A 144,179-nucleotide genomic window follows, 5' to 3' on the forward strand; every position below is an offset into this window, starting at 1 on the left:
TCACCCAACATGTTACTGCAGACCAACATGTTACTGCAGAATATCACAGTACACTATGATCCACACAATCCAGCACGCCCTAAAATTTCAAGTAGATATTAATGTAAGGTTAAGTCAGAACCAGTGTGCACATTACCTAAAACCTGATAATAATTATTCTATATCAATACAGTTGTGTGTGCCAGTTACTTTTTTTTTCAGAGCTGAGGACCGAACCCAAGGCCTTGCTCCTGCTAGGCAAGTGCTCTATCACTGAGCTAAATCCCCAACCCCTCTACATTAATACAGAAAACCCTGCAAGTCATTTAATATGCCTAAATTAAGTAATGCTATTAAAAATTATACAGTCCTTTATTTCGTTATTCTTCATTAATGAAGTGTGAGCATGAGAAGTAGATCTATGATTTTCTAGATTCTATTCTCAATTACATATGAAGTTGTACATATTATTTTTCACTAAATATTATATTACAGATGCTGTTGGATGCTAGCTTATAGCAATCCCTTTGGAACGAGCAGCTCTTCAGTTGTTCCTGGGAATCCACTGCAGTTTATCACAGGAATATTCCTTTGGATCCATTTGCCTGCATTTGTTGACTGGATTTCCCAATGTCACCATTCACTACATCCTCTATAGCTTATTGCAAGCAATGGCAAGGACAGTGCCATCCACTTATTTAAATCTCCTTAGTGTGCACTTGAGACACACTTTCTGTAAGGCAAATTATCCTTACCTTTTCAGTTTTTTCTTACCTTGAGTATATTGGATCTTTGCTCACTGATCTTAACACAGAGCTATTTTTCCTCATGGGTATATGTGTGCATGCATTCTTATTTTCAGGAATTTAAGTAAATGACATGGCATGCCTGTGTGTGGATGAAAGTATAAGCACAAGTGTTGGGTCAAGCCCTCCACCAAATTTATAATAAAATCCCTTGTTGTTCCCATGAGCTCCTGGGATTATTTTTGTCTCTGCCTTACATGTAGCTTTATTAAGAGATATGTGCTTATCGATCGAAATATCTGCATCTCATTTTATTTGGATTCTGGGGATTTGAACTCAAAATCATAGAGTTGCAAGACATGTTTTTTACACAATGAGTCATTTTTCCAGCCCAAGGATATATTTGTTTTTAAAACTATAATTTCTGTTAATTCTTTGTAAATTTAATACAAAGCACATTCAGCTCTCACTCCTCTCTCTCCCAGATCCTCCCAGCCCAGTATTATGCAGTGTCTTATTCCTCTAAAGTATGCAGCCTTTTCCCACATTAGTGGTGGCTTCACAGAACTTTTCAGAACAAAATTTGCATGAATATTGCAGCAACCATGAATTTATGTTCCCTGTATATATCCTCCTGATGAAGCATTGTCTCTAAATGAGATTCTAAGTATGTCCACGATTTGTACATACTTTCCCAAATTAGATGTTCAAATTGAAGTCTATGAATGATCTGTATTTTAAATGCAGCACCATAAAGAAGTGAACACTTTTTATGACATACTTTGTTCTGAGGGTCTGTTCTGAGGGCCTGCATGAGCTGTACTTATAAGGAACTTGGCATCAATGTTCTCTTGACATTTCATACACAGGTGTGGTGAAAATGTATATGCAAAGAAAAAGTGCAGAAATAAACTTGAAACAATCCCACTAAAACCAGGGACTAGACAAGGCTGTCCACTCTCTCCCTACCTATTCAATATAGTACTGGAAGTCCTAGACAGAACAATTAGACAACAAAAAGAGGCCAAATTGATACAAATTAGAAAGGAAGAAGTCAAAATATCACAATTTGCAGATGATATGATAGTATATTTAAGTGACCCCAAATGTTCTACCAGAGAACTCCTAAACTTGATAAACAACTTCAGCAAAGTGGCTGAATATAAAATTAACTCAAATAAATTAGTAGCCTTCCTCTCTCAAAGGATAAACAAGAAAACAAGGATACCAAAAACTATTCTCAACAATAAAAGAACTTCTGGGAGAGTCACCATCCCTGACTTCAAGCGGTATTACTGAGCAATTGTGATTAAAAAAAAAAAAAAAACTGTACGGCATTGGTACAGTGACAGGCAGATAGATCAATGGAATAGAATTGAAGACCCAGAAATGAACCCACACATCTATGATCTCTTGATCTTTGACAAAGGAGCTAAAACCATCCAGTGGGGGATGGGGGAATGGAAACAGCATTTTCAACAAATTACAACTGGAGGTCAGCATGTAGAAGAATGCAAATCGATCCATTCTTTTCTTCTTGTACAAAGCTCAAGTCCACATGGATCAAGGACCTCCACATAAAACCAGATACACTGAAACTAAAAGTAGTGAAAGTGGGGAAGAACCTCAAACACATAGACACAGGGAAAATTTCGTGAACAGAACACCAATGGCTTATGCTCTAAGATCAAGAATCAACAAATGGGACCTCATGAAATTGCAAAGCCTCTGCAAGGCAAAGGATACTCTCAATAAGACAAAATGGCAACCAACAGATTAGGAAAAGATCTTTATCAATCCTACATCTGATAGAAGGCTAATATCTAATATATGCAAAGAACTCAAGAAGGTAGACTCCTGAGAACTAAATAATCCTATTAAAAATAGGGTACAGTGCTAAACAAAGAATTCTCAACTGAGGAATATCAAATGGCTATGAAGCAACTAAAGAAATATTCAACATCCTTAGTCATAAGGGAAATGAAAATCAAAACAACCCTGATATTCCAAAAACCTCCGACCAGTCAGAATGGCTAAAATAAAAAATTCAGGTGACAATAGGTGCTGGCATGGATGTAGAGAAAGAAAAACACTCCTCCATATTTGGTGGGATTGCAAGCTGCTACAATCACTCTGGAAATCAGTCTAGCTGTTCCTCAGAAAAATGGACATAGTACTATCTGAAGACCCAGTTACACCACTCCTGGCATATACCCAAGAGATGCCCCAATACATAACAAGGACACATGCTCCACTATGTTTATGACAGCCTTATTTATAATAGCCAGAAGCTGGAAAGAACCCAGATATCCTTTAACAAAGGAATGGATACAGAAAATGTGGTATATTTACACAATGGAGTACTGCTCATCTATTAAAAGCAATGACTTCATGAAATTCTGAGGCAAATGAATGAAACTAGAAAATATCATCCTAAGTGAGGTAACCCAGTCACAAAAGAAAACACATGTTATACACTCACTGCTAAGTGAATATTAACCTAAAATCTCAGACTACTAAAGATACAATTCATAGACTATATGAAGCTCAAGAAGAAGGAGACCAAAAGTGTGGATATATCAATCCTTCTTAGAAGGGGAACAAAATACTAACTGGAGGAAATACAGGGACCAAGAGTGAACCATGAATTGATGGGAAGACCATCCAGAGACTGCCCTACCTGTGGATCCATTCCATAATGTAGTCACTAAACCCAATCACTATTGTTGACACCAAGAAGTGCTTGCTGACAGGAGACTGATATGGATTTCTCCTGAGAGGGTCTGCCAGAGCCTCATTAATACAGAAGAGGTTGGTTGCAGCTAATCATCAGACTGAGCATGGCACCCCCATGGAGGAGTTAGAGAAAAGACTGAAGGATCTGAAGGCATTTGCAAAACCATAGGAAGAACACCAATATCAACCAACCAGACTCTCCAGAGTTCCCAGGGACTGAACAACCCACCGAAGAGTAAACATGTGGATACCCATGGCTCCAGCCTTATATGTAGCAGAGGATGGCCTTGTCTGGGATCAAAGGGAGGAGAGGCCCTTGGTTATGTGAAGGATTGATAGATACCTCAGTATAAGGTAATGCCAGGTTGTTGAGGTGTGAGCGGGTAGGTGGAGGGGCATAGGAGGAGGGAAACTAGAAAGGGGATAACATTTGAAATGCAAATACATAAACTATCCAATAAAAAAAGAAAAGGTGCAAATACTCATTGTGTGTTGCACAGTAGTTCTAAGTTCTACTAATACTTATGATTCGTTCCTTTTACTCAAGTATGTAAAATGAACGTATAAGGAAAAGTATAATCTTTTAAGGATTAGGGCCATTTTTTTTCTGATTGCTTCTGTGATGTTTTCTTGGCACCTGAAAGAGTGTGGCACAAACTTAGGAAATTTATTTGCCAGAATCTTTCTAAAACATGCAGGAACTATTCTTTGTGACTACTTCTCTCATTCCTCTTTCCTTGGTTACTTAACATGTGGCCTAATTCACCTGAAGAGAGATAGTAAAGGGACTCCATTGTCTGAAGTTACATAGACCATGGCCAGCCTCTCAGTACTAATATTGTTCTTGGTATATTCACATAAAATGAATTACATGAGAAAAAATAGAGCCAAAGAAATTGTATTCATCTTTGAAAATCCATTTCATACACATTCATTATTTCTAATTAGATTTTTATGAGTAGTATACAATCTCAGAAATTGATCTTATATTTATATTTTAGAAATTCAGTCCCTAAAGAGCACCCCATACTATTTGTGGCTTTCTGCTTACTGCTGAGTTATTGTATTACTGTTTTACAGTAATTATTTATCCATTTTCCTGGATATTACTAAATAATATTCATAAGTGATGATTGTCTATAAAATCTTGGAAACAGCATTTTCTATTAACTTTAGGCAATTAAGTTTTTTGCTTAATAATTTTAGGATTAATGTCCTTCTACAAAAATAAAATTAAATTATTTTATTTCTGAGTCATACAATTTCTCTTAGTTATTCATATTTTTTATATTTATAGCCACATTGGAAATTATTAGATGAAGTTTTATTAAACAGAACTAAGACAATTGTATATCTAACTCATATTTGCTACTGATAGACATATTCGACTTAAACAAACAAAACAAACAAACAAACAAAAAAGGAGAATTTATAAAATCCACTAAAATAAATCAGATAATTTACTGAGAGACAGAATCAACTTAGGATATGGTACTCATTTGCCCATGGAGATATTGGAAAATAGCATCTATAACTTGCAGATAAGATAGTATTTTGAACCTAAAAAACTGTGTCTCTTTAAGCAAGAGAATATTAAAGAGATTCTTAATTACACAAGGATACAAACTTCTTTGTAAACCTAACTCTCAATCTACATCTGTTTCATCCTTCCTGGAAAGGATGCATGTCTTTAGTCTAGTTTTCATAGATGGACTGGTAAGACAGCTCAGGTGTTAGGAGCACTTGCTTCTCAGCATGGGGACCTGAACTTCATTCCAAGTATCCACATGATGACCTACAACTACCTATAAATTCCGTTAAAAGAGATCTAGGCTTAAAGTTTTGAGCAGAGACTGAAGGAATGGCCATTCAGAGCCTGTCCGACCTGGGAATCCAGCCCATATATACACAGCCACCAAACCCAGACAATATTGCTGATGCCAAGAAGTACAAACTGACAGGAGCCTAATATGGCTGTCTCCTGAGAGACTCTGCTAGACCATGACAAATATAGAGGTGAATGCTAGCAACCAACCTTTGAACTGAGAACAGGGTCCCCATTGGAGGAGTTAGAGAAAGGATTGAAGGAGTTAAAGGAGTTTGCAAACCCATAACAACAACAATACCAACCAACCAGAGCTCCCAGAGACTAAAACACCATCCAAAGAATACACATGGACAGACCCATTGCTCTAGTTGCATATGTAGCAGAAGATGCTTGTTGGGCACTAATGGAAGGAGAAGCCCTTGTTCCTGCCAAGGCTGGATCCCCCAGTGTAGGGGAATGTCAGGGCAGGGAGGCAGGAAGGGGTGGGTGGATGGGTGGGGGAATACCCTCATAGAAAAAGGAGGAAGGGATGTGATAGGGTGTTTATGGATGAGAAACCAGGAAAAGGGATAACATTTGAAATGTGAATAAAAACATCCAATTTAAAAAAATGTTAAAAAAGAAAGAGAGATCTAGCACTCACCTAAGGTCTCCATGGGAACTCTATTCATGAGGTACACAGGCTAGCACTTCATGCAAACCACACATACATATAGAAACAAGTGAATAAAAATTAAATTACCAAAAAGATTTGAACTACTTGACTCAATGCAGATCATGAGCTAATGTTTGCTTCCATCAAATGCAGGATAGGAGCATGAAGATATTTTGTACTAAGGGAACACTCTAAGCAGATGACAATCGATATTGAATAATGCTTTACAGGTGCATGAAGGTAAAGCTGACTATTTGCAACAGACTCAACTAAAGACCATGTACAGGGAAGCATATATTAATCATGTGCTTTAACTTGAAGACGCTACATTTGATTAATCATATATGCCTAGTTTCCACTGTTAAATAATCAAGTCGTCTAACTCTGAGGAGAAACAAATAGAATTCTAAAACACCAAGCTATGAAGTAAGAAATGTGCAAATGCTTCACTCCTTCTTTACAAGGGGAACAAGAATACCCTTGGCAGGGAATAGGGAGGTAAAGATTAAAACAGAGGCAGAAGGAACACCCATTCAGGACCTGTCCCACATGTGGCCCATACATATACAACCACTCAATTAGACAAGATGGATGAAGCAAAGAAGTGCAGGCCAACAGGAACCGGATGTAGATCTCTCCTGAGAGACACACCAAGAATACAGCAAATACATAGGCGAATGCCAGCAGCAAACCACTGAACTGAGAATAGAACCCCCGTTGAAGGAATCAGAGAAAGAACTGGAAGAGCTTGAAGGGGCTTGAGACCCCTTATGAACAACTATGCCAAGCAACCAGAGCTTCCAGGGACTAAGCCACTACCTAAAGACTATACATGGACTGACCCTGGGCTCCAACCTCATAGGTAGCAATGAATGGCCTAGTAAGAGCACCAGTGGAAGGGGAAGCCCTTGTTCTTGCCAAGACTGAACCCCAAGTGAACGTAATTGTTGGGGGGAGGGTGGTAATTGGGGGAGGGTGGGGAGGGGGACACTCATATAGAGGGGGAGGGGGAGTGGTTAGGGGGATGTTTGTCTGGAAACTGGGAAAGGGAATAACATTCGAAATGTAAATAAGAAATACTCAAGTTAATAAAAAAATATGTCATAAAGTAAACATAGACAAACATCAACAAAAACAAAACAAAACAACAAAACCAAAATTTTGATGAAGGGGTTTGGGTAATAAAAAATTTTTTAGTTAAAACACATATGAATTGATTCTTTTCATTAATATCCCACACAGTATCAGTACATAAGGGATTTTCAAAAATTGGTCCATGATTTCACCATGTTGGGAGTTGAGAGATAGCAACTGTGACAGGTTGGATTTTCATCTGGATACAGTCTAGAACCCCTTGGGAAGGGAATTATGGTGAAGGATTGTGGTCATGTCTTTAGAGGATTGTTGTGGTTATGCTAAGGGTGTGGGAAAACTCAGCCTAAATGTAGTTGTGCCATTCCCTAGGTTTGGGTCCTAGGTTGTATAAAAAAAGGAGAAAGTGAGCTGAGGAAAGGCATCCACATGCGCAATCCTTCCGTCTGCCCTTGACTGCGGTGTGCAGATGTGCAGATGCCTCAAGTTCCGGCCACCCGCACTTCCCTCTAAGATGGACACCCACCTGGAAATGTGACTTAAAATAAAACATTTTACCATTAGCTTTGCCTGGTCACAGCTACACTGCATGCATCTGAGTCACGGTCATCAACCTTTGCCAGTGAGAGACTTTACTCAGCAAACTGATTTTCACAAGTAATCATGTTTCTGCACTCTCACTCCCTTAGTACACCAGGGTAGATTGAACTTATATTCACGCTTTCCTTATGCTTCTTTGGGTGAGAATGGTCCATTTTCTGTAGATCTCCAAAAGTCCCCAACGTTGTTGCCTACTCATGTTTTAAAAACTATAAATTGTACTTCTGAGCTCTGAAGGCCTCCCCTCCATTCTTTGTCTTAATACTTTCGTCTGGTTACTTTCTATGAATTACTTTTATTTTATCAGCTTTCAGAACAAAACAGCTGATTTGTACAGATAAACTATCTCATAAATGCAAAGAAAATACCAGGTACTTTTGCAGTGCATCAGTTTCTCCATTTTTTTAAACTTTGAATAAAGTTTATTGATTAAAAAATATAAATTATTGACAATAATGTATTATATATGAAAGTGATTGTATAATACAAGTACTCTCAGGACTTCATTCCTGGTTTACCCATATTGTCTAGAATATGATTTTCAATGTGCTCTTGTCAACCAAAAAATTTGATTCAATGAAACTTTCCTTGAGCATTTAGAGTTTGTGATTTTTTTGCATGTTATAACAATATATGTCAATATATATAAACATATATATATAGTTTCAATTTGCAAAAGATAACACAACGTTGGAGGAAATGATTCACAGAGTTGAATACATTAAAGCCATTTTTGTTAACTAAAATTAGAAGTAATCTGTGAGGGAAGGGATGAAGTCATTGAAGTTAGAGCTGCAAGAAGTAATCCTTGAAAACCATGTTTCCTAATAAGCGAGAGCAGTCATTGCAAATTTTCATGAATACCACCCACAGGAGTTTAGTGTTACTTCAAATAAATTATATTATATCCCTTAAGAATTTTTAACAATGTTCAATAATACATAATAACCTGTAGGGCAAGTATAAATGGATATGAAGTGCAGATCTCTGTTTTTCCCAGGCTCAATTTCAAGAGTTAAATTGATCTATGCTGATTGCTTTTCCATGTACAATTTGTTTCTGCAGATAGTAGCAAAAGCCCAGCCATACCCCCAACCTAAAGATCTCAATTTACTTCTCTGTTTATACTGTCTATTATTAGACACCAGAAAGGGAAACTCTGTACTCACCCAATACTTCAGCCTATAGCATAATCACACCCTAGAAGCAATCCACTGAGAGCAACTGAGCAAGATGCCTCCATCACAGCCTGATGGCTAATCAAGAAATATTCCTGCAGTTGCATATCTATGTTATAAAAAATGTTTTCAGTTTATGTCTTTAAAGTATCCAGAGATAAAGGAGAAAGAAAAGTAGTAAAAGATGAGGATTGGCTAAAACACAGGATTGAGTTCCATTCCTAGCATCCATCTGAAAAGCCATGTGTGGTGACATGTGCCTGTCATCTGAGCTCTGGAGAGATGGTGGCAGAAAGATTCAGGAAGTTCACTGCCCAGTAATGCTGACATAGTTGACAAACTCCAGGCCCAAGCAAGGGATCCTGTTTTCAAAAACAAGATAGACCGCACTTGAAAAACAACACCTGAAATTAACCTCTAATCTCAACATATACCTATATGTATCATCACATGCATAAGTAATAAAGTAATTAACAAAATTACACTTTAATTAGTGTATAACCTTCTTGAGTTTAGGGCTGGAAGATGTCTTGGCATTTAAAAGAATGCAACACTCTTACTGGAGTTCAATTCTCAACAACCATGTAAGGGGGATCACATCCAACAATAACTTCAAATCCAGGGATCCAACACTGCTGACCTCCTCTAGTCTCTGTACTAACGTGCATGCAACTACACACAAGTCCTCATACATTTAAAATAGTAAAATATTGAAAAAGTTTGACTATTTAAAAGGTCTATATTACTCTTTGACCAACCATCCTCAATAGCTATTATTTTTCACTGTGATAAAAAATCTGGGTCTTAAAAAGCAGCACAATTTTATATAAATGTATGATCATAAGATCAAGAATTGATAAATGGGAACTCATGAAACTGAAAAGCTTCTGTAAGGCAAAGGACAGTCAATAGGACAATTCAGCAACCTATAAATTGAGAAAAAAACTTCATTAATCCAATACCCGATAGAAGGCTAATATCCAAAATATATAAAGAACTCAAAAACCTAACTTCCAAAAAAAATGAGGTATAGAGCTAAACAGAGAATTTGCAACAGAGGAATCTTGAATGTCAGAGAATCACTTAAAGAAATATTCAGAGTCCTTAGTGATCAGGGAAATGCAAATCAAAATGACCCTGAGATTCCACCTTACACCAATCAGAAGGGCTAAGATCAAAAACTCAGGTGACAGCACATGTTGGTAAGGAATTCTCCACTGGAAATCAATCTGTTGGTTCCTTGGAAAAATGGAAACAGATCTGCGTGAAGTCCCAACTATACTACTCTTAGGCATATACACAAAAGATGCCCCACCACAGGAGTACATGCTCCACTATATTCCTAACAGCCTTATCTGTGATAGACAGAAGCTGGAAACAACCAAGATGTCCTACAACAGAAGAATGAATACAGAAAATGTGGTTCATTTACACAATGGAATACTATTCAGTTATTCAGAACAAGGAATCATGTGTTTTGCAGGCAAATGAATGGAACTAGAAAATATCATCCTGAGTGAGGTAAGGATATGCATGGTATGTACTCACTATTAAGTAGATATTGGCAAAAAAGAAAGTACAGAATACCCAGGATACAATTCATAGACTCACAGGTTAATAAGCAAAAGTGCCCAGGTAAGGATGTTTAGGTCCCACTTGGGAGGGGGAAGAAAACAATCACAGGAGGCAGAAGGAGGGAAGGACCTGGATGGAAGAGGGAGGAGAAGGGAGAAGGGAAACATGATCAGGTATTGGGTGGGGAGGAGTCAGGAGAGAAGGCCTGAGGGCCAGCAAAATGAATGGAAATATGCAACTTCAGGGTATTGGGAGATAGGGGGACCTTCTAGAAGGTACCAGATACTGAGGAGGTTACAGACTCTCAGAACTCAAAGTGAGGGACCTTAGATGAAATGCCCAACAGTGGGGTAGGAAACTTCTGAAGTCTACCACAATAGAAAGACAGGGCATCAAATGGAGGAATGGGTTTGCTATCCAACAGTCAAAAATTCTGACCCAGAATTGTTCCCGTCTTAAAGAACTGAAGGGACAACAATGGAGAAGAGACTGAGGGAAAGGAGGTCCAGTGACCAGTGCAACTTGAAATCTGTCTCAAGGCCTGACTCCACTATTGATGCTATGCTATGTGATGCTACTTATAGACAAGATCCTAAAATGGCTGTCCTCTGAGAGACCCAACAAGCAGCTAACTGAGACAGACCCAAACACTGGACTGAAGTTGAGGACCCTTCTGGTTGAATTAGGAAAAGGCTGGAAGAAGTTGAGGAGGAAGGTGACACCATATGAAGACCTGCAGTCTCAACTAACCCCTGGGATCTCTCAGACACTGAGCCACCAACCAGACAGGATAGCAGAGCTGGTCTGAAGCCTGAATATACATATAGCAGAGGACTGCCTGGTCCGGCCTCAGTGGGAGAAGATGTGCCTAACCCTAAAGACTTGAAGCCCCAGGGAGTGGGGAGGCCTTTGGGGAGCTGGGGGATATACTCTTGGAAACAGTGGGTGGGGAGGGGAGGAAACTGTGGTGGCAATGACTGAACTGTAAAAAGATAAAAATAATAAAAATACTACCAATCTTCTGGGCATTGGCTTTTATCTGGAGTCTCCTTGTGTTCTTAGTATAAACCCCACCAACCAAATTCTACCTCTTAAATGGGATGGAGATGTATACTTTCAGATTGCTTCATTATTCAACAACAATTTTTTTATTTAAATGTGATTTTTTGCACCCATGACGTTGTGGTCCCTTACAGTAGGTGATAATCATGGCCATCAGAGCATTGGCATCATATTGTACTGCTTCTTCACTTCTTGGTGACTCACATAAAGAGAGGTTTAAGGCAGAGGCTCTTACTTGAGATTTTTGTCTTAATATGCTGAAATATTATGTCAATACAGCTTTATCCCCAGGACAGATCCCTTGACTGACCAACAGTAGGAGTACTTAATAAATGAAAAAAATTATTTGGGGACTATAACCTGACAACAACAACAAAAAATCTTTATTGATTAGAAATGACAAAATAGAAATAATTGAAGAATGCAAATGGATTAAATGGAAGAAGAGCCCAAGACTGAAGCTAGAATTAGTCGCATCTGGACATAATACACAGTTAATCCTACGAACTAACTAAAGCTATTGTAACCTGCTCAAGATAGGACCTGTCACCCTTTCATCAAGCATACAAGAGGGAGGATCATGATGCCTCACTAATCACTGGCAGACTGTAGACATATTGTCCTGGGGAAGAAAACATCATTTTCTTCAGTGATGCAGTCACTGATAATTCCCCCATGTTTCAGTAAATGCACCCCAGGACTCTTATTTACACAAGCAATGGAGATTAAACTCTATGGCTCAAAACGGGGCAAAGAAAGAATGCTCTTGTTGGAGAAAGAATGGTTACTGAAAAAGGGTGACGTGAAAGAGGATGATCAGAGATGAAATGGCTCCCTACTGAAAAACATATCTGGATAATGTTGTCAAATAATGCCTATGCAAAGAGAGGCAAAAGCCCTATGTGGGTTGATTGTGTTTAAGTCAACTAGACAATATACTCTATCTGATGAATGTTGACATAACTTTTTAAATTTTAAAGTTAAATGTGATCAGTGACATTCTATCAGGAGAATCAGGGGGTCTTCATTAGGAACATAATTGAATGGAAACATAGTATCTACTACATAAATGTACAGGTCTACTAGCACTGGCATATGAAGACCTGTAAGTCACCACTCTTCCTGTCCTTGGATTCTATGTTCCCTCTTGAGTTTTGTGCTCAGAAAAGCAAATAAAACAAAGAAGAGATGTAGACGCTTTTATGTTCTGATGCACGAAGCTCATGAAAACAATGAAATGGAAAGTCTGTGAGCCATTAATGTGCTTTGTGGAAGTACATGAGATCTCAGAGAGGAAAATGAATGCTAATGTCGAAAACAACAGGGAAATTTTTTTGAAAATATTTCTCATAACCAAATTAAACCACCAAAATTAGCTATTACTTATGAGTGAGTTTTGATTCATAATGAGAAAATTACATCATTTGAGGAGAAATAATGCTTTCTGATACCAATATTAAATAATCACATTTTCCACTTATTTGAACTACCAGACCTAGCACATATGTGGTAATTCCTAGTTTAAAATATACTACTTACATCTCACATTCCGGTTTGCTTCACATGATCTATTTCTTTATTGTTTTCATGTAGTGATTATTTCTGCTCATGGTAGACTTCACTTCAGTTATGTTAAAGCAACTTAGTTCTTCAGGTTGGGATGCCACAAAAGTTTTGCCAATTCTGATGATAAAGCTATGCATTTTGTTCATAGGATTATTAAAGAAAGGAAGCTCTTGGAGAAAGAACATCCATCCCGGCATTTCATCTGTGATGACTAACTCTGATGTTCTCTCTGGCTTGCAGTAATCTTCATTTTTATTATGCACTATAACTGATATAGCATCACTGAGACCAGATAAATTTTCCCTTGTCCTTTCCTGGCTCCATCTTTTATGCAGCTTGCCTTGGGAAATTATACTTTCATTTTAATCTTATAGAGTTTGGTCATTTGCACATAGACTATCAGTAACAGCTCCTCTGAAACCCCAACAAAGATGTTCATTCATTCAAACACAAAAGCTACCTCATGCCAGGCACCCAAGGTCTCTAGGGTTCTGATTGGATAACTCTCTGAGCTGACCTGAAACATACATAATTAAACCAAACTTGGCAGCCTCAGGAAGTGCTGACGAAATTGCTCAGCTAGTGCACAGTAATCCTCTGAGAGTCAGTCTCCCATAACTACAGGGTAGTGTTCTGAGAATGCTCCAGTTCTAAGGCAATATCCCTACCCATGCTCAACTGGACATTGCTGCTCAGCAGTTACTATAGCTTCTCCAGAAATACAAGAACCGGCTTAGAAGATGAAAGTCCTATTCCTTTCCAGAACAGGTTATGATTATAAATACATATTACACACACACACATACACACACACACACACACACACACACACACACACACACACACACACACATATATATATATATATATATATATGAAAAGGAAACTATGAATTTGAAAGAGTATAAGAGCCATGTGAGGGAGTTTGGTGGGAAGGGAAAGGGGCACTGATGCAATTCTACTATAATATCTGGAATAAAAATAATTAAAAATCATATTTTAATTTTCAATATACCAAGGTAAGAGCTACACACAGAGTTCTGTTTTCTAAATCATGTCCCACGGTAACTGTTTTTCTAATAAAAATAAAGCACCATAAACTAACATAACAAAGGCAACAATAAGTAAAGCAAAAGGACAGAAGAGATGTATGTGACAAGATTTCTCACTGCACTCCACTTAAATCCTTTCAAAAGGACTCAATCTCACTCTTATCTTTGTTTCTACTTATAATAACATGGCAGAAACCCAAGTCACAGCCATAGCACCACTGCACATAATGCCAAGATGATTATTTCAACAACTATCTGAGTCCCAGATTCTAGTCAAGTCTGCATACCACACTGAGCCTCAAACATTCAAAATGGAATAAGAAGGTTAATTTACTTGCAAATGAAAGCCTGTTTGTTTGCTAGCTTACCTTCAAAATTACAGATTATAGGACATTATAATAAGGAGGAGGGAGAGTATGTGGAAGCTAAGAAGTATTAGGTTAGCCCCACTCAAGCACCGTACACTATCTTCTGCTATTCCCAAATGATTGAACTGCCATCTCCCTCAGTTGGCCTGTGTGCTAAATCTGAAAGATTTCAGAGCCACATCTTACTGGCGTGGCCTATTGTGTCCTGCAATATGTATGATAATATTCCTTGTGGTTCAATTTGAATGTCACTTGTTGGGTGAGGTTAGCTTGTATGGAAATTCACTCTAGACATTCATGGATTCCTTGGAGATTTAATCCATTCATCCTTAGAAGTAAAACTTCTAAACAATATTTATGCATACTATATAGATATCACAATTTTTCCTGTCCACACCTATTCTCTCTTAGAAATAGAATATGGCTTTATGTCATACTCTTTGTAACATAAAGACCATTATGGAGGAAATGTTCATTCTGGAAGGAGTGGGGAGAATTGTTCATTCATTACAAGTTGCCCAATGCCTCCTGTTATGCAACAGAACCTACTCTGTAATTTCCTTTGTCCCTTCATCCCATCTCACTGCCATGACCAATCCCCTCAAGGAATTGATACCTCTGGATTGTCAGTAACTTCTACTCAATGTTCCAGGTTCCGCTTCATTTCCTGACATTATGCTCCATCATGGATAGCACAGTGTATCAATAGTCTTGTCACCTCAGAATCCTTAGTGAGTCTCCAGGGACATTCTTGAGTCCTACAAGTTTGTCTGGAGATATTGTGAGCATAAAAATAAGCAGTAAAGCACTAAACGCATTGGAAGCAGCAACTGCATTATGATTTTTAATTTTTGTTGTGATTTTCATATGAAATATTATTCCTAGTTAGAATATCATGGATTCGAAGATGTTAAAGCAATAACATGTTACCTCAATTTTGCTGCTTCTGCTAAAATACAATCCCCATTTGACCGATTTATTAAAAAGCCTAGACCCTTAATTATAATAAAGTTTCTACTACAATGTTCAACTCTGAATCATTTGTCCAGAACTCAGAATGTCTTTTCCTGTATTTATTAATGTCAGTTTCCTGGAATAGGCTAAAACAATATTCTAAGTGCACTTAATTTAGTGAATTAGGTTCTGTATATTATAAATAGAATGTCTTCTGTATATTCCATAAAAGTCATGATCACCATCTGCAAAATTCTATGGGACACCAAGGATTTTTACCCAACCATAGAAAGTAGCCATTTGAAAAGTTTTATAATTCCAGATTTCATTCACAGACAATTTATCTGAAGTTTTTCTGCAACATGAATATTTGTTAAACAAAAAACTATGTACACAAATGAACATTTATCATTTCTCCTGAGCACCACAGCAAAGGAAAGAGTTGTTTTCTTTCTTTCTTTCTTTCTTTCTTTCTTTCTTTCTTTCTTTCTTTCTTCCTTCCTTCCTTCCTTCCTTCCTTCCTTTCTTTCTTTCCTTCTTTATTTCTTTCTTTCTTTCTTTCTTTCTGTTTTTATCAAGCACTAAGAAGCACAGGGAAAAACAGATAAAATTGTCATATTGGCCATTTATTTTGCTAAAACAAACTCTAAGAGAGAGTCTAACGTTTCTTTGCTATTGTGTCAATAAACTCATCTAGAAATCCTGCAATTAAGAATTGGGTATTTGGATAGGGGAAACACTCTATATTTAAGTGATGCATTCAAATGTGGACTAGCACTGAAGATTCTACCAAAAGAGCTGACCCAGCCTGTCCTTCCAAAAAACTCTCATCTCTTCCTGCTCCCTTTTTAGAAGACTTGAAAAAAATGCAGAATACATAAAAATACAAGCTCACCTGTAGAGAAAATAAGAGGAAGCTCCTGTTGCTAGCGCAAGGGAAGGAAAATGCTTTATTTCTATGTATAAATCTCTGAAAGAAATTTCATTTTAGGGTGTGCTCAGTTAACATCATTAGATAATTTTCTAGGATATTTATGAATAATTTTAATATATAACTTTTAACCCGTACCTCATGTTCCATTATGCATAATTATTCTGCTTGCTTATTAAACCCTTTAAATTACAATGATTAATCATACACACTGCAAAATGAAATTGTGAATAGTAATCAATCATCATTGCATTATTGTTTAATTACACTACATAGTTCATTTTAACTAGAACACAGAAAGTGTTTTAACTCATAGGACAACTACATGTGAATAATTGGCCTCGTTCTTATTGCAGGTAAAGAAAATAAGTGCCAGGTTAAGTGGCAGATCGGAGGTGAAACCAGGAGAGTCCTTGTTCTCAGTCCTAGTCAATGGCTCAGAATGTTCAGCTTCTGGCGGAGTAAAGCAAAACGATGTTTTCATGACTCCTGAAAGTCATGAGTGCTCTTAAATAATTTGGTATATTTTTCTTAAATCCTAAGCTTTATAAAGATTTCAGTAAATATAAACCACCAACTCCATCAGTTAGTGAAACACAGCCTATTAAAATGTATTTCACATGCCTGACCTATAACATCTGGAAGAGTTCAGTGTCCCCACACCATGAGAGGTTCCATGCAGATCTCATGTTCACATAGTATTGTTAGCAACCTGGGATCCTACAGGGACACTTACCACCTTCCCTGTCACTTTGAAGGAAAAAAAAGGACAAATGAAAATAACTTTAAAGCAAATGATGACTTTTTCTGTTCCCTAGCAGCAGGAGAGGTAGTCTTCCCAGAGAAACAACAAACCTCTTTTTGTCCAGTGCCAAAAAGTCAGTCCTGAAAACATAAACAAGTAGCATAATACAAACCAAAAGGTTATATTTAGGAATATACTTGTGTAAACATATGCATACACAAATGCAATAATAATTAGCTTAAAAACAAAATCATGAATTGAAGGAGAACATGGAGGGGTTCATAAGTGGGCCTGAAGAGAAGAAAAGTAAGGAAGAAAAGTGATTAAATTATAACCTAAAAAATAAAAACAAGAGAAAGTCTATTCTTAGTTAACTGCCGTAGACCTTGTTTGATTTATTGATTAACAACTTTGGGTTGTTATAATAAGTCTTCTCTATGAAAAAAATTAAACAACATCAAGCAATATCAAGTTTTCATCTTTTTTTTAAAGATTTATTTATTTATTATACAAGTACACTGCTGCTGTCTTCAGACACACCAGAAGAGGGCATTGGATCCCATTACAGATGGTTGTGAGTCACCATGTGGTTGCTGGGAATTGAACTCAGGACCTTTGGAAGAGCAGTCAGTGCTCTTAACCGCTGAGCCATCTCTCCAGCCCTCTGTTTCCATCTCTTATAAGAAGAAATACTCATAACTCCTAAGAGATAATCAGATTATGCTATCTCTATGAAGCTCAGTTAAATCTGAGGGAAAATACAGTGCTTCATTGAAAGCGTTAAGACAAAGGTATTGGAAGGGGTCCTCTGGGCTTTGCTGGCTACAGGCAGAGGGCCTACATTAACCCTCTCACCAAGCCTCTGTGAAAAGATGGCAAAGCGTTCATAATAGTAGACTGGAAAGCTGTTAAGAAGGGTGAGTAAATGTTAAGTAGCAAAAACTAGACGTATAAAACGGACACTACGGAGATTTTACCAAGACTCGCTTCCAAAATATTTTGACTCTGGAAAAGCTTACTCTTTCATCAAAATATTATGTTCATTATTATGTTCTTCTGTTGGTGTATAGGTGTGTGTGTCTGTGTGTGAGTGTGTATATGTGTGTGGCAAATATGTGTGTGTGAGTGTACATGTGTGTATGTGTGTGCGTGTTTGAGTGGTGCCTGCATGCATGAGGTTGTGGGCCTGTTGTATGTGCTGTGTGTGTGTGTGTGTGTGTGTGTGTGTGTGTGTGTGTGTGTGTGTATTTCTTTTGTGACTAACAAACTAAATTACTTCGTGGCACACTTCATCTGAATACAGCTGATATATCTTTCTTTAAAAATAAGCTGCAAGACTCACTGTCCATGTATAGGACAAACTCACATGTTTGCAACTATTTTTATGGTAAGAAGATTAAATAAGTTATCAAAAATCTTAATTAATTTTTAAAAAAATTTTATTTATATTTAACTTTGTATTAAAAATATAAATCTTTTTATTACATGAGGTCCTCTCACATGCTCTAACAATGTGTCTTCTTTTGAATCCTGGGCTGTAAAGCAGATCCAGGAAATGATCTTCTTTCTGAGTCTCTGAGTCCGTATTTTAGCTGCAAATACCATGGTTACAATGTCTCATGTTAGGAATGAAACTTCAGGTTCTAAAAAGCAGCAGATTTGATACATTGTTGATACATTGCTTCTTAGAATCCTCAGCTGCAGCAACATTAGATCTCATATTTGTTCACGAAGAAATGGTTGTCTGTAAGATAAGGAGATGTAGACCATTAATTATAGATGGAAGGCAGGAGATAAGGAAGAAATGATTATTTATATAGCCCAGTACCTTACCAGGATGCTTTATAGTGCAAGGGCTAATAAAACTGCTCTAATAACTTTGAACCCAAGAGGTAATTTACATTTTATTAGGTGGAAGAGACTTGAAATTGTTTGTTGCAGAAGATTAAAAAGAATAGAAATAAAAAGGGAGAAAGAGATTGAAGCTAGAATCAGAAATGAGATTCATGATTTTCCTTTTGATCCAGAGAATAGCAACTGTCTGCACTGCATTATAACCTCATGTGATTTCCCATCAGCTCGTCTAAAAGGTGACACTGTAAATATTATGATGCTGAAAAACTGTGACAAAAAGCAAAGGTTTCCCTTCTAAGCATTAGTTTCCTGGAGCCTTTAGTAATGAAATGAGATGCACAATAAAACTATAACATTTGTGCATTAGAATATCATAGCCCCTAGAATTCTATTTCCTGACTTCATATAACTTAAATTTCTGAAAACAGTAGAGCCCTAAGCATCCTAGATTTTGAATTTAAATCACCTATAAACAGTTTATCAAATGCAATTTTAAATAAAACACTCAATGTTCTGCTCTTAATTATGTCTGAATTATGGAAGAATAGCCATTTTCCATAATTATACCTTCATTTGCATTTTGTAGTATATAATTTGCTCATTGAGTTAATTTTTATTGAGCACTCACTAGTACAGGGTCTCTTGCTAGAAGTGTTCTATATTGTTTAATTTAATTAAAAAATCATTACATATTCCTAAATATTTGCTCTTCTCATGCACATACTTAATAGAAACACCCGATAACCTGCCAATATAAACTTATTTATACAAATAAGTTGGCTGTTTAATACTTATGGTGTCCCAGGCCTTTCACATTTGAATTGCACAGTGGAATGTACATTTATGGAACTACACAGTATAGCAAAATAAGCAAATTAATATAGTGGTATGCTTCTAGTCTATCTGTGATTGGAATACAGTTGTTGCTACAAATCCATAGTCAATGAAAACACCTTTTGTGGTAATTCTATTTATAATTTTCATTATCCAGGTTCTGCTTGAGAATGAATGTACACATACTGCAGACATACCAGAAAATGCCTACATGGATGGCTTGCTTCCTTAAATCCTGAACTGATCATTTCCTATTGAGTAATATTTATGTTTTGCAGTTCTATACAAGTATTAGATACAAAATAGATCATCTCCAGGTAGAGTCTTAACCCATGATGATGATAATGATGCTAACAAAGCCACCTGAATCCTGAAGTACAGAGAGGAACTCCATAAATCATTATTAATAAACCCCTCAATAGGCGGCTTTTATTATTTGGAGAAAGAGTACATGTGACTAGCTCATGATATCAAGAGCAGTAAAGCTTTTGGGGCAGACAGCATTTATAGTGTTGCAGATGGGAAAAGCTGCCAAGGGTTAAAGCAATTGCTCTATAGTAAACTTAATTGAGAAATAATTTATAGAAGCCATGAAATGTTAACACAACAACAAATCACTTATACTGAGAGTTAAAATATATAAGGATTGATCACTAGAAAGAAAACAAACGAGGGAAAGAACTTAGGAGGACTTGGGTACCTTATAACCTGAAGGCACTGAACAAATAACCGGACGGCCTGAAGACTATCAGATTTATCAGAGTGAGTTGCAACCCAAGGTTGCAAACACGAGGGAATGGCCCGGTGGGTGAGAAGATGTTGATTTTTGTGCTCCATTCTCCAAAGGAATATAAGGACATTTGTTGGCAATGATATTTAAACCTTGCTTTCCCTCTAGACTTTCAAGCTTAAGTTGTTAAGACAGCTGTCCTTTGGATGCTTGAAATACATTGGTCTAGTGGGAAATAGATAATTCCTTAGAGGGTTGATAAAACAGATTTTTTCCAAGACAGAAAAAAGCAAGTTTTGTACTTTTATTAAATTTTTAAAAATCTGAAAAGCAAGTGTAGAGAAAAACAGAATTTTGAATAACAAAAAGATTACTTCAAAAGCAATTTTTAATTGTGTGATTTTCCTAAATGTTCAGAGTCTGATCCTTCTCCCATTTTATTTGTTGATATGTTTGACATCAATTTAGTGATGGCTCTTACTCTGAGATGTGATGGCCTTATTCTTTGTGGAAGATTGTTCTGAATCTTTTTATAAATGTATTAGACATTCCAGTGTAAACAGACACTGCAATTTGCTTTTTGGTTTTTGTTTTGCAGGAGTGGTTGTGAATGATTTCAGAAAACATCTTTTATTTCCAATGCTTGTTTCTCCCAAGAAATCAAACTGGCACTGTCATTTTATGGGCTAGTTTACGCTTTGACGATTCTCTATGATTGACTTCTCCCACTTAAGCTAAACCATTTACTGATGTTAACCGAAGTTGTTTCATTCCTCTGAAAGCTAAAGCAAGGAGGTAAACCTGAGATTACAAAGGTGCTGTGTATTCTCCATTTGTCAGAATATGCATACAGTTTTACACCACTGGTTTGGAAAATGGTTAAGAAACATTAAATCAATACATAGTTGTTAAACACCCTAACTCAGTTCACTGTGAATTCCCAAAGTAAAAATATGCACTGGATATCTCAGATAAATAATAACTGACCCATTTTCCCTGACCTAAAACATATATATATACATATATATATATATATATGCATGTGTGTATTCTGTTATATAGTATATAATTAATATTATGTATATTGCACATATATAATATAAAAAGTTTGAACATGCCAAGAAAGATATAAAACATTCAAGGCATATTAAGTACCTATAAATAGTTAATATTAATGATTTAGACTCCAAGATAATCTAGTGTGCTTTCCACTCAGAGTGTTTAGCACCCAAGTACCTGTAAAATGAAAGATATATAGATATAGATAGATGATAGATAGAGATAGATGACAGATAGGTAGATGATAGATTATAAGACACCAATAAATATGTCTTGATCTGTTTACAATCACTGACTCCTTGAGAAGTCAAGTTCTGTGAAACTGGCATGCATATATAGCTCTCTGCAAATCGCAAGTATATTGTCATAAAATCATATTTTAAACCATCATTTATCAGCTATGACAATTGGTTCGCAATCAGCCTCTGTTACTGACCAAAGAAAATTGATATCAGAGTAATTTGTTATGTATCAGTAGTTGATAGGCAACTCCCACCTAATGTTTGCTATTTGCCTTCTACCAAGTACTAAAGGGATCATTGGAGATCAAAACCAGGTGTGGTGGCCAGCGCCTTTCGTCCCAGCCCTTGGGAGACAAAGGCAAGTGGCCCTCTGCGTTCAAGACCAGCCTGGTCCACAGAGCTACTTCAAGGGCACTCAGAGTAACACAGTGAGACCTTGTTTCAAAAACTAAAAATAAATTTAAAAAAATCTGTTCCTGAAATTACAGCATCTGAAACATTTGTCACAGCTGATTTGAAAGTTGTGTTTTCTTTTGCCTTTGCCTGTGATGCTGGCTTGTATTGTCTCTTCAGTATGTATGTGGTGATGGGCATGCAGCTCTACGTGAACCATAAGGACCCCTCGGTGATTAGCTGCTCAGAGCCGTTACGTGAACGGTTTGGTTGGATTTGGCTGGGTGTAGCAGTTATTGAACCTCGAGATCAAAGGACTTCTTACAAACATCTCCCGAACAGCAAGTGCCGTAACCCCAGTCGGATGCATAAGTACATTGTCACAGAGCAAAGTGAACTGAAATCGGCTGCTATGTTTTATATAATCACCTCTGCAAGAGCCCATTTTTGGATACTCATATTTGACATGGTTAATTCTTATTAATTTGTTAGAATTGTGTATTAATAATACAAATAGGTAATTTTAATTTTCCACAAGTAACATTTCACTATTAATGGTTTGAAATGGGTGATAAGCAAACCAATTTGAAATAAAATATGAACATGTGCCTTTGTATTATAACACAATACACTTTCTTGACAGTTTAAGTAAAATTTAAAAAAATGGGTTTTGTTTTTGTAGCATGTATTGTATATGTTTATAGTATATGTAGTAAATAAAAGTATAGCCAGATGTTTGGCTTGGTGATCTTTTGGAGAAAGTAATCTTGGAATATTTTTCACAAAAGTGAGCTTTTGTGTTTTTAAGGACTAGAAGGTGTATATATCAACTGTCTGTTAATAGTCACGTCATGGTGGGCATGCTATGGGATCGCTGGGATGTATGACACTACTGTGAGGGGACATGACGAGAGTCATATATACGGAATATAAAGGAAGCATGTTGTGAACAGAGAACACTAGACTTGCCTGGAATGGGTCTCTGTGAGTGTAAGAAGATGACCATGTGATAGGGAATTCTGTAAACTTTAGACAGTAGGGTGTTAGAATGCTGGTGTAGATATGCCATTAATTTCTCCTTTTTAACGTAAGTTGCAAACGCTTAGGGGAAGTTAGAGGGGTAAGAACAGCAGCAGAGATGGAACATTTCTGTATGTTCGTGCCGCCATCCCCAGTGTGGGTGTGTGCTCCACACTGACACTTAAGTCTAGTATTGGGAGTATGGTGGACGTTCAAAGTACTGTGGCCTGTACCAATAATCATTCCAGTCCTTCTGAAGCTGTGGGATTCCTTGAACCCAGGAGTTCAAGATCAGCTTGGTAACTTAGCAAGACCCCTCTCTACTAAACACCTAACAGACAAATTTATCTATTATTGCCTATATGATACTCTGCCTTAGACTCAAACCCAACCTCACAGTTGCTGCCATAGATGTAGACTGATATTAATGTAGAGCTGAGTAAAGCTGACACCTCTGGGGGATCCAACTTTTGGCATATGCAAGGTTAACAGCAAGGTGGAAAGTGTATTCCAGCTTTTGACAATAAAATAAACTGTCCAACGTTTGTTTTAAAAAAAGGAGTAACATGCAATATGCTGGGAAGATTAAGAAAGGAAAAATAAAACTGAGAAATGCTTCCCATGATACCCTATGTGACAATAGATACGATTACCAAAGGTTCACTTGTAATTCTTTAATCTGTGATTAAGTAGCATTTGTGAAATGTTTACACAAACAAGACAGGAGAAAAGAAATTTCCCTTGGTAATCTGGGGAATGCATTAGGATTATTCTGTTGAGGCTCACTAATTCATGCTGAAAAACATACCGTTAGAACCAGAGGCAAGTATCCGGTCCTCAGATGAAGCAAAAACTCTGGACACAACTGTGGTTGTACTATTTATAGCACAGAGAGCCATCATGGAGAGAAGTTACAATTAGACAAAATAGAAAAATGAATAACAAGCAAGACAAACCTGAGAGTACACAAGCCAATTTGCATATATAATGCACACATAGATGTCTACACACACACACACACACACACACACACACACACACATACACACATACATCTACAGTGGAGTTAAAATTGTTGTATAACCAGTGCTGAGTTTCAGGAATTCTAAGTTTTATGCTCAGAGAAACCACAGTGATTATTTTTTGAAATGATACATTGTACAGAGAACCTAGTCGGTCCTGAGGCTAGCTCATAAACAGGGCTAAGGACACAGAATTGGAATTCTGATTGCCCTCCATTCTTCCTGAGTGGTACCTTCAGCAGAGACTTACGGTTCTGAAATTTCTATTTTATGTGCATGGCAAAAATCAGTTGGTGTTCCCTTAGTGGGAGATCAAACGATGTCCCAAACAGCAAACAGCGTGGGGAGCAGATATAGGGAACAGTCCTGAGAGTCAGACTACCTTATCTCAGGAATATGCGTAATATAATATTCCTTCAAACAAAATTTTAGATAATCAAAAGAAGAAAGTTCTTGTTATGGGGCAGTAAAGCCCCGAAGTGCAGCTTTTAAAGAGTAACAGCTTCCACACTTAGAGACAAAAACAAGACCTCTAAAAAGTGCTAAAGTGAGGGTCTGAAACTTTGATATTCAGAACTTTTTCACAGGAAGAAACGATATTCATCATATTTTTAACAGTTTGATATGTCTGAAAAATGTAAAAAAAAAATATAGCATGAATTTTATATTGGTCCCCAGACATTTCAACAATGAAACATTTGCTATAGAATAGGGTCAAAATGTACTTTAAGATATTTGTAGTGGTACTCTCAAAGAATAGTTTTGCTATCTCATACATTTAAAAATAATATTCACCCTTGATAGGAGGGGTTGTGCCTAACTTTATAATATCTTGTTATGCCTTGTTCAGTTGATATGCCTGGGAGGTCTGCTCTTTTCTTCTAAGGGAAATATGAAACCATGGAGAGGGGAGAGGGTAGGCTGGGTGGAGGTCAATAAGAGGAGCAGAGGCCGTGGAGACTGAGTAAGGAATAAGTAAGAAGAAAATGCTGTATTCAGTGTATGAATTAGAGGTAGTACTTTGTTATTATACAAGGCACCTTCACAAAAGCTTATTTATAGCCAATTATAATTTACATAAAGTCTACTTTAATTTAGTAAATTTGCTTCTCTTTCTAGATCCCTCAAATCTATAATTTTACATTTTTTTTCCCTCTGGACACTTTAAACTATTGACGGTCTAGTAAATTTATCCTACAGTTATTCAAATTACAGCTACTCATTTGCATTTTCCTTCAGGGGATTGCAAGTTTGTGGTCAACTTTACTTTTGTTTCCTTTTAATTTTCTTTTTCTTCACTAAACTAAGTTCTAAAATGATTCTATTAATTAATTACTTTATTTACATATTTTGTCATTTTTCCAAAGTATTTTTATTAATTATTTGAGAATTTCACATTATGCACCCCAATCCCACTTGCTTCCTAGTCCTCCAGACTCAACACCCCCACCCATGTGTCACCCCAACCCCTCCAAAGAAAGTAAAAAATGGACAACACACATTGGAGCCTGGTCAAACTCACAGTTGTCAGGCTCTTTAAGAAAACTGAGTCCTTCCCCACCAATACCCCTGTCAGAAGCCAGAATTCTGGGGAAATAAACATCAGCATTCTTATCACAATTTTTTAAATTGTTTCATTTATTTACATTCCAAATGTTGCTCCCTTCTAGGTCCCCCCACCCCAAGAGTTCTTCACCCCCTCTCCCCTCCCCTTTGTCTCTGAGAGGGTGCTCCCCACTGACCTCCCCATCCCCCTTCCCTGGGGCATCAGGTCTCTACAGGATTAGGCACATCCCCTCCCACTGAGACAAGGCCTTCCTCTGCCACATGTGCGCCAGGGACCTCTAACCAGTCCCTGTACACTCTTTAGTTGGGACTTAGTCTCTGGGAGCTCCCAGGATCTGGGTTAGTTGATACTGCTGTTCTTTCTATGGAGTGGCCCTCCCCTTCAGTCCTTAAGTCTTTCTTCTAACTTTTCCATAGGGGTCCATGACCTCAGGGCAATGGTTGTCTGTAAGGATCTGATTCTGTCTCAGTCAGCTGCTGGTAGAGTGTCTCAGAAGCCAGCCATGCTAGGCTCCTGGATGCAAACACAACATGGCATCAGTAATAGTGTCCTTTTAAAAAGTCCTCTTATAATTCCCTACCCGCATTCTACCCACACCCCCCAAAATGTCATATTTTGTCTTTTTGAGACAGTCTCATTACGCTTTTGTCAATCAAGGATTCAAATTCCATATGTATTCACATGCATATAGCTTATACAATTAAAGTTTACAATTCTACAATTCACTATTTTATTTTATTAAATAACTATCTATATGACTCTTATGGCAAAACAAAATTGTTTACTGTCTCTTAAAATGTATTCTGCCCAATAAATTCCATGTTCACAATTCTTTGACAGTATTTGGTAACAATAGAGTGTATAACCCTGGCATTCTGAGGTAAAAATGAATGCAAGTCAATGGATGGACCAGAAGCACTGATGTAGGTTGGAAGCCCTCAGAGCTTATACTCTCACTGGGCTTTATTTCAGAGAGGGAGCAGAGATTGCTGGCTGTGAACACTTTTAAGGTGTTCTGTCATAAACAGACCAGTCAGAAAGAAGGTATATTGATTAATCCATACTTCACATTGTTTGTTTTAACCAGGTAAACAAATTTCCTTCCCTAGATTATTTGTTATTATTGTCAACAATGGTATAACTAACCTTGGAAAATGTAACTTTAAAAGGAATATCAGTGGAGTTCAAACTGTCCCAGTGGTTAGAAGGGGAAAATGTCATGCAATTATCTGCAATGGAAAGACTATGATTCTGAGGCATTTCAACTGATCAATAGAACAATTTCTTAAAGGGGACAGTTATAGAGGGTATGTCCAGAGAAATCAGCCCTCTTACCTACAACATTGCTCAGCAGAGACATGCTGCCTCCTTCAATTGTTTCAGGGGTTAACCTCACAAAGACTCAGAAGCTGAGATTTAAACAGGAGAAGATTATGCCATCACTGTGGAGGTTGTACATCTGATTCCAGAGGCCAGATTCCCCTCCATACACTGGAGGAAGGATGTGTTTCCGACTTCCGACTTCCTACCTGCCATCTGGAAGATCCTCAGCCTCAGTAACAGCAATGCAGGCACCTGACTTCACATGGTGGTACCCATGTTTGTCTCTGCCAAAATCTCCCCTTTTATTAAGAAAAAAGAGCAGACATATTGTCTGTGTTCACCAAGATGACTTTGTCCTAAACAACCATTGTTAAAACAACTTTATTTCATATGATGCCGATTTTTGAAGTTTCTAGGATCTAGAACTTCATCTTAGGGACTATAAAGTAATAGAAATCACCTTATAATACCAAGTAAGAAGGACCATATAGGCTGAGATTTTTCAAAACCTACTCTATTTAGGGTTCTGAAATGCTTCAACCTCCTTCTAGCCCAACGACTAGAGGTGGGGCAAAGCCAGGTTAATAGGAAAAAGGTGCTGTGGGCCTGTTTAAAAGTAGTTCCTTGGGACGACCCCACTCTTCACTGTTGGGATACCAACAGTCCAGTTCAATAGCAAACACCGAACCGGAATCAGTAGTGGTGGCTCGATTCCGCAGAAACAGCAAACCTCTGCTGAATCAGCACAAAACCGTGGGCGCTGCCAGAATCAGCCAGAAAACCAGGAGAATTTCTTTGGCAGGACTTTCTCTCTGGCACCGTCCTCTCCATGAAGGCCAGTGAAGACCAATAAAGAGAGTAGACCAGCTAAGCATTACATGGTGTGGCAAGGCAAGAGCTTCCTCTCACAGTCTTTGGGGTTCTATTTAAATTCCTTCTAAACGTCAGGCATCCCCTTAAGTGTCTATTTTCAGCAAAACATCTCACGTTGTCTTACAAGACGGCTTCAAATAAACATCACATGACACACCTGAGTTTTTAAAGAAAACAAGAACTTTTAGTTCAGGACCACTGTCTGATTCGCCAAGTAACTGCTTAAAACTGAAACTTGAACCATTTTCCATGAGCGGGGTGCTAGGGAAGCTGAGGCATGAGGGGTACCTAAGAAATCATTAATTCAAAAGGCTTTGCCATAAATGAAGACAATGTGTTCAGTACCTGTTATGTTCTTGAAAGAGATGAAAACATTTCTTATACTAGCTTTGCCCACCTCAGTTTCTAGCCAACATTGTTTGGAATCATGAGGGAGGTATTTTTAAAATGAATAAGTATAAAAAGCATATGTAAATTCAAAATGAATATAAACTATATATGAAAATTAAATAGAAATATGTAGTTTAAATAGAAACATATAGTATATAAGTCCATATAGTTTATATATAAAGTCACATATATATGTATATACATATATATATATATATAAACTCGTGTGTGTGTGTGAGTGTGTGTGTGTGTGTGTGTGTGTGTGTGTGTGAATGAGAGAGTTTATGAGTTTATTTTGGCTCATGATTCCTTGTGGAGAAGCTATAAATGGCAGGCCACGGATGGCAACAAGCAGCTGAAAGGGGTAGCTGCATGATCTCATCTTCAACCACAAAAAAAGCAGAGAAGTGGAGCAAGGCTATTCTCTCAAGGCCAATGAACTACTTTCCTCGAACAAAGCTCCACCTCCTAAAGATCCCATCACCTCCCTTAAAGAAATCACCAAACAGGGACCAAGTGTACAGATACCTGAGGCTACAGGAGAAGTTTCTTATTCAAATCACCATCAACAATTTGACTCAAGTTTTACTTCCTCGACATTAACTCCCAGAGTTCCTTGCTCTAACCTAGCCCTCTGAATATCTTTATCATTGCTTATATGAAAATCTTCAGTTTTGTCCCTTTCAGAGCCACTGCACACGTTACACATATATCCTATAAGTTAGCACAGGGAAGTGTATTCTGTAAATACATGAAGCAGGTAAACTAAAATCCTTGTAATACTCGTCTTCTCCTCAGGGGTGAAATCCTAGTGAGTCATGTGTTAAGAAAAGGAAACGTTAAACCCTGATCTGAAGTCTGTTTCCATTGGCTGGTTCCCACTTCCTCACCTGACTGAACTAGATGCTCCAGCAGGTGCATTCCAAGACTCGCAAAAAATAAGTGACCGCGCACTAGGAAGTGAGCACACACTGAACGTGCAATTGTCATTCCTTCCACCAAGCAAAGAGGAGCCTCTTGTAAGCAGCAGGTACAGACACGTCTAACTCCACAGAAATGTTCTCACAAATCCAAGACTTGGAACAAAGGAAGCTCATGCAGCCCTTTGTAAGCAATGAGGACTCTGTTCTACAGCTGCATGAGGCTTTGCTGTTGCCCACTCCCTTGTGCTTCCTGTTTGTTTTTTGTCTCATTTTCTTTCTTTTTCTTTTTTTTTTTCTATTGTTTTTCAGTCTTCAGCTTTCTGAAACCATAGCTTTCAGTTATGGTGGGCACAGTTGCTACAGCTTTGGCAATTCTTTGCTTTCTCAAACAGCGTAGACTCAGGGAAGACCAAGCAAGGCCTTGTCTTACCTTCAGAGTAAGCCCTTCGGGAGGATGCAGCCTGATTTCTGGGATAGGCACTGGTGTTCTGCTTCCCCCTACTGGGCATAGACCAAACTTTACATCGAAATGCCCTCACTTCCCAGGAGAATCAGAGACTACTGTCATTGTTCTTTGCTGTCAATTATCACTAAAGGATGAGACCTTATAACTGAAAAATACCACACAGTTTTGATATGCTAGAATGGACAGGGAATCCCCCACCCCCGCCCCTCTAACTAGCATTCATGGTGTCAGAAGTTTCCATAGAGACGGTGCAGGGAAAGCACAGCTATGAAACCCAGATGTAAAGTCAGAAGGTCACTGTCCCTTGGTGCCATGGGGGTGTGGGTGATTGGGTGATAAGCAATTTCTTTCTTCTTAGATTTGAGGACGGCTACATGAGGGAATACTTCTGTAATGTAAATCTGGTAAGAAAAACTCACTAGGGCCCAAAGGACCTAAGGGGAAGTCTACAATAGATGTTTTGCTGAACAGATTTGTACTCAAACTGCCTTCTGAGAATTTATGTTTGTGCCCGCAGACTAGCTTTGCTCTCGCTCGGCCTTGGGAACAGAAGCTTTCACTTATTTATTTATTTGCAGTGAGCAATGATTAATGAAGAATCCTCACTGATAAAAGTCCTGAGAATGAGTCTTACAAACATAATCCTAAACAAGGCATTTCTATTACCCCTTTCAAGCTACTTAAAATATCACAAAAGATGTGGCAGAAATATTGTAAAAGTCATAAGATGTAAAAGAGTTCTATGGCATGCTAAATTCTGCACACTGTGTGGCATTGCAATGATAAACACTTTACATCTGTGGCTGCCTGCACACAACCTCCCCTTAAATGAGCCATAGAAGCAGGACTAGTTAGATGGAAGGATACGTCAGCAAGAATGGGAGAAGGATGAGAAAGAAGGCCAATAGGGAGTTAATAGGCCACTAAAATAAATGTGATATTGTCAAAATTGAAAAGAAATAACCAAAACAAATATGGTAAGATAATCTCATTAAAAAATACTTCTTCAAATTAAAATTATATGTTCATGAAAAAAAGAAATTCAATCAAAGATCTATAAAATTGATCAGTAAAAGGAATGGGCAATGTGTATATTCAGTACTTACTTATACTTAATTATACTCGGTCTTTGCACACAGGCATAACTCTCTGACACTCTCAGATAACTGCTAACGCACACGAGGTAGACTGTTTCAGGACAGAACTGGCAAGATTAAACAGTGATACTCAGAACGGGTTGGAGTAAACTACCCCACACACACATCTTATCAACTGACTAGGAAAGTGTGTCCCTTTATTCTCTAGCGTTAATTGCTGTGCAAGCAGCACTAGGTGCTAACAGAATATGCAAATGTCTGCTATGTCCACACCTGAGTAAAAGCAGGATTCCTTGAGCTTATCAAGCTAAAAAGTCAGCTGCCTTGGGAGAGGTCATGGAAGGCCACAGTGCTTTCCCTCTGGCCAAAAGGCATCACCAAGACAAAGACTGGAAGAAGTTCTACTGCTCAGAAAGAGGAAGCCTGGAATCTCTCCCTTTATGCTAACAGCTTTTTTGTTTGAGAAAAGAATGTGGCTTTGTAAATAAAGAGCTGGTAGCTTGAGCTGGGGTAGAAGGACTGGAAACTTAGCCCTAGCCTGGCAGGGAGGCCAGGCAGAGGTAGATGAGTACCTGAGGGACTGCCCCAGCACAGGAGCTAAAAGCCTCCTATACAGGTTTCTCTCTGTCTTTATTAAAGGTCAAGCTTGATCCCCAAAATTTCCCACAATAAATAAGCAGTTGACACACCCCAGAGTTTTGATAAATTTGCCACATTTACTGACTCTCTCTGACCTAGGTTTGTGTTCACGGGCACCTGAACTTTCAGTAAATTCATTAAGAGCCCAAAGTATCATTTTGTCATTCTCAGAAACAATATTTACATGCAGCTATCTATCACTGTGTACTGTGGTTATAATTTGACTTTCTATTCGAATCCCAGAATGTATATTATGGAGGAAAATCTGCAGTAGACAAAACCTCAAACCCCTTGTGCAAGCATGCTCCAAGCAGGACCTGGACTTTGTGTATCTCATCCTCCAGTCTCCAGGAATCATGTACTCTGTGAGTTTAATAAGAACCACATATTATACATAAAATAAAAATAGCATTTTTATTGAACATAATATGTTTATTTAATAAAATTTAAAGATAACAATGCAACATTGGCCAGTTTGCAAGGGATGATAGAAGGAGCAGGAAAGAAGTTTGTCCTCTATGTAGGAACTTACTTATAAATAGGCAAGAGCTCAGAAACTCATAAAGTTGACTATTGTAAACAGTGATTGAACCCAGTTTTCCAAACCACATAAACTGCAATAGAAGAACATTTCTATAGCTGCTGATGTCACCAATAATTTTATGGTAAAATGGAAAGGGAGATACTCGTGACATTGAGTCTACTTTTATATATAAATCATCACAGAGGATGTCGATAAGCTTCCTACTAAATATATCAAAACTATTGTAATGGCTATGTGATAGGCAAGGACTTTTTCTGGAAGTATTATCATTAGGAATTCTTATCAGTTTTGCATTTGCGTTTATGATATTTCCCAGAGAATTATTTTTCCAGAGATTTGATTTATTTTCCCTACCTCTGAAATTTGAAGGTATATAACAAAAAAGAAAATAAGTATCATTTCAAAATTATCAGGCCTGCAAATTATTCTCTCTTCTTATAAAATGGCATCATGTTCCCCACATCATTCCCAGTCAGTTTTCATTCTCTCATGTTATGTTTTCAAGCTGCTATTACAGAGATCTATGCAAAATTAAATCTGGCCAATTCACTTCCATTAAAAAAATGCTTTTAATTTGTATCCTTCACTTACAAGATAAAGTCAGCTCGCCCTGTGAGAGGCATGCACCTTCTCTTCTTGATCCAGTTTCTGCTTATCTCTTTAGAGCCCCCTTTCACTCTTACCTCACACTTTACAGTTTAGTAGTATAGAACTGATGACATTTACAGATTGTGACATCACATCCATTTGTCTTTGTCAGCTGTTGACACCTCCCTCAATCTGGCTTTCTCTACACATTACTTTCATCAGAGGATTTTTCCGTCCAAGGTCCTGAATCATCTCTGCAGGAGCACAGTCTAAGAAACAGTCCCTAGCCTCCTCAGCCATCCAATCTCTACTGGTCACAGTGATAAATAATGTTACTAACAATGTACCTTAGCACTATGGTAAGCTGGTTGCTTCCACTAACTGCGTTACAGATGAACACAATAAATTTAATATTGTCTTCCTATGATGCATAATAAAATAAAATGCAGAAGAGTTCATTCTTCTTTGCAAAGCAAAGAATTTCTATTCAGTTAGTCTTGTCCCAGGGTCCTTTAGTTACCATCTCTCTGCAGATGATACTTTCAATGTACAATATGCACTCAGATGAGTCTTTCAGATATACTCATCTACCTACCAAACTTGATCAAGGGAAAACCCACTCATTCTGATTTCTATATACAGCACAGTACAGATCCTAGTGTCCAATAAATGTTTGTTGAGCATAAACGTACTCCATTTTCTAAATGACATTATTTTTAAATTAATTGTTCAAGAAGAACCTTTATTAGCTCTTAGAGTAAATATCATACAGCATAAATTACCCTGGAGAGAATTTGACATAAATTAATAAAAATCATATGCATAATTGAGCCATTAAATGTTTAGGTAATAAAACAAAACATGTATCTTGCTCAACTATTTTTTATAAACACTTGAAATAATCTGTGAAAAGGTGTCATGGTTATATCCATTCTGCTATGCTTTTCTGTGCTGCGCTCCCTTGCTCAGAACCAATGATGCAAAACAAGCAAACAAATCAACCTATACTATAACTATTATGCATTAAATTTAAATCTAACCTTGACTTTCTCAGCAGTGGAGGCAAAAACATGTAATATAACATGTGTGGTTTCTTCTAAGAGGGAAAATCTTCTGAAATTTTAACATTTGAGAGGCTATGTTTGTTTCCCAGATGTGGGATGCATGCATAGCATAATTAAGGATCAGACAATGAATCACTGCCACCAAGAAAAAAAATAAGGACAAAACAATGAAATGAAGATGAGAAAAAAAGGAAAGAATAAGAATGTAGGAAGGGGGGGCTGGGGATTTAGCTCAGTGGTAGAGCGCTTACCTAGGAAGCGCAAGGCCCTGGGTTCGGTCCCCAGCTCCGAAAAAAAAAAAAAGAACCAAAAAAAAAAAAAAAAAAAAAAAAAGAATGTAGGAAGGGAAAGAATGTAGGAAAAGAAATATTGGTATTCAGGTTGACTTGTAAAATTATATGTTAATGTGTTAGTAAGTAATCAGGAGAAAGTAAATAAAATTATAATGAATATTTTAGAATATATATTTAGATGTATAAATATTTGTTTTTAACATATTATATGCATAGACTTATTTTATGCACAGGTATGTAATCATTTGTTTTTAACATATTATATGCATAGACTTATTTTATGCACAGGTATGTAATCATAGAAAAGGTATGTGACCTTTTCTCCACATACTGAATTACAAATGTATATTATACATTTATTTATTTTTGTGTTCTCTAGAGATAGTCCAAATAGCCAATCTCCAAATCGTACAAATTCTACATTCTTTATGTTTAATGCTTTAATTTTTCCACATTATTTGGAGACATAATGATGATATCTAACATTTGTATAACTTTTACATATATATAAGTGTTATATATATATAACACTTATACTATTACAAACAACTTTTCCTACTAATAATATATCTAGGCATATTCATTTCCTATATTTGTTCATTGTAGATGTTTATTTCTTGGATGTTACAAATAGAAAGACTATTTTCCTATGGAATGTCAAAACTTTTCATGGATGGATAGATAGACAGACAGACAGACAGACAGATAGATAAATAGATAGATAGAAGGATGAATGGGGAAGAGAGAGATGAATAGACAAATAAATGGATGAATACATACAGAAAGGGGTGGAGAGAAGGATATAGAGGTTTTGAGAATTATGTGGTGACTGAACAGGAGAGTTTTACTTTTATTTCTACCTCGATTGACTTCAAATGAGTCCCTGACAGTGAACTCCTAAACTCCCTTTACTTAGGACATTTGCTTTAGAAATCATTCTGCTAGAATTTTCTTGTCTTTAAATGCTAACCTTTCCTTAACTTATTGAGAATTAAACAATGTTGCAATGTCTTTATCCAGGACCAGAGAGTGAGTCACCATTCAAAATACACTCCCAGTCACATTGGGAGTGACTAACTTTGAATGGCAAATACTGATTAGCCATGCTAGACAGTGGCTTCTGATCCAGCACCAACAACTGCTCTCCATTAAATTACCTCAGCACTTTACCTACCCTTCCCATCACCTCAGAAAAGTTGAGTTTTTTCTCTTATCTATTGCAATCATCAGTACCAAAGTCCTCTGTGCATGTACAACTTTTCTTTGATAGACACAGCATCATACAATAAAGATTAAATTTTTCCCATCATTATATGACAGCACTTAGAGTTACAAATATACTATTTACTTGTTTTGAAGCAATATCTTGTTATTTATCCCCAGCTGACATTAAACTCAAAATTTTTCTGCCACACCTTCCCAAATTACTGACAGGCACTGCCATGCCTAAATAAGAAAACTTATTTGAAAAAGAAACTTTTAAACTCAATTTTAAACCACATTAGTTTGCAGAAGTATTGGTTGTCTCCAAATATTTTGGTGGTGGGATGTTAGACATGTATAACATATATATTCATCAAATTTTCTTAATTATATATTTTATAAAACAACAGATAAGAGTTGTAGATAAATTTTACTTTGCCTCCCATCTATCAAGATTTCTCAACTTGAGGAGCTGAAGAGGTTTTCAACCCCATAGGAAGAACAACAATATCAACCAACCAGACCCCACCAGAGCTCCCAGGGACTAAACCACCAACCAAAGAGTTCACATGGAGAGACCCATGGCTCCAGCCTCATATGTAGCAGAGGATGAACTTGTTGGACATCAATGGGAAGAGAGGCGCTTGGACCGTGAAGGCTCAATGCTCCTGTGTAAGAGAAAGCCAGGGTGGGGAGATGGGAGGGAGTGGATGGGTGGATGAGACAACACTATCATAGAGGAAGAGGGAGGGAGGAAGAGGGAGGGAGGGAGGGATAGGGGAACTTCAGAGGATAAATTGGGAAAGGGGATAACATTTGAAATGTAAGTAAACAAAATATCCAATAAAATATTTTCCAACTTTAATAATGTATATGTTATGCTAATTAGTCTATTTTAATCATCCACTTGTTCTAGTTTTCACAGATTTTTTCCTTCTGTTATCTTATTCTTCTCAATTCTAATATAAAATTCTCAATTTTTTAAAAGATATGATTAGTATAAAATGTGTTCAGTAGAATTTAAAGTGGTCATACAGTCTCCTTAATTTTGCTATGGTACTAAAAAGATGCATGCCACAGCCAGAAAAGTAGTAAATAGAAATAACATAATATATATGTAAAGCTACTACTATCATACAAGGTTATAAGCATGATGTTTTTCTTTTGAAAATGAAAAAATACCCGAGAAATGTAGAAATATAGAAACATAATTATCTGCAGTTTTTGTTTTTTCTATGAGGATCTACTGATTCCCACTACTTTTCTGCTAAAGAATTCATAATAGTTAACATTTAAGATGAACCTTACTATATTTTAAACTAGAACCACATAAAATTGATGATTTGTTATAAAAAGCCTTTGAACTGGTTATAAAAATAATTGATGAACTATTTAGCCACAATGTGACTAGATTGGCATTTAATAGAGGAAAAACTCAAATGTCTAATGAGATGTGATATTGAATCAATACAATGAACTACATGCCTTTTGATTCAAAAATAGAACTAAATGAAATGAGTGTATAGATGAATGTGTTTTTAAATCATCAAAGAAGTCTGGCTCACAGAATAGTGCCAAGTAAATGAAGGAGAATTCTGTGATATGACTTTGATAAGCATGAATATTATTAATATTTTCAGAGTTAAATTTTATCATGGGGAATTTTTGATAATATTTTATTAATTTGGGGGGATTGTCATACAATAAATTTTGACCTTATTCACTCCTAAATCCTCCCCTTAACTCCATCTAGATCTACCACTTCCAATCCCCACACAAACTCTGTGCCCGAATTTAATTTATTTGAAAGGAATGTTTTTTATACACGCCATGAATTTTTTGCCTATTTTTTTCTGACAAACTTAACTAATTCTGCTGTAAAATCCATTAACAGTCTAAATATAATCATTTTCTCTTAAAATTTAATATAGATATCTTTTTAAATAGCGAAGAGGAACAGTTACTGTTTTTTCTGTATCTGGGACTCTTCAAATCAGCTAAATTTATATGTTGATAATAATGTACAAAGCATAATTCTGAATAGAAGAGCTTGAATTTACCTTTAATTAAAATACATCACAGAAGAGAAACTATAGATTAAGATTTGAATTGAATAGGAGTGTAAAATTTGAAGTGTGTGTGTGTGTGTGTGTGTGTGTGTGTGTGTGTAGACATATGTGTATTTGTGTATAAATAATACTGGAAATTCTTAAAGCATAAGTTGTGTGAGCGTAAGATAAGAAATAAGTATATTCAGTTGAGTTCTGTTGTGGTAAGCAACATGACCAAAATCAACTTGGGAAATGAAAGAGTGTCATCCTATAATTCCAAGTACTAGCAGGACCCAATTATGTCAATTAATAATCAATAACATACCTCATAAAGGCATCTCCACCAGCCAATCAGAGGAATCAATCCTTGAGGTTCCTTCTTCTCAGGTGTGTGAATCTGTCAACCAAGGTTAGCCATTTAAATGAACAAGAAAGAGGAAGTCACATAAGAACCTCTGACACTACAGCCATGAGCAGGATCACAAAGAAATCAGGAAGCTAACTAAGAACTTAAAACCATGAATGTACCCAGTCACCAGCTAGTTGAGGTTGCAAGTAGCAACTGAGTCAGTGATAAAGACCTAAATAAGAGGAATCAGAAATAAAATATGAGAATGGACAAAACAGACAGACAGAATAATACTAAAGCCTGTATTCTTCCATAGCTTGCAGTGAAACATTGTCCAACCAGGCTTATGATCAAGAATGCTACAAGTGTTCTCACAACAAAGATTAGTATTGGGTTGGATATCGTGGGAGAAGTGTCTAATTAGATAGGAACCATAAAAAGGCAAAAGAAAACATTTGCAATTCCATCCTATGTAAACGGGAAATTTCCTGAGCTCAGAGCACACTTTCTGGAGGCATAGACTAGATGTTGGTTATTAGAGATTAGCAAATAGGGCTACAGATGACCACACAGAAGAGGCTAAGAAGTAGCACTCCGTGACCCACAAAATAAGAGTGCCCTGTGACACAAGAAGTTAATACAACACTTTAGATTTCAGGGCATACACTACAACATTTCTCAGGGCACCAATCACATTCTTGTGTATGGAGCTGTATATCAGGGGTTGAACATAGGAGTTTCAATGGTGTAGAATAGAGAGAAGACTTTGTCAATTCCTGCAGAATGGCTTGACTTTGGCCTTGAGTATGTAACAGTGGCTGATTCAAAAAACAAAACAAAACAAACAAACAAAAACACAAGCAAATGGGAAGAACAGGTTGAGAATGCTTTTGCCTGTTCTGTGGCTGTTGGCAACTTCAAAATGAAACAAAAACACAAGCAAATGGGAAGAACAGGTTGAGAATGCTTTTGCCTGTTCTGTGGCTGTTGGCAACTTCAAAATGATGGCAATGATTTTGATATAAGAAGCAAGTATCAACATCAAAGGAACTACATCAAACAAGATGCCCACTAATTAGACAGAGAGCTTATTAATAGAAGTGTCTCCACAGGCCAACTTGAAAGTGGGCAGTATGTCACAGAAGTGGTTGATTGGGTTAGAATTGCCAAAATGTAGAGAGAATATCTAACAGGTTTGTCCTGTCTGTACTGGGATGCCTCCAAGCCAGGAACCTGCAACCTGCTGAGTACACTTTGTTGGGGTCATGACCAGAGGATAGTGTAGAGGATAACAGGTGGCCACATAGCGGTCATGGGACATCACAGCCAGCAGGAAACACTCAGTGGCTTCCAGGATAAGGAAGAAGTATATGAGTATGGCACAGTTTAGCACAGAAATGTGTCTGTCTTGAGCAGCAATGTTAAACAGAATTCTAGGAAGAGTGACTGACACATAACAGATTTCCAAAGTAGACATATTTGCCAGGAAAAAAAATACATGGGCTTCTGTACTTCAAGATCAATTCTAGCTATCCCAGTAATGAAGCTATTTCCAAATATGATAATCAAGCATCATAATTATGAGAACATTTGAAACAGAAACCCACAGAGACTGGGAATCTCAGGAAATTCCAGAACGATGACTGTTGTAACAACAGAGGCATTGAGCTTCACCCTGATCTGTGTGCTGCACTTTGTTGTGTAAAAAGTTTTGGAAATATTTAGGTGGTATTTTTGGCTCTGTTTATTTTTCTTGATTCTGTTTATGCTAATAATCTTCTCCTAGTATCAGATTGTCTCAGAATCTTGAAGTTGCCATCAGCCATGTGTTAGGCTAAAGCAGCTCTCTGTTCGTTTTGCTTTTTGGTTATAGTGTTGTATAATACATTCTTTGCCTTTGTATACTTTTGTAATTTCCATAATTATTCCCAAGTAACAAGCATGTCATATGGCAATGAATATTTAACTGTATGGACATATATCACTTTATATTTGGTTATATTCACACTCTAGAACCCTAATTATGTAATATCTGATTTTCCAGTAGTAATGACCTCCAAATAAGATTTAATTTGTATATGTTAAGGCAACGTTCTTTATGCACTTCAAATAAATGGCTATTCCATTAAAAAAAAAGAATGCTACAAGTGGAGAACAGAGAGCACATGCAGAGAGGCAAACAAATGTCACAAGCCTCCCATGATATTGTTGGCATATCATACTTTCCTTTAGTCTGGGATCACCTTGGTTTATTTTTCTTTGAAAATTCTTAGAATTTTGTTAATTGCTTGACGCAAATGACAAAAATATCAATTATCAAATAAGTGATCCATTACTTCGAGATCACACTTAATTCCTGTGATAGATTTTGTAATATGCAAAGTTACTAGACAAACATTGTTAAACCACAAAAGTAACAATTTCACAGGCAGAAAATGGAGTTAAATATCTATGAAATTTAGAATGGACCTAGGATGCAAATGGATCCATTAGTGCGAGAAAAAGCCCATTTAAAAAAAATCAGAATCCATTTTATTCAGAACTTTCAAATAAAATTTCCTAGAAATTCAAATATTAACATCTCTGTAGACACGGTAACTATTATTTACCTGAACACAGAGTAAAATCTCTACCCGTATGCATGAGGACCTTTAAGAGAAATGAAAACCATGAAGGCATGTGGAGATATTCCTCTCCAGTTTTGTATTTTGCCCACACAGCACTAGTTCAAACTTTATCAAGAGGGTCATATCTTTTCTTTTGTCACAAGGAGCACAATGAGAAAAGCGGGACTAAAGCAGTGTATTACCACTTCCCTGAGCTGATAGGGTCAATCAGTGTCAAAAGTGACAGGAGAGGACACCAAGGCAATATAACTTATCAGAGCTCATATTTGGGTACCTCAAATAAAAAGGCTTGTGAAAGCCGTGAAAAGGAGAGTAAAAGGCAGAATAAAGACAAGAGGAGCGAATCACATCCACTCAAGGATGCTTTGAGCAAACAGCATGCCCGTGATACAGTCTAGTGAAGATACAGGGCACATTCTCTTTATTTTCTGATCTTAGCTTCTACTAATCTTAATAACATGACTACCTAATATAATTGTCTTTGCCTCTATGTGAGCAAAAGGCACAGCTGTGCCTTTAGGCAGTAATAAAACAGGGCCAAAGGTTCTTTCTTATTAATATTTATATATCTAAAATAAAATCAATGCTAATAAAGGAGATATTAAAAGAAATACATAACTGTAGGTCTGAGAAACAAATGGAATTTCAAAAGTAGATTGAAAATATTTAATGTTTGAACAAATACAGTATTTTCTACCATTAATGAATAAATAGATAAATAACAACTAAAATAATATTGATGATTATTTGAAAATATTGAACAGAAGAAAATAAAATAATTAATGAGAGACCTCCCAGCATGTAAAAAATGAAAGACAAAGTATTATGTGTATATGTTATACATTTCCCTAAACTGTGAGGTTTACATAACCTGAAATGTAGAGACAGGTATCTAATACATAATAAATGAAAAGAAAACGCCTTTAAAATGAAGGGTTTTAGACAAATCTAAAATGGAAGTGAGATATGAATCAGTAAAGAATTTATGTATAAAAGGTATTACTGGATAAATTAACACAAATGCACATTCATGATTTTGACAAAGGTGTCATAAGCACACACTAAAGTAAGAAAATTCTCATCAGGGAAGAGCCTGGGAATCCTGTCTGTCACCAGACTTTTCCACTAACCAAGAACACCAGTCACTTCAAAATAAATATCAGACGAATTTGAGACCTGAAGTGCTTTAGCTGCTAGAAGAAAGCTCAGAAGAAATGCTTTATGACTTTGAAATGGCAAAGTTTATTTTTGGACACGATACCAAACACAAAAGCGAGAACAGACAAATGGAACTCTATAAAATGTGTGCATAGCAACTGAAACAAATAACAAAGGGAAGAAACAGGCAAGAGATTAGGAGAAATTATTTACCAGCTGTATCTAGCAAGGAGTTGGTATCCACAAGGCACACAGGACAGCAATCTCCAAATCACCGGCAGCATAAGGATAAATAACACAATTAAGAAATGACAATTGACTTAAATTGACATCTATCAAAAGTATTCCCAGAAATGACTAATAGGACTATGAAAAATGCCTATGACCAGTAATCATCAAGAAAATGAAATCAAAACCATAATGGATATCATATTGCATCTTTGAGAATGGCTATTAGCAAAGATAAATGATAATTTTCTGACAAGTGTGGGTTATAAAAAGCAACATATGCATACTATTTTTCTGAAATATTTTCCTTCACACTCATTTTTACAGACTACTGTGTGGTCTTGTAGAATGCTGTGCTGCCAGTTACTTCCTTTCAGTCAAATGAAGATGTCAGACCCTTGTCTGACTTGTGATATTGTTAAAAGGGTCTACCTACTTCAAATGCAATTTGCTGTGCATTTTAGCAGTTTCATTAAGAATGCTTCAATGTGTTTATAAAATTTATTAGCGTATATTCATAGCATGAAGAGACAGGATTGGCAGCAGCACTTGTGTTCAAGAACATAGTACACTGTGACCATATCCATCCATTACCTTTCGCTGCATGCACTAGATCCTTCCACTTAGCATGGTGGTCCTCCATGCCCCTCTACTGTCCTGCAAAAGTCTTGATTTCATTCTTCTTTGTAGATGGACAAGACTCCATTTTACACAGCACAGTTTGATCTCTTGATGGATACCCGCCTAGTCAAACAAGAAACATTTCTAAGCCCTTCTGTACACTTGAGAACAAGACAATCCAAAGAGCAGCCACTCTGATATACATGGTCACCATTTATAAAATATTATTTAAGTGTAGTAGGTGGATTTTGAATCCAGGTACTTCCGTACATGTAAACTTCACATTTTATGGTTAAAATCAGTAGAGCTTTGTTTCTTTACCAACAGTCATCCTTTTGTTTGTGTGGGGTCGGGTGTGTGTGTGTGTGTGTGTGTGTGTGTGTGTGTGTGTGTGTGAAAAGTTTACTGAGGATCTGCATGCTGTCAGCATAGTGCATAATCTTTGTGATAATTATTATAAATAATAGCATGTTTTAGTAGTAGAAATGCATAGATATTTATATGGTTTACTAAGAAGTACTTCTTATAACAATGGACGTACCTAACTATACATAGCTAGGAAAAAAGTTTTAGCTCCCATACTCAGGGTGTTTTTACTTGTCCCAATATGAAAAAACACACTTTAACCAGAATCCCTACTTATAATCTTTTATTTGTAAAATTTTGTGGTTCTGAATTAATAATTCAGAGTGCTATTATGGGAGTTTATATTTTGTTGATATCTTAGAGAAAAATAGAATCATGTTGTAAATATAACATAGCAAATTGAGTTTTAGTTACCACAAACATTTTCCAGTTCTATAAACTCCAATATTGCTTCATACAACACTGAATCACCAAATACTGAGAAGTAAGTAAATAAATAAAGCTTTTGTTTCTCTCTTTATTTATGTTCCTACATTTCATTCAATTACCAGATTTTAACTGTTAAAGATGCTCTGTATCTTTCATGTAAACATTTTTTTTACTCTCTAAAAGTCGTGTTTGACCATTCTACTGCATGTCTGAAATGTTGAGTCTAAATAGACCCTTGGCCTTGGGGAATCTATGTCAAGAACAAACTGAAAGTCACATCTTTATCAAGTCCATCCCTGCACTATTCCTGCTTTGCCTAAATAATTTTTTTAATTATTTTATTTTTGTGAGAATCTCGTTCTGCAGCCCATGTTGGTCTATAGCCCTATTAGAATCAGCAGGTTTTGAACTTATTTTAAATGACTTGTTTATTAATTTCATACATGAGTACCCTATAATATTTACTTCATTCCATTATTCCTCATTCCTACAACTTCTGCTTTATATCCACTTTTTCAATTTATGATATCCTCTTCTAAAATTATTATCATGTATATGCATACTTATGTATGTATGTGTATGTGTGTATACATACATATACAAACCGTGGAGAAACTGATTTTTTTTACCTTTTCTAGCCATTCACTGCTTATAGTACTTAATCTAGAGATGAGCTTTGGGAATTTTATTTCATCCCCACTGCCTTTTTCATTTTGTAAGTCTTAGTCAGACAACTATGCTGTTGCAATATGATGGGTACAGAATTCCTGTCTTGTGTGGAAGACACTATGGCACTGACTCCTACAACCTTTCTAACCCCTCTCCTGTGAAGTTCCCTTAGCTTTACATGTGAGGTAGTTTTGTAGATGAACTAAATGGACCTAACATATCACAGTCATGTTTTCTCCACATTGGGACCATCATGAAACCTCCATCTGATGCAAAAATGAAACATTTCTTCCTCCTCGTCCTGGTCCTCATCCTCGTTCTCCTCCTCCTTCCCTCCTCCTCCTCCTTCTCTTCTTCTTTTTTGATGAGAAGTGGGTTGTATTATAATTGCTTAGAATATAGTTAGTTGAGTTAGAAAAATGTCATAGGTCATTGCCTTTGCTCTTGGTTGCTATAAAGAATATGGAGATAAGATTCTATTTACAGTCATATCATTTGGACACACAGGACCTGGAGATACCAAGCTGGTGCGGACTCCAGCTTTCATAGTGTAGGAACATTTTATACAAGCTTAAATTTAAGAGAGAGAATAAGTTGAAGTACTACCTAAGCATTAAGCCTGTCAACCACAAAAATCAGTGTCCGAGAAGGACATCCCCAACGATGCAATAATGACACATATTGGAGGTAACCAACAGTTGCTTAACAATCTAAAGTTCCACTCAATATGAAGGAAATCATGTCAAATACTGTAAAACCACCCAGTCACCCTTGGCTAGAGAGATCATAGACCCAATAGGAGAAACTACTACTAGTCATGAACTTTTTATCCTCTTTTTTAAATCTCAAATGTTGAGATTATAGTTTTGCCCTATCCTATCCACCAGCTTTTTACCTAACATTTTATAAATCTCCTACTTGAAAAAATGAAGAGTTATTTAAGAGCCTTCATAAGTGAACCTATTTGTTTCTCCAACATTTCTCTTGAATATATCTCTTATCTGCTTTATCTTCGAGCAAGCCATGGGGCTAACAATTTCCCACATGAACCTCATCTTTTTGCATTATCAGGGAACCCTCTCCTCTCTCTTTGGAGTATTCATTTTCTAAATGAACACACATCAAGGTTTCCTACCACTAGGAACTCTCATCCCTGTAGTTTTTCCCCAAGTCTACAGTTCATAGTCCCTCTCATAATCAAGAAAACAAAAAGATTTGAACAAATGACAAGCAATGCTTTCAATGAAGGATACAAGTATATTTAGTACTTTTTGAAGACTTATTTCATGGAGTGCATTCCAGCTTTAGGAGAAGCTAAAGAATATGGGGGAATTTATATAATAACTTGCATTCTCACAGTGTAACCATAATCAGGGAAGATTTTTTTATAGCACATAGTGATGATCACAGAGAACAACAGCTGATCCAGAAGCAGAGAATGAAGAACTACAGAATTTCCATCTTGTATTGGGCTATGTAATTATAAATGATTCGCCTAAGCATCAAGGAGAATTGCAAAAGAGAGTAGAAAGATTGAAAGTCCAGAGGTAGTAGGTGATAACAAGGAAACAGTATCCTTCAAGCACAACAATCCTGGTGTATATAAGACTTCACAGTGGTTTTGACAAAATGCACAAGACTTTCTCAAGTTCAAATCAGAAACAAATCCAGCAAGATGAAGGATACACAAATCTCTACATCGATGTGAAAATTTATTGGAAGTTAAAAGTTGCTGGGAGAGAGGAAAATGGGCTCTCTTTAAGAGTGAGACTCCTGGTACCCCTGGTATGACAAAAGGGATCTAGTGGATGGACATCTATCCAAGAGTATATGGACAGTAAAAATTGACCTTAATCTTTTAATGAAGACACAAGGTTAGATGAGTAAACAATGGGGTTTAGATATGGGGGTATTTGGGAGAGGGGGTGAATATGATTTAAAAACATATGAAATTTTCAAAGAACTAATTAAAGAACAATTCAATTATTGGATCTATCAGAGGTTTCTTAGTGACATAGATAGAAAATAAAGTGAATACATGCAATTTCCATAAATGAAATTTGACATGTAGGCAAGTTTTTTTAAAACATTCATGGAATTGTAAAGTTGATGGGACAGAATGACAGAGTGGATTTCAGAAAACCTGATGTTCAGTCATTGTTATACCAGTTAATAAATATATTACTATGATTTATTTACCACATGTTTATTAAAATAAGATGAGAAACAGAAAATACTCAGAAAAGCATACAATAACGTAATGTATTATATTAGCAATAATGGTTTTGAATCAATAATTTGTATGAAACTTTGTAATCCATGCCAATACAAATATGTGTTGCATATATGTAGGCTACACAGAATACAGGAAAATGCATCTTATTCTTCTATGCTCCATCTGGCCCAATAGTCCATTGTGATACCCTTGCTGCCACATCTCCACTTCCTGAAGACAGACAGTGTTTGGACAGGGAGGGTGTTTATGACCTTACAGTAACCTGAGATAAAGTCACTTGCACCTACTAACTGAAGTCACTGTCATAGACTTCTGACTTCAGTGTCATATTTAGTAAGCTACAACTAGAAGGGAAATATTCCCAAGCTTCAGAAGAATTAAAAAGAAGAAACTTCAAAGAGAAAATGTAATCATCTGAAAAAGTGTGATAAAGTATGCTCATTGGAATTGAAATGGTCCTTGGTTAAAAAGTTTAAGAAAGTAAATTAAAATGCCAAGCACAACGGGTAACTTTGCAATAAAGAATGCTGTACTCTCACTCACAGTGTTAAAGGAAAAGAGATCAGTCCAATTAAATATTCATGAAACAAAAGATCAAGGCTTTAAGTCTTAGATCAAGTTCAAGCCTGGAATGAACTAATGATCCAATAGTTCATACGAATACTAAGCACTCCGTAAAGGAATAAGTAGGAACTACAGTTTGGAATGGGTTCCACTTGAATTTAACTGATCAATAGTTTTCCTTTGTTTTCTTTTTTCCAATTTTGGATCTGGAACTGATAGACATTTAAGATAGTGAATCTCAAGACTACACGTACAATAATCAGCCAAACATTGAGGGACTGCAGACATCACTGTAACCAGATAAAGATGCTTTGATTCTTTTGTTTCTTTTTACTAAACAAGATAATATTTCTTTTCTCAAATATTTTAAGTTCACGCATTTATAGACATTATAATCATTGATTATAAGAAGATACAAATTTAATAACTGCTATTTGACCATAAAATTGCTAAAAACTTATGTTGAAGAAGCATCACTGGGGTAGTTGCAGTTAGCAATGAAGATTAATGGTCTGTGCATTAATTGTTTGAAGTGAAAATTCTTTTCAGGACCGACTCTAGAAAAAGGAGTAAGCCAAATGCTTGAATTACCCTAGATGCCTAGAACAAATGAAACTCAAGACGGATGATCAAAATGTGAATGCTTCACTCCTTCTTTAAATGAAGAAAAAGAATACCCTTGGCAGGGAAGGGAGAGGCAAAGATTAAAACAGAGACTGAAGGAACACCCATTCAGAGCCTGCCCCACATGTGGCCCATACATATACAGCCACTCAATTAGACAAGATGGATGAAGCAAAGAAGTGCAGACCGACAGGAGCCGGATGTAGATCGCTCCTGAGAGACACAGCCAGAATACAGTAAACACAGAGGCGAATGCCAGCAGCATACCACTGAACTGAGAATAGGACCCCCGTTGAAGGATTCAGAGAAAGAACTGGAAGAGCTTGAAGGGGCTCGAGACCCCAAAAGTACAACAATGCCAAGCAACCAGAGCTTCCAGGGACTAAGCCACTACCTAAAGACTATACATGGACTGACCCTGGACTCTGACCCCATAGGTAGCAATGAATATCCTAGTAAGAGCACCAGTGGAAGGGGAAGCCCTGGGTCCTGCTAAGACTGAACCCCCAGTGAACTAGACTGGTGGGGGGAGGGCGGCAATGGGGGGAGGGTTGGGAGGGGAACACCCATAAGGAAGGGGAGGGGGGAGGGGGATGTTTGCCCGGAAACCGGGAAAGGGAATAACACTCGAAATGTATATAAGAAATACTCAAGTTAATAAAAAAAATAAAATGTAAAAAAAAATAAAAAAATAAAAAAAAATAAAAAGGAGTAAGCAATTTCATTTCAAAAGATTGATTGCATAGAAGTACAGGTGAAGAAGCTTTGACCAATTTGACATCCTCTTTAGAAAGATGCAGGAAAAAAGGTTAATCCAGCCCCTGGCAGAGTGCCTCTTCTGAGTGTACATCAGCTGGTGAAATGTGCGGGTTTCAGAAGCAGCAGAGAGGTGCAGTGAAAATAATCGTTGACTCTTGATGCCTGCAGGTAACAAGCACTGCAGGTGAGATAAAGGCCAGACTCAATCCATCCTCAGTGCAGCAGGCCTGTGGTCATACTTCCCTGGAGAAGGCTCAGTGTCCATCACCACAATTGGTCCAGCAGAAGCATTTTATCTATTTATTTATTTTCAAGTTGACAACAGTGTTTGTGAAAGCCAAGGCAGACAAAGCCTTTTCTACAAAGCCTAGGGGATCTGTTATTCCTTTTGAATGGAATGGCCTACAGTCATTTTTGCAAAACCACTAATAAAAAAAGAACTCTGAGTACTGTTGTGTTGACTGAAGCAAAATAAACCTTGCAGACTGGGAGTTGGGGGCAGGGATAAATGGGCAGAATAAAATGAATTGTCAGACAGGTTCATTCTCATTTGGTTAACCTAGTGGTGGCTCACAGTATCTAGACATATCTAGACACAGTATCTTTGACGTAATTAAAAAGTGGGATTTGAAATTAAGCTCTCGGTACTTACTGAAACATTCACAGAAATAAATCACTGGTGTAAAAACTAGCATGTTCTGTTGAAATCTTCATTGGTCATGTTTAACATTTGCTTGCCCTGTGTTTAACACTATGAATAGTTGTGCTATTAAATTCCAGTGTGCTCTTCAATTTACATAATATGCAGTTTAATGCGGTTGTCATAAAATGTATGTCAAGTATTTGTTATACATGCTAATAATTTTTAAACCAAATAATTTCTTCTATAGGCCAGAAGATTTTTAGCATACATATGAGGACCTAAAGTTACACATTAAATGGTTATATTAATTTGCAAGCATTGGTTTTTATGATAAAGATGAAACCGCATATATTTCAAAACATTTTCAAACAACACATGGATGAAGTCCTTCTCATAAATGTTTGGCTGTTTCTTTAAAAATGAAATATAAAGACAGTTTCAAAGCAGCAAGGTATAAGAGAAAGCCTAGGACTTCAGAAAGAAAATGAATCTCACAGTCAACTCATGATCAGAAAAATTGCTGTTAAATTAAGAACAAAACCAATGCTACTGGTTATGAGCACTGGCACTGAAGCCATGCTGAGGTCTCGTCTTTCCATGACTGGGGGAAGCCATGGTATGAAGGTGTGCATTTTGAAAGCATTGTGTAAAGGGGTGGTGTTATGTTGAACCCATTAGGTGACATCTATGTCATGAACATGAGACCATGCACATTCAGATACCACAATTTATGAATCCACATGATTTTACACAACCAGACCAATACGCTAGTGCAAGGGCAGTTTTAATAAACTGAGAAATAGAGGAGAACAGTTAACTTGAAATATTCTGTTAGTCAAACATAAATTGTGAGACTATACAGCCTTTGACGTATAGATTATAGGAAATAAAAACATAAAAGTATATAAGAGATAGAGAAGAAAGTTTAAACGCGTGGAAAGAAAACTCCAATCATTTCCTTTTAAAAAAGCATAAAACAAGCAGTACTAGAAAACAGTCACATCATGGTTCTATTGATTAAATATATATACTATTAATTGTATATAATATAGCATGTATATAATAAACTATACATGTGGTATATTTGGATATGCATATGATGCTGATACAGTACATAAGAGATGGAGAGATGGCTCACTGGTTAGGCTTGCTTGCAGTTCTTACAGAGGACCACAGTTTAGTGCCAGCACTTAGATCCAGTACATCATGACTTTCTGCAACTCCACTTCCAGGAAATCCAGAACTGTCTTCTGGCCTTAATGTACAGTCATTTGCACATGCACATACACATAAAAATAAAAATAAAAAGTATATGAAATAAAAGATATGGCATCTAAAATATGTTTAAATGTTTACAAGCTGGTGCTAAATTTAAAAGAAAAGCATAGAAACTCAGTCTATGGTAGCACAGAAACAGCCATAGTAGTAAGACTAGAGGAGCATGCGGTTACAACAGTCATCACTGATATCATAATCACAGTGATGCAGAAGACCAAGGGATGCTAGTCTTAAGAGGTCTTAGTCATGAACAAAGCTTACCAAAACTAAGTTCCAAATATAGTTGTGATCCCGTTACTAAAACATACTCCTATTGGCTCTCTTGACTAGAGAAATAAATGGTTTTATGAAACAAAATAATTAAGATTTGAACACATTGTAACAAAATAGTGACAAGTATTTGTAACGAATTGAAGGGGAATCAGAATAGAAAAGGAAGGTCAGTGTGAGCACAACATAGTAAGCTGTGTACAGTCACTAGAGTGAGTATATAGCAAGGCACAAGTTTAAAATCCAGGAACAGGTTACCAGTCTAATAGAACTCATATCAGTCAATTTTGTGGCTGCTATCTATAAATAACAAATCTTAAAAACTCAGTCATTTTAATCTACTCCCCTAGTGTTTACTGATACATTTAACGTCATAGCCTCAGAATGTATGTAATAATTTCAAAACATAAACATGACACATTAAGAATTTGTTTTTCACTTGAATGTTATGAGCTGGACTGCACTCTTGTATTAATTAGAGAACTGCAAAAACTTTGTGATACGATCCTAAAATAACAATTTTGTCCATGATATATATATGTGTGTGTGTGTGTGTGTGTGTGTGTGTGTGTGTGTGTGTGTATTTCTAATGGAAGATAGAAGTAGACGTAGATGATGCAAGTAGGGAGAAACTGGAGGAAGTCAAATGAGGGAAAAGTATAATCAGGATATAGTGTGAAACAATTATTTTAAATGAAAAGGGGAACATGTAACCATAGTCTTTTAAGATTTTCTCATTCCCATTGCTTATATAAATATCTCCAAATCTTCAGGATATACACTCAGGATCTTATGTAGTAGCAGAAAAATGACATGGTGCTGGCAAAATTCAGGCAGATGAATTCCAAAATACAGTGTTCAGTTAACTATAACAATCCCATACAGTGATGTTCCACAAATCTAAATCTCGAGAGAAGGCTCTAGAATAGGTGTGGAAGGAAACAGTTTCAGTATTTATATCTCAGGGTATTTTTGCTCCTGGATTTTATTTAAAATCATCAACAGTCTTACCCAGCTTTGACATCTGTGAACTATAATAATAACTAACCCTGCAAGACTTTCCCATGGGTGCAATAGTAGCATGGTTGCTATGAGGATAACCAACAGCCTTATGACTGCATTTAAGGACAACTCTACAGGAGGAAGAACATGCCAAGAACTTATGGTTTCTCTCTATCCCTGGAATAGCACAGTTCTCTGACAAATTCCTTTCTAAAATGGGTGGTAGCCAATCGAGAAACTCACAAGATGTCAAAGTACAGAGAATAAGTGTCACGGAGTGATCATGCACAAATGGGACATCTGTATCAAGCTCACCTCAAGTCTCAGGTACCTTTGGTCAAAGAGAATAGAAAGACTGTAAGAACCAGATGTCTGTGCAGAGCAAGTTGGTATCTTTGGACAAGACTGGGCCTTTGTACTCATGAGCTCACAATACAGTAGTTGCCTTCACAAACCTTGCACAAGATCAAGCCATTCAGTATTCTACCAGGGAGAGGCATGAGGCTCAGGAGACCTACTCCTAGTGAAGGAGCTATTAGCAGTTAGAGGCTAACTTTTCAGAAAGGAAGAGTCTGTTTTCTTTAAATATGTGTTTCCCAGTAAATCAACCATGCTCCAATGGAATATGCCAAACCTGTGAGTAGATGGTCAATACAAATAGGATATAGTGAGTTTCTAATTAAAAAACAATAAAGTTCAAAGAGGAGAACTGGAGAATAGGGGTGGAGCTGTGAGCAGTTAGGGGCATGAATATAAGGTGAATATCAAAATAGGTTGCATGACATTGTAAAATAACAAAATATTCTCAACTACTTAAAATAACAATTTCAGTATTTTCTAAAAATATAAATATTTTATTTGCATTATATGATCACCAAGGAGGGTAAAAATAATTTCTTCTTAATTTTGTTTTATTTATTTAGTTATTTGTTTGTTTGTTTGTTTTTGTTGATTAAGCTATTTATTTTACAATCCAATCACTCATTACCCTCCCTCCTCTCCTACTAGTCCCCACATCTCACTGCTCCCATCCACCCCTCCTCCCCTTCTCAGCCTTGGCCTATCAAGTTGCAGTTAAGACTATGCACATCTTCTATTGAGGCTAAACAAGGCATCCCAATTAGGGAAAAGGGATCCAAAGGCAGGTAATATCGTTGGAGCCTCTGCTCCTGTATTAGGAGTCCTGCATGAAGATCCAGCAGCACACCTGTTACATACGTGCAGAGGGTCTACGTTCATCCCACGCGTGCTCTCTGACATTGCATGCTCTCCATGAGCTACTATGGACCCAGATTATATGATTGTGTAGGTTTTCTTATAGTGCCCTATATCCCTCTGGCTCCTTCAGTCCTTCCTCCTTGATTTCCAGAAGATTCACCAAGCTTCTCCTAATGATTGGCTGTGGGTCCCTGTATCTGTTTCTATCAGCTGCTGGGAGAAGCCTCTCTGAGGACCGTTATGCTTGGCACCTGTCTTCAAGTGCAGAAGAATATTATTAATTGTCAGGGGCGGACATCCTCTCATGGCATGGATCTCAAGTTGGCTCAGTCATTGGCTGGCTATTTCCTCAATTCTGCTCCATCTTTTAACCCTGCACATCCTATCAGCTGGACAAATTTTGGGTCTAAGATGTGTGGTTCAGTTGATATCCCAGTCCACCCATTGGAAGGCTTGCCTGGTTACCAAAAATGGCCAGACAGGATCCATATTCCCCATAGCTAGGAGTCTTAGCTACTGTCACCCTCATAGATTCCTCAGAATTTCCACTGTCCTAGATTTCTGGCTCATCCCAGAGATGCCCAATCTCCTAATCCAGTTTCTCCTAGTTCTCTCTCCCTCTATCCTTTCCCAATCCATCTGTTCTGTGCCCAGCCCCAGTCCTTCCAAACCCAGTCTATTCATCCCTGGGGGTCTTAATTCTTTTCCATTTTCAGTGTGATCAAGCATCTCCCTTGGATTTCCCTTGTTATTTAGCTAATTTGGGTCTGTGGACTGTAGTACATGCGTCCTGTACTTTACAGCTAATATTCACATATGAGTAAGTTTATACCATGTTCTGGGTCTGGGTACCTCACTCAGAAAGATCTTTTCTAGTTCCATCCATTTGCCTACACATTTTATGATGTTATTGTTTTCAATAACTGGGTGATATTCCATTGTGTAAATGTACATTTTAAAATCCATTCTTTGGTTGAGGGACATCTAGATTTTGTCCAGTTTCTGCCTATTATGAATAAAGCTGCTATTAACATAGTTGAGCAATTGTCCTTATGATATGGTGAAGCTTCTTTTTAGTATATGCCCAGGAGTGAAGTAGGTGGGTCTTGAGGTAGATCCATTCCCAATTTTCTGAGAAACTTCCATAATTGATTAGCGAATTGGTTGTACAGGTTTGCACTCCCATCAGCAATGGAGGAATGATCCCCTTGCTACACATCTGAGACAGCAAGAGATGTCCTTAGGTTTGTGGATTTACTTCTGGTTATTCGATTCAATTGCCTTGATCACCCTGTCTGTTTTATGCGAGTACAATATGATTTTTAGTAAATTGCTCTGTAGAACAGTTTGAAATCAGGGATAGTGATATCTCCAGAAATACAGGATTATTGCAGCTATCCTGGGTTTTGTTGTTGTTGTTGCTGTTGGTGGTGGTGGTGGTGGTGGTGGTGGTGGTGGTGGTGGTGGTGGTGTGTGTGTGTGTGTGTGTGTGTGTGTGTGTTTCATATGAAGATAAGCACTATTCTTTTGAAATCTATGAGGAACTGTGTTGGAATTTTTATGGGAATCTCATTGAATCTAATTTTGATGGGAATTGCATTGAATCTGTTGATTGGTAGGATGGACTTTTTACTATGTTAATCTTACTGATCCATGATCATGGGAGTTCTTTACAAATTCTGATTATCTGTGGCTATTGTGAAGGGTATTGCTTCCCTAATTTCTTCTGTAGCCCATTTATTGTTTGTATATAGGAGGGTTACTTATTTTTTAGTTAATTTTGTATTCAACCACTTTGCTGTAGTTTTGTGTATACTGTCATATCATCTGCGAATAGAGCTACTTTATCTTCTTCCTCCCAATTTGTATTTCCTGAATCGTCTTTAATTGTCTTATTGCTGTGGTTATTACTTTGAATACAATATGGAATTAATACAGAGAGAGTGCATAGCCTTGTCTTGTCCCTGATTTTAGTGGAATTGCATTGAGTTTCTTTCCATTCAGTTTGCTGTTGGCCAGTGACTTGCTGTATATTGTTTTTTATTGTGTTTTGGGATGTGCCTTTTATCCCTGACATCTCCAAGGCTTCTATCATGAAGGGATGTTTTCCAACAGCCTTTTCAGCATCTAATGAGATGATCAAGTGGTTTGTTTTTTCTTTCTGTTTGTTTATATGGTGGATTGTATGATGGATTTTTACATGTTGAATCATGCCTTCATTTCTGAGATAAAGCTTACTTAATCATGGCAGATGATATTTTTGATGTTTTCTTGGATTCAGGTTCCAACTATTTTAATGAGTCTTTTTGTATTAATGTTTCTAAGGAAGATTGGTCTGAAATTTTCTTTCCAGGCTGATTCTTTCTTGGTTTAAATGCCAGGGTGACTGTGGTCTCATAAATTGAAATTGGCAGTATTCCTTGTGTTTCTATTTTATGGAATAATTTGAAGAGTTTGGTATTGGCTGTTTATTAAAGGTCTGGTAGATTTCTGAGCTAAAAACATTGAGACTGGGCTGGTTTTGGTATGGAGAATTTAATGACCTTTTATTTCCTAAGAGCTTATAAGTCTATTTAAATTGTTTACCTGATCCTGATTTAAATTTGGTAAGTAGTATCTACCAAGAAAATTGTCCATTTCCTTTAGATTTTCAAACTTTGTGAAGCACATGTTTTTATTTTAAAGTATGACCTAATAATTTTTTATTACCTCTACATTTGTCGATATCTCCCTTTTTCATTATAGACAGACAGACAGACAGATAGATAGATAGATAGATAGATGATCTTTTAATTTGACTAAGGGGATCTCTATCTTTTTTTTATTTTCTCAAAAAAACAACTCTTTGTCTCATTAATTCTTTGTATAGGTCTGTTTGTTTCTATTTTATTGATTCCAACCTTCAGTTTGGTTATTTCCTATCATCTATTCCTCTTGGATATATTTGCTTCTTTTTCTTCTAGAGGCTTCTGGTGTGGTGATAATTTGCTGCTATAGATCTCACTAATTTCTTTATGAAAGAGCTTAGTACTGTGAACTTTCCTCTTAGTGCTGCTTTCACTGTGTCCCACAAGTCTTGGTTGTGCACTAATTTTCATTGAATTCTAGAAATTATTTCATTTCTTTATTTCTTCCTTGACCCAGTAGTCATTGAATTAGTAATTGTTCAGTTTTCATGAGTTTGTAGGCTTTATATTGTTTCTGTTTTAAAATCCGGGTTTAATTCATGATGGTATAATAAGATAATGGAGTTATGTTAATTTTCGTTTTTTGTTGAGACTTGCTTTGTGAATGAATATATGGTCAATTTTGAAGAAGGTTCTGTGAGATGCTAGAAGAAGGTATTTTTTTTGTGTGTTTTTGTGAAGTGGTCTGTAGACATCTGTTAGGTCCATTTGAGTCATAACATCTGTTAGTTCTATGGTTCTCTGTTTAGTTTCTTTTTGGATGAGAGTGGGGTGTTGTTCTCTCCCACTATTAATATATGAGGTTCAATGTGGTATTTAAGGTTTACTAAAGTTTCTTTTACCAATGTGATTGCCCTTGCAATTGGGGCACAGATATTCAGAATTGAGACATCATCTTGGTGGACTGATCCTTTGATTGGTATGAAGTATTCTTATCCATTTCATTTATTAATTTTTATTTTTATTGGAAGTCTATTTTATTAGATATTTCAGTGGCTACTCCAGCTTGCTTCTTGTGTCTATTTTCTAGGACTACCCAAAAGATGCCCCAACATATAACAAAGACACATACTCCACTATGTTCATAGCAGCCTTATTTATAATAGCCAGAAGCTGGAAAGAACCCAGATGCCCTTCAACGGAGGAATGGATACAGAAAATGTGGTACATCTACACAATGGAATATTACTCAGCTATCAAAAACAATGACTTTATGAAATTGATAGGCAAATGGATGGAACTGGAAAATATCATCCTGAGTAAGGTAACCCAATCACAGAAAAACACACATGGTATGCACTCATTGATAAGTGGATATTAGCCCAAATGCTCAAATTATCCTAGATGCACAGAACACATGAAACTCAAAAAGGATGACCAAAATGCGAATTCCTTCACTCCTTCTTTAAAAGGGGAACAAGAATACCCTTGGAAGGGAATAAGGAGGCAAAGTTTAGAACAGAGGCAGAAGGAACACCCATTAGAGCCTGCCCCACATGTGGCCCATACATATACAGCGACCAAACTAGATAAGATGGATGAAGCAAAGAAGAGCAGGCTGACAGGAACCAGATGTAGATCTCTCCTGAGAGACACAGCCAGAATACAGCAAACACATAAGCAAATGCCATCATTAAACCACTGAATTGAGAACAGGACCCCCATTGAAGGAATCAGAGAAAGGACTGAAAGAGCTTGAAGGGGCTTGAGACCCCATATGAACAACAATGACAAGCAACGAGATCTTCTAGGGACTAAGCCACTACCCAAAGACTATGCATGGACTGACCCTGGACTCCAACCTCATAGGTAGCAATGAACAGCCTAGTAAGAGCACCAGTGGAAGGGGAAGCCCTTGGTCCTGCCAAGACTGAACCCCCAGTGAACGTGATTGTTGGGGGGAGGGTGGTAATGGGGATAGGGTGGGGAGGGGAACACCCATATAGAAGGGGAGGTGGAGGGGTTAGGGGGATGTTGGCCTGGAAACAGGGAAAGGGAATAACAATTGAAATGTAAATAAGAAATACCCAAATTAATTAAGATGGAGGAAAAAAATGAAAAAAATAATTTTTTTATCCCTTTACTTTGAGATAATGTCTATCTTTGATATTGAAATGTATTTCTTGTTTGTAGTAGAATAGTGCATACTATTTTTTTTCATCCATTCTGATAGTCTGTGTCTTTTTATTAAGGAATTGAGTGAATTGGTATTAAGAGATATAAATTAGCAATTATTGCTAATTCCTGTTATTTTGATGTTGGTGGAGGTAGTGTGTGTGTCTGTGTGTGTGTGTGTGTGTGTGTGTGTGTGTGTGTGTGTCTTGTTTTTTTCTAGTGTGAAGTTATTTATTTCCTTGTTGCCTTGAGTGTTGTTATTTTCCTTGAGTAGGAGTTTTCCCCCTATAATTTTCTTTAGGGTTTGACTTGTCGATAAATATTATTTAAATTTTGTTTTGTCATGGAGTATTTTGTTTTCTACATCTATGGTGATTGAAAGTTTTGCTAGGTATAGTAGTCTGGGCTAGTATTTGTGGTGTCTTAGAGACTGCAAGACATCTGCCCAGGCCATTCAGGCTTTTAGATACTCTGTTGAGAAGTCAGGTGTAATTCTAATTCTATTCCTTATATGGTACTTGACTTTTTTTTCTTGCAACTTGCAACTTTTAATATCCTTTGTTTTGAATACTTGGTGTTTTTATTATTACGTGGCAGAAGGTTTGTTGTTGCTGTTGTTGTTGCTGTTGTTGTTGCTGTTGTTGTTGTTGTTGTTGTTGGTGTTGTTTTTCCAGTCTATTTGGTTCAGATCTAGCAGGGTGTCTCCCCTGGGAATTTTATGCCCATGTGGCCTCAGGAATCCATAGTACCAGCATAGCCTAGAGTCTCTGATCCCAGAGTGGCCACCAGGATAGCAGGCAGCATTGTCATTGAGACATGGAAGGCAGAGGACAGTTCACTGTTGTTAGACATGCTTTAAGGGGACTTAGTGAGCAAGGGTTTGATACAGGAGACTGACCTGATTGCACCTGATGGTGGCAGGCCTCCAGGAATGCAACATTGTGGGCTACATAATAGACCATAGGGGACAAGGTACAGTTTACTTATTTGGGTATGCTTTAGGGGGACTTGACAGAAAGGGCATTGGGGGTGTAGTCAGGGTCTTAGCTGGTTGTCACTAGTGCCAGGAGGCCTGCAGAAATGCAAGCAGAGTTGTGGGCTGGAAAAAGGAGCACCATTATTTTATATCAGAGAATGCTGCAGTATTTCCTTACATTTAAGTTCAAATTTTCAATTCCTGAATTCATTGGTAACTTTTCTATTGCTATGATAATATACCATGATCAAGGCACCTCATGGAAAAAAGAGGTGATTTGGGGCATACAGTTCCAGAGAAGTGATAGTCCTTCATGGTGGGCACAGTATGGCAGAAAGTGGCAGGTAGGCACCAGGAGTAAAATGCTGAAAGGTCACCTGTGAACTATAATCTGTCACCACACCTGTCACCACACTTGTCACACCTGTTACCTTAACACCTGCTACCACAAGCATGAAATAAAAAGACCAAACTGCAAGTAGGGTAGGACTAGCTAATCTTAATGTTTCCCCCTAGCAATATGCTTCCTTGAAGCAAGACTTCAGTACTTTGATCTCCCAGGCAATGCCACCGAGAATCAAATGTTCAATTACTAGAGCATATGGTGAATATTTTTTTATTTAAACCAACACATTCCCCCCCTAGGTTTGAATTAAATGCTGTTCAATCTTTTCTCCAAGTTGCTAAATTACAATAGACACATATGACCCTATCGTATTAAGAACCAAATACAACCCAGATCCTCTTTTTCAGAATGCCAGTTCATCAGCTACTGCCCTATCACCTCTTTGTAATGTTTACTTCTCTTTTGCACCTTTTAATTTTAATTTTATTTTCATATGGCTAAATATAATGTATACTGACCTTACTAATTTGGTGTTTCCTTTGGAAACATTTCACTCCCCCCTGTAGTGCTTGGCATTACTTTTTATAATCTCATGCACTGTAATTGGTTTCATTAGAGCATTTTCATACATAATGCTATAGATACTTGGCTCTCATTTGTCCTACATTATGTCCTCTATCTTTTCTCTTTTGGTCCTCTTCTTCCCTCCAAATTGTCCTTTTACCTTCGGGTCAACAATGTGTTCATTGTTCTTTTTCTTGTTTCTTCCTTCCTGACTCCTTCTCAATGTCTACTTTCTGCCTTCACACACACGCACGCATGCACGCACGCATGGTAGGAGGAGGGAAGAGAGAGAGGGGAGATTTATTTTACTGAATGTGATTTCCAGTTACTCCATTTTTCCTACAAATGTGAAGCTGTCTTTCCTCACAGCCAAGTAAAATTCCATGTGTGAAATACACATTTTAGATATCCCTTTGATATGACAATGGGATTTCCCCCTCTGTATTTATTTAAGATGCTTTTGTTATGTCATTATATTCTTGGCATTTGTTTTTACATCATATAAAATCCTAGGTTGACAATTCTTTTCACACAGCACACAAAAGCCATCTCTTCAGGTCTGGTACTGTTGATGGCGGTGCTAAAAAGGAAGCTGCTCCAAGCATCTATGAACTGCTCTGCTTATTCTAGAAAATTCTCCAAGAATTATTTATCCTGATGTCACTTACTCTCATTTTTCTTCATTTCTACTCCTTCTGGAATTCCAATTAAGCATATGTTGTATTTCTGTATGATCTTACTCTACTATTTTTATCTCTGTTTTATGGCTTCCTTCCCATCCTACCACTTCATTGTATTTTGATAATTTCTTCTATTAAATCTTGTAATTCTCAAATGTTCTCCTCTTTATTCATTCAATTGGCTGCTAAATACACCCATTAGCCCATTACATTTTACTTTCAATTATATTATCTTTTCTTTGATAGTCTATTCAGTTAATTTTCAAATCTGCTTGGTGCCTTTTATTGTTCCCCACAACCTGAGGATCTCAAGCCTGTTTTCAGTGAAACACAGTAAGTACCACAGACTAAGCTGCAGTGTTGGAGGTTCAAGCTTTATAGCTCTTGTCTCTGCAGGTAATTTCCTCCTTCTAGTCCTTATGTTTGTTTGTTTGTTTGTTAAATTTAGTTTGTTTGGTTGGTTTTTATAACTCAACTCCTTGTCAGCTGCATTTTGAACGTAGCATTTATTTGTGTGAATCCTTTAAGGTCACATTGTCATGATTTCCTCCACCCAGCATTCTTCTGAAAACCACTTTTAGACAAGACCCCTTTCAAGGAAACAGACAGTACAGTACATTTTGAACAGACCAGGTGATGCAATCTGTCCTGCAGGTCACAAATACTGAGCTTATGATATATACTATGAGATTTCTCCCTGTTTGCTATTCTCCATGGAACCAGGGCTTGGCTATTTTCCTGATCATGTCAGTTGTTGACGAAATTACAAGGAAATTCTGCCTGCAGCTGTATGATTTTGGTAATTAAATTATTTTAATGTAAAAGACTTTTGCAAAACTCGGAGAATTTAAATTAAAAAAAAGATAAATAGCCAAACATAGATTTAATAAAAACAAAAAAGAATAACACAGTTCATGGAAGCATAATAAAAAAATCCAATGACTAAATGTTAAGTTAGACTGAGAGTAAGAATAGGTGACTTGGAGAAGCAAAGACACTTGCAGCCTATCGTATCTGAGGTAGTGATCTTTGCAAAGCTGAGTGTTTTGTTTGATTTAATTTTATTTCATTAGCTATTCAATGAAAAGACTCTTGTCTATTTTAGTTATTTAATAAATAATTCAATATATGGTTATAGTTTTAAAAATAAGCTGAATTTATAAAATGATAGCAAATAAACACTATGCAAAATACAGAAAAGAGAAAATTTAACAACCATAGAGTGTGAAAACACATCAAGAATACTTTAAAAGCAAACCATGTGGGCTTTTTGACATGTTGAGAAACAAACAAATTTCTTTGGTAACTGCAATTTTTTTGTATTATCATTTGTATTTCTAAATCTACATGGCTAGCTCAAACAGCTGAGGCTAAATCGAAATAACTTGGGTTCGTGCTAGACAATTTGACTTGATATACAGGAATATTGGCTCTATCCATGGTTTTCACTTACATTACACCTGTAATGATTTGAATGAGAAATGATTCCGTAAGCTCATGTCTTCCAATACTTTGTACCCAGTTGACCTGGAACCTTTAGGATGTAGTCTTACCGGATGAGAAATTTGAGCTATAGCACAGTTTATGGTTTTGTAACCTGGCCTCACTTCCTCTCATTGATGCTTCTTGTATGCAGAAGAAATGTACTAAGGTTTCTTCCTGACTTCTAGAAAGGGATGCCATGCTGGGATGTATATTCCCTTGAATTGTAAGCCAAAATAAATTTTGTCTTTGCTAGCTTGCCTATATTTTATCACAGCAACTAGAAATCAGTACAAAAATCAATGATTGGTGTCTTGGGGCAACATCCTGTAGCCCTATAGAAGATATAGTAAACTGTACACCAGTGAATTGTTTCAGAGTGCATATTCTCAATAGAAAACAACCTGAAGCAGTATCAGAGCCCTGCTTTTGATTAATGCCAAAATGACAGTTAAATTCATGCCCATGTAGACAAATCTATAGGTGGCTGGAGAATTCATCTCGCTCATCAATACATGTCACGGAAAGGATTTTCAGATTTTTTTTTTCACTTTGTCACATTTGAACCAAGTCTATTTAGGTTCAGATTTTATACATTGTTGCATGATTGTAAGGCTGAGTGAGAAGGCATACACAACACAGGGTTAACTTAAAAAGTTGAACATGTGAGGCAAGGAAATAGGATTGTGTGAGTAAGATTAGAAAAACAGCATTTACTATGAAATTTCCGAAGAGAGTTTTATGGCATACTCAATGGTAACTACACAATAGAATGACTCTCAGGAAAGTTCCTAGCACTGTCTGTCAGTGTAAGGTGACAGCAGCTCACTGAAGAACACTTCATTAAGAGGTGGCTGAGTGGAAAGTTAGCTTGATCCACGTGCATTCAGCCCTAACTCTTGACATGTACTTATGGTAGCTAATATTTAAGTAAATAAAAGCATCTTCGAAATGACTACAATAAACCCTGAGCAGCTCTTAGCCCCCGATCTGCATCCCTTCCGCCTTTTTTCCTGTTGTGCACACTGCTTATGCATTCAGAAGCTCAAGGCTTCAGGTATCTTTCTAAGCAAAATACTTAGATTTGTGTTCAAGAAGACACAGATTACTCTTTGGAATTATTTTTTCATTGTAGCATCAATGAAAATATGAATAATTCTAATACTTTTAGAATTTAATTAAGGAGTTCTAGAGTCCTGAAGATTTGTAAAGGGTAGAAAGGCTTTTTAACTCAAATTATTTGAAGATTTAGCCTTTTAAATACGCTTAGAAGAAAGAAAAATAGTGTTTAATAGTTTGATAGACCTTAAAATAAGTAAGCATTTTAAAATAATAAAATTCAAAATATCTCCAAATGAATTCTTGATCTAGGCACATATCCTCAGTATTTGAAGTGATTTACACACACACACACACACACACACACACACACACACACACACAAAAACAACTCCAAAATTCGGTCACTTGAAAGAAAAATAATTTCTTTCAGATATCAAGATCATGAGGGCAGTTCTGCTGATCTTATCTAGTCTTACTTGTTCATCTAAAGGTCTACTTGTCTCATCCAGACTTGGCTTAATTGCAGAGCCTGGCTCAGCTCTGCATGCCTTATCTATCTCCTGGATCTAGCTAGCCTCAACGTGTTGACGTGGGCACCATGTAAATATGAGGCTCCAGAGAGCAAGTAGGAACATACACAGCTTCTAAAGAACATTTTCTGAAACGGTGAGGCATCAACCTAGAGAGACATTTACTGAGGCAAATCATGTAGTCAAACTCAAAATCAAAGAAGGAGAAATAGTCTGAATTTCTAGAGTTAAGACTTAGTAATGACACTTAAATGCATAAAACACTCTACAACAGTATCTATTAACAGCAAATGCTTGAAATTAATAAGCAACTATTGAATAATGGAATTAATTGGAATGTTTTCTTTTTTATTTCACATTTTGCTCTCAAATTAAGTAGAGGAAAAAAGTCACCAGAATATTGTAAAATTCTCTGGTTCTTGATTTTAAACGAAGATTCTAATTATTTTTACTGAGTGGTTGGATGGTCATAAGAGTTTGCTCACAGATGCCAATGACTTGGTTCCCCTTAGGACAATGGCAGGAATCAGGTGATGAACTTCCTTTTGAGTGCTCATGTACCAGAGCACATCCAGCTGTTAGAGGATCCTCCGCAATGATCAAAGAGAACAAGGATGCTATAACCTTGGCCCTGGAACATGGACTGTGACAAGTGTACCAGAGGAGAAGTATGAGCATGGGGAGTAGGCAGCACTATTAATAGCAGATCTGGAGAACTCCCTGTCTTCTAGGTCAGAGTTAGGGTCCTCTGTTGAGTCTCTCAATAAGAACAAAACGAAGCCTCACTAGTGCTCCTGCACATATCCTGTAAGCATGTCAGCATGCAGAAGCATTCTTTCCACATTTTCTTCATGCCCCTCTGTGGAGATGCTGGGCAATGACCCTGAACCTGTGTGACTCGTCTCCTTGTACAGTTTCTGCTTGGTTACTTCCTGCGAAATGCCTCTGTTTTCCCAGTCATTTCATAATCTAAAGGGTTTGAAGATTGTTCTTGTCTGCTCTCCTGTCATTTACTACCTGAGTGTTTTAGGGAAATCCTGTTGGGGAAAATCTCCTATTTAATATGAAGCTTCTCTCATCTTTTCTTCTGAGATGCCTGTTATGTATACTAAAGTAGGCAAGAACCAGCGCTGACTACATCATAGTAAGATTTACAGAGCCTGGAGTTGAGAAGGGAAAATTGTGTTGGATCCATTGGACTTCTGATTGTCTCTGAGTATGTTCATATATTGAGGATTATTCAAAAACATATACCCTCTACATTTTCTGATTATAAAACATTCATACACATACTAAATTGAGTGAAATCAATGTATGGATTACATTATACAATAAAGGGCAGCAACAGTCATTTCTTGTTCTTATACTCCTTATCCATCTCCATAAGACAAAGCCATGGAAAAGATCTGGTCTGACCCTCTTTTATACATGTCATATTTTTTGTTTGTTTATTTCCTAAGAGAATTTTTCCTAAGTATGTTCTGTTTTTTGAAATGTTATATGAGTAGACAAAGCAACAATCTATAACTTAATTTGACATGACACTCTAGGAACTGTGACATGATCTGTGTAATTACAGGATAGGTATCTCTCTGGCCTGGAATTCCCAAATAGACTCTGACTGGCCAGCAAGCTCTAGGGACCCACATGACTTCATTTTCCTGGCTCTTGGACTACAGTGCTGGCTGTGTTCTGGGGATTTTTCACATAGGTTCTGAGTATTGACTTCAGGTTCCTGAATTTGCAACAGAAAAGTTCTTCTGACTGGTTTATCTCTGCATCCCTTAATATTAACCATGCAATAGAAGTAAAGTGATCACTTAAAACATATATTTTAATATTTTAATATAAAATAAATAAACTGAAGTAACAGATAGAAACAGACCAAAGAAAGAAAGAACTATGGCAATAAAAATCACCCTTGTTTTTAATTTGATCGCACAGTTCTGTGAAAGCAAAGAAAAAGTGGCAGGGATAGATTGGAAGTGTGTTTTTATATTCGTGCTCACTTACTGTGGTATAATTATGAATATTAAAATCAGATAAAGTGCTAATTAATAAATAATAATTCTCACTGTGGAAATCACTTTTTAACAATGTGGACTAATTCCCAAGGAAGACATAGAACTTGTAAAACCTTTGCAAATCTGTAAGCTGAAGTTTTTAATACACTTTGTTAGGTGTTGGACAATTTGGAGGTCTCCATCAATCTCTGCTGAGACGTTAGAAGAACGTTAAGTGTTGTGGAAATTTCTGCTTCTTGCCACAGGTGGTCTGGATGTAAGTGAATATATCAAGCTGAGAACAGAGGCAAGCCTTTTAAACTGTCAAACTCCTATGACAAGTTCACCCCTCTCATCACTGCTGATGACAAGCCTATAACCCTTACTAAGCACAACACAGCAATGTGGTGACATTTCTTACATCTTGAGTAATCCCAGGAGAACTCAGTCCAAGAATGTCAATAATCCAAACCTTACTCAAGCCATATTGGGTCTGATCAGCAAATATCAATCACCTCTCTACTTCTTCTATGTACTACAAGAATAAACAAAATAATCACTTTGTTCTTTCAGCACCTATCAAAAGCATTTTATTGTTTTTTTAAAAGATGATCTCAGATCTTCATGTCCACTGCTACTTAATGTATGAAAGGACCATTTCACCTATTTCCTCAACTAAGAGTTCTCTCTACCCAGAATTTCTGTCATCTACATTATTCGTTCTAATGTTTTGTTTGAAATGAAAAATTAATCCATTAATCCTATGGCACATTTTGCTTGGATTCCCCAAATTGCTGAATTGTGCAATGAAATAGTTTTAGCTTGCTGTGCTAATGGAAATACAAACTCCAATTTATTCTCTTTGTAAAGGAAGACCACATCATTGCTATTCTTAATCTTTTTTCTAAAATTTAGAAAATTCTAATTTAGTCATAATTTTCTCCATTTCATATTTGAGTACAAAGCATCTTTGCTTTTATTTATAAATTTAAGGAGATTATTTGACTTTAGTGACTTAGACCCTCAACTACTACATGGTAAAAGAAGGAGTTTCCCATACTCTAGTTTCTTTTACTTCTCAACAATCCAAAATGCACATGTAAATTATTAATAAAGACACATTAGTTAATGTATAAAGGCATATTTGAAGCATATGAATTAGATATGCAAATCTAAGCAGCAAAGTTAATGAAAAGAAATAACTTTAGTCAATACCTCCATCTACATATCTTGAAAATGAAGAATCATATTATTTTATATTTACCTTAAATTATATGCAATACATTTAAGTGAATGGTCATGCATGTATATGTATATGTATATGTATATGTGTATGTGTATGTGTATGTGTATGTGTATGTGTATGTGTATGTGTATGTGTATATGTATATGCATATGCATATGCATATGCATATATACACACACACAGTGGAAGACACACACACATACAGAGAGAGAGAGAGAGAGAGAGAGAGAGAGAGAGAGAGAGAGAGAGGGAGAGAGAGAGAGGGAGAGAATGTTAAAGAAAGTTAAGACACTTGGACTAAAAGTCTAAAAATGCTCCCAACAATAACCACAGGCTAACAAAAATTCTAGTACTGAGCATAAGAAACCTACTTTTTAATGGTTTGACAGGGTAGTCCAAGTGACTCCCACAACAATATAGCCCTTGGCTGCTCCTCAGGGGTTGAGGGTAGGTCCCCATTGCTTCAGACTGCATATACTTAGGACATTGGATTTCAATGATTCAATCTGTATCTGACTAATTCCTGTGATCTACCTTCCATGATTCAAGGAAATACTGTGCAAGTAGCCAAAAGAGGAGAACAATTAAACACTACTACCCTGTGGCAATACCTTTGTTATTACACTAAAACTTATGAAAATATTTATTACCAACATATTTATAATGCTACATTTTGTTTAGTATTATCTGACCATCATTACATTAATTACTGTGATATACATATTTATATATTTACATATTTATAGTATATATATATATATATATATCACAGTGATATTATAGCTGAAAAAAGCACGAAGAGAAAACCTCCACAGGACCAGCTAAAGGCTACAGCATATCAAATCAAAGCACACCTATGCCCTTGACAAATGAGTGTTCAGATTCAATTGAAATACTGCATTTTGTATTACAAAGTTCCTTTTAGTAACCCTAGAGAGAATAAAAATTGATGTTCATAAATATATTTTTAAATTTTTTTTGCTTGTGGGATTTAAGAAAATTTCATCAAAATCATTTTTCTGAGCTTATTATTTCAACAAGAAGAAATGCTCTGCAGGCTTTTGTTATTAAAGAATGTGCTTATAGTGTGATAATTTATGTCTAGTTCGTTAAGCAGGTGTTCTGGGCAAGATAATATAGGGGAAACGGCAAACATGACACACTGTTTTCCATTAACCCCTCTGGCACTGGCAGACGGAAGTTCTCCTTATGAAGGCTAATCCATTTTGCTTAATGCTTAGCATTTTCATATCACAGCTCTGGGTGCCAAGGGTTTTCTATCTGAAGTACAAGGAAAGCATGTGGCAATTTTGAGCACCCAGTTAGTTATCCCTTATGAAAATCAATTGGTAAAAGTCAAAGCTGTGAAACTCAGAAAGGCTTTGCAGAGTGTGTCATACCAAACCAGGAAGCCTTATTCTTCTTTAGAAGTACTGAGTCTATAAGTTCATTTTTATTAAATTGATGAAAGAACTATAAATATATAAACAAATGCTATTACATATACATAAATGCATGCTATTTTCATCCCTTGGTGATTTCCTTGAACTAGCATTTAAGGCTATTTAAAAAGATACTCAAGAAAGATAAAATTTCAAAGGAAAAGGATGGAAATATAAATATATCTATTGACTTGCATACCCAGAGTTATACACACAGAGAAGGCTGGGCTCCCTGTTAAATTCACTGACTAGATTGCTTTGTCAACTGGATATAAGTTACTTTGAGCATTATGCATGATTTGCAGTTTACCACATTCCTCATGGCCCTGCTATCATGATTTCTAATCTGCTTTACTCCGTTTTTTTCAAGTCACCAGAGTTGTGTGAATTAGTAAATCCTACCTAACCATTTATCTCTGCAAATTATGGCCCATTAACTTCCTTACTTAGTTTAAATTTTTCAGAATTCAATACTGTAATACATACCATTGCTCATATTTAAAGCCTTTCTAGTCTTTGGCACAGGATCAAAGAAAATGCAGCTTACAAAAACAGCCATTTCAAGAAGTGCTGCAGAAACAACTGGTCACCCATACCTCACACAATCAATGATATTAGTGATGTATATAAGCACAGACCTCACGTTCAAAAAAAAAAAAAAAAAAAGCCTTGCTCTGCTCATGAAAAATTGACTGAGAGACTTCAATTTTACTGAAGACAAAAATGTATCCATTAAGATAGGAGATTTCCAGTTCAATTTCATATCAGGTAAACAAAGAATAACTAACAAAGGAAGAGTGTAACTTTTAAAGTATAAGTACATTCCACACCACTCTGGAGAAATACATGAATGGTTAACTTGCACCAAAATCAACAGGAGAAACCAGCAATGACTTTAGTCGTGGTGATTCACGTTCACAGTCAAGATATCAATGCCCAGTATTTTAAGTAAAAGGCATAAGAATAAATAGACTATGCTGCAGATGAAAAATCTTTCACAAGAGCCTGAGGTTACTAAAAAAACTCATTTCTTATCATCTTCCCGGACCAGCCATCTTATGTCCACGAGCAGAGTATGTGGTCATTGTCTACGTAGAATATTGCATTAAAGATGAAACGCCCTCTGGTGCTCTCTTTTAAATATGATGGGTGAGAATATGAGTGGGAATATCAAACACATACTTGAAATCAAGGACCTTAGTTGCTTTACCTGACTGCATTGTTTCTCTGTCAAAGAAGATGCCCAGAAAAAGCTAGCCAGGAAAGAACATCATTGGTCTTTTTACTTTTGTCTACCAAAAATGAGAAACCAGAACCAAGAAAACAGGATAAAACTGATTAAGTCCTTTGGTGAGTCAGTAACTCAGGATAATATTTTCCAATAATTTGAATTTATCCATGCAAATGTTTACCTATACAGTTAGCTACAAACTTTTGCAAAACAACGTTGTACCACTTTAATTTTCCTTGACATCAGCTCCGCTCTTCACATATGAGATAGGATCTCCATCCTCACCATCCTTGCAAGGACCCAAATGGTCCTGATAGAGATGCTGAGAGGCACTTTTGTTCTGGAAACATTCTTACAGATTTCATGATAATTGGTTGGGATCAAAGCCATTGTGTTTGGACTGCAAATAGTGAAACAAAGTCCTCATACACTTAGTTAGGTGAGGAAAGAACGGTTTATGGGCTGTCAGGATGAGGTACAAAGATATCAGTTAATAGTTTGCTCACCTCCCAAGTTCAGTAAGACAGTGAAGTCATAGATAAGTGAAAAGCATGTGTGTGTTTATGTCATAGAGAGCCATGACATTCTAGGTGAGGGAACCTATAGTTATAGTCCATGGGTCTGAGGAGGACTGAGCTCTGGGCCATGAGATGTTGGCAATCAGAAAGAGCCTAGACATGCGAGAGTCTGCACGCATAGAAAGAAAGCAAGAGACCTTGAAGATGAACAATCAAAAAGAATTTTGCCCAGCATCCCAAATATTATTGAAAGCCAACTAACAGGCCACATGAGAAATGCTTACCTCAATAAACTTTCTTGCTCCTCACCATATAGCCCCCAATCTCAGCTTATCTACACAAAAAAGGCAGCGTCTCTCCAAGTCCTGAAAGCTAGTTAGGGCCAGAGCAGAAAAGTCTTTCTCTAACTTTACTCCTCCAAGTCTGATTCCTTCATTCTAATAATTTTCACTTGCAGTTCTTTCTATGTGAAACCATAATGCTCAATAGCCCATCAGATAATGAGAAGAACTTTCTGGGACTCAGATCTAATAGTGATTAAAAGTCTTCAGCTGCAAATTAACCTGCCTGGATGTGAGGCTTAGCTCCATTACTTATTAAGTAGGTGAAATTAACACCCCAGTTTCTCCACTTGTGAAACAGGAAGCAATGCTACTAATGGCATTATTTATAGGGTTACAGTACTTGGGTCAATGCTTGATATATGACAAATCCACTGGCTCCTATAAGTTACGAAGCTTGAAAATCATTTGCAAGGATAGGTAAATTACCTTTGTCCAGGTTCTATCCATCTCTACTATGTAAGACACGTACAGACAAGGGCTTTGGAGGGTGAGGTACTGATGGGAGCAATATGGTGAGCGGCAGAGAGGCTTACAAGCTAAGCATTTCTCACATGTCCTTTTATTTGAACTACCAGAAATATTTGGGACAGTGGGTAAAATCCTGACCTTCTGTATGAAGAAGGAACAGTTTCCTCTGAGGACTCATCACAGTTTAGGAGAGAAAGAGAAAAGAAAAAGCAAAACAAGTATAACCTAATTGAAAGAGAAGAACAAACATCTAAATATAAGCTAAGTTGCTCAAATAGGAAACATATTAACAAACAATAAATCTACATCTATATAAAGGAGCTCCATGAGTTGTCAAGATTCTATAAAAACATACATTCATTAGCAAGATAAAATTGTGGGCTAGTTTATAAAATTTGATGAAAATTCATTATCATGTATAACTAATTATGATGAAAGAGAGAAAAATATAGAGTTTAATGGAGAAAACAGCTATTAACATAACAAAACACAGAGAGAAGCCTTATGATAGGCATTTTTAGGCTTATATGCACACATATGGGAACACAAGTATGTGTAATTGCAAACACACACACACACACACACACACACACACACACACACACACTTCTCTGTGCACAGACATATTGTGTGACCCAGCATCTGTACTGATGTGTCACTCACCTTACCTCCTTCATCCTTGCCAATTTTAATGAGTAAGGTTAGTGAAGACACAAATCCTGGTGATTTTGTCTGGTTCACATATCATTGCTCAACTAAAATTTCTTATCTCTGGGGGAACTCAAAAAGGCTATATTTTTCTTTGTTTTAATTAGAAAAAAAGAGCTTCTCATACAATATATCCTGATCACAATTTTCCTTCCCCCAAACCATACCAGATCCTTCCCATCCCCCTAGTCACCTTAAACCATACCCCTTCTTTTTCTCTTAAAACAAAACAAATAAAAAAACAAGAAATTCAAACACACACACACACACACACACACACACACACACACACACACACGAAAGAAAAAAAGCACAAAACCCAAAACATACAAGCAAAAGGTCAAAAACACAAAGGAAAAAAAAGAACAAAAAAATGGCCCAATAAAGCAATATAAAACAAGAAAATGTCTACAGAAGTAGTTTGTTTTGTGTCGGTCTTCTACTCCTGAGCACAGAGCCTGCCCTAAGGTATGGTTAATACACTTAGTGAGACTCCACTAGAGAAAACTAATTTCTCCTTCACTAGACAGAAACCGTACACTTCTGAAAGGGTCACCTGTCCTTGAGTTCTGCTTCCTGTCCTCCAGTTTCTCTGTAACTATTCTAGACAGACTGGCTATGATGTGTTACCACTAGAACTGTAGAGATTTTCCTAGGACCTTCCCAGTTCCCCATTTTCTTCAGGCGTTGTACTTACTCATTAGACATAATGATGTATGTAATTCAATATTAAATTAGGTGCATCAGTGGAAATTCCACTTGGAAAAAAAGAAGCAGAATTTAGGTGAGGTTATTTTCCCTATTAAACTGCAAATACTATGATATACCTGTAAGTTCGTTTGATAAAAATGTCAATTTAACAATAACTTTCAATTAAGGAAGAAAAGATTTATTTGGCAAAATTATAGAGCATTCAATATATTCTACCTGTTTTATGGAAGAAGAAGAAAAAGAAGAAGAACAAAAAAGAAGAAGGAGGAGGAAGAGAAGAAGAAGAAGAAGAAGAAGAAGAAGAAGAAGAAGAAGAAGAAGAAGAAGAAGAAGAAGAGGAGGAGGAGGAGGAGGAGGAGGAGGAGGAGGAGGAGGAGGAGGAGGAGGAGGAGAAGAAGAAGAAGAAGAGGAGAAGAAGAAGAAGAAGAAGAAGAAGAAGAAGAAGAAGAAGAAGAAGAAGAAGAAGAAGAAGAAGAAGAAGAAGAAGAGGAAGAGGAAGAGGAAGAGGAAGAGGAAGAGGAAGAGGAAGAGGAAGAGGAAGAGGAAGAAGAAGAAGAAGAAGAAGAAGAAGAAGAAGAAGAAGAAGGAGAAGGAGAAGGAGAAGGAGAAGGAGAAGGAGAAGGAGAAGGAGAAGGAGAAGAAGAAGAAGACTCACAGAACTACCAAATACTTCCTGCTGGATAGGACTATCCATCAAATTCCTTGGGGCAAGTTTGATTTTCACCATCAGGATATCTAATTTCTTCTTGTTGTTTCTTCTTTGTCCATGACTACTTAACAAGCCACAACCCACTTCCACTAACAGGAGCCAACCAACAACCAACACTCCACCCTGTGGCTCAGGGCCCTAGCATTTATACACCTTTGAAAAGTCCCCAGAATTCCAACATCACACAGTCGAAGACACTGTCTACCACTGGCACTACCACTAGTCCTTCATGAGTCAAATCATTCTCATCTGCTCTGGACAATCTGAAGAGCCCAGTTTCCCACACTTGAAATTAAAGTGAAAACATTCTTACAATATTTCTGTGGTTTTCAAAGAAACCAAAACTCCCAAATTCTCATTACAGGGATCTGAGTCAGAACGACAGCCCAGAGCTCACTCACACAGAACAGCTCACAGTAACAAAGGTCAGCACATAGTGTGGAAAGAAAGCAGCATCTCTAGATAGATCTCTCTCTGACTGTTGAAAACAACATCCGGAAACCATGAAAGAGGATTCAGAAAGTTTTCCCAGTGGAGCTGGTATTTCAGTGGGTGTGGGATCTTCAAATGAATGCGAAAGAACTTAGAAAATGAATCATCAGAGGCAAAAGCAGAAATAAAGTCCCCAATGCTGCCACTGTCAGATTCCAACAGGGTTCACACCACTGTCCTGTCTGCTATACAGCACCGCCACTTGTCATAGATGTCATGACAGAGCTGATACATTGAGGAGTCCTCAGGAAGACAATTAGTCTCACCCTTGCAGGTTAGGATGCCATGGGTTGCTCATGAGGGCATGGCATGCAGAAATCTATGGAGGGTGTTAAGGAGGAGGTACTGGGGATGGCCTGTACGTCTCTACTGAGAACAGAAAGTCCTAAAAAATGAAATGACATCAGCAGAGGGCAATGGTTAGGGTCTGAGAGAGTAAAATGTCCCCTCATAGAACAAACTGCCATTTTTAAACAAACTGCCAAGGAATGTATTCATTTGTAGTTTGGAATTAAAATTTAACCATTTCTGATGCCAGGGGGTACTGAATATATGTGAATATATGTTCTTTGTGGACTTGTCTATGAGTCACAAATAACCATGCTTTTTTTTTTCTTTTTACAAGAATCTAAAGTTAGATTGTGAAACAAGAACGAAATTCAAGTAGCTCATGAATATAAAATATATTACACTGCCAAAATACATTCCTTAGAGACACACAGATAAAGGGAGATTTGCGGATTCTAATATTTAAAGTTATATTCATGTCACATTTTGGCAACTTGAGGATGGAGAAGCAGCACCGAGTAAGGCATATGCCTGTAAGCACTGTGCTTTGATTTGGCCTATTAACCATTGCAAAAGGGAGAAAAAGAGAGAAGAGGAGGAAGGGGGAGGGGAAAGAAGAGATAGAAACCTTTAAATGAAATAAATATAACTTTAAAGAGATGTTTTCATTGATAATGTAAATGTGGCAAACATTCACTGAGGAATATTATTCAGCCATAATGAACAATAGAATTGGAATCATAAACTGTTAGATAAATGGATGAAATTAGAATACAGATCATATTGAGTAAGGTGACCCAGACTCAGGAAGACAAATGTCCTATGTTCTCTTCCATTTCACATGCTGAACTCCAAATCTTTATTTGTGAGTACATATGTAAGCTGCTTGTATTATGAATGCTAATTTTGCTCCCTAAAAAACTCTTTATATGAGAGTGTCAGCATGTAGCTCCTGGGAACCTGCCCTCAGTTGGTTCTGACTGGTAAATAAAGATGCCAACAGCTAATACTGGGAAGGACAGACAGAGGCAGGAGTTTAGGATTCCCAGGCTTGAGCAGGAGGAGATAGAGATCCACCATGCCTGGAGAGGAGCAGAGACACCATACCTAGGAAGAGGGCAAGACAAAGAGGCATAGCTGTCATGTGAAGGAGTCAGAAATGTGAGGTCTAGAGGACTGCCCAACTGGGTCCAGAGCCACCAAGATAGAACATAGAAATTAATAAGTAATATATTGGAATTGTCTGTGGGAGGTAGATTCTAGCAGCATGCAGATTAAGCAGTGGCCCAGCTATTGTGTGGATTAAGGCATATTAAAATGTAAAGGCTATGTGTGCGTGTTTCATTCTGGAACATTAACCATTGGGGCAGGTAGCAAACCATGCCATCAGAGGGATTAATTAATATTTAATGTTACATACATATTCTGAAGTGGCTTCAGAAAAAAAAAGAGTAAAAGGGACCATAGCTGGGATGAGAAATGAAAGCAATAAGAACAGAGCTATCAAGGTGTAAGTCGGATGATAAGAGACATGGGGAAGCCTTAATTAGGGAGGTGAAGAGACAATACAGAAAGATGGAGGATGCTAAAAAAACAGTACTTATGTCTGCGGAGGGTAAAAATAATATAAAGATATCTGAAAAAAATATAAGGAATCATACTCTTAACTATCCACTAAAGAACACAAACTACACATATGTCTGTATAAATATACATATATATTTTAAATAAATTTTTCGTCTGGTTTGACAATTTTCCTTCTAAGAGCGAAAGACCATCTAACAAAAAAAATTGGGGCATCTTTTGATGCTGTCAAAACATCATAGACTATTGAATCTGCCCTGAGTTTCTCCCCAGAACTAAACCGTCCCATTGTAAAAGACGCCATGCACTCCAAACAGGGAGCGCAGAGGCATTTGGGCTGTAAATGATTGAAATTCTTCCTTCAAGGACAGCTTTATGGTACTAGGAAGCACAGTGAAAGCTTCCAATGGAAGGAAGGAAACAACAGTCCTAGGAAGCACTGACACCTATGAGCTACAACAATGGTGAGCTGAAGGGCACAGTAGTGCCACATATGACTTGGCACTAAACCAACACCTCAGTAATTGTATTTAAAAACATGCTCAAGGAAAGGGAAGCATGGCTGGTACTGGAAACCTAGCTAACAATCCCGGGCTAGTGAATCTTCGAAAAGAGCCTGCAACCTTTTCCTCTTTACTGAACCAACATGATCCCTAACTACATTCTAAACATTTGTCCTTATACCTGTAGACAAGTGTAGTTCTTATCTGTCTTCACGGAAACCTTTCTTTGAAATGATGGAGACCATCACAGAAAACTATAAACAATCAAAATACAAAGTTATGGACCCCAGTCCCAAACGATGCATCCCCAGAATAACTCCAGCACCTATGGCTCAGGGGACAAAGCAGAGGATCAGGAAGTTAAATGTGAAATTGTCTCTTCGTGATCTAGTTACATCCATAAAGTCTCACCAACATGACTAAGCATGAGCTGGAGAATAGCAAGAACAGTAGACATGACAGTGGACAGGGAAAATCCCAGAAGACCACAACTAGTCTACACAAAGAAGGGGATTAAAGAATTCTGCGAACAGGAGAAGTCATATTCTCCAGAGAAGAGCACACCAATCCAATTCCAACGGTCAACCTGAAAAGATGATTGAATAATATTTTAAGCAAACTGAGCAGGTTGTATCTACATATCTAGGTGTATATATGTGTGTATATGAACAACAGTGAAAAAAAGGGGTGTGAAATGGACAGGAAGCAAAAAGGGTATATGGGAAGGTCTGGAAGGAAGGAAGGAAGGGAGAACTGCTATAATTAGATTATGATCTCAGAAAATAAAAGAAATAATTTCAAAAAGATACATATTTTAAATAAACCCATTTAAATATTTAGCATATAGTTAGTTCTAAAGAATCATGCCTTTCCTAAATTTCCAGCACTCGAATAAAGGTAGAAAGTTTTAGTAGCTTAACTATTAGCTCTCATTATTAATTATTTGATTCAATTTGGCTGAATAGACTACTCTAAATAATACAGCTGCAATCTGACTCTTCCAAGTGGTAAAAAAAAATAAAAAAATAAAAAAAATGTGCCCGCTCCCCATCACCTACCTCAGGCAAGAGCAGAATAGTCACTGCGATACACAGCAGAGAGACCATCAGTTTCCAGTGGAGAGACTCAGTTCCCACTCATTAGCGTTTTCTTACCTCAAAACTGATGTCACTCCAACAGCAATGGAAATCTACACATCTATTTCTCCAAAGAGTGTACCTGCTTAATGCCCAGTCTTTTGTTCCTTGCATTAGCGGGTGCTGCCTAATGCATTTGGACACTTGTAGGCAGAAATTTTTTGCAACCTACTTTTTTTTTCAACCTCTCCTCTAGCCCACCATCCAGCAGAGGTAGTGGAAAAGTTATTAGGATAGAGGAGAAGTGGGCCTGTTCAGCAATAGTTCTTGGAGAGTGAATTTGATCTTGGGCATCAGTTCAGTCCCGTAGCAAACATCTATGGGTCAGCAGCTGCAGACCAGTCCTCTAGGCAGGTAGATCCCAGGCATGAACCAGCAGCTACTGTCTAGTCCTTTCAGCAAGAAGGCACCAGGCAGCCAACCGACCCAAGGCAAGGCCAAGGAAGCAGCAAACTGCCACAGGAACCTCAAGAGTGGTTCTTGGTCAAATTTCTCTCAATGGTGACAGCATCATCACAGGTTGAGCTGAACAACACTATGAAAGGGGAACCAAGGCATGTGTGGCTCTAGTGAAGAAAAGCAAGGCAGAGCAAACCAAACCAATGCTCAGTGCTCGTCTCCCACTGTCTGTGAGAGATGAAGGATCCTGCATCAAGCATCCTTTCACATGCTTGCTATATCCAAACATCCTTTCACCATGTCTGCTTCAGGAAAGTTCTTTCACATATTTGCTTTCACAAGACATCCTTTTACCTGTGTGTCGCAGCAAAACATTATTTGACTTCCTAAATTTCCAAAGAACTAGAAGTGTTCACTTCAGATATTCTTCATCATTAGTCCTTAGTTCTACAGAAAAGTCTTACTTGATCACTCTAAGGAGAATCCTCCAACTAACAAAATCTCATGTTTGAACACTGATACATGTACACACACACACACACACACACACACACACGTCTTTACTCACACACCCGTAAACACACACATATACACTCATCTGTACATACATACATACCAATACATACACCTTGTATACATACACTTGTACACATACACATGTATCTCTACACATACGTGCTCTCTCTCTCTCTCTCTCTCTCTCTCTCACACACACACACACACACACACACACACACACGCACACACACACACACACACACACAGATACATCCTATTGTACTCCAGTATATTAGTATATCAAATCAAGTGTGTATTCTTAAAATGTGAGTTGAAAACCTTCAAGGAAACTATCAAATTTATCATTATTACTATAGTTTCCAACTCTGTTTTAAGGAATATTTAAGAGACCATTTGCCTTTTGAATTGTCAGTGTCTCAAAACTATGTGAAGTTTGAAAACTCACAATATGGTTTCAGGTTCACTATTACAGCAAGTGTTGAAGTTCCAAACTCTTTTCAATGAAAAATGGTCATATTACACATAGACGATATGTTACGAACATACCTTAAACCATTAATATAAATGCAATTCCATGTTTTTACACATGTAACATTTAAACATTCCATATACCATATATGTATTCATATGCTTTAACTAAATATTACTCATATGTATTTAAGCATACATAGGCATTTATATAATCATAAACAAAGTATCTATACAGTCTGTAAATAGTATATTATAAACTTGAAATGAATTAACAGCACATTAAATAGTGTAAAATTACAGAGTGTTGATTTCTTTGCATCCACAAATCATGAAAATGTTAATTTTCAAAACTAAAATTTTATATGAGGTAAACTAAAATTAATGAGTATTAGCTTCCTATACTGGTTGCTTTTTCATATAAATTATGAAAAGTACTCCTTATGTCTTTTCTCCAGAACTTTAACCTTGGACAGATAGTCCAAAAAGCCATCTGCCACAAGACCTTAAGAGGAATGTTGATGGTAAATCAGCAGTCTTCTCAGTCGGTGGGGACAGGGGGACCTGAAATGGGAAGCTAGTTAGCTCCGTCAGCTCAGAAATGGATTGATCCCAAGAGCAATGAAAGGGAGACCTGAGCACCTGCAGTTCTCAAGAAGATAAATAAATCAGAGTGTGATTTCTGCAGCAGCGCTCTATGTGATCAGAATGCGCCTAGCTGTTTATATCCTGAATGAATTCTATGTGGAGTATTGTTGCCAACGGGCACCAACTGTTCTGCCTGGCAGCCAGTCAAGAAAAAGAACATGTTTCGTTGGTGGGATTCTCACCTTAAATGTTTTAACCAGGTTTTTTACCTTGATGAAAATAAATAATAAGGAAATAAAACAAATATGAGGAAAGTTCATGGGCAACCATTAATATTATCAGATAAGATAGGAAAATCAAGTCACATTTAAAAATAGCTTGTCTTAGTCTTAGATAATTTAAAAAATGTGGTGTGCTGAAAACGCACAATTTCTAACGCCTCCCAAAGGGAAGAAGCTCTGAAACTCTCTCAGCCCTTTCCTAAGTCATCCCCTTCCTAGCTACTCAGGTTCAGGCAAGAAGCTCTAATAAGGCTACAAGGAAGATCTACTCACCTCACAGATTCCTCTCTCCAAGTTGAGTTGGAGATCACATACAGAGTTGCTGCTGCATAAGTCAGCCCACAGCACGGCCCACACCAAATGCAAAGACTCACTACCTCAGGGGCCAGCTGGGCAAGCTGGATCAGGCCTTTCTTCACACATTTTGGAAGGTTCTGCTTCTCCAGGCAACAGAATTTAGGGACTTTCCATTACTCGAGACCAAATATACAAATGGATAAACATGAACCACAGAACTATCCTGTCTCTAGCTCCAGTTCGGTTCTGATAGACTCAAAAAATTTAACACCTAAGTGGCTCCCAGACTCGGCAGTTAGATCTGGGGGACAAATGGTCCACCTTTCAGCTGAAGCTGTGACTATCAGAACTTCCCTCTGATGCTCCATCTCTCCACTGTGAGAAGACAGTTATGAAAAGTAACTGCGTCTGAATTAAACGGCGCTTTATTTTAACATACGACAGATGCTCATAACAGTCAACGACACTTTTTAAGGGAAATGCTGCTGGAAAAAAAAGATGACGAGGTGACCCTGCCTCAGCAGCTGCAGCTACTGGAACCAGTCGCCCCAGCTGCACAGAAACCATGAGAAATGACAAGCAATTCCTCTCACTGGCTTCGCTATTACTCCTCCATCTTCACTCTCATATTTCATTCTTCAATGGCGTATTTCTTTCTTACACGGATGCCAGAGAGAAATAAGACTTTACTAAAGGTCATGAAATGTAAACTATTTATCATAGTTATAAATGAAAGGAAAAAGTCATCAGGTGCTAAGGCCTGATTAAAGAAGTGTTTGATACTGTTTTACCAGAATCGGCCTGTGGCTTCTGAGGAGTTAATAACAGGTTTGTGACTTCATAACAAAGTCTTGAATTGATGCACTGCTTGGAAGCTGGTGCAGGAATATTGCAAAAATAGCACTGCTGAGCCTGGAGGTTCTGACTTCAAACCATGGGCAAGAGACGATGCCTAGAAACCAACCCAACCTCACCCCAACCCATGGGCACACAGCTCCATCCAGCATAGTCTTCAAAAAAAAAGAAAAATAGGATAGTTAGAATTTCTTTAACTGGAAGTTTCTCTGTTCGTTATCCATTCTTATTGTGAGAGAAGCAGATGGTTAACAAGCATTTTTTGCCGGTGGAAATGTGAAAGACGACAAAATGTCGGTACTATCAATATCAAAACAGTTTGTGTAGAAGAGGGAAATCTAGTTACTCTGCTCCTTATCCCATGAGCCTCCTTTCGAAGTGGTTTTTCTCTCAGTTCCTGGTCATAAAACTCCCTTTTGTTGCCTTCGTTTAAATTTGCCAATTATAAAAGATGAATTTTTTTTTCAAATCAGGTGTGTGTCTTCCCTTATTAGAAAATGCTATCTGTTCACTGTTTTAAATGCAAACATTTATAGAAGGAAAATGAAAATCACCTCTCATCCCAACCTAACAACCTAAGCACAGTTTACATTTTGTGCACAGGACTAGTGAGTGAAATTTGAAATAAGCTTCCGGATATCGGTTTATTGAATAGGACTAAAGAGTACTGAGAATGAATTTCTGTTCGGAACTCGCAGCTACATCTCCCTACTAATATTGACCTTGGCACTACCATGGCAAATAGATATCACTGCCAAACAGGTAATTATCAAGATCTAAGATCCATATTAGCAAAACTAGAATCGTGAGAGAGAAGGAAACTTTTATGCTACAATTTGCTGAACAGAGTGGACTAAGAAATTAATTGAGTGCCCCAATTAAAAAGGTTCCACTTCTTCATTACCTTGTTAAATACTAGGCCTGCTTAATTGGAATACTCGGCAAGGCAGACTCTTAGTTCAGCGCATTTGCCTGACTCCTAACAATACTTAAATGGCATGCCCATCTCATTTAAAGAGAACACCTGGTGTTAGTTCTTGGCCTTGTTCACCAGAATTGGCTCCATGATATTCACTCACGTGAATGTAAATAAGGCAGGAGTATATTGTTTTCTCACTCCTAGCCCTTGCAATTACCAAAAACAAAAACAAAATCAAACAAACAAACAAAAAACAAGTTTGCATTAATGTTTTAGATGCCTTCCTGACACCTTTATCAAGTGATTACACGTTTCACACTAAGAATCCAAATGCTAGACTGGGATTAATGCCACACTTAAGAGACTTACTAAAAAAGTATAGTTTTAAAGAGAGTCCCTTCAATTTCATAAAATACCCATTTTGTAGCCTTATCATTATACCTTAGATGTCACATTCAGCTTTTATGGCAAAATTCTGTTGATAACACAACAAAACACAAATGTTAACTTCAAATGAGGTTAGTTCAAATTATCCAATTACATTTTTACTGCTATCAAACAGATTCTCCCTTAGCCTGCTTCTTTAGGCAAATAGCCATTAAGACTACTGTTCTGGTGGGGATAAACAGTGTAGAATTTCAGTCCATATCATATAAGCTAAATTGAAAAGGAACACTTTTATTTTAGTTCCTTATCCCAAAGCCTTTGTGTATTGGTGGTGGAAGTTTGAAGAATGTCTCCAAACATACTGCTGTTTCAAGACTATGTAAAACTCTGTAACATTTTTCATTTCCTACTAATCATTTCCCAGAAATAGAGAAACTAATCCAGACCACAGGCTCTCTCCTAAATATAACACTAGAGAACTGACAGAACCAGGAAAGGAATATTTAAATATGAGAAACGAATGGGCAATTTTTGAAACGTTCTATTGTTATACCTTTATATGCTTCTTAAAGGGAATGACAGTCCAGAGGATGGAAGTCTAAAGAAGGGCTTCAAATTATGCTCGCTCCACTTCTGGATTACACTGGACCTCTGCTCTATGTGTCCACACTAATGAGCCAGAAGCAAGCAGGTGTAATACAGTATCATAGTGACTGTCACAGGTTAAGTTCTTCTGAGGCAGGTGCTGGGGATACCAGCTGTTTCATCCGGACCAACTCTATAAAATGAGATGGCATCAGGACTATGCAGACAGAAGAAAACTGGTACAAGTGGGTAACAGCTCCTGCAGAGACTCACAGCTGGTCAAAGAGCTGATAAGGAATGATTAAGTGAAACACCTTTCTGATCTTGCCATCTCCCACCTAATCCATGCTTATCACCCTGTACAAAGCTTAAGTCCAAGTGGATCAAGGACCTCCACATCAAAGCAGACACACTCAAACTAATAGAAGAAAAACTAGGGAAGCATCTGGAACACACGGGCACTGGAAAAAATTTCCTGAACAAAACACCAATGGCTTACGCTCTAAGATCAAGAATTGACAAATGGGATCTCATAAAACTGCAAAGCTTCTGTAAGGCAAAGGACACTGTGGTTAGGACAAAACGGCAACCAACAGATTGGGAAAAGATCTTTACCAATCCTACAACAGATAGAGGCCTTATATCCAAAATATACAAAGAACTCAAGAAGTTAGACCACAGGGAAACAAATAACCCTATTAAAAAATGGGGCTCAGAGCTAAACAAAGAATTCACAGCTGAGGAATGCCGAATGGCTGAGAAACACCTAAAGAAATGGTCAACATCTTTAGTCATAAGGGAAATGCAAATCAAAACAACCCTGAGATTTCACCTCACACCAGTGAGAATGGCTAAGATCAAAAACTCAGGGGACAACAGATGCTGGCGAGGATGTGGAGAAAGAGGAACACTCCTCCATTGTTGGTGGGATTGCAAACTGGTACAACCATTCTGGAAATCAGTCTGGAGGATCCTCAGAAAATTGGACATTGAACTGCCTGAGGATCCAGCTATACCTCTCTTGGGCATATACCCAAAAGATGCCCCAACATATAAAAAAGACACGTGCTCCACTATGTTCATTGCAGCCTTATTTATAATAGCCAGAAGCTGGAAAGAACCCAGATGCCCTTCAACAGAGGAATGGATACAGAAAATGTGGTACATCTACACAATGGAATATTACTCAGCTATCAAAAACAACGACTTTATGAAATTCGTAGGCAAATGGCTGGAACTGGAAAATATCATCCTGAGTGAGCTAACCCAAACACAGAAAGACATACATGGTATGCACTCACTGATAAGTGGCTATTAGCCCAAATGCTTGAATTACCCTAAATGCCTAGAACAAATGAAACTCAAGACAGATGATCAAAATGTGAATGGTTCACTCCTTCTTTAAAAGGGGAACAAGAATACCCTTGGCAGGGAAGAGAGAGGCAAAGATTAAAACAGAGACTGAAGGAACACCCATTCAGAGTCTGCCCCACATGTGGCCCATGCATATACAGCCATCCAATTAGACAAGATGGATGAAGCAAAGAAGTGCAGGCTGACAGGAGCCGGATGTAGATCTCTCCTGAGAGACACAGCCAGAATACAGCAAATACAGAGGCGAATACCAGCAGCAAACCACTGAACTGAGAATAGGACCCCCGTTGAAGGAATCAGAGAAAGAACTGGAAGAGCTTGAAGGGGCTCGAGACCCCATATGTACAACAATGCCAAGCAACCAGAGCTTCCAGGGACTAAGCCACTACCTAAAGACTATACATGGACTGACCCTGGACTCTGACCTCATAGGTAGCAATGAATATCCTAGTAAGAGCACCAGTGGAAGGGGAAGCCCTGGGTCCTGCTAAGACTGAACCCCCAGTGAACTAGACTGTTGGGGGGAGGGGGACAATGGGGGGAGGGTGGGGAGGGGAACACCGATAAGAAAGGGGAGGGGGGAGGGGGATGTTTGCCCGGAAACTGGGAAAGGGATTAACACTCGAAATGTATATAAGAAATACTCAAGTTAATAATAAAAAAAAATTATTTACAAAACAGCAAAAAAAAAAAAAAAAAAAAAAAGAAAGAAACATCACCAAAAGGGAGGCAGGAAGAATATAAATGCCAGCAGAAGAGTAGAGCTGTGAAATACTACCCCTGGAAAAGACCTAAAATTTACATTAATAAAACCACAGCATCTGTAGTTACCCACACAAGACTTGGACAAGATCAATCCAGCAAAAAATCTAGCATAGGTAGGAGAGGTGCTTCAGGGATGCCAGTCCTAACTGAAATGCTATTGTAAGTGGACAGATGCTGGTGGAGGGAGGAAGAATCACTCTTCATTGGGGGGTAATCATTAGTAGGTTGTTCATGCTCCTGTGGATGACCCCACACATATGTGCCTGAGGACAGCACTAATACTGTAAGTGAGTTATTTTTTTTTTAAAATGAAAAGAAGAATGAGGTTAAGAAAAGGTGGGTGGGATTTTAAGCCAAAGTTGGAGAGGGAATTAGGGAAAGGATATTATCATTTTTATTATAGACATGTAAAGCATTCTCAAATAATGCATTAAAATATTTTCAAGCTAGCATAAACTGTTTCAGGACTACTGTGCCTTTAATATTGTCAATAAAGAGGACGTTTTTAGCTTACTATTTTTCATTATCAATTATATGTATGTGTGTATATTATAGAAGGGGTGCTGTTATAAGATCCCAAAGCAGCCCTACATCAGGAGCACCACCCACAGAGCACAGATTGCCAAAGTGACCTCTGCGATAGCATGAGGGTATAAGGTTTTTTAATCCACTTACGTGGGGTCGCTCATTCATGCAGGAAGGGGCAACCCCGAACCCAAAAGGCACATAACTTTTATTTGTTACATAGGGCAGATTTCAGCAACAGGGTTAGCTGGCTCATTCTCATTGGTGGGGCACAAGACAAAGAATCTGGTTAGGTATTGGCTGGCCTCTTCAGGGGGCTGTTCTTGGCTCAGTTAAATACTTTCTTCTTGAGGCCCTTCACCTGGCCTTGGGGGAAAGTACGGGAAAGGGCTAAGTTGGCAAACCCCTCAGAACTGGGAGGGGGGATGGAAGTGGGGGGGGACGACTGGGTGGTCGGGCAGAGTCAGGATGACATCTTGTGGTCGTTCTTGGAATCTACTTCAAGGAGGGTTAGGGGGAAGGGTTGTTTTTGTTTTGGCTACTTTCCATTAAGCCTGGTCACTCTGACCACCAAGACCTTCCTCCTGTATTCCTAGAACTTCGTTCTTACAGCTTTGTTTCCTGCATCTATGAAACTTATTTCTTCAGTGCTTCAAGAGACAAGAAAGGAGAGTTAGATCCCTTGAAACTAGAGATGCAGACAGTTGCAAGCTAGATGTATATTCTGTGAACTGAAGTTCTCTGTAAGAGCAGCAAGGGTTCTTGTATACTGAGTCATCTGTCCAACCCAACTAGAGAGTTATGTGTGATTCTTGCTAACACAGTGGTCCTTAATCTAGCTAAAATAAGCATGAATTTAATTTCTCTGATTCAGACACTAAACATTAGTTTCTCTTCACTGGCTTGTTGAGGCACTCTCTGCTTCTGATTGGAGAGAGTAACAGTTGGAGGCAGCTTCTAAAGTGCTCCCCACAGCTAGACAGTAATCCCTTTCCTGAAGCAGAATCTCCTGGAACATCTTCACCTAGGGTCTATCATGCCAGTGCAATGGCCAGTTGGCAAATTGAGAACCATATTTACACGCAAGCATAAAATGCATAGGAGAGATAATTGTCGGTATTGGGGGGATTTTTTTTCATCCTTTGCATTTTATTTTTCATTCACTACAGGACATGGTGCTTTGATCCAAACTGATAAACCATTAACTGCTGAACCATTGGTCATCGGCCAAGTCACAGACTCTCTTGTTACCAAGTATCATGGATAATGTTCACATGTATTTCCTCATTTAACTTATTTGTACTTATGCCAGTTGCCCAATTTCGACTTTTCAAGTATTTTCTTAGTTTTGTCATTGATAACTTCACAAGCTGGTCCTGGTAGTACAAGCCTGTAATCCTCACGAAGCCAAATCAGAAATTACAAGTTTGGGCTACCCTGAGCTACACAGAGTTTCTATCTTAAAATAAAATGAATTTTATAAACATACCTTGTGCTATAGGTCCATGGCCATGTGGTTGCACAGCATAAGTAAGTCTCTGAATTTAACCCTTTATTCTGAAATAACCCCCCCACACACCCCACACACAAATACACCCCCCACACACACCCCCACACACATACACATCTCTTCAGCATCACTGCAAGTTCTCATGCCTACTCACTATTCTTCCTTGCCATTCTGTCTGGATTTTGCTATGCCCAAGCCCTGGATTTCAGTCATCCGTCATATTCTCATTTGTATGCATTTCTCTGGGAATTGCCTGCACTCAGGAACCTTTGTATGTTGTCTCTGTGGTTGTCATTACAGAATAGCAGATGATCTACCTGGTCAGTATCTTCCTTTGCCTCCTTGGTGTGCTTCCTGACCAAAGATGATAACGTACATTTGGTTGGTTGGTTGGTTGTTATGGTTTTTTGTTTGTTTGTTTGTTTGTTTGTTTGTTTTTTACTAAGCTCCAAACTACTGTCCTTCTTCCTCCTTCTCCTGGTGTTTTATAGCATGATTTGCTTTACTACTCAGGGAATTCTGAATCATTGCCTGGAATCTTTAATGCGCCATCAAATCTTTCTAGCCATCAGAGATGAAATCATCAATAACTTTTGTTGCAACCACATTAAAAATAATCCACAATCCATCTATATCTCACCAATTCAACTGCTCTTGTTCAAGCCACCATCATTTTTCACATGTACTTTTCTAGCAATCTCTTAACTAGTCTAAAGATTCCCACTTACTCTCCTCACAAACGGTGAAATTTTGCACTCATTTTAAGATAATGCTCTAAAATGTTTAAAGTGAAGTTTAGCAAATCTCTGTATCATAAACATTTATAAATCCACTCATGGCATTCATGAACATGTTTAGATGTGTATATACATTCTAATAGTTATTAAGTTTAAAAAACAGCTTTGCACACTGTTGACTGTCCCTTATCCTTTGCAAGGGATTAACGTTAATAACCAATAATACTCAATTGCATTTTGGTTTTGTACATGCAAATTAATAAGCTCTGGGGAAAGGCCAGGCCTCTGAAGTATTCTGTTCATCCCTGTTGATTGGTGAAAGAATCACAATAGCCAAAACAAGGAAGTCACACAGATACCTACCACCAACAGATGAATTGATGAAGAAGACATGGTGCATACACACCACAGTGAGTTACTGAGCCTAAAAATGAGTGAAACTCTGTCATTAGCAGGGTAAAGAACGGAGCCAGAGATGGCTGTGACTTCAACTCAGAATGACAATGCATCACATTTTCCAGTATAGAATCTACATTTTTAGCTTCTATACATACATGTTTATGCATTTATATCAGTATGTGTGGGGGTTATGAACCTGAAACAGGACAATGTGAAGAGCACAGGGTTCTAAAGAGATAGAAATGGTGTGAACAATAGAGTTACAAGGGAAAGAATACAAAGTATCACCTTCACATTGGTAGAATATTGTATTTATATACATATGACATTTCACATATATGAAAGCACAGATATGAATAATACACCATAGATATACATATGCATATATATATATATATATATATATATATATATATATATATATATATATGCATTAGGGGTATTGTGTGCAGGAAGGGCTCCAGCAGGGAGGAAGATGTGAAAAAGTTGATGGTACTGAGTCTGAAAGTTTTAACAAAACCATTTATTTTCCAAATATTTTGAACTGTCAAAACTCAAAGGAGGAAGAAATGAACTATTGTATTCTCTGTCAACATGTACAGATACACTTACATGCACTTCAAGTGGTGTGTGTGTGCTTAGAGGCTAGAGGCTGCCTCTCTACTGTTTAACTTGTGCATAACTGAAAGTTCCTGTGGCTGCCTTAATGATTGGGATGATTCTTCAATAGCTAAACTATTTAACAACAGGGATTAAAACCTTATATGAAAACTCAGATGTATACACCTCTATTATTTAAAGCTGGAGTCATAATGCTTAGATTCTACACGAGAGCTGTTAATATCTATGACAGGAAGGGAGCTGCAGTTTGCAATGCTCTGACTGGGAGGAAATATACAGCAAGCAAACAAAGGGAGCTCCTCCAGACCCTAGTACTCAATGAGCTGCAGAGGTGCTCAGGGTGTTTGAAATTGGGTCTGTTCCTATAGAAAACTCCTGGAAACCACAACTGTTTATATAAATGCAAAATGGTCAAGCACTCAATCCCACTGTGCGAGTGATGTATAACAGGAAAAGCATTCAAAAACGTGGAAGACGGTAATGACTTCACACCATGAAATAGTAGTGTTGTGGATGGAACACATGCTGTATTAATGTTTCTGCATTTTGGTGTTTGAGAAGCAAGCCCTCAAAATATGTTCACGTATATCAGAATTCATCCCACTATCTATCTGCTTGAGAAGGAAGGCCATAGTATTTGAACTTAATTTTTAAAAAACAGATTTTTTTCTACCAAATACCCACATTATGACCTTCTTGAAATTTCTTTCTCCAGTTTCAACTTCTTTTTAATCAGAAAAAGGTTGTTGTTTTTGTTGCTTTTTTATATTTATTTATTTATTTCAAACATTTTATTTTTCTTCCTGGGTGCTGCTTAGAGTTGTACTATAAGAAGCAAAAATAAAGAAACCAAACAATTTCCTTAAAGACCATTTCCAGTCCTTATCAGAACTAAAATCGGATCAGTGGCACTATGTATGCAATTCCCACACCAAATACACATCAAAGAACCTTTCCAAGTAGCATTTGCATACTGTATTCATGCAACTGTATTCAACTATTTTAAATCAATATGACTCCAGATTTTCCAGGATACAAATGCACTCAATAATGCTGCTTTAGGGAAGAGAAAAAAAAAAACAAAACAAAACCAGAAGATACAGGAAGTAGGGTCATGTCTAATTTCTTTTTTTTTTTTTTTTTTTTTTATTAACTTGAGTATTTCTTATATACATTTCGAGTGTTATTCCCTTTCCCGGTTTCCGGGCAAACATCCCCCTCCCCCCTCCCCTTCCTTATGGGTGTTCCCCTCCCAACCCTCCCACCATTGCCGCCCTCCCCCCATAGACTAGTTCACTGGGGGTTCAGTCTTAGCAGGACCCAGGGCTTCCCCTTCCACTGGTGCTCTTACTAGGATATTCATTGCTACCTGTGGGGTCAGAGTCCAGGGTCAGTCCATGTATAGTCTTTAGGTAGTGGCTTATTCCCTGGAAGCTCTGGTTGCTTGGCATTGTTGTACTTTTAGGGTCTCGAGCCCCTTCAAGCTCTTCCAGTTCTTTCTCTGATTCCTTCAATAGGGGACCTATTCTCAGTTCAGTGGTTTGCTGCTGGCATTCGCCTCTGTATTTGCTGTATTCTGGCTGTGTCTCTCAGGAGCGATCTACATCCGGCTCCTGTCGGTCTGCACTTCTTTGCTTCATCCATCTAGTCCAATTGGGTGGCTTTATATGTATGAGCCAAATGTGGGGCAGGCTCTGAATGGGTGTTCCTTCAGTCTCTGTTTTAATCTTTGCCTCTCCCTTCCCTGCCAAGGGTATTCTTTTTCCTCATTTAAAGAAGGAGTGAAACATTCACATTTTGATCATCCATCTTGAGTTTCGTTTGTTCTAGGGATCTAGGGTAATTCAAGCATTTGGGCTAATAGCCACTTATCAATGAGTGCATACCATGTATGTCTTTCTGTGATTGGGTTAGTTCACTCAGGATGATATTTTCCAGTTCCAACCATTTGCCTACGAATTTCATAAACTTGTTGTTTTTGATAGCTGAGTAGTATTCCATTGTGTAGATGTACCACATTTTCTGTATCCATTCCTCTGTTGAAGGGCATCTGGGTTCTTTCCATTTTCTGGCTATTATAAATAAGGCTGCGATGAACATAGTGGAGCACGTGTCTCTTTTATATGTTGAGGCATCTTTTGGGTATATGCCCAAGAGAGGTATAGCTGGATCCTCAGGCAGTTCAATGTCCAATTTTCTGAGGAACCTCCAGACTGATTTCCAGAATGGTTTTACCAGTCTGCAATCCCACCAACAATGGAGGAGTGTTCCTCTTTCTCCACAACCTCGCCAGCATCTGCTGTCACCTGAGTTTTTGAACTTAGCCAATCGCACTGGTGTGAGGTGAAATCTCAGGGTTGTTTTGATTTGCATTTCCCTTATGACTAAAGATGTTGAACATTTCTTTAGGTGTTTCTCAGCCATTCGGTATTCCTCAGCTGTGAATTCTATGTTTAGCTCTGAACCCCATTTTTTAATAGGGTTATTTGTTTCCCTGCGATCTAACTTCTTGAGTTCTTTGTATATTTTGGATATAAGGCCTCTATCTGTTGTAGGGTTGGTAAAGATCTTTTCCCAATCTGTTGGTTGCCGTTTTGTCCTAACCACAGTGTCCTTTGCCTTACAGAAGCTTTGCAGTTTTATGAGATCCCATTTGTCAATTCTTGATCTTAGAGCATAAGCCATTGGTGTTTTGTTCAGGAAATTTTTTCCACTGCCCATGTGTTCCAGATGCTTCCCTAGTTTTTCTTCTATTAGTTTGAGTGTGTCTGGTTTGATGTGGAGGTCCTTGATCCACTTCGACTTAAGCTTTGTACAGGGTGATAAGGATGGATCGATCTGCATTCTTCTACATGTTGCCCTCCAGTTGAACCAGCACCATTTGCTGAAAATGCTATCTTTTTTCCATTGGATGGTTTTGGCTCCTTTGTCAAAAATCAAGTGACCATAGGTGTGTGGGTTCATTTCTGGGTCTTCAATTCTATTCCATTGGTCTATCTGTCTGTCTCTGTACCAATACCATGCAGTTTTTATCACTATTGCTCTGTAATACTGCTTGAGTTCAGGGATAGTGATTCCCCCTGAAGTCCTTTTATTGTTGAGGATAGCTTTAGCTATCCTGGGTTTTTTGTTATTCCAGATGAATTTGCAAATTGTTCTGTCTAACTCTTTGAAGAATTGGATTGGTATTTTGATGGGGATTGCATTGAATCTGTAGATTGCTTTTGGTAAAATGGCCATTTTTACTATATTAATCCTGCCAATCCATGAGCATGGGAGATCTTTCCATCTTCTGAGGTCTTCTTCAATTTCTTTCTTCAGTGTCTTGAAGTTCTTATTGTACAGATCTTTTACTTGCTTGGTTAAAGTCACACCGAGGTACTTTATATTATTTGGGTCTATTATGAAGGGTGTCGTTTCCCTAATTTCTTTCTCGGCTTGTTTCTCTTTTGTATAGAGGAAGGCAACTGATTTAATTGAGTTAATTTTATACCCAGCCACTTTGCTGAAGTTGTTTATCAGCTTTAGTAGTTCTCTGGTGGAACTTTTGGGATCACTTAAATATACTATCATATCATCTGCAAATAGTGATATTTTGACCTCTTCTTTTCCGATCTGTATCCCTTTGATCTCCTTTTGTTGTCTGATTGCTCTGGCTAGAACTTCAAGAACTATATTGAATAAGTAGGGAGAGAGTGGGCAGCCTTGTCTAGTCCCTGATTTTAGTGGGATTGCTTCAAGTTTCTCTCCATTTAGTTTAATGTTAGCAACTGGTTTGCTGTATATGGCTTTTACTATGTTTAGGTATGGGCCTTGAATTCCTATTCTTTCCAGGACTTTTATCATGAAGGGGTGTTGAATTTTGTCAAATGCTTTCTCAGCATCTAATGAAATGATCATGTGGTTCTGTTCTTTCAGTTTGTTTATATAATGGATCACGTTGATGGTTTTCCGTATATTAAACCATCCCTGCATGCCTGGGATGAAGCCTACTTGATCATGGTGGATGATTGTTTTGATGTGCTCTTGAATTCGGTTTGCCAGAATTTTATTGAGTATTTTTGCGTCGATATTCATAAGGGAAATTGGTCTGAAGTTCTCTTTCTTTGTTGTGTCTTTGTGTGGTTTAGGTATAAGAGTAATTGTAGATTCGTAGAAGGAATTCGGTAGGGCTCCATCTGTTTCAATTTTGTGGAATAGTTTGGATAATATTGGTATGAGGTCTTCTATGAAGGTTTGATAGAATTCTCCACTAAACCCATCTGGACCTGGGCTCTTTTTGGTTGGGAGACCTTTAATGACTGCTTCTATTTCCTTAGGAGTTATGGGGTTGTTTAACTGGTTTATCTGTTCCTGACTTAACTTTGATACCTGGTATCTGTCTAGGAAATTGTCCATTTCCTGAAGATTTTCAAATTTTGTTGAATATACGTTTTTATAGTAAGATCTGATGATTTTTTGAATTTCCTCTGAATCTGTAGTTATGTCTCCCTTTTCATTTCTGATTTTGTTAATTTGGACGCACTCTCTGTGTCCTCTCGTTAGTCTGGCTAAGGGTTTATCTATCTTGTTGATTTTCTCAAAGAACCAACTTTTGGTTCTGTTGATTTTTTCTATGGTCCTTTTTGTTTCTACTTGGTTGATTTCAGCTCTGAGTTTGATTATTTCCTGCCTTCTACTCCTCCTGGGTGTATTTGCTTCTTTTTGTTCTAGAGCTTTTAGGTGTGCTGTCAAGCTGCTGACATATGCTCTTTCCTGTTTCTTTCTGTAGGCACTCAGCGCTATGAGTTTTCCTCTTAGCACAGCTTTCATTGTGTCCCATAAGTTTGAGTATGTTGTATCTTCATTTTCATTAAATTCTAAAAAGTTTTTAATTTCTTTCTTTATTTCTTCCTTGACCAGGTTATCATTGAGTAGAGCATTGTTCAATTTCCACGTATATGTGGGCATTCTTCCCTTATTGTTATTGAAGACCAGTTTTAGGCCGTGGTGGTCCGATAGCACGCATGGGATTATTTCTATCTTTCTGTACCTGTTGAGGCCCGTTTTTTGACCGATTATATGGTCAATTTTGGAGAAAGTACCATGAGGAGCTGAGAAGAAGGTATATCCTTTTGCTTTAGGATAGAATGTTCTATAAATATCCGTTAAGTCCATTTGGCTCATGACTTCTCTTAGTCTGTCGACATCACTGTTTAATTTCTGTTTCCATGATCTGTCCATTGATGAGAGTGGGGTGTTGAAATCTCCCACTATTATTGTGTGAGGTGCAATGTGTGTTTTGAGCTTTAGTAAGGTTTCTTTTACGTATGTAGGTGCCCTTGTATTTGGGGCATAGATATTTAGGATTGAGAGTTCATCTTGGTGGATTTTTCCTTTGATGAATATGAAGTGTCCTTCCTTATCTTTTTTGATGACTTTTAGTTGGAAATTGATTTTATTTGATATTAGAATGGCTACTCCAGCTTGCTTCTTCTGACCATTTGCTTGGAAAGTTGTTTTCCAGCCTTTCACTCTGAGGTAGTGTCTGTCTTTGTCTCTGAGGTGTGTTTCCTGTAGGCAGCAGAATGCAGGGTCCTCGTTGCGTATCCAGTTTGTTAATCTATGTCTTTTTATTGGGGAGTTGAGGCCATTGATATTGAGAGATATTAAGGAATAGTGATTATTGTTTCCCTTTATATTCATATTTGGATGTGAGGTTATGTTTGTGTGCTTTCATTCTCTTTGTTTTGTTGCCAAGACGATTAGTTTCTTGCTTCTTCTAGGGTATAGCTTGCCTCCTTATGTTGGGCTTTACCATTTATTATCCTTTGTAGTGCTGGATTTGTAGAAAGATATTGTGTAAATTTGGTTTTGTCATGGAATATCTTGGTTTCTCCATCAATGTTAATTGAGAGTTTTGCTGGATACAGTAACCTGGGCTGGCATTTGTGTTCTCTTAGGGTCTGTATGACATCAGTCCAGGATCTTCTGGCCTTCATAGTTTCTGGCGAGAAGTCTGGTGTGATTCTGATAGGTCTCCCTTTATATGTTACTTGACCTTTTTCCCTTACTGCTTTTAATATTCTTTCTTTATTTTGTGCGTTTGGTGTTTTGACAATTATGTGACGGGAGGTGTTTCTTTTCTGGTCCAATCTATTTGGAGTTCTGTAGGCTTCTTGTATGCCTATGGGTATCTCTTTTTTTAGGTTAGGGAAGTTTTCTTCTATGATATTGTTGAAGATATTTACTGGTCCTTTGAGCTGGGAGTCTTCACTCTCTTCTATACCTATTATCCTTAGGTTTGATCTTCTCATTGAGTCCTGGATTTCCTGTATGTTTTGGACCAGTAGCTTTTTCCGCTTTACATTATCTTTGACAGTTGAGTCAATGATTTCTATGGAATCTTCTGCTCCTGAGATTCTCTCTTCCATCTCTTGTATTCTGTTGGTGAAGCTTGTATCTACAGCTCCTTGTCTCTTCTTTTGGTTTTCTATATCCAGGGTTGTTTCCATGTGTTCTTTCTTGATTGCTTCTATTTCCATTTTTAATTCCTTCATCTGTTTGATTGTGTTTTCCTGGAATTCTTTCAGGGATTTTTGCCATTCCTCTCTGTAGGCTTCTACTTGTTTATTAATGATTTCCTGTGTTTCCCTAAGTGTGTTCATGTCTTTCTTGAAGTCCTCCAGCATCATGATCAAATATGATTTTGAAACTAGATCTTGCTTTTCTGGTGTGTTTGGATATTCCATGTTTGTTTTGGTGGGAGTATTGGGCTCCGAGGATGGCATGCAGTCTTGGTTTCTGTTGCTTGGGTTCCTGCGCTTGCCTCTCGCCATCAGATTATCTCTAGTGTTACTTTGTTCTGCTATTTCTGACAGTGGCTAGACTGACCTATAAGCCTGTGTGTCAGGAGTGCTGTAGACCTGTTTTCCTCTCTTTCAGTCAGTTATGGGGACAGTGTGTTCTGCTTTCGGGCGTGTAGTTTTTCCTCTCTACAGGTCTTCAGCTGTTCCTGTGGGCCTGTGTCTTGAGTTCACCAGGCAGCTTTCTTGCAGCAGAAAATTTGGTCTTACCTGTGGTCCCGAGGCTCAGGTTCGCTCATGGGGTGCTGCCCAGGGGCTCTCTGCAGCGGCAGCAACCAGGAATACCTGTGCCGCCCCTTCCGGGAGCTTCAGTGCACCAGGGTTCCAGATGGTCTTTGGCTTTTTCCTCTGGCGTCCGAGATGTGTGTGCAGGGAGCAGTCTCTTCTGGTTTCCCAGGCTTGTCTGCCTCTCTGAAGGTTTAGCTCTCCCTCCCACGGGATTTGGGTGCAGAGAACTGTTTATCCGGTCTGTTTCTTTCAGGTTCCGGCGGTGTCTCAGGCGCAGAAGTCCTGCCGCTCCTGGGCCCTCCCCCACGGGAGCCCAGAGGCCTTATACAGTTTCCTCTTGGGCCAGGGATGTGGGCAGGGGTGAGCAGTGTTGGTGGTCTCTTCCGCTCTGCAGCCTCAGGAGTGCCCACCTGACCAGGCGGTTGGGTCTCTCTCTCACCGGGTCTGGGAGCAGAGAGCTGCTGTGGGCCGGGATCCGCGGGTGTGGGACTTCCGGTAAACACAGACCGTGCCTCCTAGAGAAATTCTGCTTCCGTGTCCCAAGCTCACCAGGCAGCTTTCTTGCAGCAGAAAATTTGGTCTTACCTGTGGTCCCGAGGCTCAGGTTCGCTCGTGGGGTGCTGCCCAGGGGCTCTCTGCAGCGGCAGCAACCAGGAAGACCTGTGCCGCCCCTTCCGGGAGCTTCAGTGCACCAGGGTTCCAGATGGTCTTTGGCTTTTTCCTCTGGCGTCCGAGATGTGTGTGCAGGGAGCAGTCTCTTCTGGTTTCCCAGGCTTGTCTGCCTCTCTGAAGGTTTAGCTCTCCCTCCCACGGGATTTGGGTGCAGAGAACTGTTTATCTGGTCTGTTTCCTTCAGGGTCCGGCGGTGTCTCCGGCAGGGGTCCTGCCGCTCCTGGGCCCTCCCCCACGGGAGCCCAGAGGCCTTATACAGTTTCCTCTTGGGCCAGGGATGTGGGCAGGGGTGAGCAGTGTTGGTGGTCTCTTCCGCTCTGCAGCCTCAGGAGTGCCCACCTGGCCAGGCGGTTGGGTCTCTCTCTCACCGGGTCTGGGAGCAGAGAGCTGCTGCAGGCCGGGATCCGCGGGTGTGGGACTTCCATGTCTAATTTCTAAAAACATTTCAAATCTTGTTTGTTACAGAAGTAGAAAATCAAGTTTTGAGCTGTTTCACCTTTGCAGAATTAAAACACTGCTCCTAAAGTAATCTATATACACTGCAGATTTAGCAAAAATAAGTTTTCATTGTTGTTTTTAAGACAGTGCCTTATATAGCCCTGGCTACTATTCAATGACAAATCTCTCAGTCCTGGGATCCTAGGTTTATGCTATGTCCAGCTGGCAAAACACCTTTCCAGTAAGAGGTCTAATTACTAAGGAAGGCAAGGGCTCAGCTGACGCTTCAAGGTTACTTGCATCCTTGTTCTCAGATGCAGTCTGCCAAGATAAACACCCAGGAACTCCACAGAATAAGAAATAAACACTGCACCACTACGTCTTCATGGTACCTCGGATTTTGAGGCAGTTTGCCTCAAAATGACCTAGGAGATGAAGTCGCAGTTTAGAAATAATTAGAGGGCTGGAGAGATGGCTCCATATAAGAAATAATTAGAGACGATCTCCTTGTTTGTGAAACCATGTGAAGGCACATGGTTCCTTTGTGCATGACTTTCATGAGTCCACGAGCTGCAAGATGGATCTTGGTTTTGAACTCGCATGATTTCGGCGTGTCTAGTGAACTCCGACTAGCTCAGCTCCTAGTCTTAGTCTTACAACTCCTAAATAAGGACAAACCTAACTTCGCAGTAGAAAGAGAATGGGATTCCCCTAGACCCTCCCCAGACTGTCTAAGTAGTGAACTTGTCCCTAACGTAAAATCAGAATATAATATCCTCTTCAACATGCTATTTTTCCAGCTATAGCTCTCTGATTCAGAAATAAGAAATCATCTTTTCATTAGCTTTGTTTTTTGAGACACCACTTCAAAATTGGCATTAAAAACCAGTTTCTAGAAACACGGTCAACTCCTGCCCCTCGTGCCCAGACCTTTTAGGTGCAGGGTCACAAGTCATGTCATCATATCAGGTTTCCCTCAGTCAGGGAAAGCCTGAAAAAGCATTAATTTATTTACACTTTTGCTATGTAATATTTATATGATTATAAACCTAAATCTTCACTTGCTTATGTTTTAAGTGTTTATAAAGCACTCAAAATTGTATCTTATGTGAATAAGACTTCTGAAAAAAATACTTCAATACAATCTTTCTGTTGGGTAAAGATATTCTACACACACGATTAAACAATCTTTTCCTTGGGAAATTTCCTATACACACTAATTGAGAAAAGCAACCATCTCAAAAATTAAAATAGTATTTCCCACCGCCATTCCTGCTGCCAGCCCAAGCATGGTCCTGCACGCTGCCAGTCGGTCTTTGCTGCCATGCCCACGAATAATGGAAAAGGAGGTAAAAACCAGCGTACAGGGAAGAATGAGATTGAATCTGAAAAGCGAGAGCTTGTGTTCAAGGAGGATGGGCAAAAATATGCTCAGGTAATCAAATGTTGGGAAACGGACGATTAGAACCCTAGATGCCTAGAACAAATGAAACTCAAGACAGATGATCAAAATGTGAATGCTTCACTCCTTCTTTAAAAGGGGAACAAGAATACCCTTGGCAGGGAATAGAGAGGCAAAGATTAAAACAGAGACTGAAGGAACACCCATTCAGAGCCTGCCCCACATGTGGCCCATACATATACAGCCACCCAATTAGACAAGATGGATGAAGCAAAGAAGTGCAGGCCGACAGGAGCCGGATGTAGATCGCTCCTGAGAGACAGCCAGAATACAGCAAATACAGAGGCGAATGCCAGCAGCAAACCACTGAACTGAGAATAGGACCCCCGTTGAAGGAATCAGAGAAAGAACTGGAAGAGCTTGAAGAGGCTCGAGACCCCATATGTACAACAATGCCAAGCAACCAGAGCTTCCAGGGACTAAGCCACTACCTAAAGACTATACATGGACTGACCCTGGACTCTGACCTCATAGATAGCAATGAATATCCTAGTAAGAGCACCAGTGGAAGGGGAAGCCCTGGGTCCTGCTAAGACTGAACCCCCAGTGAACTAGACTGTTGGGGGGAGGGCGGCAATGGGGGGAGGGTTGGGAGGGGAACACCCATAAGGAAGAGGAGGGGGGAGGGGGATGTTTGCCCGGAAACCGGGAAAGGGAATAACACTCGAAATGTATATAAGAAATACTCAAGTTAATAAAAAAATAAAAATAAAAAAAATAAAAACTGAAAAAAAAAGAAGCCGTGTGTTTCGATGGTGCAAGGAGAATATGCCACATCAGAGGGAAACTGAAAAAAAAAGGTTTGGATAAACACCTCAGATATCATATTGGTAGCCCTCCGAGATTACCAGTACAACAAAGCCGATGTCATTTCAAAATACAAGCAGATGAAGCAGAAGTCTCAAGGCATACGGTGAGCTTCCGGAGCATGCTAAAATCAAAGAAACTGATACATTTGGTCCTGGAGATGATGATGAAATTCATTTGATGACTTAGAGGGTTATGATGAAGACATCGATGATATCTAAAATGAACTCGATATTTTACATTCCAGTCTTCCTGAAGATTGTTCTTCAGGTTTGGAATCTGGCCATAGACCTCAAAGAAAAGTTTTCACTGTCACCATTTTGTCTGATTTGATTTAATGGTCCTTAAGAAGACCATTTAAGAAAAAAAAAAGAAGCCTTTCCTACATTGACCACTTCCAGTAAGTAAATGGATGTTTGAGTAAACCATTTGCCTTGTACTCAGTATAAATTATGATTAAGTCTTGCCTTTGCATAGCTGTTGACTGTACAGTCTTTGTGTATATTTCAGTTGCCCAGAGATTTTGATACAAATGGAGGCAGGAATCTGCATTTTCTTTTGTTATATTTTGAGACAAGAGTCTAACTCTGTATGTGAGGCTAGCTGAGAGTTCACTGTGATACTGGTGGGCCTTGAAACTTGCTGATTCTCCTATTGACCTCTTAGGTGCTGAGTGCATATGTATATACCACCATACCTGGCAGAAATCTATTGAAAGGCAAAAATGATAGGTCTGCTTTCCATATGTAACTATGTACTATTTTTATACTAGCTTTGGTACCATGTACATTTTTTCATGATTTATTTTGCAGTCATCAGCTTACTGGAGGAGGAAAGGCACTTCCAAACTGACTTTAGGGTTTGTTTGTTTGGGGAGGGGGAGTGTTGACACAGGGTTAATGTGTGTGGCCCTAGTTGTGATGGAACTCACTCTGTACACCAAGCTGGCCTCAAATTCACACAAGCCAGCTTGCCTCTGCCTCCCAAGTACTGGTATTAAAGGTGTGAACCACCACCACCACTTGGCTCCAAAATGTTTTTAGAAATTGGTTTTTAATGTGAATGTTTTTGAGCTCTCAATATAAGGCTGTTTTTATTTTTTAATTTATGTTTATTGGATAATTTTATTTACATTTCAAATGTTATTATCTTTCCCGCTTTCCCATCCATAAGCCCCATACCCCATTCCCTCTCCCTTCTCCTGTAACAGTGTTACCCCTCCCCAATCACTCCCCATTCCTGCCTACCCACCCTGATATTCCCCTACACAGGGAATCCAGCCTTGGCAGGATCAAGGGCTTCTCCTTCCATTGGTGCCCAAAAAGGCCATCCTCTGATAAATATACAGCTGGACACATGGGTCTGTCCAGGCGTAGTCTTTGGGTAGTGGTTTAGTGCCTGGGAGCTCTGGTGGGTTGGCATTGTTCTTATGGGACTGCAAGACCCTGCAGCTCTTTCAATCCTTTCTCTAACTCCTCCAATGGGGACCCAGTTCTCAGTTCAATGGTTGGCTAAGAGTCTCTGTATTTGTCATGCTCTGGCAGAGCCTCTTAGGAGACAAATGTATTCAGCCCCTGTCAGCATGCACTTCTTGGTGTCAGCAATGATGTCTGGGTTTGGTGGCTATATGTATATGGGCTGGATCCCAAGTTGAGCAGGCACTGAATGGCCATTCCTTCAGTCTATGCTCCACACTTTGTCAATATCTACTCCTATGAATATTTTTGTTCCCCTTTCTAAGAAGAAATGAAGCATCCATACTTTTGTCTTCCTTCTTCTTGAGCTTCACGTGATGTGTGAATTGTATCTTGAGTAATTTGAGCATTTGGGCTAATATTCACTTATCAGTGAGTGCATACCATGTGTGCTTTTTGTGATTGAGTTCCCTCACACAGGATCCTTTCTAGTTCCATCTATTTGCCTATGAATTTCATGAAGTCATTGTTTTTGACAGCCAAGTAGTACACCATTATGTAGATGTACCACATTTTCTGTATCCATTCCTCTGTTGAAGGGTATCTGGGTTCTTTCTGGCTTCTGGCTATTATAAATAAGGCTTCTATGAACATAGTGGAGCATGTGTTTTTGTTGTATGTTGGAGCATCTTTTGGAATAGCTGGGTCCTCAGGTAGTGCAATGTCCAATTTTCTGAGGAAACTCCAGACTGATTTCCACAGTAGTTGTACCAGCTTGCAATCCCGCCAACAATGGAGGAGTGTTCCTCTTTCCCCACATCCTCGCCAGCATTTGCTGTCACCCGAGTTTTTGCTCTTAGCAATTCTGACTGGTATGAGGTAGAATCTCAGGGTTGTTTTGATTTGCATTTCCATGACAACTAAGAATGCTGAACATTTCTTTTGGTATTTCTCAGCCACTCAATATTCCTCTGCTGAGAAGCCTTTGTTAGCTCTGTATCCCAATTTTAATAGGGTGATTTGACTTTCTGGAGTCTAACTTCTTGAGTTCTTTGTATATTTTGGATATTAGCCCTCTATCAGGTGTAGGATTGGTAAAGATCTTTTCCCAATAGGTTGGTTACCATTTTGTCCTAATGACAGTGTCCTTTGCCTTACAGAAGTTTTGCAGTTTTATGAGGTATCATATGTCAATTCTTGATTTTAGAACATAAGCCATTGGTGTTTGGTTCAGGAAATTTTCCCCAGTGCCCATATGTTCAAGACTCTTCCCTACTTTGTCTTCTATTAGTTTGAGTGTATCTGGTTTTATGTGGAGGTCCTTGATCCACTTGGACTTAAGCATTGTACAGAGCAATAAGAATGGGTCAATTTACCCAATTAGACAAGATGGATGAAGCAAAGAAGTGCAGACCGACAGGAGCCGGATGTAGATCTCTCCTGAGAGATACAGCCAGAATACAGCAAATACAGAGGCAAATGCCAGCAGCAAACCACTGAACTGAGAATGGGACCCCCGTTGAAGGAATCAGAGAAAGAACTGGAAGAGCTTGAAGGGGCTCGAGACCCCTTATGAACAACAATGCCAAGCAACCAGAGCTTCCAGGGACTAAGCCACTACCTAAAGACTATACATGGACTGACCCTGGACTCTGACCTCATAGGTAGCAATGAATATCCTAGTAAGATCACCAGTGGAAGGGGAAGCCCTTGGTCCTGCTAAGACTGAACCCCCAGTGAACGTGATTGTTGGGGGGAGGGCGGCAATGGGAGGAGGGTGGGATGGGGAACACCCATAAAGAAGGGGAGGTGGAGGGATTAGGGGATGTTTGCCCGGAAACTGGGAAAGGGAATAACATTCGAAATGTAAATAAGAAATACTCAAGTTAATAAAAAAAATGGGTCAATTTGCATTCTTCTACATGTTGACCTCCAGTTCAATAAGCACCATTTGTTGAAAATGCTATCTTTTTTCCACTGGATTGTTCTAGCTCCTTTGCAAAGATCAAGTGACCATAGGTGTGTGGGTTCATTTCTGGGTCTTCAATACTATTCCACTGATCTACCTGCTTCTCTCTGTTCCAATACCATACCGTTTTTATCACTATTGCTCTATACTACAGCTTGAGGTCAGAGATGGTAATTTCCCCAGAAGTTCTTTTATTGTTGAGGATAGTTTTCAGTATCCTGGGTTTTTTGTTATTCCAAATAAATTTGCAAATTTCTATTTTTAACTCTATGAAGAATTCAGTTGGAATTTTGATGGGGATTGCATTGGATCTGTAGATTGCATTTTGCAAAATGGCCATTTTTACTGTATTTATCCTACCAATCCATGAGCATGGGAGGTCTTTCCATCTTCTAAGATCTTCTTCAATTTCTCTCTTCAGAGACTTGAAGTTCTTGTCATACAGATATTTCATTTGCTTGGATAGAGTCACACCAAGGTATTTTATGTTGTTTGGGACTATTGTGAAGAGTATCATTCCCCTAATTTCATTCTCAGCCTGTTTATCCTTTGACTAGAGGAAGGCTACTGATTTGTTTGAGTTAATTTTATATCCAGCCACTTGGCTGAAGTTTTTTTTTTTTAATCAGGCCTAAGCTTTCTCTGGTGGAATTTTTGGAGTCACTTAAGTATACCATCATATCATCTGCAAATAGTGATATTTTGACTTCTTCCTTTCTAATTTGTATCTTTTTGACCTCCTTCTGTTGTCTGATTCCTCTGGCTAGGACTTCAAGTACTATATTGAATAAGTAGGGAGAGAGTGGGCAGCCTTTTCTAGTCCCTGATTTTAGTGTGATTGCTTCAAGTTTCTCTCCATTTAGTTAATGTTAGCTACTAGTTTGCTGTATACTACTTTTACTATGATTATGGGCCTTGAATTCCTGATCTTTCCAAGACTTTTAACCTGAAGGGGTGTCAAATTTTGTCAGATTCTTTCTCAGCATCTAATGAAATGATCATATGTTTTTTTTTTCTTTGAGTTTGTTTACATAGTGGATTACATCCACTGATTTCTGTATATTTAACCATCCCTGCACCCCTGGAATGAAGCCTACTAAATCCTGATGGATGATCATTTTGATGTGTTCTTGGATGATGTTTGTGCAAATTCTATTGAGTATTTTTGCTTCAATATTCATAAGGGAAATTGGTCTGAAGTTCTTGCTTTGTTGGGTCTTTGTGTGGTTTAGGTGTAAGTGCAATTGTGGCTTTGTGAAAGAAATTGGGTAGTGTTCCTTCTCTTTCTATTTTGTGGATTAGATTGGACAGTATTGGTACTAGGCCTTCAATGAACGTCTGATAGAATTCTGTACTAAACACACCTGGGCTTTTTTTTTATTGGGAGACTTTTAATAACTGCTTCTATTTCTTTAGGAATTATATGACTGTTTAGATGGTTTATCTGATCCTGATTTAACTTTGGTAGATATTATCTCTCTAGAAAATTGTCCATTTCCCCCAAATTTTCCAGTTTTGTTGAATATGGGCTTTTGTAGTAGGATCTGATGATTTTTTGAATTTTCTTAGACTCTGTGGTTATGTCTTCCTTTTCATTTCTGGTTTTGTTAATTTTGGATACACTCTCTGTGTCCTCTGGTTAGTCTGACTAAGGGTCTATCTATCTTATTGATTCTGTCAAAGAACCAGCTCCTGGTTGTGTTGATTCTTTGTATAATGCTTTTTGTTTTTACTTGGTTGATTTCAACCCTGACTTTTATTATTTCCTGCAGTCTACTCCTCTCAGGTATATTTGCTTCTTTGTGTTTTAGAGCTTTTAGGTATGTCATCAAGCTGCTAGTGTCAAGCCGAAAACTCTCAGGTTTCCTTTTGGAGGCACTCAGAGCTATGAGTTTTCCTCTTAGCACTGCTTTCATTGTGTCTCATGGGATTGGGTATGTTGTGCCTTCATTCTCATTAAATTAAAAAATGTCTTTAATTTCTTTCTTTATTTCTTCCTTGACCAAGTTATCATTGAGTAGAATGTTGTTCAACTTCCATGTATATGTGGGCTTTCTGTCATTTTTGTTATTATTGAAGACCAATCTTAGTCTGTGGTGATCTGATAGAATGCACGCGATTATTTCTATCTTCTTGTATCTCTTGAGGCCTGTTTTGTGATGCATTATATGGTCAATTTTAGAGAAGGTATTATGAGGTGCTGAAAGGTGGTATATTCTTTTGTTTTAGGACAAAATGTTCTATAAATATCTGTTAAATCCATTTGATTCATAACTTCTGTTAGTTTCTCTATGTCTCTGTTTAGTTTCTGATTCCATGGTCTGTCCATTGATGAGAGTGGGGTGTTGAAATCTCTTACTATTACTGTGTGAGGTGCAATATGTGTTTTGAACCTGAGTAAGGTTTCTTTTATAAATGTAGGTGCCCTTGCATTTGGAGCATAGATATTTAGGATTGAGAGTTCATCTTTGTGGATTTTTCTTTGATGACTATGATGTATCCTTCCTTAATTTTTTGATAACTTTTGGTTGAAAGTTGATTTTCTTCAATATTAGAATGGCTACTACAGCATATTTCTTCTGACCATTTTGCTTGGAGAATTGTTTTCCACCCTTTTACTCTGAGGTAATATCTATCTTTTCACTGAGGTGTATTTCCTGTGTGCAGCAAATGGTGTGTTCTCTTTATGTATTCAGTTTGTTATTCTATGTCTTTTTATTGGGGAATTGAGTCCATTGATGTTAAGAGATATTAAGGAATAGTGCTTGTTGTTTGCTGTTATTTTTGTTATTACAGGTGGAATTATGTTTGTGTGTATCTCTTCTTTTTTGTTTCATTGCAGGGAGATTACTTTCTTGCTTTTTCTAGGGTGTAGTTTCCCTTCTTGTGTTGGAATTTTCCATCAATTATTCTTTGTAGGGGTGGATTTGTGGAAAGGTATTGTATAAATTTGGTTTTGTCATGGAATATCTTGGTGTCTCCATGTATATTAATTTGCTGGACATAGTAGCCTATGCTGGCATTTGTATTCTCCTAGGGTCTGTATGACATCTGCCCAGGAGCTTCTGACTTTCATAGTCTCTGGTGAGAAGTCTGGTGTAATTCTGATAGGTCTGATTTTATATGTTAAGTGATCTTTTCTCCTTGCTGCTTTTAATATTCTTTCTTTGTTTTGTGTGTTTGGTGTTTTGACTATTATGTGGCAGGGGGGGAATTTCTTCTCTGGTCCAATCTATTTGGAGTTCTGTAGGCTTCTTGTATGTTTATGGGCATCTCTTTCTTTAGGTTAGGGAAGTTTTCTTCTATAATTTTGTTGAAGATACTTATTGGCCCTTTAATTTGGGAATACTCTCTCTCTTCTATACCCATTATCCTTAGGTTTGATCTTCTCTTGTGTCCTGGATTTCCTGTAAGTTTTGGTTTACGAGCCTTTTGTGTTTTACATTATATTTGATGGTTGTGTCGATGTTTTCTATGTTTATCTTCTGCCACTGAGATTCTCTTTTCTATCTCTTGTATCCTGTTGGTGATGCTTGAATCTATTACTCCTGATCTCTTTCTTTTTTCTTGGTTTTCTATCTCCACAGTTGTCTGCTTTTATGCTTTCTTTATTGTTTCTATTTCAATTTTCAAATCCTGGATTGTTTTGTTCAATTCCTTCCCCTGTTTGGTTGTGTTTTCATGTAATTCTTTAAGGGATTTTTGTGTTTCCTCTTTAATTGTTTCTTCATGTTTGCCTGTGTTGTCCTATATTTCTTTAAGGGAGTTGTTTATGTCCTTCTGAAAGTCCTCTGTCATCATCATGAGTGTGATTTTAAATCCAAATCTTGCTTTTCCAATGTGTTTGGATACCCACTATTAGCTTTGGTGGGAAAACTGGCCTCTGATGATGCCAAGTAGTTTTGATATCTTTTGCTTAGGTTCCTGCACTTGCCTCCTGCCATCAGGTTGTCTTTGGTGTTAGCTTGTCCTGCTATCTCTGACAGTGGCTTAACCCTCCTGTAAGCCTGTGTGCCAGCACTCCTGTAGACCTATTTTCTTTCAGCTGGATCTCTGTACAGAGGACTGTGGGACCAGTTCAGCTCTGGGTGTAGGCAAAAACTGAAAGTGTCCTGTCCCAAACTGCTCCTGAGTTTGCGTGTCCTGAGGGCTCAAAGCAGGTCACTAGGAGCAGAAGAGTTGGTCTAATCTCTCCTCTCAGGTGTATTGATGCTCCTGGTGACTGGCTTTCAGTTCTGGGCAGTTCCTGCCCCGTCTGCTCCTAGGTTCCTGTATCCAGAGGGCACTAAACAGGTTCCTCTTGGGCCAGGAATGTGAGCAGAAGTCTTTGTCTGCCCTGAGCTCTCATGATTGTCTGCACTTCTGAGAGTCCAGCTTTCTTCCCCATGGTATATGGGTAGAGAGCTGTGGGACCGGTTCAGTTCTAGGCCCAGGCAGAAACTGGAAGTGTCCTGTCTGCCGATTTTGAATGAACATCAGTGGTTGCAAGTATTTTTTTTTTGAGAACTTGTTTATTAGCTGAGGTGTTAGAACTACACCCCTGTTGTTGATGCGATTTAGTCCAGTATTTACCACTCCCTCTGTTCCTCTGTTGTCTTGAAAAATGATTGCCTTTAAGAGGCCATACTGTTATTAGAATTGACTTTCTTCTAATGTAACTTCAAAAGTACACAGCAGCATTTTTATGGTTTTTTTATATCTTCACATGTGTAAATAGTATAAGTGGGAAGAAACTTGCAAATTATTAAATTATCACATCTTAAAAAAAAAGAATAACAGATATATCAGTCTTACAATGACTACGTTATATCAGGCCTAAAATGTTTGATCCTGTATTGAAACCAACTATAATTAATGTTATTTTTTTAGGTTCCCAAAGTAGACTTGTAATGAATTACTGTTGGGAATATTTTGAATAGCATTACTAAGTTCAAGGCTCTGTTATTTTTATATTCTGTTGTAATTTTATATCAGGAGAGTAGAACAAGATAATCCTGCTAATAATTTTAAATCCATAGCCACCTGTAACATAAGCCTAATTGTAGAACACTTAACCCGGTTTTGTTCACCCTAAAGTACCATGAAAGTTCAGTCTGATAAACCTACATTTGCATACTGAGCACAAAGCAAGTGCAGTATTTATGAATCTTTTTGGACAAATAGTAGTGATACTTTCTGTTGAAAACAAATTTAGTTTAGAATGTTAGTGCAAGAAATGAATTTCTGATTGTACTCCCAATTCCGTTCATTTCTTCTTTAATTTGAATAACCTGTCACCTGGAGCTAATCTTAAATAAATAGCAAATGGACCTTGGTATTGAAATACTAATGATTATATCACTTCCTCGGAGAATATATAGTGCCATTTCCAATAACAGACTAGCCTAAACAGCAATGGAATTAGATTTCTCTAGCAATATGCGTCATTTAGATGCATTATTAATTTTGTGTCTTACCCAGTACATACGGATGCAGTTAAGAACTGGGCCCACTGGATAATTTAAAATTCATAGTTTTTTGAACTTCTCATAGTAAAGGTGCTGTATAAATATTAATAGAAATAATAATGATAATGATGAACTTATTATTCTAATCTCAACCCTGCACACAGTGGAAGTAATTCTCAAGCACTTTATCACTTGGCTATATGCACATGCGTGCATAGCCAGGTTATGGAATTCCCCTTCACATCAATGGGACTGTTACAATCTTCTCAGCTCATCAGGAGACTGACTGGTGGGCGTGGAGGAGAAGGAAGAAATGCATGACACTTTGAGCAGAACCAAATATTAAGAAAATATTCTGAGGGGTTGGGGATTTAGCTCAGCGGTAGAGCACTTGCCTAGCAAGCGCAAGGCCCTGGGTTCGGTCCCCAGCTCCAAAAAAAAAAAAAAGAAAAAAAAAGAAAATATTCTGGAAAATGCATTCAAAGTGACAAGAAGTGAACAAGAGCTCTGATATTGATTTAAATCAATTTCTAGACATTAGTTTCCAGGAAGTAATACTGTAAAGGAATAAATTACACTTTAAAAATAAAATAACCATGTACTTTATTTTGTAAGAAAAAAGTAAAACAACTCCCCTTTGTTCTAAGTAAAAATAGAAATATGTTCATCTAAGGTTCCAACAAGTTTCTCAACCTGAGTTGGGATTTGAAAATGTCTCCTTCACATCATATTTTAAAATCCTCTTTGTGTCTGCTAAAATAGGTTGTTGGAGTAGTGCTGAGAGGAAGGTAATGGGCTGTGTTAACGCAGCAGCTTTCTGAATTACTAAGAAGCACAGCAGCACCTGTGGCCAAGGAATTGTTAAAATGAATGCTTTGAGAACAGATGTGGCAGCGTTCCTTTTTATAATTAAAAGACTTGTAGCCACAATGAAATAATATTTAATTTAGAAAATAATGTAAAAATGCAGAAAAGGGTGTCAATTAGAACAATGCTATTTATATAATTCAAAAGCTCTCTCTACCCTAAATTTATCTTCAGACCTGTACTTATCCAAGAGATGGAAACCATATTTATAGAAACAATCGCTTACAGATTCTTTAAGATTAGAGGGCACAAACCAACACCTGTAAATTTATAGTTTACTCAGCCAGCCGGTTACCATGGAAATAGATTGACCATTTACACAGAGCTAGCCCTTGTGAATTTAACCCTGCCTCTCTTCCTTGAAAACTGCTAACAATGTATTTGATTGCTTTGTCTAGGAACTCATTACCATTCAAATGGCTAACCAACCAATCAAATATATCTAAAATATGTATATTGTCAGTTCTCCCCTATATTAGTGTACATAAAGGCTTAAAGCAGGTCTAACACAAAAGTTGAACAAAGATCTTTTACCAACCCTTCTTTTATTGCGGAAGACTAAAGAAGTGCTGTGTTCTCCATGTAGAACATGTACGGCACCCTCAGCACGTGAGAGAGCCAATATGGAAGAAGCTCAGCTTCAGTTTGATTTCCGTATGTCCTGTAAACATGGTGTGTGGCATCCTTAGCAGTAGGTCTTACTATCTGGTCCTGGTGCACAGCCAAGAACAACAGCAGCCTGAATTGACTGGGGATCTCTCTAAGACAACTCATAGGGAAATGTTTCATACCTAGCACTAAGATTTTTCATCTAAAAACCTATAGTTTCTGGGAGCAGCATTATCTACCCCATGCAAAATGTTTCCATTCAAACTTTTAAAAGTCAAATATTTTAGTTAAAAAAGAGAGAAGAAAAGAAACCTCCTCTTCTGTAAGCTTATTTTTCTAAGATAGGGTCTCAATTGTGTATCCCTGGCTAACCTAGAATGCTATGAAGACACAGCTGGCCTCACTCACAGAGCCCTGCCTAACTCTGCTTCCTGAGTGCTGGGATTAATGAAATGTGCTGCCATACTACCCCTTGCAAAGTTTCTACTTTTGTCATAGTTCCTTGGTTCTAGTTTACTCTCCACCCAACCCCCATCTTCATTTAAATCATTCCTGTTTACCATCCCACTCTCATTTTCATCCAGCATCTTTAACAAACTAGAAAGACGTTCCTAATGTATGCAGTGAAGTCAAACTAGACCCCAAAGTATATTAATTAAAAAAATAAAAGACTTAGCAAGCCAAGGAGAACGCTCGCTCTCTTAGAGTTTAAGCCTTCTCACTTTCAATTGGGGAAGGTGCTATGTGCAGTGTTCAAGGGTGCCTGGCATTATCACCAGAGAGTTTTCGAGTCTTGGTCATGGATAGACATTGTTTCTACAAGTGTGGTACAGCAGGAAAAAGAAAGTGCTGTGTTGTTATTGTGGCTCCCAGGGTTCACAACTGGATAAGATTGTTGATCACTTTTCTCTACTTGTAGTGCGCTAGGTACCTTCTAGCTCCATGAAAACCAAACAGCAAGGATGACCTTGTACAGGCAGTATCAGCTTGATTCCTCCATGTCCTATTACTCAAATGTGAGCGTCTTCAGCAACATGCCCTTATCGTCAAGTTCTGGAGACTGGATTCTTGGCAGCCTATTGACCAAAAACATGAAAATTAGATTATCCTTACTTGGCACTGGGCTTTTGCTTAGTATCCTATAATGCTCAGAGAAGTTCTGCCCCTCCATTATTGAGGCATTAAACTCCATTTAAACTATTTTATGCCTGTACATATTTTAGGAATTCTTTTACAGTTGAGATTTCCATATGGTAAGCCTTCTTCTTAACGTGTCATTCCATGAAGGTAACTTTAAGGTCAAGATGGGGTAAAGGTAACTTTAAGGTCATCTTTCTACACATCTCTCATTTCCATGATTATTCTGCCAGTACTAAAAAAAAAAAAAAGAATGCCCAAGGCTACAGCGATTAGATAGACTCTTTGACACTGTATATATGTGCTTCATCAAAGAGAATTCAGACATAAGGCAGAGTAATTGGAGGCAAACCTATTCTAGCCATATTCAAAGTTTAAATAGTGAATGTCTCATTGTAGAGTTTGTTGAAAACCTTTCATGGAATGGAAGATTACTCATGATTAAATTAGGGATGTTGCAGAGTATTGAATAGAATAATGATAAGGTTTATACCCTTCTCTTATCCTTACAAAGGGTCTTCACATGGGACTTGATGTCAAATGCACAATGATAACCACTAATTCTGTACTGCTAATGATGAGATGTCATTTAAAGAGGCAAAAAAAAGATGGTCTTCATTGTGGTGGGCCATGTTCCCTTAGCTGATTCTAACTGGTCTTTACTGAAGGCTTTAAAATCACAACCTGCCCACACTGCTCTGCGGTTGACTTTGTCTTGAGATACCTAGTGGAAAGCCTCTTGGTGTTCCTCTATTGGAGGAATCATAGTATTAACCTGTTTGTTCAAACAGACCCTCGCAACCTAAACAGTAAGATTTTCTACAGTTTCTATATTATGCTTCGTCTGTACTGGGGCTGAAGTTCCCAATGCACGAACTTTGTGAGACACAAGGAAACCATATAATTCAGGCTCAACACAAATCTATGATCTTTGCACAAGAAAATTACATTCACTCCATAATTCATTCTAGAATCTACTTCAGAAGTCAAGTATCTTCTCTATCACATATAATGAGTATGAGGCATAGTTTATCCCAGATAAAAATCTCTCTTCCTGTGAACTTGTAAAAGTAAGCATGTCATCTACTTCCAAAATATAATTATGAGTGGGATTGGCATAGGATAATTATTTCCATTCCAAATCAAAATATTAAGAAATAACAAAGTGCCACTTGGCCCCAGAGACATCCAAAACTCAACTGGAAAATAAGATTCAATGTTACAGATAAAGACTCCTCTTGTTCCATCACCAAAATACACTGTCTTTGAGGATATTTCCCTAAAGCCTCAGGTAATGTAACCCCTATGGTTTTATTTTATTCCCGCACAAGCCCTCGTGGGTTGGAGACTTATTATTGCAGGTATGTGAAGCTTATGTCACACACAGGTATCTCTTTAATTCTAGTGTCCCTCTGGAAGCCTTGTCCCATGGATCTACCACTAAACACTGTACATTGAGAGACTTTCTGTAGTTCTGCTTCTACAACAAGTTTGTCCATTCTTGGGCTGCTGTGTTTAACCACTGGCAGTTAGGTGAAGGGTGCCAAGAACACAAAGGTTCTACACGATGCAGATCTGCAAAACAGCAGCAGATAAACACTTACTATTGTGCCTACTGAAATGGTACCAGGACTATACTTAGGGTTAGATGATAAAAGAGTACTCTGGTGGGATACAGTTCTACAAATGGTCTTATGGAGCAACCCACACCATGCCACTATGAAAGATTTCTGTTTCCAAGATGGGAGAGTCAAACATACTGAAGATCTCCACCGCGGATGTGAGGTTACTCTTCCAACGTTCATGCTAATCCTCTGCTATATTCCCTAGACGTAGTCTTTTATACTTTCTCCTTTATAGTCATACTTGGAGTTTCTGTTTGTTTTTTATTTTACTTCAAATTTTTAGCTTTAAGTCAATTTCCCACTTCTCTCACTTTCACAAAAGCTATATTGCTTCTTATTTTTCTTAGAAATGTATGCTTTCAGTTTTCAATTTTATCACATGCATATTCCAATTTTCAATAATTCCTTGAGCATATGCTCAACTAAGCCAATGTTAGTGTCACCTGATAGCAAGGAAGACCTTTATTCCAGTTTCCAACATGATGTTCCTTAGTTCTGTCTGGGAAACCACGAGACTGACTTTATTTTACCCACCCTTCTGCCAGCATTCTGATCATGAGCAGCGAGCAGTCTCTGAGAGGAGTGCATTCCTCCTCTTCTCTTGAACCCTCACCAGAACCATTCCCAGCAGAGCTTCAGTGCCAGCTTTTGCTCTCTGCTCTTCCAAACTCCTCCAGCCTTGACCATGATCTAATTCCAAAGCTATTTCTAGGCTTTGAAGTATTTTTATAGCCATGTATCACATGTCAAGGACCAATTTTCTATCTTAGAGCATCTTTGTACCTATATATCTGAAAGCTCAAAGCTGGACAATCTATAATGAAAATTCTTGTTTGTTTCATAGTTCTGAAAAGAAGGTCAAAGGGCTACCATCTGATTAGAGCCTTCTCACCACACCATCTTGTGGCAGAAGGTAAAACAGGACAAAAAGAAATAGAAGAAGTGTGATTAAAAGTCATCTATGTGTAAAGATTTCACAGTGGTGCCATTAAACTGTTAAAGACATTAACTGAAATGATTATGATATTCAGTTCAGATGTTAGGTAATGAGAGAAGTGATGCCTCTTAAAGATATTATCTTTCTTTTCATAATTTGTTTTTATAAATTATACAAAAATACAAAAGTAAATTGTACTTACTTACATTTCAAATGTTATCCTCATTCCTGGTTTCCCCTCTGCAAACCCCTTCCCTCATTTCCTCTTCCCCTGCTTCTATAAGGATGTTCACCTACCCACCTACCCACTCCTGCCTCACTGCCCTAGCATTCCCCTATACTGGGGCATCAAACCACCACAGGACCAAGGACTTCTTCTACCATTAATGCCAGATAAGGCCATCCTCTGCTACACATGCAACTGGAGCCATAGGTTCCTCCATGCGTACTTTTTGGTTGGTGGTTTAGACCCTGAGAGCTCTAGTGGGTCTTGTTAATTGATATTGTTATTCTTTCTATGGGGTTGCAAACCCCTTCAGCTCCTTTAGTCCTTCCTCTAACTCCTTCATTGGGGTTCTTCTGCTCAGTCTGATGGTTGGCTGCAAACATCCACATTTATATTTGTCATACTCTGATAGAGCCTCGCCGAAGACAGCTATATCAGGCTACTGTCAGCAAGCAGGTTTTGGCATCAGCAATAGTGTCTGGGTTTGGCGACTGTATATGGGGTAGATCACCAGGTAGGGCAGTCTCTGGATGGCTTTTCCTTCAGTCTCTGCTCCACACTTTGTCCCTGTATTTCCTTTAGGCAGGAGCAATTCTGGGTTAATATTTTTGAGATGGGTGGGCAGTCCCATCTCTCAACCAGGAGCCATGCTTAACCTGTGGATATAGTCTCAATAGGTTCTCTCTCCCCTTTGTTGGGTGTTTCAGCAAATGCCATTCCTGTTGGGTCCTGGGAGCCTCTTGCTTTCCTGGCATCTTCTCTATTATTTTTATTGAAAATATTCTTTTGTACACTATATCCCCACTATAGCTTCCTCTCCTTCCACTCCTCCCATCTACCTTCCCACCCCACACTTGTCTTCTTCCCCAGATTTCTCCTTCACCTCTTCGGAAAAGAGCAAGCTTCTAAGGGACAACAGTTAAACAGAACAAAACAGAATACATTAAGACAAGGCAAAAGCCCTCATCTCTAGGCTGCAAAAGTCCTCCCTTTCAATACCTCAGAATTATGGTTATGGATTAGTATCTAGTACATGGGCTTTACAGGACACATGTAAACAATGTATTGACACTTTCAGCTTCTGTGTAAAAATCACAGGCTACTGTTCTGTGGGACTCTACTAATAGAGCACACTCCCAAAGGTGATCAATGTACAAAGAAGAGAATTATTTTTTCCCCAAGGCTTTAGAAGGTAAGTAAATGGTATGGTGGCTCTATTGTGTCTGAGCCTGTGATAGCAAAACTGGCAAGAGCTCATGGCTCCATCAAGATATTTACATCAAGTGTGGTCAAGAAACAAAAACAAGAGTAAGAAAAGAAAAAGTTTCCACATTCCCCTTAATGGCAGTCCTCTTCCCAATAACTAATCTCCTACTAAGTCTCATCCCTTAATGTTTCCTTTACCTCTCAGTACTTCTACAAACTAGGGACATCCCACATCCAATATAGAGTCACTGTTACCAATGATTCCTTGAAGTGAGATAAAACACCTTTTCTTCTTATTATTATTAACACAAATAACTGTAGCTGTTACTGTGTTAGTTTTTCTTTTTTACTTCAGTGTAACTAATGCATTAAAATGAAAAACAGCCAGAAAGGAAGGCATCAACACTGTCATTTAAGAACAAGAAACTTAAAATAATAGAACACAAGTTCTTCAATCAAAGCGGAAATAAACAAATGAAGTATAAAGTTACTTTCTGCAGAGTTAAAATTCAGAAATTGACTATGCCTGACTCCTCATTTTCGTCCTGATGTTACTAAATTTCTTTCAAAGCAATATTCCAAAAGCTCCTAAATATTACTAATTAACCATACTTGCTGTGAACTAAAATTTCTATGTACATACAAATTGTATGTACTTTCTGGTGTGTTCTTTTTTCTTTGACATTTGGTGATTATAAACATTTAACTGTAGCATAATCTGTGCAGCCAATTACCAAGGATTTGAAAATTACTATAAGAAATATTACTAAGCCAGAATTCCTTCATTCTATTCTCACTGACCTATCGATCTAAAAATGCATTCCTTTGTGTATTCTGACCATGCTAAACATGATATCATCAATACATTGGAAAATTAATTTTTAGTGTTTGTACAATACTGATTATAAATCAAGCCTTTTATTTTCATAGTTTCAAACATGAAAAACCAGTGGATAATTTAAGAACAATAGACTGGCTTTCTGCTTCTAGTGTCAGTTATTAAAAGTTAATTTACACATTATATTGTGATGTTTGTAATAATAGTGAATCTAAAAAATAGCACTTGTGACTTTAGAGTAAAACTAAATCCCTTTATTAATCATTTTAACTATCATTTTCTTTAGTTTATAAATTACTCTACAAGGTAAATCAAATTTCTGTCTTTTATCTCTGACCAATATTTATAAAATATATCACATTTTACTTTTCTCACTTGTTTGTATGCATTTTCTGATTAACTGAGACTGTATGTCATCCAGTATGTATGTGCAGTCTCAGCATTGCGCAGGGAGCATACATGACAGCCAATGAATAAATTTCTGAACAATGTAACCTGGTAAATAAATCAAAGGTGTTAGCCAAGGCCAAAGATGCTAAAGTGGTGTAGACTCTCTTAAAGCTGGTAGTGTGTGATGTGTTTATATTATGAATGTAAATGTTTAATCACTATGAAGGCAGACATTTTTATTTTCATACCTTAAAGCATTGGGATACCATTTCTCAGACTTTTCTTGTTAAAGTAGTTAAAGCTAAGAAATATAAAGAAAGTCAGAAACGTTAATGTATAACTATACGAGTTATTTAACTGACTTATAACCAGCTAGCAGCACACTGACATCACATGTGAAATGAGTAGAATTCTTTCAAAAACACTGAAAGTGTATTGAAGGAAAAGGAAGTTCCCTAGTAGCTCACACTGCAACAGTGGCTTCTTCCCCCCTACTGGGAAAATGTATTCTCTCCAAAGAGGAAACTTGCCTGTCATGACTCTATGTTATCAGACACCCTTGAGCCAAACCTGAGCCTGCATATATATTTTGAAGAATGTTCAATTTTAAAAGCTGCATTACATGCTGACTTACATTTCCAGCCCTCTTAGCACAGGATTTAATATAAAGCTAGAGTCACTCTTTATCATATACTAAATACTTTCAAAGTTCTAGATGATTTAAAAAAGTTTTATAGTTTCTCTTGATTCAATATTCCGTGACAATATGATTTTTGAATAATAAATTGCTGTAAGCAGGCCCCGAGTTTCACTGATTTCTGCACTATTGGGTGCTTTAGGGAGTGCGGTGGATCCTCTGCCTAGCCCCACAAACTTGAAGAGGACATGCTGACTCTCCTCAACTCTTACCTGGATACTCTGGGGAAGAACCTACTTCTGGGTCTGGCCACAGTGACAGTACAATCCCATTCTTGGCTGACCGTGAGGTTGAGGTTCTGGCTTTTTTCCTTTAGAGGGCGCCCATGAGCTCTTAGCCTGTTCCGTGCATTTCCCGAGCCAAGAATAGAGCAAGAGTCCTTTCCCTGTGTGTATTCTTTCTTCAGGAGGAAAAATATTTTTTATTTTAGTTCATAAATAGTAATGCAGTTTGGTTTAACAGTATATATTCTTTTTGTCATGTAAAGTATGAAATCATGAAATCATGAACGTGATGCCTGATACCACTAGAGTCACGTTAAATTGTGTGTGCTTCAAATATGTGCAAATCTTACGGTAGTTTAAAGGGTGATAAAAAAAAGCTGTGTTATGATTGTTTTAAATAATGCTGGATTCAGATTTAAAATGAAACCCAAATGAAGTAAAGCATAAACATCTATCATCTATAAAACGTCTTGTTACAACTTACAGGTGATGGGTTACTCACCCATTGATACTGTTATAAAATACCCGAGAAAACCATGTCAAAGGAAAATGACTTGCTTTTCACTTACGGTCTCAATGGCGTCTGTCTACAGTAGGCCATTTCTGTAGCCTTGGGAGTAAAAGAAAGCAGAATACCACGGTTTGGGAGCTTGTGGCAGAGAGGTCTGCTCAATTCACTGCAGCCAGGAAGGACCGATGTGCAGCCCACTGCCCCTGGGAAGGACCGATGTTCGGTTCACTGCCCCTGGGAAGGACCGATGAGAAGGGAGCTTGTAGACCAGGTGTGAACTCAAAGGGCGCTCCCAAGGAACTGCTTCTTCATCCACGTTCCACTTCCTAAATTTCTGTCACCTTCAATTGATCACCATGAAGCCAACAATGGATTAAATAATCGATAACTTCAAACTCCCCGTGAACTTATAGCATCTCAAAAGTTCACAAGGTGGAAACCACACGTGACAGGCACATGGCATTTGGGGAACATTTCAGAGCCAAACTGTAGCATATGATATTACTATTGATAATATGTAATGTAATAATATGATACTATATGTTTGTATTGCACGTGTTTGGAGGGTTAATCTAGGTAATTACTAAGCTAAATCAATGATGCAGCCTTCAAGTACTAACATATGAGGAAAACAAATATATATATTCAAATGGAAAGAAAAATTTATATAACCATAAAATTGTATGTCTTTTACAGTATCAATTATGTTTAATACTAATCACATTAAAACAAATTGGTACCGAGAGATAATTAGCAAAAGACAACTAATTAGAATGTTTTCTCTTTCAATAAAGAAACCTCAGTGATTTCAATGATTAATAGAGATTAATTTAACCTTTAATATAATTGTACTATTTGTGAATAAATGTTTGATTACTTACCCAATGGAATAGAACATGTCAAAAAACAGTCAGAAAGAAAAGCAGTTGCCACACAGACCAGATAAGGAGGGTGCTAAGATGCATGACTCTTATCCACGAAGATTTAACGTAATCTTTATAGTCCTCAAACATTTACTCTTTTCCTAACAGTGTAGCAAACTCCACTCAGAGGGCAGCCACAAAGTCAGAGAAGAGTCTAATTAGTCCTTATGAAAATAGCAAAAGGAGAAAAAAGTCACACTTATATCCATTTACTTTTCTGAGGCTTAGCCATCAATCAACAGACTATCAGGAACCCATGGAATGAAGCAACAGTCACCATGTTCCTGACTGAAGTTGGTGCAGCAGAAACGAATTAGCAAAAATCAATAACCCAACATGCTTGTGGCAATCCGACAGCGACAAGAGAAAGCTTTGCATGAGATAATCTTTCCTCTATATTTTCTTGATTGATCGGCTCAAAAACATTCTCACAGCTGCACGACATGACCAACTTGCAAAATATAATACCACTCACAAATAAAAAAATACATCTCATCATTTATACCAGTAATTGTCTCCCATGAAATTAATTATATTTGATATAATGCTAACTACCCTTTCTAATAACATGAATTCTCTGATAAGGAATTTTCCTACACTTTTACTAAAGTATTTATACTCCATATTTATCTGGCTACCAGGATATATTTAACAGATGACTAAATAAAGAACAAATGTCTAAATATTAAAGCTTATTTTTAAATGAAAAGAAATATAAAATTTATTGTCGAATTATTTCTGGTGGAAGATTAATAAACGAAAGCTAGAATGAAGGAGGTAAAAAAAGAAGAGGAAGTATGTGTGTATGCACATGTGTATGTAACGTGTGTGTGCATATATACAAAACATAAAACCTTAGAATTATTAGACCTTAGAAATAAGAGTCTCATTTAAAATTTCAAAAATAATGCATTATATAACATACAACATGTAATATACAATTCAGCAATATATCGTATAGTATTATATGGTATAAAATATATAATATCCTTATATTAAAAGGGAAAAGACTTGGCATTCACATCTTCTGATATTTAATATCAAAGAGCTATAGAAATCAAAACAGTGTGAGACTGGCTTAAGACCAAATAGATAGGTCACTGGGCTAGAACCAGGATTCCAAAAGTCACCCACTTGAAGTAGAATGATTTTTTAATGAAAGTTATATAACACAACTTAAAAATCATTTCCTTAATAAATGATGCCATAGAACTGGATATTCAAATGTAAAAGAATGTATTTGGGCCCCGACTAACGGCCTTAAACAAAGAATTGTTTTCAATGTATTATCAACCTAATCTCAAAATGGGAATAAAAGTAATCCAGGACTGTGTCTGTATGATCTTGAGTTAGACAAAGCACTTAAAGCACACACAGCAAGCACACAGGACACACAGTAATTAGTTGAATTTCGTTTTCAAATGTGCTTCACAAGAAAATTAAATGGAAAGCTATATTGAGAGAAAATATTCACAAGAAGACTATCTAGTGAAGGAGTTGTATCCAGAATACATAAATTAATCCCACAACTTAATACCTGAATCAGATATCATTAGAATTACTTTGTACCAATAAAGATATACTGTTGTCAACTACATAAAGGAGACTCAATGCCTTTTGTCTTCAGAAAAGTAAAAATCAAAATGACATTTTATCCCACCTCACTGCCACTTAATTAACTGAGATTAATTTGATGTACAATAATAAGTATTGGCAGGGATATGGAGGGGCAGGAAAACCTACACATTTCTTGTAGGATTATAAAGTGCTACAAGAACCTTTCTAAGCATTTGGGAAGTTGAACTGTTGAACATGTACTCATAATAAAACGTTTGGCTAGAGAGATAGCCCAGCAGTTATGACTGCTCTTCCAGGTGTCCTGAGTTCAATTCCCAGCAGCCACCTCATGGCTCACAACCGTCTATAATGGAATCTGATGCTCTCTTCTAGTGTGGCCGAAAGCCGGGACAGTGTACTCACATACATAAATAAATAAAAAGAGCTCAGACAACTCGCAAACAATCAAATAAGCATTCATTCTCTGGGGAGAAATGAGGCAGTGCCGATGATATGTATAACCTTAGAAGGGCACATTCCAGTGAGAATGCATTAAGAAAGCAACCCTATCCGTGGGCTGCTTCATAGGTAACGCAGCACGCAGCACAGCAACGTGAGGATTGCGCGTGCCCTCCACACTGCTTTTGACAGCATTAATTTCATACCACATCTGCTTCTTTCTCCACCCATCGTTCTTCAAGTCCTATGTGAAGTTCTGTGTGCAGTTCTGGTCCCATTTCTCTACCTCCTGATTACTGCTCTGACTCCTTTTCTTTTAGAGAAGTCGTATCAATACAACACTGCAACCATGTAAATAGTGTCACTATTCATACGTAAAAAAGATTAGCTACAACTTGAATTTCTACTAATATGAAAATTTATGTGCCAAGGTACGGTCTTGCAAAACCATGTTATAGAAACTACTACTGTATTAACCAACACTCTGTTTAATATTTACATGTTAAATTGTAAAAGTAATTTTAAGCTTAGGATGAATTATGATTCATGTAATATTTAAAATTTTGAAAATCATATAATGTATAAATGTGTAAGTACATTTTAAACCATTTTTACTTTCTTGAGATTGTCCTTGTCAATCACTCTGTCTGAATGCTGTGCCTTATATTTTGTCTTAAATGTGTACTCCCTGGAGTCTTCTAAACCACTTGGAGCTGATCACTGTGCACAATTAAAATCTAAACTTATTTTTTTCTATGAGGTTATGTGTCTCCAGATCATTTTGTCTTCCTGTCTCTTCTGATAAGTACATTGGCAATGAACAGGGTATTTTGCTGGGTGGATGTATTTGTATTTGTCGTCACACTTGTTTAATATGTGTGGTTTGCTTCTACCTAAGATAAATTTGTCCGACTTCTTCAAACGCACCTTGATTTAATGGAATCTCAGACTTTGTAATCTTCAAAAATGTACTTTACTTTTCTTTTCCATTTCACTTTCTAACTTATCCAGATACCTGCGGCATGCTTTCTTAATTGTAGACCTTGGTACTTATTCATACCTGAGTTGGATATAGAAAAATGACTATACAAGTGCCAGGCAGGCACTAGGTCCTCAGGGGGTGGTGATTGGGGTGTTTTTAAAGCTCACCTGTTTGTTTTAACGCTGTAGCTCAGTGTTTTTGATCTTTCAAAATGTTGGTTCTGTGTTAAAAAAAACTTGCTTGAGTTTCTTATTAGTTACAGTCACCTATAGATTTTCTTGGATTTGCTTCTGGCTTTACTACATATTTTATTGCATTATGGATGTACCTTTCAAGTATTTTTTCTTTTCTAAAAGATGTATTCTAAATAATTGATAATTGCTTTCCAGATGTGTACTTTGTAGATTCGTTCTCACTGTAATGTCATTTCATACCTAGTCAGGTTTTCTGATTGCAGACTCTGAGGTAGACAGTAATACTAAGTAAGGGAATGAATCAAGAATAAATTCTTGGGATAATTATCTGTAGAAGAAAGGCAGAGACAAAGAAGCAGGCAACTGGCTGTGACACCAATCCTTACATCAAGAAGAGTCAACCCAAGGTGCTACATTAGCTCATGAGTCGACTGGGAGTATTAGAAGACAAACCACAGTAACGCATATGAACTGCAATAATAGAGTTAGGGTTTCAGAACTTCCTCATATGACTAGGCAAATTACACTTGAGTATATCGTGATGATTTTATATATTTACTGAGAGTTTTACTTTAGTAATTTTTAAAAAACATTATAAATTCTGCTATATTACTAACATTTTTCTTTCACATCATCGCCCTTACAGTCATGAGAGCCGTTGGTCTTGCTAATGTAGGACACTGAGAGCCTTCCGTGTGGCACATGTTCAGTGCAGAGGAAACACTGTTGAAGAATATGGTCACTGTTCAACACTGTTGAAGAAAACGATCTCTTTGATTTCCTAGAAGCTAGGAATTAATTTTTCACTTTGAATATTCATGTCATTGTTTGAAGTCTTAAAGTTTTACAAAGTAAAAAAACAAAACAAACACACACAAGCAAAAACACAATCTTACCCTAGGTAAATTGTTGCCTTTGTCTATAACACAGTATGAACAAAAATTTTATTCATGGCACAAAGAAAAGAATTAGCTTTCTTCAACAGAGTCTCACTGGATATACAAACCTCCCATCAGGACAGACCCCCATTCCCACAGTGTATGGCTAACACAGAATGAACTCAACAGTGTTTGGAGGGTTTCTTGTTTTACAATGCTTTGTTACTTTTTTTAAACATTTCTCCTTCTTTCATTTTCTTTTTGTTTTGCCTCCTTATAGGTCTTTTGAATATATATTATGGTTTCCAGTATTATGGTTTTTTTAATGGGATTTCTGTGTGTTTAAATGTGTTTATATGTTTCTTGTACGTCTACTTTGGTTGTTTATCTCCTGGTGATGGTTTGGTTTGTACTCTTCTACTTTGTTTATTTGCTTCATTTTATTTCATATTATGTTATTATTATTATTATTATTATTATTATTATTATTATTATTATTATTATTGTTAGATGCCTGCTTATATTTTAAAGTGAAAAAGAAAGGGTATAAATTTGTGTGAGTGAGGAGTCAGAGAGCATTGGGGAAGGAAAAATATAATCAGAAATAGTGTATGAAAGAATCTATTTTTGGGTTCACATTGGATCAGAAAGATTTGTGACTGTTGATTTTATTTTTTAATTTTATGTTTAATTTATACAGAGCAGCTATATTTAAAGAATGGTGTGCTATATACTTTAATTCACTTATATAATATACTATGACAAAATCAAGGTCATTTCTCTTTCTGTACCTTTAAATACCATTATTTCTTTGTCATTAGTACAGCATAAATAAAAACTCTGAGTTGTAGACCTCCCCTGGAACATATTTAAATCATTTTCTTCTCTTAATTGTGTTTGGTACAACCTCTATTCATTGTCACTTCATGCCACCTTCTTCCTCTTCCTGTCTTCCAACCCTCTAGGGTCTTCTATGACGTATTTCTTTGTGTTCAGATTTATAGAGGGCATAATTTAGTGAGAACACTTATTTGTTTCTCACAGGGTTATGTAAAACTCTTCTAATGAAACTCCTAACTTGCCCTAACCATGACGAGTCTGAGTCTATGGCTAGTATTTGAGGAATAGTATGACATCTTGATTCACACTTGAGTATCTACATTGATATCCTAGGCTCATTATCTCAGAATTCTGAGATATCAGCAGGATGCCCAATGAGCATATTCTATGCTCTGAAAAGGAACCAGAGTCAAATCACTAAGACAGGGAGACACTGGGTTACTTTTAATTTCGCTATTAGACAAAGCTAAGATACTTTCTATGTTAATAAGAGTCTATAAAAATAAAATACTAATTGCACAGACTGGATGAGTCTAGTAAAGCTTAGAAAGTAAAATTTCTCAGCTGTGATTTAGAATTAATTAAGTTGGCCAAGATTTTTGCCATCACAGAAAAATTCAAGTGAATTGCATATTGAGATATAAAGTACATCCATAGGATACAAACATAATAATACCAAATTTCCAATCATGCCATGACCCATTACGTCAGATTTTAGCAAATCCTATGAGAACAGAATTGAATTCTAAAGTTCATTGATCCAATCAACACCGCCTCTTGCTTCCTGGGATCTCTTTCCATTATTTCAGAAAACATCTCTAACCTTAGTCATTGTGACACGGAGAGAATACTTCTATTTTTCTCCCCACTTCACCAATCTATAGACACACTTCTGAACAGTGTGTGTCAAAGCTACTTTCTTGGACCAAAATGTGCTACAGCTGCTCAAGCTCTTCTTCCTTCCCAACAGACTCACTTGGGACCAACTCCAAATTACATCACAAAAGAGCAAACACTACCACCATCTACAATGAAAAGTTTCTGTGTGCTGATATAATGGAGCAACTAAGTAAAAATGAAATATCTGATTGCTCCAATAATCAATCTAATTATCAACAATTGGTTATAAGAAATTGCTAAGATAGTCGACCTTGTACAGCACTTTGACTTGATAGCTTGCAGCTATAAGAAAGGAATGTAGAACAGAACATCTAAATGGATGGTCGCTCCTCATCAGCAGTGGTGATTTTTATCCAGACATAAATTAAACAATATTCTATTTCTCCCAAACCTGTTCATTTTATGCTTTCCATAAGAAATTTCTCTTTTTCCAATCATTCAAGCTAGAATCCAAAGCTACTATCTTTTTTTAATTTAGTTACAAACTTTTGCCTATTACGTTTTTCAAGTCCCTTACAAATATAAGATAATGCCACTTCCTACTCCCTCTAATTTCACACACAGTAGTAACTGCCTTCCTGTTAGTGATTCATGTGGTGAAGAAATAATCCTTGCATTAAAAGCTTAGAAACCTCTATCATATAACTTGGTACAGCACACATGGGCCTTGATATCATGTACTAAATAACTTTCTGGCTTTCAACATTCACCCAAATTTGTTTAGTTATTTCCTGCATAGTACTTTCTTTATATTTCATTCAATTAAAATTTAAAATTAAAACAAATGCTAATTTATTACTCAAATATTTTCACAAGAATTTGATGTTGACAGAGTTTGGGGATTCAAATTACTTAGAATTAAATTCAGTGTTTTCTAAGCTAGAATCAACCTACAATTTCCGTCTCCTCTCACTCATTTCTTAAGGAATGAAAGTTCAGAAATCTCCGGTACTTTAAGTTTTCAACTTTGCCCTACTTTCTCCACTTCAGTGGGCATCAACCCTCTGATACAATATTTCAGAAGCTCATTTTAGTGTCTCTCCCACTCTTCATGACAAAGTCAAATGATATCTCCTCCATGATTCTTGCCTCTTGGATAATCTTGCGTACTTTCTTTGTATCCACCAGAATTTGTTTGAACTATTATTTCTATTTGATTTTGTTTTATGTTTATATTAGTAGGGATATAATTTATCATCTATTTCTTACAACTTACTGAATCAACAATGAAAATAATAGCTACTTGAGAAGCAGCAATTATGGAAAGTATGTTGCAACTTCTGTTTCCTTCTCCTTCTTTGTTTCATTATTGTAAATGCCCCATTTCCTTTCTAAATTACCTCTAATTTCAAATTTATAATCATTTCTAAATTTAAAAAACACCCTGGGAAATAGACAATCATAAGTCCACAATTCCATCACCTCTAAGAATTATCCCCTTACCTCTGATTTAGAGGATATCTGTTAATTACATCCATTATGTTTTACATAAATGTACTTATCTTTTGTCTCATTTTGTTTAAAATTATATTAGTAATATGGCATTGCAGTAGCTAAGAATATTGAATAACAATCACTGCTATGAATAGCAATACTTCAGGAAATCTTGATCTTGAGATATATATCAAGAATATATGTCATTGACTTTTCACTTGAACAACTTAGAACTTAGCAAGTTGAAACATTAGGAACAATGTTGCCATGCTATGCACATTCATTTCTCTGAAACATATCTTGGAGTGGATGAGAGTCACAAGTTGAAGTGTAACTTTAGCAAACATTGTCAGATAGTTTTCTAGTTTCTACAAATTTGTGTTCCCATTAGAAAAAAATATAGACCCTAAGAATCTTTCATTGTCATCGAAACTCTACAGTTCCACCTTTAAGTTTGTCCATTCTCCCTGAAAACAAACACTGATACTTATGCTTATATTCAATGTGACATTTCTTGTAAAATTTCTATTATTTTATTGATTTTTTTAAAGATTCCTCATATATACATACAGACATAGCTTGATTTATTAATTATATGTGATAAAAATACACTCTCCTGGACTGGAGAGATGGATCAGTAGCTAAGAGCTGTTCTTACAGCAGGCTTACATTTGATTCCTAGCATGTATGACTCACTTATAACTCCAACTCTAGGGGAATTGAACTTCCCTATCCTCTGGAGACATTCAGTGAACATATGTGCACATATTCCTACACAACTTATACACAGATACATAATTAAAATAAAAGTAATAGACCTTAAAAAACATTTTATACTCTATGGCAGTGAGTTTCAACCTGCCTAATGCTGTGAAGGTTTAATGCAGTTATTCATGTTGTGGTGACCCCCCAGCCACAAAACTAGTTTTGTTGCTACTTCATAATTGTAAGGTTACTACTGTTACGAATCTTAATGTAAATGCATGATATTTCCAATGGTTTTAAGCAACCTCTGTGAAAGCATTGTTCGATCCCAAAAGGGTCACAACCCACTGAATGATAACTGCTCTATGAACTACTGAACAAGAATTATTTTTAAATACAATCCAGTTCACTAATATTTCATCTATGAATGGTGCCTTTGATTGTATCTTTTATAAAACCTTTCCTAACTCCAGGATCAGGAAGCTATTCATCACTGTAGGGCGCCCTCCAGTGGTGAACAACGGTACTGCGCATGCACAGGTTTTGAACCTGGTGTCAGTTGGCGGGTCATATGCTAATGAGGGGGCGGTACCATGCTAGTGAGGTGATTCATTCTCCGCCAATCCCTGGAGGACAAGTAGCAGGGGTAATAGTGGGGTGATAGTGGGGTGATTCGTGCTCCACCAATCCCTGAAAGACAATTAGCATAGCCCCAGCCTGTTTGTGTATATAAGGCAAGCGCTTTTGCCGCTCGAGGTCCCGTATCAGCAATGAAGGTGTCCTGCAATAAAGGCTGTTGACAAGGATCCAACGGTGTTGCGTCTTCCTTGCCGGACGAGGTGGGCGCAACACATCACCTGTTGTTACTTTATATCTTTATTTCTTCTTCCTCTTCTTCCTCTTCTTCCTCTTCTTTCTCCTCCTCCTCCTCCTCCTCTTCTTCTTCCTCTTCTTCCTCTTCCTCTTCTTCTTCTTCCTCTTCTTCTTCTTCTTCCTCTTCTTCCTCTTCTTTCTCCTCCTCCTCCTCCTCCTCCTCTTCTTCTTCCTCTTCTTCCTCTTCCTCTTCTTCTTCTTCCTCTTCTTCTTCTTCCTCTTCTTCTTCTTCTTCTTCTTCTTCTTCCTCTTCTTCTTCTTCCTCTTCTTCTTCCTCTTCTTCTTCTTCTTCCTCTTCTTCTTCTTCTTCCTCTTCTTCCTCCTCCTCCTCCTCCTCCTCCTCCTCCTCCTCCTCCTCCTCCTCTTCTTCTTCTTCTTCTTCTTCTTCTTCTTCTTCTTCTTTCTTCTTCTTCTTCTTCTTCTTCTTCTTCTTCTTCTTCTTCTTCTTCTTCTTCTTCTTCTTCTTCTTCTTTTCTTTCTTCTTCTTCTCCTCCTCCTGTTTCTAAGCAAGTTTTCTCTATATAGCCTTGCCTGTCCTAGAACTCACTTTTAGATCAATATGGCCTCAAACTCAGAGATCCTTCTGCCTCTGCCTAAGTGCTAGAATTGAAGGTTTATAGCACCACCACTCAGCTATTAATCGAAAAGATAGTAGATTTTAAATGAATTTTGATATAAAAATCAAGCTTCATTTTCTTTCTAAATAGTCAATCTCTTAATGCTATGTCTTTAAAATAGAAATGTAATCCTTCTTTGATAATTGCGGATTCTGCCTCTGTCACTCCAGGTATGTATAATGGGTCATAAATGGGACTGAAATGATGTCTTTACTATTACGTCTTTATTACATATTTTGGTATTGTGTTCATGTTTGCTTAGGAGTTCTTGCTTGTTGTACTTGCCACAAAAATGTGTAGTTGATATAAAATTAAAAGTTAAATTTCAATGTTCACACAGCTAAAATAAGCTAGTCTTATTTTAAGTGAGAGTGAACTGAATGTATAGATCTCCCAATCAATAATGGACATGATTAAAGTATTTACTCTTTATAAAATTAAGTACCACTTTCCACACCCTGATGAAACTAATTAGCAAATCATAAAGAATGTTTTTAAGAGGAAAGATTCAAGATGAGAATAAAGAACAATCAATAATGTTAGGCCTATCAAGCACAAAAGTTCTTGACAAAAGGAGAAGTTGCATGTGCATGTCCACTGTTTATCATCTGATCTCTGTGATCTCTCATCTGCACCTTCATCTAATTCAACAAGTCGCCATTTTGTTATCATAAATAGATAAGTTAGAGTTAAATAACTGCTAAGCTATGATACTTTTAATGAAATGAAGCCAATATTGTGTAAAAATTAATTTGAAAGGAAAAAGAAACAAAAATTGTTTTGTGTTGATTGGCACGTGCTAAGAATTTCAGGGAAGAGGACTTTTGACAGAATAGTTTGTTGATTGGTTGAGAAGATAATTTGAAACTTGATAGACTTGTAGTGGATATTTTTAGCCATGTTAATTATTTAAAGAATAATTTTGCTTCAGGTTATGCCAGGAAAATGGCAGGCATTCAATTTCTAAGCCAGCTAAAATTAGAGTTTAATGCAACAAAGATTTTCTGAATAAAATCATACTTCCACGGTCTGTACTTTTTTTGCATTCTCTTTGTCATGTGAACTCCTCCAAATGGAACAACTGTGATAAAAGTTAGAGATTAACGATATCTGTAATAGCTCCTCTTAGACAAAAACATATGGCAGAATTAAAATATATCATAAATCTAAGCTCATAGACATGCACTGTGTCAGAGCAATGCTGAAATAAACCACAGACAAGATTCGAGGCCACTATTCAAGCAGGAGCTAAGTAGCAAACACATATTACTGGAAATTTGCTACTTCTAATGGAGTGGCATTCCATTTGCCTCAATATGGCCCCAAACATAACCCATTTGTAGCATATAACCACTCATAATATTTTACAAATTTCATGTTGGAAGCTAAATAAGCATCAAAATGATAAAGCTAAAATTGTTCCAAAGCTAAGAAAAATTTCTGCCTTTTTTCTAAGAATTTAATTAATTATTTAAATCTAATTAATGCATGTAAATGATATACTCATAACTTAAACATTGTGAAATTAATTCTGAGATACACACAGCATATATTATGCATATACTCAGGGATACATAGCTATGAAAATTCTCATGTGTAACAGTCATATACAGATCTAAATACATATAAATGTAGCTCGTTATTATTCAAAATGCACACACACACACACACACACACACACACACACACACACACCCCTGCACACTTAAGACAAACAAGCCCATAAAGATGGAAGGAGTTAGTAACAAGCCAGCATTACTCCCGTCTGAGTACATTTCCTCCATGATGGAAATGAAATGATTGAGTCACATTATCTGTTGTTACTGTTGTAATTTTTGTGACAGGGTCTGCTTTAGCAGACCAAGTTGGACTTAAGCACATGGTCCTCCTGCCTCAAACTCTAGAGTTCTATAATTATACATGTACAGCATCATACCTAGCAACTGGGTCATAATTTATACCATACTATTCCTGGAAAGAAGAGAAAATAGATTTGGTTCATATTTTAAAAGAGTCAAGCTAAACTTTAAACATCCAAATGCTTATTTTACTCACTGAAAGAAGATATCAGCTAGAACAGTGGGGCCAAGTGGGGCTGACAGAAGATTGTAATGACATCAGGGAGGTGTGCACATGCCATACCCTATCTCTAGAACTCATGAGCTAACGTGGGAGAGAAAACTCATTAGTAAGAATGCAACTCTTACCTCACTCAGGATATTTTCTAGCTCCATCTATTTGCCTAAGAATTTCATGAGTGAGGTAACCCAATCACAAAAGAACACACATGGCATGCACTCATGGATAAGTGGCTATTAGCCCAAAAGTTCAGAATACCCAAGATACGATTCACAGATCACATGAAGCTCAAGAAGAACAAAGACCAAAGTGTGGATGCTTCAGTCTTTCTTAGAAGGGGAAACAATATTCACAGGAGGAAATACGGAGTCAACATGTGGAGCACAGACTGAAGGAAAGGCCATCCAGAGACTGCCCCACCTAGGAATCCGTCCCATATGCAGTCACCAAACCCAGGCACTATTGCTAATGCCAAGTACATGCTGACAGGCACCTGAGATAGCTGTTTCCCGAGAGGCTTTGCCAGAGTCTGACAAATAGAGAGGTGGATGCTCAGATGCTTGCAGCCAACCACTGAACTGAGTCCCCAATGGAGGAGTTAGAGAAAGGAATGAAGGAGCCGGCAATCCCATCAGAAGAACAGCAATGCCAACCAATCAAACCCTCCCGAGCTCCCAGGGACTAAACCACCAACTGAATAGTACACATGGAGCGACCCATGGCTCCAGCCTTTTATGTAGCAGGGGATTGCCTTGTTAAGCATCAATGGGGTCGATGCCCCAGTGTAGGGGAATACTAGGGAGGTGAGGCAAGAGGCAGTGGGTAGGTGGGTAGGGGAGCACCCTCATAGAAACAGGGGGAAGGAGAATGGGATAAGGGGTTTCCGGGGAGGAAACCAGAAAGGGGGATAGCATTTGAAATGTAAATAAAGAAAATATCCAATAAAAGAAAAAAAGAATGTAACTCTTCAGCCTGCTTTGGGGACCCTTTTCCTTCTACTGGGTTGCCTCGACCAGTTTTTTTTTTTTATTGGATTTTTTTAAATTTACATTTCAGATGTTATCTCCTTTCCAGTTTCCAGTCCATAAACCTCCTATCCCATCCTTCCTCCCCGTTCTTCTAGGAGGGTGTCCCCAGGTTTGATGTGAGGGATTGTGACTATTCTTTTTGTATCTTGTTGTACCTTGTTTAGTTCATGTACCTAGGAGGCCTGCTCTTTACTGGGGGAGACAAAGGTGAGGGAGAGTGGATTTGGGAGAGATACGGGGTAAATGGGGGACTTGGAGGAGAGAACACACGGAATGGTCTGGTTGAAATGTACTGTATGAGAAAAGAATAGACCTGGAAGAGAAGTAGCAGCTGATATACGTGAAGCATACAATGTGCTGGGCTCTTTCCACTGAAATTGCTCCCACCTTAAGCAGAAGGGGAAAAAGACTGAAAAATAAAAGAGTCAGAAACATAAAACCCTAATTTAAAGAACCATATCACGGAATCCTTCATGTGACTGACTGGGTGTAAACTCTGGAGAAACAGACTACAATGAAGCAGACGGATTTCAACAAACGTGGCCTAGCACTTTCGAGGTTAATGACAGGAAACAGAAAAACAGAGATTATCAACCAGAATAAATATTAAGATATCAGCATGTAGGAGTGTCATGTTATATTTCTGAAAATGAAAACAAAATATATCCTAAATGTGTGGGGCTGTGAACAAAGGATGGATGCTATAACACAGAAAGGGTGAAATTTATAGCAGATTTCTTATGGCAATTCCTACAAAGTTCTGAAAAAAACTGGAATTATATCTTTTAAGTCTTGAAAAGGAAAACTGTCAATGCAGAATACCATTGACACCTCAAAAAATATCTTTTAAATTAAAGAAAAATAAAGACAACAACAAGCATTGTTCCAAAAAGAGTAAGTGTCATTTCTAGTGATACTATTCCGGAAAGTGATCAGTTGTGAAACCACTTCCATTTCTCTTCCTCCCCTTCCCGTCTCTAAACTCCCTACTTCTCCTTGGAGACTCCTCTACACTGAAATCTCCCGCCTTCGCTTTCTCAGCTATGGCCTGGCTGTCTTTCAAGTGTGCCTCTTCTAAAGGTTTATTGGTGGCATTTGTCTCTGTGATGTCGTATTTTCATTTGCAAAAAGTACTTAAACATCCTTTTTGAAATCTGCTTCCAGGGGAGTCTCCTTGTCGCTCATTCTCTTCAGACCCTTCAAAATGTGTCCTAACTTCTTAACCTTCACTCACATCCACAGTCTAGGAAGCTTCTTTCTAGATCTTGACTTCTCCATCTTGACATATCTAGGGCTTGCTACAGTTTCCAATGGAACACTCTGGTGAAGTCATCAGATGGTCTAAAGATGCAGGGTCTTGCTTGCCTGGTGTCTTACCAACTTCCTTGTATTAAACCATCCAAAAGCATTCGGAAGAATTTCCCCTGTTTTGCCTCTGTAATTATGACATGTTTTGACTTGTCTCATGAGTTTTTGACCCATTCTCTGCCAACTTAAGTGTTCATTTAATATGATTTCCATATACTTAACCTCTCTGCCTAAGAATCTGGACCCTATTATGTCACATCTATCTGTAGCTTCCCCCAAGATGGTGAGTCCATATAGTCAATCACTAAAATAGTAAATATCATCATTATATCAGGCATTAGCAATCTCTAAACGCAGGAAGTTATGTTTTCCATACCCACATTACATTTTTAGGGTCTTTACTTGATATCATACAACCACGCAAATTAGTACTAATAATAAAAAATCATTATTATATTAGAACAATAATTGCAAAGTTAATAATAACGAAAACGGCCAATCGTCTGACCTTAGCTGGTTATCAGTCCACTAGTTAGTTTTTCATTTTCCAACAAGGCGCTCCAAACTGGATACGCGGTCTTTAGTGATATTTATCTTCTGTTGGTTATTAGGTCAGCACTAAGCCCTGGGGACTGCCTCCTAAAAATGGCTACAGTTGCTTTACTTCTACTTCTTCATTATGAAAATCCTAGTTCAACTATGCTGTACTTCTGATTAGCCCCTAAATAATAGAAAATAAAGCTCTTTGCCACAGCTTCTGGTACTATTGGAATATTTAAACTGTGTTCCTCACATGTAACTTTCTGTCATTCTAAAAACAGTCACTGTTCAGCACTTTTTTAAATATTTTTCTTTTTTTTCTCCATTTTATTGAATTGGGTATTTCTTATTTACATTTCAATTGTTATTCCCTTTCCCGGTTTCCAGGCCAACATCCTCCTAACCCCTCTCCTCCCCTTCTATATGCACTTCCCCTCCCCATCCTCCCCCCATTACCACCCTCCCCACAACAATCCAGTTCACTGGGGGTTCAGTCTTGGCAGGTCCAAGGGCTTCCCCTTCCACTGGTGCTCTTTCTAGGCTATTCATTGCTACCTATGAGGTCAGAGTCCAGGGTCAGTCCATGTATAGTCTTTGGGTAGTGGCTTAGTCCCTGGAAGCTCTGGTTGGTTAGCATTGTTGTTCATATGGGGTCTCAAGCCCCCTCAAGCTCTTTCAGTCCTTTCTCTGAATCCTTCAACGGGGGTCCTGTTCTCAGTTCAGTGGTTTGCTGCTGGCATTCGCCTCTGTATTTGCTGGATTCTGGCTGTGTCTCTCAGGAGCGATCTACATCCGGTTCCTGTCAGCCTACACTTCTTTGCTTCATCCATCTTATCTAGTTTGGTGGCTGTATGTGTATGGGCCACACATGGGACAGGCTCTGGCAGGCTCAAAGTTTAGTCTCTGTTCTAAAACTTTGCCTCTCTATCCCCTCCCAAGGATATTCTTGTTCCCCTTTTAAAGAAGAAGTGAAGCATCTGCATTTTGGTCATCCTTCTTAAGTTTCATGTGTTCTGTGCATCTAGGGTAATTCGAGCATTTGGGCTAATATCCACTTATCAATGAGTGCATACCATGTGTGTTTTTCTGTGATTGGGTTACTTCACTCAAGATGATATTATCCACTCCCATCCATTTGCCTATGAATTTCATAAAGTCACTGTTTTTGATAGCTGAATAATATTCTTTTGTGTAGATGTACCACATTTTCTGTATCCATTCCTCTGTTGAAGGGCATCTGGGTTCTTTCCAGCTTCTGGCTATTATAAATAAGGCTGCTATGAACATAGTGGAGCACGTGTCTTTTTTATATGTTGGGGCATCTTTTGGGTATATGCCCAAGAGAGGTATAGCTGGATCCTCCCATAGTTCAATGTCCAATTTTCTGAGGAACCTCCAGACTGATTTCCAGAATGGTTGTACCAGTCTGCAATCCCATCAACAGTGAAGGAGTGTTCCTCTTTCTCCACATCCTCGCCAGCATCTGCTGTCACTGGAGTTTTTGATCTTAGCCATTCTCACTGGTGTGAGGTGGAATCTCAGGGTTGTTTTGATTTGCATTTCCCTGATGACTAAAGATGTTGAACATTATTTCTTTAGGCAGCACTTTTTTTAACTCACCAAGCACAACAGGCCTCAGCATTGTTGATGGTAAGCCCCAGGTGAAATGTTAAGGTCTGGGTAACTGTTACCTGTCTAGCCTGCCATTTTGTACTGTTACTAGTGTCATAAGAAAATTTTCTCATATGCTGTTACTGCTGTTATTAAGAAACTCTCTCATGTCTAAGTTGATGGCATATTCTGTGATGGTCTGTGCTCTTGGAAACCAATCACAATAGGGGTCTTTGGAACTGGTTTGTATAGTTGGACACATTAAGCTGGGACCTGAACAAACCATCCAGAAGTACTGCCTGCACCTGTGTATAAACTTTTATGATATTTGCTTTTATTAGCCACCCTGGGAAGGACTCCAACTTAAGAGAAACACCTGCACCAATAGAAGAAACTAGTTGGAATAAGTCTTCCATTTTGAGTAATGATTAAGTAACGTTTAAGTCTCCAAGACCTACCTGGGAACTGACATCCTACTTGGCAGAAAGAGACATGTATGTGAGTAACTGACATTCTGGTTAGCAAGTTAAGTCATGACCAGGCAAGATTCCTGCCACAGTTGAATACCCCAACCAATGGGAGAAGGATACATGTACAACAAAGTCATGTTCCTATGACATCCTCTATCCATAAATCCTAATTGGTGAAATAACTTGGCACAGATGTCTGTAGGTCTCAGGCTTAAAGGCCTTGAGGACCTTGATTCAACATCACAGCTGGCTCCCGAGTCTGTCCTATTCTCCTGATTGGCCGGTCTTGTATTGTGTCAGTCAATAAAACATCCTCACCTGCCTGAGATGGGTTTTTAAGTGGTTTGTTCAGTGATTCTGAGACCTCAGCAATTGATATTTTTTTCCTCTCCCTCCAGTGAACTTCCCCTAACTTCCTGTTCCTAGAAAAAAAATCACTTACTAAAAGCAATATTTGTTCGTCTCAGAATTGAATTATATCTTCCAGTTGATGCCTCTTAAAATTAATCTTGTTGAGGGGTTGGGGATTTAGCTCAGTGGTAGAGTGCTTGCCTAGGAAGCGCAAGGCCCTGGGTTCGGTCCCCAGCTCCGAAAAAAAAAATTAATCTTGTTGAAATTCGAGAAACTCATAATAAATCATGGTATTTATGCTCTGTGTGTGTGTGTGTGTGTGTCTGTGTAATTTCCTCTAACAGCCAAGAAACGAAACATTAGAGAAAGGGCATTGTTCTAAGAACTAAGCAAAATGAAATATATTGTAGTTTCATTTGATTTCTAAAAAATGAGAAGACATTTATGTATTAGAACTGATCTCTATGCATTTTTTCATGTAGATAAAGTGAAAATTTGTGTTTCTATACCATTATCTGCCCTAAATAGTTCATTTTTGCAATTAAAACTGGCCTAAAAATAGATTAATGAAAATTGTTTAAAATTTGAAAAGTGACTTCCTAGGTAACTTTATTAATATTCTAACTTTAATAGTAGCATGTTCTGCCACAGCCTGGAAGCAGCCTCTTCATAAAAATGTGTGAACATGACTCTGTCAGTAATCTCAGAACCCAGTGAACTATTCTTGTGATTTTCTCTTGGAATATCATAATTCTCATGGGACTTTGCTCTCTTTGATTTCATACATGTACTAGACAATTTACTTTAAAAAATAAAATGTTCATTGTATGGAGCACATGAAGTTCTCAGTGAATGTATGTTGTTGACATGTGCACACCCATGTCAAAGATCTCAATACCTCACACTCATGAGAAACTACAAGACCTTCCCTGGACTAGGCTCAAGGAAATGGCCAAGTCTTACCTCCTGGTCTGAATGGGAAAAGGATATATAGAAAATGTCCACTATAGGTTTTGCCCACTGGAAAGTTTGTGGCCTGTAGACTGTTCCACCTCAGAGACTGATTCTACTGAGAGTTGTTAAACCTGCCTACTTGTTCAGCCATGTATAGCATCCCTGCCTCTCTAACTATATATAAAGATCATACTGAGCTTCAGGGCTCTGCACCTTCATCATAAGAGAGAAAGAGAGAAGGAGGGAGAAGAAAGGGGAGGGGAGTAGTGAGAGGGAGGGGTGGTGAGGGAGAGGGGAAAGGAAAGAGAGAGAGAGAGAGAGAGAGAGAGAGAGAGAGAGAGAGAGAGAGAGAGAGAGAGAGAAACAGTCCCTTCAACCCCAGATTTTCTGTGTGTACCTGTGCTGTTGCTTTTAAACTTCCTTCCCTTCTTGCTCTGGAAGTTCAAAGTGACAAGCCATATAGACTTTGCAGCTCATACTTAGCAAGATATATGAAAAGGCTAAAACTTAGAAATAAAAATTTAAAATGATATTCATATGTTCTACTGTTTCTTGAAATGCACAAAAATAAATACTCTATTGAAACATTAACAACTGAGACATTTTAATAGGAACAACTTGAAATACAATAACATGAAGATATTTAAACTAACAAGTCAAGATGTTTTAGGATGTGTACAAGAAATGATCTCTTACCTCTTCAGAATTGGATGCTAAACGCTTGTATGGTCTTTGAAATAACAAAGAAATGGTCTGGATATTTAAGTCAGTGATGAAGAGCTTACCACCATCAGAATTTAAAAAAAAAAAGGAACCCCTCACTTAATGGTTATGGCTAAGATATGAAGAGTCTATGCTAGAGAAATCTGTTCTTTCCAGTGTGACACGTAGTGTCCCCTTATTTTTTTAACTCTGTGGAACTGGTTTTCTTCATTTTGATAGAATTAACTTTTGGATTTGGGATAAACAGCCATGATTAAGGTACCTACTAATGAGGAAATTCAGACAAACATGTAAAAAATATGCCTCCTTTGGTTTAAACTGTATTGATTCCAACATTTTATCTTGAAATAATATACTGAAACCCTTAATAATCAAGCATTCTGTGTAATGTAACATTTTTTCATCACCAGGAAAGTCTTCTCTCTATGAACAAGGTTGTCATATTTACGTGCAGATGCCACACACTGGTCAGAACACCCAGGAGGGAGGTAGCAGCTCTTAAATAGTTGCTTAAACAAATTATCAGAGGTTTTCATCAACTCATTATGTAACTGCACTGGCTGCTTTTGTGTGTCAACTTGATACAAGCTGGAGTTATCACAGAGAAAGGAGCCTTCCTTGAGGAAATGCCTCCATGAAGTCCAACTGCAAGGTATTTTCTCAATTAGTAATCAAGCGGGAGAAGGACCATTGTGGTTGTGCCATAGCTGGAATGGTAGTCCCGCATTTTATAAAAACGCAAGTTGAGAAAGCTAGGGGTAGCAATCCAGTAACTAGCACCCCTCCATGGCCTCTGCATCAGCTCCTGCCTCCAAGTCTCTGCCTTGTGTGAGTTCCTGTCCTGACTTCTTTCGGCAGTGAACAGCAACGTAGAAGAGTAATCTGAATAAAACTTTTCCTCCACAACTTGCTTCTTGGTCATGATATTTTCTCCAGGAATACAAACCCTGACCAAAAAAACAGCAAATTATGAAAAATATAACACAATTGGATACATATTCAAGTCTTAGTTTTTTGTTGTTCTGATGTTTTTCCAGTTACTATAATGGCAATGAATTTATTTAATAAGCTGCAAGTTTCTTGGCATCTTTTGACAGCAGCAACCCTAATCTATTACCTGGATGCTCACTGACCAACATCAGCAAAATCATACATGGCATTCATTCCCTCAAGACACGGTATTAGCTGACAGTCTTTAACTGACTTATTTGAGAACAAATGTACATTTTGTCAACCATAGAGAAGGATCTTCCTGCTTGGAATTATTTATTACCCTTGATTTGTACATCTGAAGCTTTCAATTAAACTTCATTTTCCATTGACTATGATGTAAATTCTCCCAGGGAGAACCATTACTTAAATTGATAACATGCATGTAAATATAAATAAACTAAATGCTTTTAAGAAGTGCAGGAAATATATTGTTATAACTTTCCAAAGATGCATAAAGAAGAGAGCTTTAAAAAGTGAGACTATATGGAAGTTAAACTTTAGCTACTTCACAAGTTTGTAACTGAATTCAAATCAAGTATTCAGCGAAGAAACTCAGAAAGGTTTCTTTTTCTTTCTTTCTTTCTTTTTTTTTTTTGCTCTGAATTTAATGTTTTATTTTTGTTTTTATTTGTAGTGAGAATAGAAAGGAGCTATTTTTCTTATGGACTTTCCCACACTCTTCAGGTAGCTGAGAGATCAAAGAAACTTCAAAGCCAAGAGGAAAGAAATGAGGGTCTAATGAGAATATCCCAGTGACATTAGAACGGGAGGAAACACTTCCAGGGACACACATTGCACCTGAGGCCACCCTGTGCAGAGGCAAGATTAAGAATTCGTCACAATTCAAGATTCAATTTTCAAGTAACCAAGAATGAAACAGACCTGTGGCTTCCTATTCCACAATGTGATCAGTCATTTCCAGGAAGATGGCCAGTGCTCAAAAACAGAATCATATCCAACTAGGTATGAAAACAGAGTTCAGTCACCTAACCCAGAAAGTCCCCCAGCCTGCTGTTTTCTACAGCATTCAACGAATGATAAATGCATTCTTTGTAGAAATTTTAAATTATAAAACCATCACTTTCATCTCTTTTTTTAAAAAAATATCAGGACTTTTTTCTGCTGTGCCTCACATAGGAAAGCAGCTCCACCGCGCCTGACGACTTGAAGAAAGGCAGGCTCTACCCTCGGTCTCAAGAAGGGATAGCATGGAATGAATATATTTCAGGTTTCTGTAGGAGTCTGAGGCACACACATTTTATTGACTTAAATAAAAGGAACAAAAGTCAACTGGCAACCTCTTAAAATATATTTAAATGTACGTTATCCTTCTTTATTCCCATTTTTCCCCTTTTAGTCTACCTGCTAATATCACTGGTTCCCAAAACAGCCAATGCAGAAAGGTATCTGCGTATAAGATACTTTACAAATACATTAGATATCTTCAACTATAATATCATTTAACTATATGTACCAAATTCTACTGAATTCAACATATTAAAAAACATAAGGAGGGATTTTGAATATAAGAAGCATCATAATTTAAATATACTATCGCCAACTTTTATCACTATACTAAATCCTCCCCATAACACAAATTAGGTAAAGGTAAAAGTGTGTATAGAAAATGTCTTTATATTAAAACTTCCAATTAAATTGCTTTATCTGTTGTTGTTTGTTTGTATGCTCTGGCAAATTGAATTCCTTCCCTCATAAGTCATTCCAGATAGTAATGTGTTCTAACATCCACATCTGATCTGCTTATCTGTTAAAAAAAATGCTTGCATGCCTCTTCCGTTGTACTGCATTCCCAAGTACCCCTGAGTCTGGTAATAAGTCAAGAAGTTCTTTTGTTATATGGGATTGTATTAGCTACCTCATTTTTTTTGTTTTCCCATATAAAATTGAGTGTTTTTCTTTCAATGTCTATAAAGAATTGTGTCAGGATTTTGATGGGGATTGCATTGAGTGGAAACTCCCATGAATCTATGAGGGTGACCCTAGCTAAGATTACTAGCAATGGGTGATATAGAGCCTGAAATGGCTACCTCATGTAACCCAGCAAGAGTTCCAATGGAGAGATGGTGATACTAATTAAGCCACAAAATCTTCAACCCCAAATTTGTCCTGCCTACTAGATGTGCAGTGATAAAGATGCAGCAGACATTGAGGGATTGACTCACCAATGCCTGGCCCAACTTGAAACCCATGACATGAAGAGAGCCAACCCTTGACACTATTTAGATCCCTCTATACTTGCAGACAAGAGCCTAACAGTCATGTGAGAGACTTCACCCAGGAAGTGATGGAAACAGATGCAGAGTCCCACAGCCAAACATTAGGCAGAGCTAGGGGAATCCTGTGGAAGAAGGGGGAAGAAGAGAAGGATCCAGAAAGGTCAAGGACACCACAAGAAAACCTACAGAATCAACTAAGCTGGTCTCGGTGGAGCTCACAGAGTGAAACACCAATCAGAAAGCTTGCTTAGGATGGACCTACGCTCTGTGCATAACAGATGTGCAGCTTGGTCTCCATGTAGGACACCCTAAGAGCAGGAGCAAGGGCTGTCTTTGACTCTATTTCTGCCTTTGGATCTCTTTCCCCTAACTGGGCTTCCTTGTCTAGGCTCAGTAGAAAATGCACCTAGTCATATAGCAACTTGATATGCCAAGGCTAGTTGGTATAAATGGGAGGACTCCCCTTTTCTGAGGAGAGAGGGAGAAGGAATGAGGGAAGGAAGGGAAAGACAGAGGGACTAGGAGGAGAGAAAGAAGAGGAAATTGTGGCAGGATGCAAATAAATAAATTAATAACACAAAAAGTTCACTATCTTTAAACCATCATCGCTCCTGAGAGACACAGCCAGAATACAGCAAATACAGAGGCGAATGCCAGCAGCAAACCACTGAACTGAGAATAGGTCCCCCGTTGAAGGAATCAGAGAAAGAACTGGAAGAGCTTGAAGGGGCTCGAGACCCCAAAATACAACAATGTCAAGCAACCAGAGCTTCCAGGGACTAAGCCACTACCTAAAGACTATACATGGACTGACCCTGGACTCTGACCCCATAGGTAGCAATGAATATCCTAGTAAGAGCACCAGTGGAAGGGGAAGCCCTGGGTCCTGCTAAGACTGAACCCCCAGTGAACTAGACTATGGGGGGAGGGCGGCAATGGGGGGAGGGTTGGGAGGGGAACACCCATAAGGAAGGGGAGGGGGGAGGGGGATGTTTGCCCGGAAACCGGGAAAGGGAATAACACTTGAAATGTATATAAGAAATACTCAAGTTAATAATAATAAAAAAAAGAAACAAAAAAAAAGTTTCTTTCAAGTTCAGATTACCTAAAATTTGCAAATTCTGACTAAAATATCCAAAGTCTTTCTAAAATTCCCAAATCTATAAAATTACACATTTCTCTGAAGTCCTCAAATCTCTTAACTGTGAACTCCTGAAAATATAAATAATAAATTAATACTTCGTATTTTAAACAGGAAAGACTAGGACACAGTCATAATCTACCAAGAAAGCACATCCAACAGTGGACATAATTCAGTGATTCACATGTGGGACCCACTCATGACCCTCATGGCTCCAAAGGGCTTGGTCAGTTCTAGTTCTCCAGCTCTGCCAACCACAGAAAACACACTTCATCCTACAAATTCAGAAGCCCCACTCCACAGCAGTTGCTGTCATTGGCAATTGTTCCATGGTACTCATGTCTCCCAAATCCTCAGATCTCCACTGCAACTTGACTTCACCTTAACAGTAGCTTCTTCTGGGCTCTCTTCAGGGAGTCTGGCATGGCACATAGCCTCTACTTCTGTCCATAAGCTCCTCTATCCTGAGGCTTCTACAACTGAGACTGCACCTTCACTACCTTCATTAATGCCCTCTCCTGGACTCTCTTTAAGGAATCCATCACTGTCACATGGTACCAAGCCTCAACTGAGCTCCATGAGCTCATACCTTCAAAACAAGTGTCATTTGGGTGACTCTTATACACTACCAAGTTCATCTGCCTCAATGAGGTTTCCCCTTGGCTTCCCCTGGACTACAACTTCTCTGTACTGACCCTGAGAAACCCTTCCTGGAAGATTTTAAATCAGTGATGCTGGTTGCTTCTTAATCTTAGGTGTTTCTTCAGCCCTAGCCAATCAATATTAACTATCCCAGCAAAGTAAATGTTTTATTTTAGTCGTGCTAGTCATGGCCAATTTTTCAGCTCCAGCTGACCAGAAACACAGATGTTTTTAAGCTCAGAATACTGGACATCCCTGATAAAGTCTTAAAGGGACCCTCAACTTCTTTATAAAACTTCCCATGCCAGGCTTCTATCATCTGCTCTGCTGTCAGGTGCTGTCCCAAGTTCTCACAACAGCTAACAAGATCTAACATTATCTGAATGCTCACCAGATCTTATTAAAGTGAATAATCACTTCGTCATAATGGATAGAAAATTTAAGGTTATTATGAAACATAATAGAAACGGATGATGTGGATTATTAATTAGGTCCCTATTAAAAGATAGGCTTGGAGATATATCTACGGATACATCTATTTAATTAAATCTGATGCTTATTTTGTGCCGTGATTTTTTTATTTTCAATATTTTATTTCATCTTTCGATATCTTCTCAACAATTGTTTAAGTAATGATGCCAGTAAAAAATCTCAAAGGATGACCATCTAAAGTCATTCCATTCTTTCTATTTCAATAATCTCAGTGTGGCAAAAGTGGCCTCCAATCTCTGTAATTAGTCAATTGCTCTAACACATAACGTACTGTACTAACTCACAGATTCATCGAGTGAAAACCTGTGGACCAGTATCTCCATCAAGGAGTCATTGTTTCAATCAGGACTTTTCAATTGGTCAGTCTATAAATCAACACTAACTGAATCAATAAGACATATTTTTCTTGTGCTGATAATTGATTTCTTTTTATTTGCTTTCTTATGCACCTTGATATGAAATTTATCGGGCCGGTTATGTGCCATAAAGAATGATGCAATGTTTACATTTTAAAAAGCAAAAGAGAAGTTGAACATTCTGTTTTTGTTTTTATTTAAATTTCCAAACATATAGCATTGGTTTATATCTACAATTTTTAGACTTGCTTTATACTTAATTGTACAAAATATCTGAAAATTAAAAGAAATATAAATAGCAATAATGATTGTTTCTCATGCTTCATCTACAGTCTACAATGTCTCAAAATAAAAGTTAGGCATATAGAACCATTGCATTTCAATGTATCCAGTGAGAACTCACTGAAGCTACCCTTCTAAATAAAATTAACAATTACCAATGGCAGTAAAATGCTCAGCTGGGCAACAGATGTTACTCTATGTCTATTACTCTGTATGACACATTTATGTCAGGTTTTCTTATGATTTTATTGAAAAAATACATAAATAATTTTCTATAAAAAGCCCAGAAAGTTTGGCTTTCTTTTAAAATAGTTGTAATTATCCATATGTCCTAAACTGTGATGGCTATCTAACCATATATTGTGACTGAGATATGTCTCATATGTTTGGGCCATAAATGATCATTTTGTTCAATCAAATTTACATGGGGTTAGTTAACCTATTTTATTAGCTCTGTGAATATGAAGTGATTAATGGATTTCTTAGTATTGATTCATTCTTGCATTTATGAACAAGCCCCAGTGGCCATGATAAATTATGTCTTTTCATTTCAGCTGGATGCCATTTGCTGGTAATTAGTATTTTTCATCTGTGTTCACAACTTAGACTGATATAATCATTTTTAGATTTCGTTGTTAGATTTTTTAAGCTTTTCTTCTTCCTTTGTTTTCTGAAAACATTGAAATACCCTGGCAACTCCTTGAAGATTTTTTAGTTTATAAAATAACCGATTTTTTTCCTTTTCTTAGGAATAATGCTCCAGCTTTCATAAGCTTCCTATAATGACAATTTTACTTTGATAACTCCATTGTGATTTACTAATTTAAAAACATGAAAAATTGCCTGCCCCTAGAGGTCTTGTAGATGTGGCTGCCATGTCACATGTGCGTCAGTAGGCAGCAGAGAGGGGAAAAGCTACATGTATGATCAATGTTCTGACCTATAAACATCTGAATGATTACTCACATAATAGTCCCATAAAAAAGCCAGTCTGAGATCAAAAGAGTCTGGAATCAGGGTTCCCAGACAGGGAGCTAGCCTGAGATTGACCACTAGTCAGGTGCCAGGCAAGTCTATACTGGCTCCCAGAATGAGATGCAAACTGGAGACAAGAAGATCTCTCTCATCTAGGACCAGTCTGGTGCAGGGCAAACAAGAGACAGACCATGCTCAAGATGACCCCATCCTGGCATCATAATATTCAGGAGAAGCATAATGCTCCTAAGACCATGCCTGACACAACTTCAGACACCCAGAGACCCCGGGTGCCAGTAAAGTGAACAAGTAAATGGTGGAGAAATGAAAGAGAAAGAAAAGCAGAAGGATCTGGGCAAAATGAAGAACGGCAGAAGTGGAGACTCGAGGGTAATGAGGAAAAACCTGAAGTGGGCATCCTGTGATGCCATGTGGACCCACCATCATGGGTCCTGACCTATGCTGCTATGGGCCTAGGGGCCAGGAGAGGGAGATGTCTGGGTTTATGGCCCTGAAGCAACAGGGGTCCTTTACTATCAAAGGCCAGGCAGATGGTCCTGGTCTGAGCAGCCACCCAGGGACATATTGATGTCTGAGGGATGCCCAGAACCAGTCCTACACCTCACCTGGGCATTGTCAAAGAGCTGGCCCTAGAGGCTTGAGAGTAGGAGAGCTGACTCTGTCCGTCGGCTACAGAGCTGCAATACTGGGGAGAACGTGGGAGAGTTGGCCCTACCACTTGTCTTCCTGTGCTGGCCTGGACAATAAGGAAGAGGTACTCTCCTCCCTCCTCTGTCCTCCCCACTCCTCAGCTGTCCCTGGGTGGTCATGGTAGCAGGGAAGCTGGCCCTACCCTTCAACAACTTCAGTACGCAGAGAGCGGGCCCTGCAGCTCACCTGGACAGCAGGGTAGAGCTGGTCCTGGTTGCAGGGATTGCGGGCCTTGAGTGCCTGAGAGTGAAAGAACTGTTGGCCTGACCATCTTGGATACCTCTGGGACTCAGATCCAGGGCTTTGAATTGTCCCACTGCATCATCTACCCCATGTTTGAACTGCTGGAGTGCATAAAGATCCTACAGATCCAAAACTAGAAGATCTCCATGACAAGAAGATATTGCATTGGAGTCCTAGTGAGATTCCAATATTGATAAAGTAAATAGAAGTCAAAGGCTTCTACCAGACAAATGAGTCATTACAGTGAACATCTACAAGAAAAGAAGTGTAGACAAAATGGAATGCTATGGGTCTGGGGGTGACACATTAGAGCTTCCATGAAAATTTTCCCCCTGTCTTTAGGTAGGTTGCAAGTGGAAGGGTGGGTATAAGGGTATGGAGATAGGAATAAATTCGGGTGCCTGAAGCAAAATTTACAAAGAACCATAAAAACTAAAAATTTATAAAATTAATAGTATTTTATGAAATACATTTACTTGCATATTTTGCATATGCTTCCTTTTATGTAGCTTTTATATTTTATAACAATCCAAAATATTTTCTACATCCTTCCACAGCAAGATAGTTTTCACAAGTGTATCTCAGTCTGTGAAAACCATTACCTCTGCACAACTTGGTCACTTCTAAATTCAGGAACTGTCATTTCTATGATTTTTTTCAACATTGTATTAAATTATGTATTTCATTTTCAAAGAGGCAAAGTGTAAGAGAGTTTTATGGCTTACTGTGATGGTAGATAAATCATATATAGTCATATCCTATTTTCTGCAACCTGTTAATGTATTATAGAATAT

At 37.8% G+C, this 144,179-nt stretch overlaps 1 long non-coding RNA gene, 1 other non-coding gene and 2 pseudogenes across 3 annotated transcripts; 2 read left to right on the forward strand and 2 right to left on the reverse strand.

Annotated features, from left to right (window-relative positions):
* Window positions 1-18,497: 18,497 nt before the first annotated feature.
* On the reverse strand, window positions 18,498-78,807 carry LOC147996162 (uncharacterized). 2 transcript variants are annotated; one of them, XR_015677952.1, is made up of 5 exons: window positions 78,637-78,794; window positions 49,654-49,770; window positions 41,590-42,348; window positions 37,568-37,639; window positions 18,498-18,811 (listed from the first exon to the last, which is right to left on the reverse strand). It is a non-coding gene; the product is annotated as an uncharacterized LOC147996162 (long non-coding RNA). The 2 variants fall into 2 exon arrangements; XR_015677951.1 differs by lacking the exon at window positions 49,654-49,770 and having other exon boundaries at window positions 78,637-78,807.
* On the reverse strand, window positions 38,226-39,268 carry Or10ag62-ps1 (olfactory receptor family 10 subfamily AG member 62, pseudogene 1; annotated as a pseudogene).
* Window positions 78,808-96,844: 18,037 nt separating the features above from the next.
* Window positions 96,845-98,010, forward strand: Eif1ax-ps1 (eukaryotic translation initiation factor 1A, X-linked, pseudogene 1; annotated as a pseudogene).
* Window positions 98,011-142,298: 44,288 nt separating this feature from the next.
* Window positions 142,299-142,430, forward strand: LOC120101304 (small nucleolar RNA SNORA17). Its single transcript, XR_015679385.1, has one exon. It is a non-coding gene; the product is annotated as a small nucleolar RNA SNORA17 (small nucleolar RNA).
* Window positions 142,431-144,179: the final 1,749 nt, after the last annotated feature.

The sequence above is a fragment of the Rattus norvegicus genome, chromosome 2 (genome assembly GCF_021556685.1).
Source record: "Rattus norvegicus strain SHRSP/BbbUtx chromosome 2, alternate assembly SHRSP_T2T, whole genome shotgun sequence".
Classification (NCBI taxonomy): domain Eukaryota; kingdom Metazoa; phylum Chordata; class Mammalia; order Rodentia; family Muridae; genus Rattus; species Rattus norvegicus.